General features: G+C 40.5%; 2 protein-coding genes across 2 annotated transcripts; both read left to right on the top strand.

The window, feature by feature from the left end:
- Positions 1-7,804: 7,804 nt before the first annotated feature.
- On the top strand, positions 7,805-59,926 carry DSP (desmoplakin). Its single transcript, XM_006864103.1, has 24 exons — positions 7,805-8,037; positions 23,237-23,339; positions 25,615-25,763; positions 26,498-26,672; positions 31,991-32,119; positions 34,168-34,218; positions 35,308-35,469; positions 36,147-36,251; positions 36,830-36,925; positions 37,595-37,720; positions 38,277-38,429; positions 39,775-39,929; positions 41,899-42,025; positions 42,924-43,125; positions 44,497-44,723; positions 46,701-46,867; positions 47,456-47,594; positions 48,141-48,334; positions 49,459-49,621; positions 50,293-50,376; positions 50,786-50,893; positions 52,146-52,244; positions 53,320-53,817; positions 56,696-59,926. The coding sequence occupies exons 1-24, from the start codon at positions 7,841-7,843 to the stop codon at positions 59,924-59,926; spliced, it is 6,840 nt and encodes a 2,279-aa protein (XP_006864165.1). The 5' UTR covers positions 7,805-7,840.
- A 10,093-nt stretch (positions 59,927-70,019) lies between these two features.
- On the top strand, positions 70,020-95,865 carry SNRNP48 (small nuclear ribonucleoprotein 48kDa (U11/U12)). Its single transcript, XM_006864102.1, has 9 exons — positions 70,020-70,178; positions 76,368-76,481; positions 76,694-76,754; positions 77,592-77,666; positions 81,474-81,662; positions 83,913-84,034; positions 93,352-93,440; positions 94,084-94,248; positions 95,741-95,865. The coding sequence occupies exons 1-9, from the start codon at positions 70,023-70,025 to the stop codon at positions 95,787-95,789; spliced, it is 1,020 nt and encodes a 339-aa protein (XP_006864164.1). The 5' UTR covers positions 70,020-70,022; the 3' UTR covers positions 95,790-95,865.
- Positions 95,866-111,550: the final 15,685 nt, after the last annotated feature.

The following is a 111,550-nucleotide window of genomic DNA, read 5'->3' as shown; positions in this document are numbered from 1 at the left end:
ATAGATGATAGATATATAGATAGATAGATAGATAGATAGATAGATAGATAGATAGATAGATGATAGATAGATAGATAGATAGATAGATAGATAGAGTTTTAAATATATAAACATTATTATATATATAGTTGTTAAGTGACGTTGAGTAGGTTATGAGCAGTTGGTGAGCTTGAACCACCGACCTTGCAGTTCAAACTGACCTTGCAGTCCAGTGCATTAACACACAGCACCACACCAGGACACCTATGTATAACTATGCTGTTGTTAGGTGCCATTGAGTTGGTACCGACTCATAGTGACCATATGCGCAACAGAATGAAACACTGCCCAGTCCTGGGTCAACCTTACAATTATTGCTATGCCTGAGTCCATCACTGCTGCCACTGTGCCAATCCATCTCATTGGGGGTCTTCCTCTTGTTCTCTGACCCTTCACTTTGTCAAACATGATATCCTTCTTCAGTGACTGGTGTCTCCTGATAACATGTCCGAAGTATGAGAGACAAAGTCTGGCCATCCTGGCTTCCAAGGAGCACTCTACCTATATACTTCTCCCAACACAGATCTGTTTGTTCTTTTGGCAATTCATGGTACTCTTAATATTTTCCTCTAACAGCATAACTCAAATACATCAATTCTTCTACGGCCTTTCTTATTCATTTTTCAACTTTCACAAACATATGAGGTTATTGAAAATGCCATGGCTTGAGTCAAGTGTACCTTAGTCCTCAAACTGACATCTTTGCTCTTCAACACTTTTAAAGAGTTTAAAGAGTTCTTATGCAGAAGATTTGCCAAATGCAATACATTATTTGATTTCTTGACTGCTGCTACCATGAGTGTTGATGGTTGATCCAAGCAAAGTGAAGTCTTTAACAATTTAAATCCCTTTCTTTTTCATTTATATGGATGTTATTTATTGGTCCTGTGGTGAGGATTTTTGTTTTCTTTACATTGAGATGAAACCCATAGCAAAGTCTTTGATCTTCATCAATAAGTATTTTAAGTCCTCTCCACTTTCAGCAAACAAGGTTGTATCATCTGTATATTACAGGTTCTTAATGAGTCTTCCTCTAATCCTTATGGTACATTTTTCTTCATATAATCCAGTTTCTCAGATTATGTGCTCAGCATACAGATTGAGTAAGTATGGTGAAAGACTACAACCCTTGCGCACACCTTTCCTAATTTTAAACCATTCAGTGTTCCCTTGTTCTCTTCAAACAACTGCCTCTTGGTCTATGTACAGGTTCCTCATAAGCACAATTAAGTGTTACAGAAAACTCACACTTCACAATGTTGTTCATAGCTTGTCATGATCCATACAATCAAAACCTCTGCATAGTCAATAAAGCACAGGTAAACATCTTTCTGGTATTTTTTGCTTTCAGCCAAGATCTCTCTGATGTCAGCAATGATAGCCCTCATTTGACATCCTGGTCTGAATCCAGCTTGAACCTCTGGGAGTTCTCTGTCAATGTATGCTTGCAGCCGTTTTTGGATTACCTTTAGTAAAACTTTACTCACATGGGATATCAATTATATTATCTGATGATTTCCGCATTCCACTGGGTCACCTTTCTATGTGTTGTCTTCTAAATTTATTGGCATAAAAAAGTGAGTGCCTCCAGTGCTGCATCAGTTTGTTGAAAGATTTCAATTTATATTCCATCAATTCCTGGTGCCTTAGTCTTTGCCAATGCCTTCACTGCACCTTGAATTTCTTCCTTCAGGATCATTGGCTCTTGATCATATGCTACCTCCTGAAATGGTTGAACATTGACCGTTTCTTTTTGGTACAGTGACTCTGTGTATTCATTCCATATTCTTTTGATGCTTTCTCCATCAGTCAGTGATTTGCCCAGAGAATCCTTCAATACTTAAAATTGAGGTTTGAATTTTTCCTTCAGTTTCATCAGCTTGAGAAATGCTAACCATGTTCTTTTGGTTTTCTAACTTCAGGTCTTTGCACATTTCATTATAATATTTGACTTTGTCTTCTCGAGCTGACCTTTGAAACTTTCTGTTCAGCTCTGTACCTCCTCACTTCTCCCATTTGTTTTAGCATCTCTATGCTGGAGAGTATGTTCCAGAGTCTCCTCTGACATTATTTTGATCTTTTCCTTCTTTCTTGTCTTCTTAATGACCTTTTGCTTTCTTCCTGTAGGATGTTCTACATGTCATCCCACAACTTTTCTGGTCTTCAGTCTTTAGTATCAAATCTGTTCTTCAGATGATCTCTAAATTCAGGTGGGATATATTCAAGGTCATATTTTGACTCTTGTGGACTTTGTTTTAAGATTCTTCAGCTTCAGCCTGAATTTGCATATGAGCAATTAATGGTCTGTACCCTATACAGGGTGACTATGGATCAGAATTGACTAGAGGGCACTTAACAACAACTACATGGGTCATAACTGACTCAACAGCACTTAACAACAACAACTATATATGTGTGTGTGTGTGTGTGTGTGTGTGTGTGTGTGTGTATGGTGCTGTGTTTGAAATATATATATGTTTCAGACTGACTTATGGTTCAAACCGACTTTGCAGTCCAGTGCATCAACCCACAGTGTCACACACCAGGACTAATACATATATATATGATTGAGATATATATACATACAAATCTAGTATACATACATTAATAAAACCTAATTGTCATTTTAATAGGTATTTTCTTTACCTCACATTATACCAAACAAAATGTTTAAACATATCTCTGTGATCAGTAGATGGCTGCAGACACTTTCTCTCAGTAAATAAACTTGTCTTAGTCTCATGATGGTGTATTAAGGAAAAAAAAAAGGGGGGGGCACCATTCCCCCCAAATTGAAGCTTTGCATCAAGTTTATGATGCCCCACATAAAACCATTTTTAGATCGATCAAGCATTTTAAAGAAGGTTGGGAAGACCTCAGTGCAGAGATGTCAGCTCAGAGGGTATGGCAACTGCTCTGGGACTCCACAGAGGTAATCTCCACAGATTTTCTCAAAAGAAACAGGATAATCATAGGGGCTTACTATGAAGAAGTTACAAAATTGAAAAATGCATTGGTGATAAAAAGGTCAGGCAAGTTGTGCCAAAGAATTATTTTCCAACATGACAATACATCTGCTCATTCTTTGAAAACAGCAAGGACCGTGCCATGAGAAATTTGTTGAGAAACTTTACCCCATCGGCCCTACAGTTCTGATCTTATCCCTGTAGATTTCTTTTTGTTCCCAAACTTGAAGAAACATGATTTGAGTCCCTCAAGGATGCCAAAACTAACATTTTGATGTAGTATAAGTCAAAGAAAGCAAAATTCTTCAGGTAAGAGTTGTTGTTGTTAAGTGCCGTCGAGTTGGTTCCGACTTGAAGCGACCGTGTATAGGGTTCCCAAGGAGTGACTGGTGGTTTTGAACTGCCAACCTTGCAGTTCAAACTGACCTTTCAGTCCAGCGTATCATCCTGCGGCACCACACCATAGACCTAGAAAGACAATACGTTAAGAAACATTAACTTCACATTTGTATATTTTTGTTTAATAAAGATTTCTATGAATTTAGAGCAATACTTTTTAACGTACTCTCACATGTATATATCCATAACAAAAACTGGTCTATCATTCTAATAGGCATTTTCTTTACCTCACATTATTCAACTATGATGTAAGTTCCAATCCTAAACTTCTACAGAATTTAAAAAATAGTCCCCCTGTGGTGCCGTGGATTAATGCACTGAACTGCCAGATTGGTTGAACAGAAAGATCAGTGGTTCAAGCTCACCAGCCGCTCCTCGGAAACCCTATACAGGGTCACTATGTGTCAGAATAACAACAGCAATGTCCAGGGAGACTGAGGAGTTGTTTTAACTAACGAGTTTTGATACCATTTACCAAAAAAGAGAGGTGAGATAATTTCCGTATGATTTTGGGCAGGTAAAGAATCCTTAATCTCACTGAAACTGAGATGTTTCATTTCGTTTTAAAGATATGCTCAGGATCGGACTAAGGTCCCCTTCGTAGCTGCAAGGTCATGTCCATGGTCAAACCGAGAGAAAGTGGTGTGCCAGTGATTTGACTCTATCAGTGCCAGGGGAGATATGTACAAGTGGCAGGGAAAAAATAGCTGACCTTAGTGAGGGCTCAGTCAGACTTTGGGTTGTGAAATTTTAACCCTCACTGTAAGAAAGACTCCTCTGCTGTGTTCCCACAGCTCTACAAACATTCCTTTATTATAGCATGCCCAAATTTGTAATTATCTTTTCTTGTTGCAGTCTTTGATATCCCACAGAGCAGGAGCTATACCTTATCCATGTTTCTGTGTCTAGCATTGAACCTATTATGAGACACATAGTACATGTTCAGAAACTGGATTTTAAATGGATGAATGTGTAAATGTCTCCAAGAGGGAGTTTTATTGATTTGCATGTGTGTAAAGAGAGAAGCACTAAGCTAAAATTTCATGTCCAGAAAAGAACTTTTGGTTTAATGGGTGGTACCTTAGCTTTATATGGATGAGCTCTGGTGGCACATTAAGTGGTTGAGCACTCAGCTTCTAACCAAGAGGTCAGTGGTTCAAATCCATCAGTCATTTCTCAGGACAAAGATGTGAGTTGATTCCTGTAAAAAGTATAGTCTTAGAAATCTTAGTGGGGGTAGTTCTACCATGCCCTAAGGGCTGCTAAGGAGCTCTGGTAGCGTATTGGTTACGAATTGGGTTGCAAACCTTAAGGTCAGCGGTTCGAAACTACCAGTGGTTCTGCAGGAGAAAGATGAGGCTTTCTGTTCCGGTAAAGATTTACAGCCTCAGAAACCCTGTACAGGGTCACTATGTGTCAGAACTGACTCGACGGCACTTAACAACAACAACAACCAGGTCTGCGCAGTTCTCGCACATCGTTTAACCGCTGCCCTCCATTATAGAAGCCCTCGTTTTCAGTTTCAGTTAGTAGTTTAGCACAAATTATTTGCACCACCCAAGGCCCTTATACCTCTTCAAAATCAAAACCAAACCCATTACCACTGAATTGATTCTGAAATGGAAGACATTTTTTTCCCAGACATTGTGTGTATAGTTAGTGGAAGCCTTTTGGGGTTGGGTCTTGTTAAGTGCCATCAAGTTAGTTCCAATCCATAGTGACCCTGTTTAGGTTTCTAAGGAGCTTGACCTGCCAATCCTGAGGTTCAAACCGACTTTGCAGTCCAGCGCATTACCCCACAGCGCCATACCAGGACTTCATTGGGGTTTTAGGAATACCTAAAGAAGCAAGAGGCAATAAGATATGCCTGAAAACAAAGGCAACCAGAGTGTATAATTTTGCTGGGCTGTGCTTTTTGCCTTTTGTCCCTATTTTTTAGAGTGAATCTGGGTGGCATATGGATCTCTGTGTATCCTGACTCTTGGGAACTGACTGTGAGTTCTCAGAAGGGTCTCTTGGCTAGTTGGAGCTATATTTAATAATGAAAAGTGGTACGAAAATGTATATTGTTTATAAGAACTCTGTGCAGCTTCATACCCTTATTACACACTGTTGTTGTTAAGTGCTGTTGCGTCAGTTCTGACCCATAGTGACCCTGTGAACCACCAACCCTGTGGTTCAAACTGATTTTTCAGTCCAGCACATTAACTTGCAGCTCCATACCAGGACACACTATTGGGGGGAAAAAAAGGAATAGTTCTTTTTTTTTCAAATAAAGTTTAAAAGGACTACTTTTTATTCATCTTCGCATCTTCCAGAGTCTGACATTGGCCCATCACATAGTAGTTGTTGGTGTTGGCTGTGTGCGGTCAAGCCGATTCCAACTCATAGCAACCCTGTATAGGCTTTCCACACTAACTTAGCCACATTTGCTGCACAAATGAGGTACATAGAAGGAATTCATCCCAATTCAAATTCTGTACACTGACATCCTGAAATGTTACACCTGGTCCTTTCTCCCCTCCAGCCAATGGACCTCATGCATGGACTGCTAGTGCTGGGGCTGGCTCTCAGACACTGCTTTAGTTTCAGAAGAAACACTCTTGTCAGTTTTTGTGCAACTTATTTAGACACTTTATCACATTTTTCCTTTACTAAAAATGAGAGAAAATAGAAAATTATTGGGTGTACTAACAATAAACGTTTACCCTATAATGTTTTTTACTCCTTGAATTTAAGCTCATCAATTCTGTGGTCAATTGTGAAGAAACATGACAAAATAACTGATCAAAGATTATGCCCAAAAGGTGAGTTGTAATTAAGAGTTTTAAAATATAGCAAATTTTAGAAATCGTTTCCCATTCCCTTTGCAGCATACTGACATTACAGTTTGATTTTTGTTCTTTTCAGTTTACGAACATTTTCATAAATACTTTGTATAACAAGGCATTGTTTAGGAAGAGGAGAAAAGTTTTTTTACACACATCTTTAAATGCTGCTTATTAAGAAGCAATTTAACAATTTCCCCAAGTTACATTCTGACTCAAAGCCACTCTGTACAGGGTTTCGGAGGCTGTAAATCTTCGAGGGAGCAGAAAGCCTCATCTTTCTCCTGCAGAGTGGCTGGCGGCTCCAACCATGGACCTTGGGGTTTTGCTCCCCTGTGCTCAATGTTTGGAGCCATCCCGCTCCCAGGCATAGTTTGGCTGGTTCGATTTCTAAACAGGATCCTGGCGACTACAGGTTAGTTAACACTCTGCCCCTAAACTGGGAGTGGCTTTGGAGCTGGGAGGTGGAATGTTGACTCAGAGTCTGTACAATGTGGGTGATCTCTGTCCACTGTTGTCAAAAGGGCTTACTCCCAGAAGGGCCTTGGCCACTAACTGGGAAAAGTTCCGACTTCCGAAAGGGGCGGGATTTGGGGGAAAAGGTGCTTAGGGGGCCTAGAAAGAGCAGCTTCCTAAGGTTCTGCAACAAAATTTGGGGGGGGGGGCGCTGGAGGTGGGGGTTGGAGCCTTTTAGTACTCTGTTTAAAATTACCAAGAAAAGGAAAAATAAAAGGAACAGTTATTTATATGTTTCATGTCCCAAAGAAAAGAACTGGGATGTTTTCCTGTTTATCTTCAAATCAAAGAAATTGTGTGTGGTGAAAACGCCACAAAGTTATGGCTATCTGTAAAAATAGTTTTTACACGTCAAAAACCGGATGTTTGAAACAATTTTATAGATTACTGGGAGGAACCCCCCCCCCCCCAAACACATTTTAAAAAGCATCCTTTCCAAGGATAAACAAATGTTTAATAAGACCCTTATTTCCCAGCCTATTTCTGCCTTGTGGACGGAGGAAATCCTCAAAGGCGAGGGGCCCCGTCCTCAGTCGCCAAGCACAGCACCTACATGACTGACCAGTCCCTGTCCCTCCTGCCCCTCTGGGATGTGGCTCAGGTCTCGACGACGCTGGGCTGAGTCGCAGGCCGGCAAGCGCAGATGCGGAGGGCGGTTCCGGGGCGCCGATGACACCAGCGGGGGATGGGGTAGGCGCGGCAGTTGAACCCCGCCCTGGGAAGAAACTGGCCAGGTGTGGCCTCGGCGCCGGGAGCCAGCGGGGAGGAGACTTGCACCCCCGCCGACCAACACCAACACCCAGCCGCGACGCAGCTCCTCTGCGCTCTCGCCACCTTCCGAGACACAGCTCTTCCTCCTGCACCTCCACGGTCCGCGCGCTCCCAGCGCGCCTCTCCCGCTCCCCTACCTCCACTCGGCCGCGCCGCTCCCAGGGGAGGGCACTGCTCGGCGCTGAAGAGCGTCCTTGAGAAACTTCGGCACCGCCCCCCTCCATTTCGGTATCTCTGCTTTTGAAGCCTCCTCGGACTTCCTCCAGTCGCCACTCTTGCTTATGCCTCGGCGCTGAGCCGCTCTTGCGTGGCGCCGCCAAGATGAGCTGCAATGGGGGCTCTCACCCAAGGATCAACACGCTGGGCCGCATGACGCGCGCAGAGTCCGGCCCGGACCTGCGCTATGAGATGACCTGCGGCGGCGGCGGTGGTGGCGGTGGCGGCGGCGGAGGCGCTAACGGCAGGATGTACTACACGCGGCGCTGTACGGTCACCGACGTTAACTCGGACGGCTACTGGTGGGTGCTCTCCGAGCCGACTCCTAGGAAGTTGGGAGGGAGGGACGGAAACCCTGGTCCAGAAAATCGAATGGTTTTTTGCTCGAGATCAGGAATTGTTTCCTGGTCCGGCTGGGAACAGTGCCCAGGTGTCCGGCGCCCCTGTGCGCTACGCTGACGTGGGTAGGGAGTGGGTCAATGCTGGGAGAGAAAGAAAGTTCAGTTTTCCTGGAAGTTGGGACTCCGTTCTATCTGCCTCCCTTCCCACAACCTGCTAGGGGCGGAGCGGGTCGTTTAAACTCCGCCTGCCGGGAACCCAGTAAGGCGCGAGGGGAAGGAAGCCCGGGGAGTCGTCTCTCTCCCATTCCCCAGCTGCCCCTCTGCCAGGCCGGCCTTAGCACCTTTGTGTCGGGCTCCGAGCTTCCCCGGCTGGCAGGTGGGAGCCCAGGCAAGGCGTGGTTGTGACAACAAAAGCTAACCCCCGAGCAGTAACCAAACTTGGTTCCCTACCTTCCCATCCACCTTAAGATCACGATCGCGCTGGAGCCCGAGCTCTCCGGTCACCAAGGGGAGTTGAACCGCAGACAGTGCCCAGATCGAGGTTACGCATAGACGGGACCCCGCTTCGGCCGTCCCCTCTTCTCTCCAGTGGAGCTTCCTGGACTGGGCAGCCGCAGGGCGGAGACGCGCTTGTTTTCCCCAGCCAACTTGTGCACCATCTGGCCCTTGGTTTGCTCCATTTTTTTTAAAAAAAGCACTCTATGAACTACCCCAGTGCCTTGGTAGAGAGCATCGCCGTTTCGTAGGCATTCTGCTCCTGATGTTGGAGCGTCTGGGCAGGGAGCTGTGGTGCCACAGGCGCCCAGAACCAGTTCGCGCAGCAGCCAACCACGCTGGGGACCAGCCTGGCGAAGGTGCTTGGATCTTCGCGGAAACAGTCCGAGGGGGTCATTGGATGGGTGGGGGAGATAGTGAACCTGGCCTCCGGAGGCGGACTCTGGATACCCACGCGAGCTGGGAGAGTTTGACTGCCTGCTTTCCTCCCGCCCCATGTAGGGCTTTCTCACCTAGGGTTTTGGGTTAGAGGCCCAGGGCTTTGAAACCGAGTACTGCCTGCGCTGTGGCCTTAGGCTGGGGAGGAGTAACCTGAATATCCTCCAAAGGGTTTTTGTTTGCAAGCAGTTTTGTAGACAGAGGGACTGCTTCAGTTGCAACCGATTTTGCGCTTAGATTTTTTTTTTTTTTTACTCATAGTATCTTAATTTATTTTAACTTTTTGAGTTAGAAAAGAATTGTCTCAATATCCAAACGTTTTCGCAACAAAATATACCTGGGAATTTCCAGGAACAATGTGCCAAGTAACACACAGAAGGATTGGGGAGGACGTGTGGCAAGTTTTTATTTTCGTTTGGTTTAGACATTTGCCAATTATTTAAGTCTAGAATTTATCTTTTTAAAAAATTTTTTTTTATTGTGATTTGGGTGACAGAAGTTTTTCCCTCCCGTTTTCCAATATTTGAGAAGCACATTACAAATCCAAGCAGAATTCTGTGTAAGGACTTTTCAGCAGCTTTTCGACATTTTATGAACCAAGGATTAAAAGGAAAAAATATGCTTCTGTTATCTTAGAGCCTCTATCTTTTAAATTGAAAATAATTAATACTATTGAGTATTCCATCTGCTTGGTTAACATTTTGTAGAAAAGTAGTATTTAAAAGAATTCACTAAACAATGAACTGCTTAAAGATAAGTGGTTTCTTCATGAAAACATTCACTTTTCTCAAGACTCAGTGTTTTTTCATACTACAGCATAATTTCCTGTGTTCTGTTTTCCTAATTTAAACCTTGTTTATAAACGTGTCAGGTTTTATTTCTCTCTGAGAAGGGAAAACAGGACCAAATGAAAAATTCCCTAGGTCTGAGCAAGGGTGTGTTTTCTGCCCACTGGTGTTGATTTCCGGGGCTGTGGAGGTGGGGTCTCCGGGACATGAGTGAGCTTGACAACATTCCTTCCTGACCCAGCTAATGGAGTCTTCTTCTCTTCACCCCTCCCACACACACCAACAACCTGTACCAACCTGCAGTTATGAGGTGGCCACCGTACTGCCAACCCTTCTGAACTGAGGAATTCATAAAATCCGAAATAGCCACAAATGCTGGCTTTTGCATTTTAAAAATAGTGACTCTTACTGAAGACAGAGAGGGTATGCACCCGCATCTGGTTTCCTGGTGTTAATGTCTGGAGGGATTTGTTCGTCCATGGCATGCAATTTTAGGAGGGGGTTATCAGCATTGACTCAGGGACCAACTGTCCTGTGCTGAGTGAATGATCTCTGTTGTTGTTATGTGCCTTGGAGTCGGTTCCAACTCATAGTGACCCTGCACAGGGTTTCCCAGGCTGTAAATCTTTAAGGGAGCAGAAAGCCTCATCTTTCTCCCGAAAAACAACTGGTAGTTTTTAACTGCTGACCTTGAAGTTAACAGCCCGATTCATAACCACTACTTGCTACCAGAGCTCCTTGAATGATAACTAAGAATCTAATAAGTACATTGAGATTAAAATTTTTTCTAAGCACAAAAACCAATGTAAAATTACTGACTGAATTACAATTCATTTGTTTCAAAATTCCAATTCATTTGTTACTAACTGAATTACATTAGCAATCTTAGTAATAGTGAGTTTAGCTCTTCCCCTAATTGGATTAATTTGAGTGTGTGTTGCTCTTGTGCGCCAAGTCGTAGTGACCTTGTACAGGGTTTCTGAGACTGACTGATGGGTTTGAACTTGTGGTTACCAGTCCAGTGCTTATTCTACAGCGCTGCCATGTGTAAACATCCCCAAATATTATTTCTCCTTTTAAGACCACCCCTTTGTCTTTTACAATAGTAACATGTCAGGTTTTTGTATTATATTTCATTTGTAATTCTTTCCTCACTTCACCCCTGTTTTCGTCTAATTTAGACTGGATGAGTTCTTCAACTACTTAATTTAACTTTTCCTGGTTCAAGCTCACCAGTTATTCCTTAGGAACCCTATACAGGGTCACTGTGAGTCAACTGACCACCGCACTTAACAATAACAACAACATTCTACTTACTTGAGTCCTGGTATGGCACTATGGGATAAAGCACTGGACTGCAAGTCTGTTTGAACCACAAGGTCGACAGTTCAAATTCACCAGCCGCTCCTCGGAAACGCTATACAGGGTAGCTATGAGTCAGAACGGACTCCACAGCACTTAACAACAAGAAGAGCATTCTAGCTAATATTTTGTTAATGTTTGATAAATGTTACATTATTGTAATATAATAGGTATGTTTTTGAGAATTGGTGCTTTGCATTTTTCTTATATAAGGTATTATATTCATTGTTTTCTGTTAAGGTAGATATTGCTCTTATTTTATTCCTGAGTTAAAAGAAATTACAAATCTGTAGTGAAATTTGAAGTAAGGATGGTAGCAAAATGACAAAGTCTTACAGCTAAGCAGATATAGTCATTAAGTTTCAGAAATATGTAATTATTATAGTACTGCTTACTTATTTTTACCAATCTCATTATTTGAAAACCAAAATTTATGTGATTGTTGTTCTTAAATGCGTGGAGTTGGTTCCAACTCATAGTGATCCTGTATAGGGTTTCCAAGGAGCTGCTGGTAGGTTTGAACTGTCAACCTTGTGGTTTGCAGTCCAGTGTTGATCCTATAGCAAATCCTTATGTGATCTGCTGTTGTTGTTTAGTGCCGTTGAGTCAGTTGGTGGTGGATATAGATAGATATATAATACATATATATATATTATATATATAATACATACAACAACAACAAATATAATACAGATGTATATATATTATATATATATAAAATAAGTTTATTTTAAACTACTGTGTAAAAGAAGCCTATTTCTTAGTATAAGGAGCTCTGGTAACATAGTGGTTATGAGTTGGGCTGTTAACCTCAAGGTCATCAGTTCGAAACTACCAGCTGTTCCACGGGAGAAAAAAGAGGCTTTCTGCTCCTGTAAAGATTTACAGCTTCGGAAACCTTGTGCCGAGTTGCTATGAGTTGGAACCGACTCCACGGCACATCACCACCATCACCACCATTTCTTAGTATGAGGTCAGCAGGTCTATTTGCATTGAATTTTAGAGCGGGAGGGATTACCTAGTGTACAGAGCCCCTCTTTAGAGGCAAGAAGCTTTGCCTAAGTTCTCACTCTTGGCTGAGTTGGCCCGAAAACCCACGGCTCCTCACCTGTGGTCCAGGGCTCTATGTGCCTGTAACTCCGTGCCTTCACGGCTTGTCTTTTAGACCAGATAGGACTATGATGACACCGTGGATGCATCTGAACTTCATCCACTCACCAGACATTTGCAAAGCATCTACTGTGTGTACTGAAATCCTGGTATGGCCCTGTAGGATAAACACTGGACTGTTAACTGCATAGTTGGCAGTTCAAACCTACCAGCCAATCCTCAGAAACCCTATACAGGGTCGCTAGGAGTCAGAACTGACTGATGGCACTTAGTACCAACAGTGTGCACATTAAGGGGATATGTGAAAACGAAAATATAAGGATTTCTTGGAAGGAGTGTATGCTTTTTAAAGGAAGGTAAGTACACAAATGCTGTCATACTAAAGGCAGGTGGAATTTAAAGGGGTGTAAATGGCCAGAGAGACTTCAGGAGATAGAACTCAAGAGTTTATCAAAGAAAACCAAAAACAAAGCTACTACCAATGAGTCAATTCTAATTCATAGTAACCCTATGATGTTGCTTAGTGCTGTCCAGTAGGTTCCGACTCATAGTGACCCTGTATAGGGTTTCCTAGTCTGTAAATCTTTATGGGAGCAGAAAGCCTCATCTTTCTCCTGCAGAGTGGCTGGTAGGTTTGAACTACTGCCCTTTCAGTTAGTAGTAGTCCAGTGCTTATCTTACAGCACCACACCAGGACTCCAGGGCTCCTATAGCACAGAGTAAAACTATCCCACAGGGTTTCCAAGATTGTAATCTTTATGGAAACAGACTGCCACACCTTTTTACTGGAGTGACTGGTGGGTTCAAACCTTGGACCTTAAAGTTAGCAGCCGCGAGTTTAACCACTACACCACCAGGGCTCCTTTATAAAGGCAATAGAGTTGAATTAGATTTTTTGAAATTACAGTTGCCAAAGATGGGTGGGCAGAGAGCCTTCCCCTGGAAGAGAAGAGCATGAGAAGCTAAGAGCAAGTTCAAAGCCTGTGACATGGTCTCCTTTTTGAGCCTTCGCTAAGAGGGAAGGCTAGGTTGGGGCCAGAGCATGACAGAACCTGAATGTCAGGGTGAGGTGCTTGCACCCGCAGGCAGACAGGAGCCATGGGAAGTTTTTGAATGGAGAAATAGAAGATGATCATAGCTCAGCTTTGGGACCATATCTGCGGCGTGCAGTGGGGAGGAATTTGCAGGATGGAGTGGGCTTGCACCAGTTACAGATGGAAGTTATAAAAGTCTAAAGGAGACTGAAGGGAGCGACTGGGCTGGGGGAGTAGATACTGCCTTGGGAAATGACAGCTTCAGCTAAGAACTGGATGTCAGAGATGAGGGAGCATCTGAGAAAACAGTCTTTGAGTTTAGATGACTCATAGAATGAATGGTATAAATACAGTTTTTCTGGGAAACAGTTGCTAAGTAAGATATAGTTTATCTTAATACATGGTTGATATTATTTACCTGGCTCTCAAGTTTGAGAAGTTATATATCTTATAAAAATATCAACTCAATGGGTAGCAATAGTTACCATATATTAAACAACAGTGATGTACCAGATGTGTTGTGGATGTTGCCTCAAGCCTCTCAGCAAACTTCCTATTTTACAGATAGGCACAACTGAGGTTAAAGTAGTTAAATGACTTGCCACTCAGACAGTAATTGTTGTGTTAGATTTGAATCTAATAGCCATCAGTGGCTCAAGAAAAGATCAAGCCTTAGTTGTTATAATTTATCTTTTCTGTTTGTGAACTCTTTTCTAATGAATTGTTACCTTTTTTTAAAAAAAAATCTTTTGTAGTCCTCACTTTGCTCCTGTGAAATATTTATTTCAAAATCATTAAATTCCATTGTTAATAGTCCTGTAGAGTTTTCATCGGCTTAGGGAGAAAAATAAAACAATCTGACGATGCAGGAAGCTAGGTAATTGTTGGTTAGATCTATTAAATAGGACAAAATAGCTTTCAACAAGTAGTTAATTTTTTCCTTAATACAAGCGTAATTTCTTTGTGTTCAGCTGATTGAAATGTCTTGGGAAGGAAAAACTGCTGATGTCCCTTATGTCTCAATGCTGACTTCTCAGGGTGGAGCAAAGCAGGGCTTGGGTGTGACTCTGAGAGTCTAACTCAACTCTGGACCAACCCGTCTTTCCAGATGAGGAGCTTCTGGAAGGATCGTCTCTGTCTGGAGATCTTGGCACCTGAGTAGCCAGAGTGCATGGGAATACTGCCACATCTTTTGTTTTTCTTTTCCTCTCTTCTGCTCTCCATTGAGTAGATCCAGGCTCCTGCCATTTGGAAATGGTCACTGTTGTTCTGATGTCAAAGTGAGGATCCTGAGATCCCAAGACTCAAAAAATGGTAAACTCCTTTGAAGGAAAATACTGTAAAATTTGAGTGGAGTCAAATAATTCACCTCCCCACAAACACCTTGTGCCGGATGCTCCAAGTCTTTCAAAGTCCTCCAGAATGTGGAAATGACTACAGTACTGAGAAGCTGCAGCAAAATGATCCAAGTTTTTGCTTGGAATTTCAAATTCAGCACACAAACATAAACACCCTTTGCAACCTAATTTGTCTGGCACTTGAAATACAAAAGAGTTCACATCTTAATAACCAGAAACCTGGTTGTAGTTATTATTAAGTGCCATCGAGTCAGTTCCGACCCATCCCCACCCTTTCTAGGGTTTCTATGGTGAGCTTGAACTGCTGACCTTGCAGTTCAAATGGCTTTGCAGTCTGGCACATTAACTCACTGCACCACAACTTTTTGTAGGTTTTAGTGAAATGGAAGCTTGTGTATGGGTAGTAATTTAAATTACAAATCTCCAGTTTGGCTTTTAATTTGTAAGGACCAAATATTCATAGGCAGCTCAGTTAATAAAGGAAAGGAAAGCGTCTTTGTCTAGAATTTCATATCACTTCAATCCATTTCTTTCATGTTAAAATGTATTATCCTCTTTGAATGTCTCTAACAGCTATTTTAAGGAGCTCTGGTAGTGTAGTGGTTACAAATCAGGCTGCTAACCTCAAGGTTGGCAGTTCGAAACTACCTGCTGTTCCACAGGACAAAGATGAGGATTTCTGCTCCCATAAAGATTTGCAGCCTCGGAAACCCTGTACAGGGTCACTATGAGTTTGGACTGACTCCACGGTACTTAACAACAACAACAGCTATTTTAGAGTCTTGTAGGTAATCTTAGTAACTCCTGAAAATGCTTCATATTTTTTAATACTCCAACTTATTTCTTTCTGCTCTTTAAAGGTTTTGTGTCCTGCCCCACCCTTAATTTGCTACAGGGTGTCCTGAAAATTTTAAATGGGGCCAAGACAAAAGCACAAGAATGAAATATCAGAGCTGTGTAATTATAATTAGGAAAGCTGGTAGTGTCATGGGTTAAGCATTTGTTTGCTAACTGAAAGGTTGGTGATTTGAGGCAGTCTGCTTCTGTAGAGATTTACAACCTCAGAAACCCTATGGAGCAATTGTACTCTGTCCTGTATGGTTGAGTCGGATCAACTGAAGGCAGTGCTTTGCTTTTTTTTTCTTTTGGTATTAAAGTGGCAGCAGCTCGAACGCTTAACACATAATGAGAGTGCTTTTGCAGGGATTGTCTAATGTGTGTTGCTTTGCAGACAATCCTGGTCCCTTTAAACCTCACCAGGACATCGGGATTCTACCAAGTCAGAGACTCCAAGCACAGGCAGCCAGAGCAGCTCACTCAGACTCATGGGTGGCACTGCTGGATGTGGCTGAACTGGGAGAGGACTCCAGGCTGCCTGACTTCAAAGTCATTTTAAAGTTAATGATGTGCGATTGGTTTGCCCTCCCTCAACACAACCCACCACTGTGAAAATAAAGATAGAGCCGACAGAAGGAAGCAGGACTTTTATTAGAGTGCTGCATGTAAAGCTTCTGAACCAAGAACAAATGAAGGATCAGAGGCCAAACCCAAACCAAACCCATTGCCATCAGAGCGACCCTATAAGGCACAGTAGAACTAACTGCTCCTTACGGTTTCTGAGACTAACTGTTCACAGGAGCAGACAGCCTCATTGGTCTTCTGTGGAGCCGCTGGTAGGTTTGAACCTCTGACTTTCTGCTTAGCAGCCCACCGCCTATGTCACAACACCACCCTTTCTAAAATCTATAACTGTTGACTCTTGTGTCAGCTGGGAGGATGGGTGGGTGGATGGGATAGATGCAGTCTCTGATTGAGTTTTGGAAATCAGGGTCATGAAATGAGTGGTCCCAGCCTCCAATCATAGTCTTTGCATTGCTGTTGCTCTTCATTCTCTGTACTTAGTCAAACAAGCATTCATTAAGTACCTTCTGTGTGCAAAACCTTTTAGTGTTAGGAGTGTGTGGGTGTGGAAGATGACTAAGCCCTGGGACTTTGCTCTCCAGGAGTAGGATAGGCAGGTGTGTCAACAGTTAGTGCCTGGGAGTAGGAGAAGTTAAAGAAGGGTAAGTGGACTTTGGGGGGTCGAGGTGTGACCAGGAGTGCTCAATAGAAGAGGCAGTGGTGAGCTATAACTTCTAAAGAATGGGCCAATGACATTTCAACTGATGTCATGTGTTTTGTGAGTCTTGAAGTTAGGGTGTTGTTGTTAAGTGCCATCGAGTCAGTTCCAACCCATAGCAACCCTGTATAGGGTTTGGAGGAGCGACTGGTGAGTTTGAATCATCGACCTTGTGGTTCAAACCGACCTTGCAGTCCAGTGCATTATCCCACAGTGCCACACCAGGACTCCAAAGCATCGTTAAAGACGGTGAAAACATTTTTATGCAAAACTCACCTTCTTTTGACTTAAAGTCATTTTTAAAAAGTCACACAATACAATATATGTGAAAAAATGCTTTGGAAAATATAACATGCTAAGCAAATAGACCTTAAGATCAATTTGAAAGCATTACATAATAATCATATGTAATTTCCAACAAGTGTTAACTGAACTTTTCTTAGGCTGTTTTTCCACAAACCTAAATGCAAAGAAGTATAAGACTCCGAATCTGGCACACAAAGAAGACTTTGTATTGACTACATAAATAAAGGACAAAAGAGAGGGAGAAAGAGGAAGGAGAGAAAGAAGGAATACTTTAAGGGAATTCAGGTCCAATTGGAGAGAAAGTCTATATACACAAAAAGATAAATATAGCTAGGTGACATAGGCCCAGGGTCTAATGAATAATATAGATCTTATAAAATTTATAAAACAGAGTATTTTAAAAGTTTTCACTTATAGTGCTAGATGATCCTCTTCTATATATGTTTTCTACCCCCTATAATATTCTTGGCAAAAAGTGTTAAACTGCTGCATTTAGACAGCTAACTTTGGAGTCTTGTTTTTAAAGTAAAGTGTTTTGTTTTGAAGGCAGTAAATTAAAACATAGAAATTTCTGTAATATTAATGTTGTTCACACTGTCATGTGGCTTATTCTTGGACTAAACTCCAGAACATGTTTTCCTTTTAGCCACTGATGAAGGGATTTCTATGCAAACTGTTGGAACCATGACTTGTTTAAACAAGTTTAGAATGAACTTTAAAAATTATGTTTGTGCAAGCAGCTTCATTGTAATATGAATCATTTGTCTTTGTGAGTTTGAAGATAAAAACAGAATTTTTAAAAAAGTTAAAAGTAAAACTTAAGGGTGATTTTTTTTCCAAATAGCAATTTATTTTAGTTTAGAAGTCAGTATTCTTTTGATTTATCTACCTCCAAATGAGTTTTGTGTTCCTAGTGCTTCTTAAAATAGAGCCACATGACGTTGTTATCTTCTGTCTACCTTGCCACAAAATAAAGATTTAAAGATTGTATCTTGAGGCTTGTCAGTACAATTCTCAACATGGTTTAAAACCTCCACCTCTAACACCCATACATACCAATATTGACAATTTATTTGAGGCTAGGGATTAAAAAAAATCCTTACACTTCTGTTAAGTAAGTACATGTATTTATAAAAATATTTCTTCATATATGATAGAATTTTACGTTCTCCCTCGTGAAGTGCACTATATGAATTGAAGAGGAAACTAAATTACCATTAGCCTTTTGTATGATTTTCAACGGGAAAAATGCCATTGAATGGCCGTTTCATAAAGTAGAGTCACAGAATGAGTGAGTGAAAGGACTCTTCCATATCATCTAGCCCAGCAGATGAGACGATACGTCTAGAAAACTTCTGGGATAAAAAGAAAGAAAACTATTATGTAATCAATAAAAAAAATATGATCTCAGTGTTTCGTTCTGCTGTGCATAATAAGGTCGCTATGAGTCAGTGCTGGCTCGATGGCACCTAACAACAACAACAAATCTTACAAGGAGTCGTGGTTTGGTGCTATAGGATAAGCGCTCGACTGCAAGGTTGGTTTGAACTGCGAGGTACGCGGTTCGTATTCACCTGCTGCTCCTCGGAAATCCTATACAGGGTCGCTATGGGTCAGAACTGTCTCGAGGGCACTTAACAACAACAATGATCTTACAAAGTTTCAAATTACAGCCAATTTAAAAAAATTAAAATATTTTTTATTTCCAGAAGCCTCTCTCCTGAAGCAAGCTCTCATGGTTTACAGCTGAACAATCCAGTTTTGTACAGCTGGGGAGTATCTGGATTTACCTGGATCCTAATCCTTTCTATCTGTACTTCCTCCTTGATTAGTACAATCATTCTGGGTACATTCTTCATGAAGCTAAGAAAAACAAACTGATATTAAAAATGGATTCTCTTTTCCTAAGCCAGTAACCCTCAATTGGAGTCCTGGTGTGTCGCTGTAGGATAAGCACTAGACTGCTAAAGACTAGGCCAGCAGTTCAGACCTACCAGCTGCTCTAGGAAACTTTAAAGAGGGTTGCTATGAGTTGGAATCAACTATAAGGCACTTAACAATAACAACAACAATAACCCTCAATTGCAAGTGGGCTAAGCCACTCACACGCTTTCTCCTCTAGGTTTATTTTTAAATGGTATTTTTGGCTGCACCTCACACTGAAGTGGGATTCTTATGGATAAAAGAAAACATAAGCCTTACTCTAAAGACCAGACACAGTGGTGAAAAGTGATGTATAAGAAGAAACTTACTTAGTCAGATCATATTTTCCTATTAATAAATAGAAATACTAAAATTTTTAAATTTCATTGTTTCAACACTTTAGCTTTTTATATTTTCAGACTTAAAAAAATGAGATTTCACTAGAATAGGCAAAGAAAGTAGATTAGTGGTTACCAGGTAGTAGAGGAGATAGAGATGAGGAATTAATTGTTTTCTGAGTAGAGATTTTCTGTTTGACATAAAGAAAAAATTTGAAAACAAATGGTTTTGATAGTTAAATTTTTCTCCATTTTTTTGCCACATTATCAATCTATTAAAATGCCAAATAAAGGGTTTTAGTGGATATAAGGACATGTGGTAATATGTGCAAAGCAGTAAGAGCTGTTTCCTAATAATTATTAACAACATATGAAACGACCTTTTTTCTCTTTTTAAGTTCAAATGTTTGCTTATTCAAAATGCAAACCACTCTTTAGAAGTAGGAATGTCTTTTAAATCTGAGAGGGGCCAAAACAAAAATGGAGAAAATCTAATTTAAAATAATTAGTTGTGTGAAGCCGATGCTAATTATCTCACCTCCCTTTGTTCTGGCTGCATTTCATCTTGAAGTGTTATGTGACTAGAAAGTGATAGTGTACAAAGAAGCTGGTGAGTTATATTTTGTGGTCAAATAAATTTGGGGTCATAGATTCATTTTTGAAAGACTTACCATGTACTCTTTGGTATATTCATTCACAATTGAATTTGGTCTCCCTGTTTGTATTTTTTTTGTTGTTGTTTTGCTTTATATGTTTTTATTTTAGAATAATTTTAGATTTATACAGAAGGTGCACAAATAGTATAGAGAGAGTCCCAATATGCCCTTTTACTCAGTTTCTTCTACCTGCCTCTGTTTGGTAGCTCAACGTGTGATAGTTTTTATAACAGTACATATTATTATTAAGTCATTAAGAAACACTGGCTTTTCATTGTGGCAAGAAATAGCCCTTTCATTCTATGCTTGGGACTAGCATTTTTCATGGGTATCACCCTCAACCAAATTGCCAAACAATTTCTAAGTACTGTCATTTCTAAAGGAAACGTTTTGGCAAATATCATTGTAGAACTAAAAATCAAACAAATCCACAGCCATCGAGTCAATTCTGACTCAAGTGACCCTATATAGGGTTTCTGAGACTGTAGATCTTTATAGGAGCAGATAGCTTCATCTTTCTCCCCTGGGTTTGAACTGTCAGCCTTTCGGTTAACAGGCCACTGCCCTTCAAATTCCTTCTCCACATAGGATTCAAAATGAGGTTCTGCTTTTCCTAATTAATTTTCTTTGTCTCTTTAATTTCTTTCCTCTATTTTATAATAGGTTCTTTTTGGAAAGCGTTCCGATTCTAAGTCAATTGGAATTTTGCACAAGTTAGAACAACAGATGTGGTCTGGTTGACATAACCAGTTTGAGACGTATGCCAGGTTTCTTGTATTACTGAGTGGAAGAAAAACTCACTGGTCAATGTGGGAGGGACAGGGTGGGAGGGCTGGGCTTCCCGGTTTTAATAGGTGGACAGTTTGGGAATACATTGCCTGGGCTTGACTGGAGGGCCGGGTATCATTGTGGGGAGTGGCTCCTCACCCATCCATGATCAGCTAGTGCTGGCATGTTGGGGAGCTTGCTTTGCAGGGAGGAACCCTAAATAGGTGGCAGAAAAAGAAAGTCAGCCCTTCCCTCTGGTAGGATGCAGAACACATATTCTTGTGTTCTTACTCCATCAATGCACAAACACAGTCATTGTTTTCACACCTTGTTTATTTAATCAGTAGAGTTCTTGCTTTAAATGCACATGCAGGCTCACACAGACGAGAAAGTCTAGAACATCAGATTAAAGCCCGCCAGGATGGCCCCAGGGAAAGACCAGATGGCTCTGAAGAAGCGAGAGGCACTCAGTCTTCTTGAAACACATTAGAAAGGACTTTTTCCTGAGCATTAAGTAATTATTAGATATGTTTTAAATCTCTCTCTCTTAATTACTGAGGTTTTGTTTACAAATTGCTGTTGAGTTGATTCCACCTCATAGTGATCCTATAGCATAGAGTAGAACTGTTCCGGAAAGATTTCCAAGGTTGTAACCTTTACGGAAGCTGATTGCTATTTGTTTTTCCCATGGGGCAGCTGGTCGGTTCCTTCGTTTTGTTAGCAGCCTTAACCACTGTTTCTCTGTGGGGTGATTTAAACTTTTGGAATCGGCTAGTTTTGATGGTTGCACATCATGGTGAATGTAATTAATGTTACTGAATTGTACAGCTGAAAATGGTTATATGTATTTTACCACAGTCTTAATCTAAATTATACTAGGTTGTGCTGCAGCATCGTTTAGCAACTTGAAAAGTCAAACTGTTCTTAAAACATTGCTCTTTTGTGGAATCACTTGCACCAGAGAATAAATTAAACTGTAGGAGGCATCTCTTTCATTAAACCTTATGAAATGTATACCATTCTCCTTTAGTACCACAGTGGTTTTAAGGTTTCTGGCATGCTTCTTTAACATCAGTGGGTCTTTTGAAATGTACATTTTGAGGAACATCATTGTACACTGTTGTTAAGACCCTCTACAGGGTTTTCAAGGAGCAGCTGGTGAGTTTGAACCACTGCCCTTGTGGGTCAAACCAACCTGCGGTCCAGTGCTTTATCTGACAGTGCCATATCATTGTATTGTTCTTGTTGTTAAGTGCCGACAAGTCGGTTCCAAGCAGCTGGTGGGTTTGAACTGCTAGCTTTGTGGTTTAAACTGACCTTGTGGTCTAATAATACTTATCCTACAGCACCACACCAGGACTCCGTTGTGTAGAAGATATTTAATCTATACAATGGATCATCTTGAAAGGAAAAGGTGCTTAGATATTTAATACATTTCCCATCACTTTCCTCATCTCATTCTTTATCATTATTGTCTTTTGTTGTGATTGCAGAAAATATATATATTTTTTTTATTTATAGTGTTTTATTATGAATTATATGATAGTTTACATGGGAGAACATTAGCTTTACATTCATTCTATTGTATATCATATCATTGCCATGGTTACAATCCCCTCCATGCATCATCAACCAACCAAAGGGTATACCCTGCAAGCCTGGCCCCTACACTCCCCTCTCTCACCCCCAGTCGTCAGCACACAGCCCCTCTCCCTCTCTGGAATTAAAGTTCCCAGTTGCTCCATCTCTCCATGTCATTGTCTCTGCCTCCATCTCAGGCATCACTGCTTCTCTGGGTAGGGTCCCACTCTTGGCTCTTCTCCCTTGATGGTCCTAGGGACCTCCACTCCTAGACTGGAAAGTTATTCACGTGCAGAAAATATTTTTGCAGAGTAAAATTTCTCTTTCTCACCCACTTTTTCCTTCAGTCAGACATGCTGTTTATAATGGTGGAAGGTCCTCCCATGGAGGGGCTGGTACTGGCAGTGTGGTGCCCCCCATTCTGGACTGCTGTAGGATGATGCTGAAAACAACTTATATAGAAGCAGAAATAGAAATATACATCATAAGTTTAAAAAAAAATTCTGGATTGAATCCTGAACCCAGAAAAGTGTTTTTCTGTGAAGGACATTATTGCACTGATTATTAAAAGTTAATCATATCAAATCTCAATTTCTTGCTTTGGATCATTGTGTTGTGGTTTTGTTCTTAGGGAATACACAGTGTTGGAGGTAGAGGGCTGCGTTCAATAAATATTCACATGAATGAATGGACACACATAAGTAGAGGGGAGAGAGGGATGAGGGACACCTGGCAGAATGCTAATAACTGAGGAATCTGAGTGAAAGATATGAGTACAGGAATGTTTTTATCTCATTTTTGCAACTTTTCTAAAAGTGTGAAATTATTTCAGAGTTGGAAAACAGTGGTTTCATGTCGGGTTTTCTTTGTGTTTGTTCCATTAGTCAAACTGGTACGATGTCCAGGCACCAGAACCAGAACACTATCCAGGAACTTCTGCAGAACTGCTCAGATTGCTTGATGCGGGCCGAGCTCATCGTACAGCCTGTGAGTGTCTTTGTTCCAGCCAATCCCCGCGATGACTGTCAGCAGTGGCTAGCTCAAGCTCTTCTGGTCTTGACCAATCTGTCCTTGTTCACTGACCTCATTCACATAACCAGCTTGAGTAACTGCCTTTTTCAAAACAGATTGGAGTAGGATGTGTATATTCTCAACCTACTTGTGTTGTTGGTTTAACAGTGGGAACCAGTCCCCACACAAAGTTGTTTTTTTCCCCAATAAATATTTACCCTACAAATTGCCACCTTGTTGGAACCGTACCAACCTACTGTTACTGAGCTGATTTTGTAATACTTCCTTCTCCTAGAAATCCCATCTGACTTGTTCATGTCACTGCATTGTGGTGGGTTGAGATGTATACCATTCATTAAATAAGATTTTTTTTCCCCAGGAAGAATGGCCATATCAAGGGGGAAAACTGTATTTTTAAAAAACAGTAAATGTAGGAAAATATAAACTTAAAAATTGAGGGAATATTTGTATAGGACCTCATGGTATTTCTTGAAGTACTGATCTATCTTAAGATCTCAGCAAATGAGACTTAGAGGTCATGGGTCCATGGTCTGAAACACTAACATTCCCATTCTGCTCCAATTTTGCCTAAAAGAAAAGAGAATAGTGGGACCACAGCCAGTGAATTGTATTTTTAGCAAAGGACTGGAGCTTGTCTCCCTGATGCTGATGTTAATGGAGAGTTAAATCTGGAGTCTGGCTCTCCTGAAAACACGTGGTCAATTGAAGCAGGGATTCTAACCCAGGGAATTCATAGGCTCTGTTGGGAGACGATCTAATATTCCAGTTTCCTGATTTTAGATATTGTGTGGGTTCTCCTTCCAGTTCATTTCATCCAATTAAAAACAAAGAAACAAAGTTGACTTTAGTCCATGTTTCTAAATATCTGCAGCTCCACACTAGCTCTGGTCTAGTTCTGGTTGGCTGAATTCTCTGCTTTCAAACATCCTCTTTTAAGTGATATAACTCTTTACAAAAACTAACCGGGAGACCTTCATTTACATTGGACCTTCATACCCCAGCCCTGGATGCGAATTGGAGTGGCTGTGGATACATTTTACATGTGGTTCTAAAAATCAACATGGCATCATGTACTCAGTTTGTATGGATTAAAGTGCAATAAAAATATGTCATGGACCATAGTATCCTATTGACTAACATTTCTGATTTAGAGACATGAGCTTCATTTGCCTAAAGTGGATTAAAGCAGTAAAAGTAGAATTCCAGGCACAGCCCAGATGTTGCACTGAAGCAGCAGCCTTTGCATGTAAATAGAATACTTAATTTTTTAAAATTGTGAAATAAATATATAATCACAAGATGTTGCAAAAATAGTCCAGAGGTGACCCATGTTTCCAACACCTGGCTTTACCCAACAATGATGATGACAATGATGACTAGAGCGTAGCCTCAAAACCAGGAAATTGATTGGCCTACTACATTGAACTAGATGGAAACTTTGACGTTTACTTTTTCAAGAACTAACAAGTTATGTTCCCATAAGATGCATTAACAGTTCATTTTTTAGTGTTAAAGACCCTGTTTGGTATAATGACCTAAATGGGAAAACATTCTTACATACTGAAACTCCCTTTTGTTGTTAAGTGCCATCGAGTTGATTCTGACCCAGAGCAACCCTATATAGGGTTTCTGAGGAGCAACTGTTGAGCTTGAACTGCCAACCTTATAGTTTAAACCGATTTTGCAATCCAGCCATTAGCTCACAGCACCACACCAGGACTCTAGATAGGCGTTATCTGTCAGTGTGAATGATCAGCATTTTGCAAGGGAAAGATTACCATTCTGTAAGCACCCTTTTAAGGAGCTCTGGTAGCGCAGTGGTTATGAATCGTGCTGTTAACCTCAAGGTCAGCAGTTTAAAACTACCAGTGGTTCCACAGGAAAAAGATGAGACTTTCTGCTCCCGTAAAGATTTACAGCCTTGGGAACCCTACACAGATTCACTATGAGTTGAAACCGACTGCATGGCACACCACCACTAAGCATCCTTTTAAAGGCCTGACAAAACTGTAAAATATATTCCCTACATTTCTAGTGCTTGAATTCTGTATTTACTTCCTTATTTCAAATATAATAAGATCATTTGCAGCTGGAAAATTTTCACAGTTGAAAGGGGGGACTTTGAAATCTTTTTCCTGTTTGCAATGGAAGCATTTGCTTCCATCAGTGAACACGGATCTTTTCTTTCTAGTGTTATCATTGTTTTTCTTCATGTGAATTCTTTCTTTAGGAACTTAAATACGGAGATGGAATACAGCTTGCTAGAAGCAGAGAACTAGATGAATGCTTTGCTCAGGCCAATGACCAGATGGAAATCACAGATAGCTTGATCCGAGAGATGCGGCAAATGGGCCAGCCCTGCGATGCTTATCAGAAAAGGTATTGTGTGTACAGGCTTACCTCACAAGGAACAATGTAGCAAACCTAGTTCTACTTAACTCTTCCTTAGAACAAAGCACAAAAATTCCCAAGGAAAGTCTCGCCTACTGGTGATTTTGTAACTTTATGCATCTCTGATACAAATCAACCAAAATCACCACCTCCGTATTTTGTGAGATCACAAAGCTGCCATGCAAACAAACAAACAAACAAAAATCAAACATACCTGTCCTAAAGCAGGGGCGGGGATGGACATTCAAAAATTTATACTTATTTTGACGTGCTAAGTTTGTTTGGAGAGAAGTTTATACTAAGGGATGTGAACTCATGTAGAGGCTAGTACAGGCATTTGACATTCAAGGGTCTAATGTGAAGTCAAGCTTAATTTAATGGTTAGAAAAATGAGGTTCCTATGGAAACACAGGAGTTTAAACCAGGGATGTTTGGGGATGATTTTGTTTTTATGGTGCCCAGAATGAAACTGATGAGAAAGAGAAAGGTGCTGGCTAGCAGGTTAGGCAGAGATGCTTAAACTTAGTGGGATGTTTCAGGCTTTGAGCATCATCATCAAGTTTATTTTTGTGTGTGTGTGTGCATCATCAAGATTCTTTTGCCACATGGTAGGAAGTCTTCAGAGTGACTCAAGGGGGTCTCAGACAAGGGGACCTTTGCCCAGAGCATGCTTTCATATGAGGTTTTGCGGCAAAGGTGTAATTGTGTGTCTTCTCTTGCAGACTGCTTCAACTTCAGGAGCAAATGCGTGCCCTTTACAAAGCCATCAGCGCTCCCCGAGTCCGAAGGGCCAGCTCCAAGGGTGGAGGAGGATACACTTGCCAGAGCGGCTCAGGCTGGGACGAATTCACCAAGCGCCTCACCAGTGAATGTCTGGGCTGGATGAGACAGCAAAGGGTAAGCAGTTTTGGAAGGACAAATGTTGGTTCTCAAACACACCATGGACCAGCTGTGTAGAATGTGACAGGTCAGTCCCAATGTGCTGGTCACAAAGAGGGACCTCAGGTTAGCACCAGACACATGCTGTTTTTTAAAGGACTCCTCATTTATAATTGAAAAATGAGTTTCTAATTTGAAATAAATGAACCACAGACAATGGTTTCCATACATACTTTAGATGCCAAACTCTAATCTATGAGGGAGTGGGCTTTAAAAAAAGTTCCTGTAAAACTTTAAGTGAAAGATTGTGGAACTTTTGCCACGAAATTTTGGAAGCCCTCTCATCTGGTACTTTGCATTATAAACCCGAGCACTGTAAAACCTGAATGTATACAATTTGTGATACGGAAAATGAAATGTCCTGAAGATGTTCCTGGGTTCCTCACTTGTCCCTGGGTGGTGCAAATCGTGGATGTACTAGCGTGCTAAGCAGAGGTTAGAGGCTTAAGTGTACCCAGAGGCTCCTTAAGAGTAAAGCCTTATGATCTACTTCTAAAAAAATTATCCATTGAGAACAGACAGCACAGTTTACTCTGACACACATGGGCCTGCCATGAGGTGGGGTTGGCTCGCTGGCAACTGGAAATGCTCAGGTGTCTTGACTTTATTATTATTATTTCCCTTTTTACTTTTTAAAAGCTGTTGTCGTGAATTGAGTGAAGGTTTACAGGGCAGATCATCAGTTTTACACTTAACAAATCATTGCAATGATTACAATCCCTTCCATGTACCATCAGCTAATAGTATTGACCTCTATTACCTTTTTAAAAAGGTTTTGTGTACACACACCACATTGAAAATATATATTTGTTTAAATGTCCAAAGGACACATTTTGCAAGCCAGCCTCCTGCCCACAGGCACACTGCCTTTCTCAGTCCATGGGCCTAGAGTCCTCTGCTGCTCTGTCTCTCAATGCCATTGCCTCCGCCACCATCTTTGTTGTCAGGTGTCTTAACTTTCGAGTAAAGAAGTCAGAGTATCAATTTTTCAAGCCGTCTGTCAGAAATAATGCAGCTTATTCCCATTACAACCTTTCCTCGTGTGGTACTAGCAAACCTGCCTTTCTGTTTGTCCAGAAGTGAAGTCGTATTAGCCCCTACTCACATCTACTTAGTTTGACCATTAATTCGGCTTATTTTTACGTGTGTCTTAAGGAATTCACCTCATTGCTGTATTGTCATACTTGATCACACATGCAATGAATGAGTTTTAAACATCTGGTTGTTCAGACCTGGAAAACTTGTTCTGAGAGTTTATGCACTAACAAACGTGATTGTTTGACTTAAGGTATAACTAACCTCATTTGTACAGGCACTTTTTAAAAAGAGAACATTGTGGAGGTTTATTTAGAATGTTACCAAGTTGGAGGAGCTGGAAACACAGTAAAACTGGATATTCTGGTTTGGGCTCCCAGGCTTGGCTACCTTATATTTTTGAAGTGTCAGTTGTCTGGTTGTGCAAACATGACGTCACTGGTGTGGGAGTGAAGTAAAATAATCGCCACGGAGGTATGTGCTGGTCCTTTCCCTAGAACTAGAGTTTCTACAGTGTATTTTTGAATCCTAATTGTTGTTTTCTGTAGTAATTAGGTGTTCTAATGACCAGGTGGCAGTTGAAGTATGCCATAATCAAGTAGATAGTAATTTTATAATGAAAACCTGCCCTGCTCCTCATGACCCATCTGTCTCTTGAGAAGGTGGATAACTCAGGTGCATAGTTATGGCAGCTGTGGTTTTAGAAAGCTTAGCTTTGCCAGTTGCTGTTGGATCAATTCTGCAGTAGTTCTGCAGTCTCTCACCACGTCAGCATTCTTGTCTGTGCTCTTCCCTAAGTAGTGAGGGTCTATATGACTATCATTCACTGATTTTGTTAATATTTTCTCCCATTTAGTATCAAAATTATCTAATACCATTTTGGAGACCATAGGCAGTGCAAACTGTTAACATACTCTGCTTCTGAAGGAGCTCTGGTAGCGTAGTGGTTACGAATCGGGCTGCGAACCTTAAGGTCAGCGGTTCGAAACTACCAGCTGCTCCACAGGAGAAAGATAAGGCTTTTTACTCCCGTAAAGATTTACACCCTCGGAAACCCTGTACAGGGTTGCTATGGGTCGGAACCGACTCGACGGCACATAACAACAACAACAACAACCTGAAAGGTTGAGGCTCAGATTTACTCAGAGGTCCCTCAGAAGAAAGACCTGGCAGTCTAGTCCTGACAAATCGGCCATTGAAAAACTCTATGGAGTACAGTTCTACTCTGACACACATGAGGTCACTATAAATTGGAATGGACTGTAAAATTACTGCTTACAGAAGATGGGGCTTATAGAGGAGCAAAGCCCATTGTAATGTCTGAAACCTCAATACAAACCTGTTGATATGTTTTCAGATTCCCTTCTAATCTTTGAATACATATTTCATGAGCATCTTAAATATATTACCACTGTGCCAGCAACTGAGGGTTCAAGAAATTATGCTCCATATTCCTCAAAATTTATAATATAAATTTTTTATGACAAAAATTTTTATGATAATATAAATTTTTGATGACAATAAAACACATACACCCCAAATCCCAAATTTCTATCCAGAGCAACATGAGTCATGGGCATATGAAAGCCATGATGGAATCTTGTTTCATTTGGAATGGGAGTGTGTGGTGCTCTGGTCACTGTGGAGTGGAGCTTTTAGAGGAAGACCTGCAGAGCTGCTGGGATTTGAACTACCATCTAAAGCATCAACAGTGTTAGGTGAAACAACCTTTGAACTCAATTAGCTATAAAGGAGTATCATAGTCCCTAATTTCTTCTTAGTCAGTAATGAACAGTTACATAAAATGGAAGTTCCTAATTTGTCATTTTCTGTATTCATATTGGTTTAGCCTTGTAAGCATAAATTTTAGCAAAGGTTCAGCATGTTTAAATTTCAGAAAATGGTATTCTCAGATGGACTTGCTGTGATAGCATGGCAGTATTCTGTTGTTGTTGTTTTAATAGGCAAAATTGATAAGAATCAGAGCCTTTTAGCTCAGGCAGCCCCAAGGTTTCCAATGTACTAAAAGCTATTTTATCACTTACTACTGGTTTGCTCTGGTGTGGCGCTGTGGGTTAATGCATCAGACTGCAAAGTTGTTTGAACTGCAAAGTCAGTGGTTCAATCTCACCAGCTGCTCCTTGGAAACCCTATACAGGGTCGCTATGGGTTGTAATCGACTCGAAGGCACTTAACAACAACAACAACAACTGGTTTGCTCCAAGATTTTCCCCAGCCCTTTTCCTCTTATCTCTTCTTCCCCCTGAGCCTGGCCTGCATTCTTTATTTTACTCCCAGGAGACTGAGAAGCCTAATCCTGCTGATAAGGGGGCCATTTCCCCAGCTGCACAATCTACAGACAAGCACACAGGCTCCTTTACCAGGGTTTTGTTTTGTGTCCTTGATTTGTGCTTCTGCTGATGGGAGGGTCAGATTCTATCCACTAGACTGGTAATGAGGGACGTGAACTGAAGCCATTCCTCCCCTGGCACTCACCTGGTTGTTTCTGTTGTAAAGCTTTGTAGATGAACACTAGAGAAAAAGGTCAAAGTCCCTGGTGACTCCTACTTGTCAGGTCCTGAAATGACTCCCCTTTCTGAAGGCTTGCCAAGTCATGGTTGTGGCTCAGAACAATGTGTATTATGTTCTTACTGCATTACCACACTGGAATGCTTGTCCTTGGAAATGTACATGTGCTTATAAAAGAAAGGTAGAATAATAGATTTGCCACAATACAAAATTTGTGGTATAATGTATTTGATTTATATTATGGGGCATCCTTGAATTTGAAGTACTAGAGACTCAAATGATAACTTCAGTCTGATTGTTGTTGTTGTTGTTGTTCTTGTTAAGTGCCATTGTGTTGGTTCCAACCCATAGCGACTCTGTATAGGGTTTCTGAGGAGCAGCGGGTGAGCTTGAACCGTCAACCTTGCGGTTCAAACCAACTTTGCAGTCCAGTGCATTAACCCACAACGCCACACCCTAATAATAAATAAAAGTTAACACAAACCCACAATGTTAATATTACAAACATTGACTGAAAAGACATTAAATATGTACAAGGGAGTTTCAAAAAGTTCCATTATCTTTAATTTATTTTTTATTTTTTGAAGTTTTATTGTGAATTGAGTGATAGTTTACATGGGATCCGTTATCTTATAATTCCATTTTTCCACAAATGTTTTGAAGCCCCCTTCATATAGTAATTTCTCTTTGAAAGGAGACAGAAATTTTTGCATTATGCCTCACAGAATGGTCATAATGAATAACAATGCTATTGGTGATGGTGGTGTGCCGTGGAGGCAGTTCTGACTCATAGTGACTTTGTGCAGGGTTTCCCAGGCTGTACATCTTTACAGGAACAGAAAGCCTCATCTTTCTCCCGCAGAACAGCTGGTAGTTTCGAAAGGCTGACCTTGACGCTAGCAGCCTGACTTGTAACTACTATGCTACCACAATGGTATTAGTCTCCTAAAAAGAGGGATTCTGTCACATTTCATAAATGCTAAATTTTAAAGAATCAACAATTGCATTAATCACAATTTTTGATATATTGCTACAATGAAAAATAAAATAGTAACTTGAGATAAAAAGAAAAGTGCTTTTAGGTTTGTTATTTTGCTTTGGAAATAGGGCAGGATTGAACTTAATGAATTATTTTTGAAGTATATATTTAAATGCCTTAAGAAAGCCCCACTATTGTTTTTATAATATCAATGCATATATATATGTGTCCTGGTGTGGCACTGTAAGATAAACACTTCTAACCTCAAAGTCAGAGGTTCAAACCCACCAACTGTTCCTCGGAAACCTTATGCAGGGTTGTAATGACTCAGAACCGACTGTACAGCACTTATTTAGAGCAGCATATATGTAATATACATATATCTGTGTACATGCATACTTGCATTTGCATAGCTAGATTTTCTTTTTTTCTTTTTTCAGAGGACATTCTCTAGACTTTAAGGATGCAGTTTCCAAATTTCCAGACCAACTTGGACTGGGGTTAAACAAGTTTAGGAGAATACTTAGTAGCAACTCCCATTGGCTGTTTGGGAATCCAGAACCTTTTTAAAATAATCTTGGCTTCAATACTGCTGAGTATCTACATCTGAAGTTTTATCAGCATCAGAACTATGCATGGTCTAGGAGCTTTGACCATCTGAGGCACTAGATGAGGTGAGCCAGATGCAAAGGAGCGGTCGTCTAAGTGTGCTCTCTCTCTCCCTGCTCCACAGACCGAGATGGACGTGGTGACCTGGGGTGTGGACCTGTCATCGGTGGAGCAGCACATCAACAGCCACAGGGGCATTCACAATGCCATCGGGGACTATCGCTGGCAGCTGGACAAAATCAAAGCTGACCTGGTAAATAACAGGTTTCATTTCAGAGCCTTTCAAATGTAGCGTAACTATTCTTTATTCCAGGCAATTTTGTCTGAAACACTTATTTATTCCTTCTATCCCAAGATTCTGTAAATATTTTGAAGCCTCATTTCATAAATGGGGAAGTGGGATGGAACGGACGCAAGGTAGATTGCTGATACTAGCCGAGTTAAACAGAAGATTCAAGCGTACACTCTTCTTGATAGGATGTTTGTAAATAAAGAATGTTGTTGTTGTTGTCAGGTACCATCGAGTCAGAACCGACTCATAGCGACCCCATGCCCAGCAGAACGAAACAATGTCCGATCCTGGGCCAACCCTACCACCACTGCCACACTTGAGTTCATCAATGATGCCACCTGGCTGATCCATCTCGTTGGGGGTCTTCCTGTAGGCATTGCTATTCTGTTTCTGCAGAAAGCAGAGCATCTCCCCAAACAGGGAAAACAGGATAATCATATAGTTTTGGGACGTTGGCAATTAAAATGTACTTTAACTAAAGTAAATCAGCTTACCATTTACATTAAAAAAAAAAACAAAAACAAAAAAAACAGGCAGATTTGAAGGTGGGTCTAAGAGAATTACAGCATAAATCAGTAGCCTCATCTTAATTGTTATTCCTCCAGATCGCTGCACTTTTTTTGTTGTTGTTAGTCGTACCCCCATGCTTTGAAATCAATACCTTCTTTTTAACTTAGACCAAAGCCATTCATCCTCAGTTCTTCCAGATTTCTTGGCCGTAATTTTGCCTCTCTGAGTACCCTGGCTGGCACAAATGTTTGTGCTCAGCTTACTAACTGAAAGTTTGGCAGTTTGAACCTACCCACCAGCACTGCAGAAGAAAGGCCTGTTGGTGTGCTTCCCTGAGACAACTCTGTGGGTGGTTCTACTCTGTAACACACAGGTTGCCATAAGTCAGAGGTGTGGTTTTTTAAGTACCCAGACAATTTTTCCCTTACTTCTCTTAAGTTTTGGTGGTGGTGGTTGTGTGCCATCGAGTCAGTTCTGACTCATAATGACCCTGTATAGGGTTTCCAAGGCAGTAAATCTTCAGAGAGCAGAAAACCTCATCTTTATCTTGCGGAGCAACTGTGGATTCAAATTACTTACCTTTCGATTAGAAGCTCAAAGTGTAACCATTACACTGCCAGGACTTTGTTGTTGTTGTTAAGTGCTATCAAGTCAGTTCTGACGCACAACAACCCTGTACAGGGTTTCTGAGAAGCGACTGGTGAGTTTAAACTGCTGCCTTTGTGGTTCAAACCAACCTTGCAGTCCAATGTATTAATCCCACAGCGCCACGTCAGGGCTTTTTTGTTATTAGGTGCCATCCAGTTGGTACCAACTCCTAGCAACCTTATGCACAGCAGAATGAAATACTGCCCAATCCTGGGCCAACCTCACTACCGTTGCCACACTTGAGCCCATTGATGCTACCACTTGGCCAATCCATCTCACTGGGGGTCTTCCTCCACCTTACCAAACATGATGTCCTTCTCCAGCGACTGGTCCCTTCTGACAATATGTCTGAAGTATAAGAGATGAAGTTTGACCATCCTGGCCTCCAAGGAGCACACTGGCTGCACTTTTTCCAACACAGATCTGTTGGTTCTATGGGCAGCCCATGGCACTTTCAATATTTTCCTCCAACACCACAGCTCAAAAGCTTTAGCAACAGCAGGGCTTTAGGAAATCTTATATTGTATTTTAAATATTTTTATTTTGCCCTATGGAACCTTGAAGTTACAGTCACTAGACCTTTACATTGTGGAGGGGGCACTTCCAGCCAATGAGGTTCACCTTTTCATTGTGGAGGTGTTACTTGCAGCCAATGAGGTTCACCTTTACATTGTGGAGGGGGCACTTCCAGCCAATGAGATTCACCTTCAAACCACCCTGGAAAAGATCCCTGTTAGGTTAAATGCATTCATAGAGCAAACGCCTCATTGTGTTGAGGTGAGCTGAGGCTGCTTTTTCTATACAAACCTACCAGAGAAATTAAATCATGACTTACTTTTGTCTTCCTCTAGCGTGAGAAATCTGCCATCTATCAGCTGGAGGAGGAGTATGAAAATCTGCTGGTAAGTGGACTGTGTTGTGAAGTGCCCACGGTCTCACTTCTGGTTCAGTTCTCAGTTCCACAAATACTGAGCGCCACTAGGTGTGAGTGAGGCCCCCACCTGGCATTTATACCTGGCCACATTGGAAGGACACATAGGTGCTCTGGGATGCTGAATTCACTTTTTCTGCTATGTTTTCCTTAGACGGCAGCTAGCACTGCTTGATTTCCAATAGCCCATAAAAGACTTGTTAAATACTTTCAGTTACACAGAACTTTTCCACTTGTGAGTTGCGGCCTTTTATGACACAGAACCAAAAATCAGACTTGTGTTTCCTCTGCTAAAGATTTACCAAATTATCATCACCATGTGATGAGAGAGTCATTGTCAAGTATTTGACACATAAAAAGAACAGTTACTTCCATTCTTAGAACTATTTTTGTATCCATGTCTTCACTCTAAGTGTTTCCTTGTTGGCAGTGACATTTAAAAAATATTGTGCCTACCGGACACACAACAATATTCCTTAATTAGGGCTGGGCTGTAGCTGATGGCATCTTGGATTCTGGGAGAGGAAGAGGGCAGGGAAAACATAATTTATCTTTTTTTATGTATAATTGATTTTTTTATTGTGATAAACTATGTTGTGATACAACATTTGCGAGTTCAATATTTTATGTGCACAATTCAGTTACATTAACTACATTAGTAATGTCATGCGATACCACCTGTACCCATTGACAAATTTTCCAACACCATTAACAAATACTGACAGCTTCCTAAGCAAGTATTCTCTCTCTCATCTCCTGCCCTAATTCATCTTGGTATATATTTATATGTTAGCTTCTTCTCATGGATTTATCTTTTTAAGAATCCATTTTCCCTGTGTAGTCTGAAATGAATGATTAAATTATGACCCTTCTGGATTAGGCTGTTCCATTGCATTTGACATTGCTGCCTTGTATATCACACTCTCTGGAGGTGAACATTCTACCTGTTCTTGTGATTTTCTTGTAAAAAGGACCAAAGTAGTTTATCAGTGAAGTCTGTAGAGAACACTGTTCATCTGCACATTGCTATTCAAATGCTGCCTTTGGATGTTCCTTGCAGAAAGCATCCTTTGAGAGGATGGATCACTTGCGGCAGCTTCAGAACATCATCCAGGCCACGTCCAAGGAGATCATGTGGATCAACGACTGTGAGGAGGAAGAGCTGCTCTATGACTGGAGTGACAAGAACACCAACATTGCTCAGAAGCAGGAGGCCTTCTCCGTAAGCCTGTCCCACAATGGCTGCACACTCTTGTGTAGACACTCTTGTCTTGGAGGGCTATGAGGTGGACATGAAAGGTCTTTTAATAATTCGTCAGCTTTTTATAACTCAGCCTTGGTTAAAGTGGCCATGGGAAATCATTTCTTCCTGAGAGAGCTTTTTGGTGGCTTGTATAGGGTATTCAAGGAGAGGCCGGTGGGCTTGAACCACTTACCCTGTGATCAGTAGTCCAGTGTCTATCTATAGCTCTACATCTGGAGTCCACTTCAGTGGCTAAAGGGGCGAGGGGTGGGGAACTATATTGTTTAGAATCCCTGAAGTCAGTGGTTTATTCAGCTGTGGTAGAATCTGTTCATTCCAATAACCAAGAGTGTGTAGCACTTCAATATGGAGGAGACAGACCTGGAGTTAGAAAGTCTCAGTGTTAGTGGGAGCTATTTCACTCTACCTGTGAGATCATGGACAAGCCATTACACTAGTCTGGTTCAGTTATACCGTAGATCTCAAAAAACATCCTTACCAGTATTAACAAAATTATGCTTTTTTAAAAAAGAAAAGGAATTATACGATTCTTTGGCAGTTCTCTTTTCTAAAATGTAGCGTGTTCCTTTAAATATAGTGAAATTGCTGGAAGGAGTCTTACACTAAAGGATTTGTTTCTGACCTTTCATTCACAGATACGTATGAGTCAACTGGAAGTCAAGGAAAAGGAGCTCAACAAGCTTAAACAGGAAAGTGACCAGTTGGTCCTCAATCAGCATCCAGCTTCAGACAAAATTGAGGTAGGCGTCATGAGAATTCTTCATAAACAGAAATTACTTCTTAGGAAGAAAGAGAGAAACTTTTCACAAAGTAAGACTATACAAATGAATGAGTCTTCTGTACTACAAAGCCATGCCAACTTTATTTGATATTTTGGGATCCATACCCTAAAGAGGGGGTTGATAGACTTTTCCTGGAAATAATAAATATTTTAGACCAATGGGTCATTCTGTCTGTTTCATAGCTACTTAACTCTTCTTCTGTAGCATGAAAACAGTTCTTTGTGTTGTTGTTGTTAAGTACTGTCGAAGGGATTGGAAAGAAGGACAGATGGAAATGGCAAAACACAAGGATAAAGTGGGATTGATACAATCAGTATCACAGAACAAAATGTGTATGGGTTGTTGAACAGAAAACCAAGTTGTTCTGTACACTTTCACTCAAATCACCAAAAAAGTTAAGAAACAAAAACCCTATAGAGCATACATAACTCTACTCTGACACATATAGGGTTGCCTTGAGTCCGGGTCAGCTCATTGACTATGAGTTCACACTGCTGGGTGGTGGTTAGACAATTGCCAACATTGTGTTGTTTCAGGCATATATGGACACTCTTCAGACCCAGTGGAGTTGGATTCTTCAGATCACTAAATGTATTGATGTTCACCTCAAAGAAAATGCTGCCTATTTTCAGGTATTTACACTCAGAAATAACTTGATGCCTTAGATGTTGGCTGTGTATTAAAAAGCAGTAAAAAAACAATCTTTAATATATTCCATAATACTTGTTATTGTTGTTAAGTGCCTTCGAGTTGGTTCTGATTCATAGTGACACTGTATAGGGTATCCAAGGAGTGACTGGTGGATTTGAACCAGCAACCTTGTGGATAACAAACCAGTGCACATCCTACAGGACCACACCAGGACTCCAAGTAATGCTTACTGGTTTTGAATTTAGATTCATAACCTGGTCACCAGTGACTTGAATCAGTTAATATATTTTTTTCTCTGAACTTTTTCTTTAGCCTACTATCACATAGGCTTTTAGGGAATGATTTTCCTTGAAATAGAAATACTAGATGATATTATTTATTGATGTGCTGGGTGGCACAAATAGTTTCTCCTCAACTATTAACCTAAAGATTGGCTGTTCAAACCCACCCCGTGGTGTCTCAGAATAAAGACCTGGCAATATGCTTGCATAAAGATTGCAGCCAAGACAACCCTGTGGAGCAGTTCTACTCTGTTGTACGTGGGTTTGCTATGAGACAGAATCGACTCGATGGCAGTGGCTTTAGCTTTTTGGTTTTATTGTTTAGCGAGCTGGTTTTTGTTTATATGGAATCACTCTCATCCTTGCTAGTTTTTCGAAGAAGCGCAGTCGACCGAGGCCTACCTGAAGGGCCTGCAGGACTCCATCAGAAAGAAGTACCCCTGTGACAAGAATATGCCTCTGCAGCGTCTGCTGGATCAGATAAAGGAGCTGGAGGTACACTCAGACCCAGAGCCCACAGGCCTACGGGTGGGGAAATGACAAGCCGCTGGCCAACGCACTTCACTGTGCTTTGTGTTATTGAGCAGAACAAAGCTCTCCCCAGCGTACGCTAGCATTTTCTCTGACTGCCATTGGCTTTTCTCACCATGCATTTCTTTACCTGTCCAACTACTGCTGAAATTGCTGTTGTTTCACAGTGTCAGGGTGAATTGCTCAGAGTTCTTATCAAGACAAAAACAAAGAGGACCCTAATGGCTTAAAGCGAAAATTCTTTTGGAAAGACATACTTCAGGTTTTATCAAGAGATTCCTTTCATACAAGGATGCTCTTTCCTGCCCATTTAATGCATGGCCAAATAGTTTCCTGAGAGGTGTGTTTTGAAAGGTCCCCATGTTCCCGAAAGATGAATCTGTGGCTTTTTACAGCTTATGTAACTGATAATGATATTTAATTTGTACTATTATAGCAATTCTATTAATGTCATTTGAAGATCTTCTCTAAAATCCACAGGCTATCTATTTTAAAGTACGGTTTTAATTTACAATTTCAGAAGGAGCGAGAGAAAATCCTTGAATACAAGCGTCAGGTGCAGAACTTGGTCAACAAGTCCAAGAAGATTGTCCAGCTGAAACCACGTAATCCAGACTACAGAAGCAATAAACCCATTATTCTCCGGGCTCTTTGTGACTACAAACAAGACCAGGTGTGCACACAGTTACTCAATGATACAGTAGATTATTGTCAAGAAGAGAGCCAACATTTAGTCCAAGTTTCAATGAGCACTATAATAAATGTTTCTTGTTTCTTTTATGTGTCAAGTTGCAATCTTGAGAACAAATGCTGCAACTTCATTGAGTATCATACCCTAGTTGTCAAGACAATAGTTAAGACAAATGTGAAGTGTCATCCAATCAGTTCCAACTGATAGCAACCCTGTATAGAGTTTCCCAAGGAGCTCTGGTAGCGTAGTGGTTACGATACGGGCTGCGAACCGCAAGGTAAGCAGTTCGAAACTACCAGCTGTTCTGTGGGAGAAGGATGAGGCGTTCTGCTCCTGTAAAGAGTTACAGCCTCAGAAACCCTGTACAGGGTCGCTATGAATTGGAACCAACTCCACGGCACCCAGCCACCCCCCACCATCTTGTGGTTTGAACTACAGCTGACCTGTGGTTCAAACCGACCTTGTGGTCCAGGGCTTTATCCCACAGCACCACACATATATATATATTTTTTAATATTTTCATTATTTCTTAAGGCTTAATGCTTCTTTTATAAGACGCTCTGGTTATGAGTTGGGTTGCTAACCTCTAGGTCAGCAGTTCAAAACTAACAGCCATTTCATGGGAGAAAGATGAGGTTTTCTGCTCCTGTAAAGATTTACAGCCTTGGAAACCCTATGTAGGGTCACTATGAGTCAGAACTGACTCCACAGCACACAACCACCACGCACAACCACCACGACCATCACTTCCTATATGTGTAAAATGTACCTTTTAAATTCTTTTATAGAGATTCTTTTAATTTGTAAGGCTTATTTATCTGTGCTCACGCTTATCTTTAAATTTCTATCATAAAAATTGGAGCTATCAGGCTGCGTATAAAGTAAATGTGACAAATTTCACATAGTAATGGAGCCTATCTTTTCAAGTTCTTTTTGTTTTAAAATTTTAAGTGCAAAGCAATCAGACAATTGACTCGGCATAATAAAATCTAATATATAAAACATGAACTTACAAAATAGGAAAACTGTGGGGTGAAGTCTTGCTTTACAAAAGGATTTCTCATTTTATTAGTGGATATCCCAGAACACCTTTGTCGTATCATGTAATTCACTCTAAATATAGCTCATTCTGTGCCCACCTGTTAGGTTCTCAGGTATTACTTAAAGGAAGTACATTAGCATTGTGGTTTTTTGTGAAAATTAACATCGCTTGAGAATTAATATAATTAAGCTAAAAGCCCAAACACTTTTTGCCTTTGTATCTATCTGCCTTTGAGAAAAAAGGTAAAAACAGGTGCTTATGCTGTGTTTGCTGCTTGTCTTATAGAAAATCGTGCACAAAGGGGACGAGTGCATCCTGAAGGACAACAATGAACGCAGCAAGTGGTACGTGACCGGCCCAGGGGGTGTCGACATGCTGGTTCCTTCCGTGGGTCTCATTATTCCACCTCCAAACCCGCTGGCTGTCGACCTTTCTTACAAGTAAGTTGTTGGGAGTCCCCAATAGCTATGGCATGAATGTGAGTGAAGATAATATATATTTATTATAAGCATTTGCCCCTTTTCTGATACATATGCATATATATATAAATATCAGAAACCTAGACAAATTGTTCCTCATTACATTCACACATTGCCAAGAAAGACATGACTCCTAGAGACTACTGGTTGGAACAATGCTTTCCTCACACTGAGATGACACTGAGCAAGGTGAGCTTCAATAGTTGGTATTGGTGCCCATGGGCACTGACTCTCACTCTGCATGCAGTGCAGGCTGGTGGTCGGTACACACATTCTTTGTGCTTGAGATGAAGGTCCCTGTGCCCTCCCCACAGGAGATAGACACAGCAGTGGGGTTGGCCAGGCACCATGTGACACACATATACATAAGCAGCGCAAAGGAGGATGTGTCAGGCCCTTTCTGATAAGGAAAAAATAAGAAACTGGGGTGGAGGTATAGGCTCAGTTCCCAGTCCCCAGCATCACGGAATGTTCCAGACTCGGGGTTCTGATTAAGTCGTCCAGTTAGGGGTCTGAAGAGCATGTGACAGACAGGTTTCCCAACATGCACATCCTTAAAAAAGAAACTTGTGAAGGTCACCTTGCTTCGTCTTACAGTTTTGTGGCCTAAAACACGATCCACTCTGGAGAATGTTCCATGGGCACTGGAAAAGAATGTGTATTATGTTGTTGTTGGGTTGAACGCTCTGTACACATCTATGAGGTCCAGTTGGCTGATTGTGTTATTTAGTTCTTCTGTGTCTTTGTCAAGTTTCTTTCTGGTTGTTCTATCCATTTTTGAAAGTGGTGTATTAAAATCATCCACTATTATTGTAGATTCATCTTCGTCTTACAGTTTTATGTGAAAGATATTATACTTATTTTTGGAAGATAAAAAAGAATGTCTGTGTCAAAGGGCACTAGTGAATATTTGTTCACTTCAAAAGGATTGTTTTGACTTTCTTCTTTCCTTCTTAGAAATTCAATAATTTTGCATGTTGATTGGTTGGTTATGTGCCATGGAGTCAGTTCTAACTCTTAGCCACCCTGTATAGGGTTTCCAAGGCTATAAACCTTTACGGGAACAGTAAGCTTCATCTTTCTCCTGTGGAACAGCTGGTAGTTTCAAACTGCTAATGTTGAGGTTAGCAGCCCAACTCATAACCACTACACTGGCAGACAAATGGCTTTCCTATCAATATTTACTCATCAATAGATGGTGCATCAGTTTTACAGATTGTCCGTGAAGATTCTTTTGAATCGTTCATTGTGGAACTATTCCACCATATACAAGAATAAAGAGATTCACATGACAGACCTCCTTATCCAGCTCCAGCCCACATCAGGAGTTCTGGTGTAGCACTACAGGTGAATGTGCTGGACTTCAAGCTTCGAGCTCACTAGTTGCTCCTCAGGAACTCTGCACAAGTTCACTAAGAGTTGGAAATGACTCGACGGCATTTAACAACAGCCCTCATTAGCATCCCAGGACAGCTTTCCCTATCCTCCTACACAGTGTCAGACCACTGCTAGCAAACAAAACTACCACCATAAAAAAGCATACTGTACATTTTAACCAAAATGATTTGAATGATGTATATTAATGTGGTGATTATGTGCCATGGAGTTGGTTCTGACTCATAGCGACCCTGTACAGGGTTTCCAAGGCTGTAAATCTTTATGGGAGCAGAAAGCTTCATCTTTCTCCTGCCAAACAGTTGGTAGTTTTGAACTGCTGACCTTGTGGTTCTCAGCCCAAATACTAATGTAGATGATTGAAAATGTGTTTGGGGAGTATAAACTAATGGTAATGTTGAAGATTTTGAAATTCATACCTGTGACCTTGTTAGTTTTAGCTTTACATTTTTGTGCAGTTGTGTGTGTCAGGTTTCCTGTCTGGGGTAGAAAGTGAACATGTGTCTCTAGTGCCCTGTCCCTTTGTGTCCCCTAGGATTGAGCAGTACTACGAAGCCATCTTGGCTTTGTGGAACCAGCTTTACATCAACATGAAGAGCCTGGTGTCCTGGCACTACTGTATGATTGACATTGAGAAAATCAGAGCCATGACCATCGCCAAGGTACGTCCTCCTGACCCTCAGTCTGTTGGGAGGGAGGAAGGCAGGCGCCCAATTTCCCCCTGCAGTACCCCTTTCTACCAGGGAGGTCTTCTAGGTGCAGTGGGTACTCCTTTTATTTCATCACAGCCTTCCTCAATGGGTCTGCTCCATCCAGTATAGAGTAGGAGGAATTAACACATGGCTGAAATCCTCATTCAGCTTACGTGACAAATTCACAGTACCTATGGAAAAGGCACACGGTCCTGCATTATTCTGGATGTAATGGGAAATTAAGTTGTAGAGTATTAATTGGATAGCACAAACGAGAACATTGGGATGGAATTCTTAGAAGAACACTCAAAGCATTAGGGACTTGACAGCAACAATCAGTGGTTTTCAAATAGTGATCTGCAGAATCTTAGATGGGGGATACTTTGAGGTAACAAGGATGGAAGTGAAGGAGAGGCATAGAATGAGAAGCTTTTAGGGTCCCTACCCCCTGTTATTTGCTGTTATCTGCTTTCAATTTCGGACTTCTGAGTAATATTTCATGTGAAGGAAGTGTTGTGGAAAATAAAATAGAAAATCTATGACAAATCTTCTTAGGAGCAATTATAAAAAGAAAATAATATATAAACCTTCAAAGTCTTTTTTTGTATTGTGGCAAAAAAGCATTTGCCATTTCAACCATCTTCATATATACAATTCATGTTTCAACCATCACCTTTAACCATTCCTAAATATTTCCACCATTTTTAACAGAAGCTCAGTATCTCCTGCCTCAAAGACTTTTATATTTATTGGACGCTTCGCAAATGCTGCCTCAAGTCCCCTATAAATGGTTGGGACGTTTTTCACAGACTTTCCTTGACAGCCCTGTGGTGCAGTCATAAATAACATTTTCCTGGTTTACTTTCAGCTGAAAACGATGCGCCAGGAAGACTACATGAAGACAATCTCTGATCTTGAGTTACATTACCAAGAGTTCATCAGAAATAGCCAAGGCTCGGAGATGTTTGGGGATGATGACAAACGGAGAATCCAGTCTCAGTTCACTGATGCTCAGAAGCATTACCAGACCCTGGTCATACAGCTCCCTGGTCACCCGCAGCACCAGACAGGTGGGCTTTTGGCACCTTTCTCTTTTTACCAATCAAATCTGCAACTTTGTTTTTTTTTTTTTTTAAAGTTTTATTGTGGATTGAGTGATAGTTTATAGTGGAGAACATTGGCTTTACACTCATCCTATCGTATGTTTCATTGCAATGATTACAATGCCCTCGATGCATCATCATTCAACAGTATTTGCTTCTACTCCCTCTATTTTTGTTTTGTTTATTTTTGGATATACACCAAAACACTCAGAAATATACAATCATTCAAACAACCAAAGGGCATACCCTGTAAGCCTGTACCCCAGCTGCCAGCACACAGCCTCTCTCCCTCCATGAGTCTAGAGTCCCCAGCTGCTCCATCTCTCCATGTCATCATCTCTGCCTCCATCTCTGGCATCGCTGCTTCTCTGAATAGGGTCCCCCACTCTGCTCTTGCTCTTCTCCCTTGATGGTCTCAGGGTCCTTTGCTACTAGACTGCAAGATCAACTTCCCCCCCCCCTTTTTGCTATAAAATGTCTACCTTATAGTTGCAACAATTTTAGTCAGTCATGATAACAATTACTTACTATTGAACCAGAAGAGTCTTATCCCCATCTCCCTTCACCAGCCCCATCTAGACAGGTTGAAAGCCACTTAGTGGAGATTCTCCCTTCCCCTGCACACTCTGAAACTAAACTCCCTCTTGAAAACTTGTAAGCCAGACACTCCGTGCCTTTATAGCCCCCCCATTTTAGGTAGCCAATGTCTAAGTTGCCTGTCCCTATCAACTCTATACAGAGAGGATAGGAATGATCCTTGATGTGAAGATTCCTTCCCTCTTGGTTGGTATTTTAAGCTACTACATCCGTAAGTATAGGTCAGGTTCATCAAATTGTAGCAAATTACACTTGTTTTCTTTATAAAAACAAAATTTATGTTTATTTTTAAGATAGTTTGTCTAAAACTATTTTTAGAATTATTTCTTTGAAAGAAATGCATTAAACGTCATTTGTATACTAAATTTTCAGAATGAAATTAAATGAAGTGGGCATAGCACAGCATTTGCCAATTTAATATTTTTCATGTGTTCAATTTAGTGAGCCCAAGGACATTAATCATGTTGTGTAACTCCATTACCGATATCTGTTGCCAAATTTTCAATCACCATGAACAGATCTTCCATGCTTCCTTAACAATGCCTTCTCCTGTCTCCTTTGGTCTCTATAATTTGCCTATTCCAGCTGCTTCATATGTGTGAGATGATACGTTCTTGGGCCTTTGGTGATTGACTTACTTCAATGGGCATACCCTTATGCAGTGTGAATAGTTTTGAGGGCCGGCACACTTCTAGTTGTGAATTTTCTGATGACTTTTGTGGTTCTGATGTATTTTTACAGTCACAACAACTGAAATCACTCACGTTGGATCCTGCCAAGACCTCAACCATAATAAAGTCATTGAAAACAACAGAGAGAATGACAAGCAGGAAACATGGATACTGATGGAGCTTCAGAAGATCCGCAGGCAGATGGAGCATTGTGAGGGCCGAATGTCCCTGAAAAGCACCCTCCTGGCTGACCAAGGGTCTTCACACCACATCACAGTGAAGATAAATGAGCTGAAGGTGGGTGGTGGTTTTTTTTGAAGTGCCGTCGAGTCAGTTCCAACCCATAGCGACCTTGTATAGGGTTTCAGAGGAGCAGGTGGTGAGATTGAACCACCAACCTTGCAATTCAAACAGCTTTGGAGTCTGGCACGTTAACCCACAGCACCACATCAGGACGGATATTTTGCCAGATTCCAAGTGTATGTATATTTATCAGTGAACAAATAAAAAACTTCCTGGTATAACTATTTTTAGTCATAAGAAATTAATTTTCAAGAAAATAGGCTCTGGCAGGATTTCAATTTTTCATTCACATACTGGAGGCATCAAAAGTTTGTAGAGAAATGGAATGAAAAGATAACAGATTTTTCTCTATAAATATTCTGGAGCCCCCTTGTACTTCCAAATTTATAGAAGGTTACCAGGCTGTGGATTAAAGCATCTTTGCTGCTGGTTTGTGTGTTGGTGAAATACACCATGATGTTTTTTGTTTGTATGAGTTAGTATTGTGCCGATGGCAAAGTGTTTCCATAACATTAATTTGTCATCTGCCTAAAATGCCAATGATATGGGTACATAAGAAACTGACATGGTAAGATTTGATGGACTAGGATCTCAAAGCCATTGAAGAGTTGTAACTACAGACCAAGATTTTCAACTCTTTAATCCAGGGATCTTTTCCGTTCATACAAACCTAGGCGCGGCATTAGAATATCTCTCTGTATAAATATACACACACATATAGATAAATAGATAGATAGATCTACCTATCTATATCTATATATATAGATAGAGAGAGCGAGAGAGAGAAAGCCAGTTTGAACCACAAGGTCAGCAGGTCACGCTCACCAGCCACTTCTCAGAAACCGTCTACAGGGTCGCTGTGGGTCAGAACTGTCTAGATGACATTTAATAACAACTGTTATATATACAACACTTATACACAGTTGTTAAGAAGGCTTCCTGAAAGGACATGATAAAGTAATTGTCTATTTGTTGAATCTTTTATATTTACTTATTTTTTAACTTGTGATAAAACATACAATTTGCCCTTTTGACCTTTATTATGCGTGTATTTCAGTGGCATTTATTGTATTCATAATGTTGTGCAACCATCTATTTTCTAAAAATTTTTGGTTATCTCAAACAGAACTTTGTCCCTCTTAAGCAATAACTCCCAGCCCCTCCTCTCCCAGCCCCAGATAACTACTTATCTAGTTTTTGGTTCTTTGCATTTGTGTTTGCATTCTAACGCGTTTACTGCCGTCTAGTTCTGACTCCTGGTAGCGAAGGAGCTCTGGTAGTGTAGTGGTTATGAATCAGGCTGTGAACCGCAAGGTCAGCAGTTCAAAACTACCAGCTGTCCCACGGGAGAAAGATGAGGCTTTCTGCTCCCATAAAGATTTACAGCCTCGGAAACCCTTTACAAGGTTGCTATGAGTTGGAACCGACTCCACGGCACTTAACAACAACAACAGTTCTGACTCAGAACAACCCAATAAGACAAAGTAGAATTATGTCATAAATTTCCAAGGCTGTACATTTTATGGGAGCAAACTGCTACAGCTTTCTCCTGCAGGGCAGCTGGTGGGCCCAAACTGCTACCCATTGAACCACCAGGGCTCCTTGGATTCTGGATATTTCATAAAACTAGGGTTGTAGATTATATTCCTTCTTTTGTGTTGGGTTTATTTCACTCAGCATGTTTTTAAGGTTTGTCCGTGACATAGCATGTATCAGCACTTTATTTTTCTTTATGGCTAATTAATAATCCATTGCATGAGTACACCACATTTTGTTTATCCATTCATTTGTTAGTATACACTGAGTTGTTTCTGCCTTTTTGTTATTGTGAATAATTCTACAGTGAAATTGTGCACCAGGTCTGTTTGAGTCCCTGCTTTCAATACTGGACTTTTAAGAGTACCTTGATTATAAAGAACCACATAGAATAATTAATCAGAGAAATCGTCCCTCTTTTTTTTTTTTTGGCAGAGTGTGCAGAATGATTCACAAGCGATTGCCGAACTTCTCAACCAACTTAAAGACATGCTAGCTAACTTCAGAGGTTCTGAAAAATATTGCTATTTACAGAATGAGGTATTTGGACTGTTTCAAAAACTGGAAAATATCAATGGTGTTACAGACGGCTACTTAAATAGGTAAACACAACTAATGCTAATCATGTATGTTGCTTTTCTTAAACTACAGTTTATTATATTTAATTGGATTTATATACTTGGTATGAGTCCTGGTATGGCACTATAGGATAAACACTGGACTGCTAACCACAAGGCCAGTGATTCAAACCCACCAGCAATTTCTTGGAAACCCTATACAGGGTCACTATGAGTCCATACAGCTTTGAACAGTAACAACATAATGCTTGGTGGACTAGAGATCTTGACTTAGTTTTTCTTTTTAGAGGTTTGCTTACATTATTCTGTGGTCTTGAGAGTGTCTCTTCTTGTCTAGGGTATGAATTCTACTATTTGAAATCTAGTGCATCTCAGAAGTAAGTTATACTCTCAAGGCCAGAATTTTAGAATTTTTAAGTAAATGTGGCATGGTGGTTTGAATTATGATGGAGTCAAAAAAATATAAAACCATCACACCTTAGCTTAAATAGACTAGACAAAATAATTTCATGTGTGTAAATGTTGTTCTCTTTGGTTAATTGTGCCAAGAGGCAGCCGTTTGCATTCCAAGTATATTACCACCTATCTTATCTGCCTCCTTTGCTCTTCCAGCTTATGCACCGTGAGAGCACTTCTCCAGGCTCTCCTTCAGACAGAAGACATGCTAAAGGTTTATGAAGCCAGACTCACGGAAGAGGAAACGGTCTGCCTGGATCTGGATAAAGTGGAAGCCTACCGCTGTGGACTCAAGGTAACTGGGAGGTTGCCAATAGAGCGACCTTGTTTGCAGGAAGTAACGCAGGGTTCAACTTCCCATTATAAAGACTCGCTTCCTGAACTTAGAGGGTAGGTGGGTTTTATTAGCCATACATGGGTGATATCAGTACTTTTTGGACACTGTTTTCCAGAGCAGGAACTATGTGAAATTAGTGAAATTCCTTTCAGGAATGCTGAATTATACATAGTTACTTACATTGGTTTTTTAAACTGTAAGACTTCTCAAAACTTTTAATGTGTTAACACACATTGTATTTATTAAAAAATGGAATCTAATATGTAGCGATTCCCAAACTAATTTACATATCGAGTTCCTTTTGAACACGGTAGCACAAGGGACCTCATATGGGACAAATATTGGAAAAAGCCATCAGTACATTTATTTTCCTGAATCGATTCTCATCACCTGAAAATACAAATATTCAGAGTTTTATCATCTTTTTTGTTGGTAGTGGGGATTCGCACTGTAGCACAAGATGAGAAAAGAGATTACTTTGTACTCATTTAATGTCTTTTGCAGAAAATAAAAAATGACCTGAATTTGAAGAAGTCCCTGCTGGCCACCATGAAGACAGAGCTGCAGAAAGCCCAGCAAATCCACTCCCAGACTTCCCAGCAATACCCACTGTATGACTTAGAGCTTGGAAAGTTTAGTGAAAAGGTCACACAGCTGACTGATCGCTGGCAAAGAATAGACAAACAGATAGACTACAGGTGAGCCAGCCTCCTCCCTTATTTTCCTCCCATCTGATTGTTCCCAAGCCGTGCTTTTGAAGTGGTGACTACAAAAAGGAATGGCTTGGTTTTGTATATAATATCTGCATCCTAGGTGTCCCTGGGTGCTGCCAGTGGTTAACATGCTCAGCTGCTAACCTGAAGCTTGGTGGTTTGAGTCCACTTGGATGCACCTGGGAAGAAGGGCCTAGTGATTTGCTTCTGATAAATCAGCCTTTGAAACCCTTAGATAGCACTTTTCTGCTCTGACACACATGGGGTCCCTACAAGTTTGAGTCAACTCAACAGCAACTGGTTTTACAGGTAGGCATAATAGATGCTTCTTTCAGGGACTGTCTATAACCAGCTTTATTTGACATGGAAAGACAGTACATGAAAATAGCCAAGGCAGAACCAACATGAGCTAGGTGCTATCCTTAGAGAAATGGTGCAAGCTATTTAGCATGCATTTTGTGTCCCATTAACTCCTGTTATGACTGTGGGAATGAGTTAGTGTTATCAAAACCTTATAAAAATGAAATCTTATATAAAAAAGGAACGCCTTATAGCAAATAGGAGCTTAAAAAAAATCTCCCAAACTGCTTTGCTTGTAGTCCATTTTACTGACAGTGCTTTTTGAAAAAAAAGCATCTTTATTGGCATGTAATTCTCATGCTATAAAATCTACTCACTTGAAGCTTGCAATTCAGTAGTTTTTACTATATCTGCAGTTGCAAAGCCATCACCATAATGTATTCTAGAACATCTTCATCACCCAAAACAAACTCTGTACCCATTGACAGTTCCTCCCTGTTACCTGTTTCATAGATTGATGGACATTTGAGTTATTTCCACTTTTCAGCTGTCAGAATTAATGCTGTCATGAACATTCATGTATGAGATTTTGTGTGGGCATATATTTCAGTCCTCTTGTAGTGGAATCGCTGCGTCAGATAAAGTCCTGGTGTGGCACTGTAGGGTAAGCACTGGACTGCTAACCCACCAGCCGCTCCTTGGATGCAATGAGTTGGTGGCACTTAACAACAACATGTTAACTCTATGTTAATATAGTTTGATGAACACTAGCAGTACTTTCATAATTGTATTGTATCTGTTTTCCTCAGATTGTGGGACCTGGAGAAACAGATCAAGCAACTGAGGAATTACCGTGATAACTATCAGGCTTTCTGCAAGTGGATGTACGATGCCAAACGTCGCCAGGATTCCTTAGAATCCATGAAATTTGGTGATTCCAATACCGTCATGAGATTTTTGAATGAGCAGAAGGTATAAGACAATTTGTCATTCCATCACCGTTTTGAGATTGAATATAAACTGTATTTTCTTCTGGTTTTCACAGAGGAAACAATAGGTTAGAAATAATTCTCATATAATACTATTGGTTCAACTTGTAGACGCTTAAAGAGGACAAACAATGGAAATATTTACAAAGAACTGCAATTATGTACTTGAAAATGTTGTTCCTCGCATGCTGTCATAAAATATCCTTGGAAACTGGGATGGCTAAGACCAGAAAGCAGTGCTAACTAGGAAGTAAACTCTTAGATAATAAGAAGTTAAAGGTTTTTATTTTTCTGAGTGAAAAAAAAGCTTATCTTTTAAGATTTGTCTGTAATGTTATGAAGTTAGCGTTGTTGTTGTTGTTGTTAAGTGCCGTCGAGTCGGTTCCGACCCATAGCGACCCTGTACAGGGTTTCCAAGGGTGTAAATCTTTACGGGAGTAGAAAGCCTCATCTTTCTCCCGCGGAGCAGCCAGTAGTTTCAAACCGCTGACCTTAAGGTTCGCAGCCCGATTCGTAGCCACTACGCTACCAGAGCTCCTTTATTTTAAGCGTATGTAGCAGCAAACTGAGGCACAAAGCAACAGTAGTTGAAAAGCCAAGTAATGTTTAAGATATTCATGAACTAACATTTATATGTATGTATTTTTTGTACAGAACTTGCACAATGAAATATGTGGCAAACGAGACAAATCAGAAGAAGTACAAAAAATTTCCGAACTTTGTGCAAATTCAATTAAGGTATGTTGGTTTCATCAAGCATTCATATTTCATCAGGAGTATTATTAGCCGGGCTGTTTACTCAGTCACTTACTTGAAAGATTTCTCAACTTCTTGAGCATAATGATTATGGCTTTGACGTATTTTGTCTTGAATAAGCCATGAAAGTTTATCCATTTACTTGCATACATTACAAATTGGCCAATATCCAAGGGAGTGAGTGATCTTTACTCTTTCAGCTAGCTGCATATACAGAAATACCACATCAGCATATGAAGATGTGATATTTAGCAGCTGGGACACCAAGCAGGTTCACAATAGCTTTGGCCTTGGTCATTAGAAATACAGCTTGCTGATTTATAAGTGTGGAATCTTAGCTGTCATTTAAAGTCTTTTAAGAATGTTTTCCTTTAACGTTACTACTTTGCAGGATTATGAACTGCAACTTGCATCATACACCTCAGGACTGGAAACTCTACTTAACATACCTATCAAGAGAACTATGGTTCAGTCCCCTTCAGGGGTGATTATGCAAGAGGTATGTATGTGTTCATATATGTCATTGCATATCTTTTAAACTCTGCCGTTGCTGCTGCCTCCCCCCCCCCCCCCCCCCCCCACGTCTCCTTCCCTGACCTCCCTCTAGTCCCTGAAATCCATTCCTTATGATAGACCATTACTTTAACTACATCAGCTGTGCACCACAAAGAGCAGGTTGGGCAGTATCCCACTTTATTGCTAACTATATGACTAATTTCTACTTGGAACTGGATCCAGTCCTCACCTTCCCACCTTTCCAACCTTGTTGCCAGCCACTCTATCGTCAGTATTGTTTCTCACCAGCTACTGGGGGCTGGGTCGGGGGGGTATCAGTTGCAAGCTTTACTTCTTCCACTTCAGACTAGCCAGCCCTTCTCTCTGTCATCCCTGGCCACCCCAGGCCAGACCAGAGCACACAAGTTAAAAGGACACAGTCCTTCAGATTGCCAAATAGGCAGATGCTAGCCCCTGCTGACTGTCACTGTGGGTTCAGGATTCCCTGTAATAACTCACAGAGTTCATGGAGAATATCCCATACTGATTGATTATAACCAAACAGGATGTGAACAGAGATATGCATTGGGTGAGACACATACAGGAAGATGAGGGAGGATTCCAGTGCAGAGTTTCATCACCCATAGGGGTGCTCTGCTCCAACCAGAAAGCTCCACTGAGCTCCCATCTTCCAAAGTCTTTATTAACCTTACCTCTTGACCAAGATAAATTACATCATGGCTCCCAGGGGATCTGACTCCCAGTATCCCTGAATGAAAAGTCAGCTGGCTTTCTGCACCTCATAAATAACCATTCAAAAAGGTTCAATAGCAGGTTATGCACTCCCCCACCCTCCATCCCCGGGCCCCAGTGTGAGTCATTGATGCAAGAGCTCATCAGTCTGAACCTGTCATTGGTACCTTAAAAGCTTTGCAGAATTGAGCTTAATTTTCTGGGTTTAGTGAGGGAGATGTCTCAAAGTGACACAAATGTAAGCTTCTAAAAGGCAACGTCTTTCCAAAGATGCCAGAGACATGGCCTGTCAGGTGGTTTAGGGGAAGCAGTCTGGAGCCATGAGGATGGAATGCAGTATTTTTAACTCTTTGCTGTGTTGGACTTCTACATTTTGGAATTAGCACACATGAAGGAGTTTGCTCTTTATATTATTATTTCACTATTATTTTAGAAAACAAAATAAGTCAACTTGATTAGGACTGTTTTTCAATCCAATATCCTTTTCTTCCCTTTTCTCTAAGGCTGCAGACATGCATGCTCGATACATAGAACTACTTACAAGGTCTGGAGATTATTACAGATTCTTAAGTGAGATGTTGAAGAGTTTGGAAGATCTGAAGGTGATTTATTACTTTATTTCCTTGGGGCATCAAATGAAATAGAATAAAACCTTATTGATGTGAAGTGCCATCGAGTCAGTTCCGACCCATGGCGACCCTGTACAGGGTTTCCAAGGGTGTAAATCTTTACGGGAGTAGAAAGCCTCATCTTTCTCCTGCGGAGTGGCTGGTAGTTTCGAACTGCTGACCTTAAGGTTCGCAGCCCGATTCGTAACCACTACGCTACCAGAGCTCCTTTATAGCATGGATATGGATGTACACTGGCAAAACGATATTTTCCCTAAACATTTAATAATGATATAGTTTGTGGGTTAAGCCTGGAGTTAGACCCATGTTCAATTACACTGTTCTAAATGGACTTACGTGATACTTCAAACACTGCAGCTACTGTATTTTGCCATAAAACCATTTTGCTTAATATCTGGCCAAGGAGTTTGCTTTAATTCTTTGTTTTGAATCAAGCATAAGAATATCCTGAACTAGTTGGAGTTGATATTTTAATGTAGGGTGGTTGTTTAATTTACTTCTCTTTTCTAATAGTTGAGTTTATATGGAAATACACTTTATACTTTGAAATCAGGGGACAGCATTCATAAAATCAAAAGCTTTTGATCTTTGGAAAAAACACTCCATTTTGAAGATTAGAAAACTAAGACCCAAAAATGATATATTGCTTTCTAAGATCGTGATAGTTAATGGAAATTATTAATAGAAACAGTTAAAAGAATTATGACAAGAATCCAGATTCTTAAATTTTTGTAGTTTCTGTCTTATAACGCACTTTATGTGTTTGCGTGTAGGTTGTATGTATGTGTCTGCATGTACATGCAGTTGGTGTTTATATATGTAGTGGTGGAGTGTATATGGTGGAAACTGAGTGTGTGTGTGATAGGGGGAGTATGTCTGTCTGTCTGCATATCATATGTGTCTGTATGTGTTGTGTGCATGTGTGTGTGTGTGTGAATAGAAATGGGGGAATGAGAGGGCACATTGGTCCAGAAGGGGAAAATACTGTCTTTGTCTTGTGATGTGAGGTGTTTCTCTTTCAACATAATTTCTGATTTTACTTCTACAGCTGAAAAATACCAAGATTGAAGTTTTGGAGGAGGAACTCAGACTGGCCCGTGACGCCAACTCTGAAAACTGCAATAAGAACAAATTCCTGGATCAGAACCTGCAGAAATACCAGGCAGAGTGTTCCCAGTTCAAAGCAAAGCTTGTGAGCCTGGAGGAGCTGAAGAGGCAAGCTGAGCTGGATGGAAAGTCGGCGAAACAGAACCTTGACAAGTGCTATGGCCAAATCAAAGAGCTCAATGAGAAAATCACCAGGCTCACTTACGAGATTGAAGATGAGAAGAGACGAAGAAAGACTGTGGAGGACAGATTTGACCAGCAGAAGAACGACTATGACCAGCTGCAGAAAGCCAGGCAGTGTGAAAAGGAGAATCTTGGCTGGCAAAAACTGGAGTCTGAGAAAGCCATCAAGGAGAAGGAGTACGAGATAGAGAGGTTGAGGGTCCTTCTTCAGGAGGAGGGCAACCGGAAGAGAGAATATGAGAATGAGCTGGCAAAGGTAAGAAACCATTATAATGAGGAGATGAGTAATTTAAGGAACAAGTTTGAAACCGAGATTAACATTACGAAGACTACCATCAAGGAGATATCCATGCAAAAGGAGGATGATTCCAAAAACCTTAGAAACCAGCTTGATAGACTCTCAAGGGAAAATCGGGACCTAAAGGACGAGATTGTGAGGCTGAATGACAACATCCTGCAGACCACGGAGCAGCGCAGGAGGGCGGAGGAGAACGCCCTGCAGCAGAAGGCCTGCGGTTCCGAGATAATGCAGAAGAAGCAGCACCTGGAGATAGAACTCAAGCAGATCATCCAGCAGCGCTCTGAGGACAATGCCAGGCACAAGCAGTCCCTGGAGGAAGCGGCCAAGACCATCCAGGACAAAAACAAAGAGATTGAGAGACTCAAAGTTGAGTTTCAGGAGGAAGCTAAGCGCCGCTGGGAATATGAAAATGAACTGGCTAAGGTAAGAAACAGTTACGATGAAGAGATCATCAGCTTAAAAAACCAATTTGAGACTGAAATCAACATCACCAAGACCACCATCCACCAGCTCACCATGCAGAAAGAAGAAGACACCAGCGGTTACCGAGCCCAAGTCGACAATCTCACCAGAGAAAACAGGAGCTTGTCTGAGGAGATAAAGAGGCTTAAAAGCACACTAGCCCAGACCACAGAGAACCTTAGGAGGGTCGAAGAAAACATGCAACAGCAGAAGGTCACTGGCTCTGAGATGTCACAGAGGAAACAGCAGCTGGAGATCGAGCTGCGCCAGGTCACACAGATTCGAAGTGAAGAGAGCACGAGATACAAGCAGTCTCTAGACGATGCTGCTAAAACCATCCAGGATAAAAACAAGGAGATAGAAAGATTAAAACAGCTGATAGAAACAGAAACAAATGAAAGGAAGTGCCTGGAAGACGAAAATGCCAAATTGCAAAGGGTCCAGTATGATCTGCAGAAAGCCAACAGTAGTGCAACAGAGACAATCAGCAAACTGAAGGTCCAGGAGCAAGAGCTCACACGCCTGAGAATTGACTATGAGAGGATTTCACAGGAGAGGACCGTGAAAGACCAGGATATCACGAGGTTCCAGAGCTCACTGAAAGACTTACAGCTGCAGAAGCAGAGAGCGGAAGAGGAGCTGAATCGGCTGAAAAGGACAGCCTCAGAAGACTCCACCAAGAGGAAGAAGCTGGAGGACGAACTGGAGGGCATGAGGAGGTCTTTGAAAGAGCAGGCGATCAAAGTCACCAGCCTGACCCAGCAGCTGGAGGAGGCGTCCATTGTGAAAAAGAGGAGTGAGGATGACCTCCGGCAGCAGAGAGATGTGCTGGATGGCCACGTGAGGGACAAGCAGAAGACACAGGAGGAGCTAAGGAGGCTGGCCTCGGAGCTCGAAGCCCTGAGACGGCAGCTGCTCCAGGAACAAGAAAACGTCAAACAGGCACATGTAAGGAATGAGCACTTCCAGAAGGCCATAGAAGATAAGAGCCGGAGCTTAAATGAGAGCAAAATAGAAATCGAGCGGCTGCAGTCGCTCACGGAGAACCTGACCAAGGAGCACCTGATGCTGGAGGAGGAGCTGAGGAACCTGAGGCTGGAGTACGACGACCTGAGGAGGGGCCGCAGCGAAGCTGACTCTGACAAAAACGCAACCATTGCAGAACTCAGGAGCCAGCTGCAAATCAGCAACAACCGGACCCTGGAACTGCAGGGACTGATTAACGATTTACAGAGAGAGAGGGAAAATTTGAGACAGGAAATTGAGAAATTCCAAAAGCAGGCATTAGAGGTATTCACAAATATTTGATCATGGCTTCCCTGTCTCTGAAATAATTCACTCTTTTCTCTGCTAATCTCAATTATGCTCTTGCTGCCTAAGTGCATGCTTACAAGAGTGTGTTTTATTTTTTTAATTATTGACCTAGTACAAATCATAATCCAGCCAAGTGCTTTGAAATAATCTGTTTTTAAGAACTTTAGCATGCATGTAACGTCTGAAATCACTTCTGCTGAATGTTCCGCTCTATTTTCTAGACTACAACTCCTATTTAGTGAGCCCTGATGTAATGTTTGTAATTAAAATTTTTCTAAATTAAAAGTCAGATAATTAACAAAGCGGTTTTCTCTGCAATTTTAAAATCACGTTGGCTTGCTTGCTTAGATGATTTTTTTCTGCATGCATTATTCTATTTTCTTTTCATCATTATCTAAATGTATTTCTTTTTTTTCTCTAGCTTTTCTTATTTAAAATTAACTTCTACTACATTTGACTTCTATAGACAATATTTGTGTGGTGCTGGGTGTTGGGGGGGGTGTGTATGAGGGTTCCTCAAAAAGATTGTGGAAAAATGTAATTAAAAGATACTGGAATTTTTTTCCATGAACTTTTTGAATCCCTTCTTAGATCCATATGTTTGGTTTTATTAAGCATGCTAGTATAGCTAAAACAGGCAAACTATAGATATTAGCAGGTATGATGCAAATTCCCCATATTTTTTCAAACCACAAGTAAAACAAGGTCATAACTTCTCTTAGTTCCTTCTATGGGAAAAATTTTAAAAAAAAGTAAGTATGAAGCCATTTATCAAAGTGGCAACATAGATTTACAGAATTTTATCTATGATTTGTAATCGAACAAGTCAACAGTACAAGAGAGCTTCCAAAAGTTTATGGGAAAATTCCATTATCTTTCAAGTCCATGTTTCCACAAACATTTTGAAGCTCCCTTGTATATTCAAGGAAACTATAGAAAGGGGAAATAAGTAGACCAGTTTTTGTTTTTTAAAAAGAGAGGAAAAGTAGCAATTATGAAAGTAATATGATGTGATAAAAGCATTATTTTCCCCATTTCTTTTCTCTTTAAATTCCAGGCATCTAACAGGATTCAGGAATCAAAAAGTCAGTGTACTCAGGTGGTACAAGAAAGAGAGAGCCTCCTGGTGAAAATCAAAGTCCTGGAACAAGATAAGGCAAGGCTGCAAAGGCTGGAAGATGAGCTGAACCGTGCAAAAACAACGCTGGAGGCAGAAAGCAGGGTGAAGCAGCGCCTCGAGTGTGAGAAACAGCAGATCCAGAACGACCTAAATCAGTGGAAAACACAATATTCCCGCAAGGAGGAGGCCATTAGAAAGATTGAATCCGAGAGAGAAAAGAGTGAGAGAGAGAAGAACAGCCTGAGGAGTGAGATTGAGAGACTCCAGGCAGAGATCAAGAGGATTGAAGAGAGGTGCAGGCGCAAGCTGGAGGACTCTTCCAGGGAGACACAGTCCCAGCTGGAGACTGAGCGCTCCCGGCTGCAGAGAGAGATTGACAAGCTCAGACAGCGCCCCTATGGGTCCCATCGGGAGACCCAGACCGAGTACGAGTGGACAGTCGACACCTCGAAGCTGGTGTTCGACGGGCTGAGGAAGAAGGTGACGGCCATGCAGCTCTATGAGTGCCAACTGATCGACAAGACGACCTTGGACAAGCTGATGAAGGGGAAGAAGTCGGTGGAAGAAGTTGCATCCGACATCCAACCATTCCTACGGGGTGCAGGAGCTATTGCAGGAGCTTCTGCGTCTCCTAAGGACAAGTATTCTTTGGTTGAGGCCAAGAGAAAGAAATTAATCACTCCAGAGTCCACAGTCATGCTTCTGGAGGCGCAGGCAGCCACTGGTGGGATCATTGACCCCCATAGGAATGAGAAGCTAAATGTTGACACTGCCATTGCCCGGGACCTTATTGATTTTGATGACCGTCAGCAGATATACACAGCAGAAAAAGCCATCACGGGCTTTGATGATCCATTTTCAGGCAAGACAGTATCTGTGTCTGAGGCTATCAAGAAAAATCTGATTGATAGAGAAACCGGAATGCGACTGTTGGAAGCCCAGATTGCGTCTGGGGGTGTCGTGGATCCTGTCAACAGTGTCTTTTTGCCAAAAGATGTGGCCCTGGCCCGTGGACTGATTGACAGGGATTTGTATCGATCACTGAACGATCCCCGAGACAGTCAGAAAAACTTTGTGGATCCAATCACCAAGAAGAAGGTCAGTTACATGCAGCTGAAGGAACGGTGCAGAATCGAACCCCACACTGGACTGCTCTTGCTGTCAGTTCAGAAGAGAAGCATGTCCTTCCAAGGAATTAGACAACCTGTAACCGTCACTGAGCTAGTCAATTCTGGCATATTGAGACCATCCACTGTAAATGAACTTGAATCTGGGCAGATTTCTTATGATGAGGTTGGTGAGAGAATCAAGGACTTCCTCCAGGGTTCAAGCTGCATAGCAGGCATATACAATGAGACCACAAAACAGAAGCTTGGGATTTACGAGGCCATGAAAATTGGCTTGGTCCGACCCGGTACTGCTCTGGAGTTACTTGAAGCCCAAGCTGCTACTGGCTTTATAGTGGATCCTGTTAGCAATTTGAGGTTACCTGTCGAAGAAGCCTATAAAAGAGGTCTGGTGGGCATTGAATTTAAAGAGAAGCTCTTGTCGGCAGAGCGAGCTGTCACTGGGTACAATGATCCTGAGACAGGCAACATCATCTCTTTGTTCCAAGCCATGAACAAGGAGCTCATTGAAAAGGGTCATGGCATTCGCTTGTTAGAAGCCCAGATTGCAACTGGGGGCATCATTGATCCCAAAGAGAGCCATCGTTTACCAGTTGACATGGCCTACAAAAGGGGATATTTCAACGAGGAGCTCAGTGAGATTCTCTCAGATCCAAGCGATGATACAAAGGGATTTTTTGACCCTAATACTGAAGAAAACCTTACCTATCTGCAGCTAAAGGAAAGATGCATTAAGGATGAGGAAACAGGGCTCTGTCTCCTGCCTCTGAAAGAAAAGAAGAAGCAGGTGCAGACATCCCAAAAGAATACCCTCAGGAAGCGTAGAGTGGTCATAGTTGACCCAGAAACCAACAAGGAGATGTCTGTTCAGGAGGCCTATAAGAAGGGCCTGATCGATTACGAAACTTTTAAAGAACTGTGTGAGCAGGAATGCGAGTGGGAAGAAATCACCATCACTGGATCTGACGGCTCTACCAGGGTGGTCCTGGTAGATAGGAAAACAGGTGGTCAGTATGATATTCAGGATGCCATTGACAAGGGCCTCGTTGACAGGAAGTTTTTTGAGCAGTACCGGTCTGGTAGCCTCAGCCTCACTCAATTTGCTGATATGATCTCCTTAAAAAATAGCAACAGCAGTGGCCTGGGTGGTGGTGTCAGCGATGATGTTTTTAGCAGTTCTCGGCATGATTCTGTAAGTAAGATTTCAACCATATCTAGTGTCAGGAATTTAACCATTAGGAGCAGCTCTCTGTCTGACCCCCTGGAGGAATCAAGCCCCATTGCGGCCATCTTTGACACAGAAAACCTGGAGAAAATCTCCATTTCGGAAGGTATAGAGCGAGGCATTGTGGATAGCATCACAGGCCAGAGGCTTCTGGAAGCTCAGGCCTGCACAGGCGGCATCATCCACCCAACCACTGGTCAGAAGCTGTTACTCCAGGATGCCGTCTCCCAGGGTCTGATTGACCAGGATATGGCCACCAGGCTGAAACCTGCGCAGAAAGCCTTCATTGGCTTTGAAGGGGTGAAGGGAAAGAAGAAGATGTCGGCAGCAGAGGCCGTGAAAGAAAAGTGGCTTCCTTATGAGGCAGGGCAGCGCTTCCTGGAGTTCCAATACCTTACAGGCGGTCTCGTTGACCCAGAAGTGCATGGGAGGATAAGCACTGAGGAAGCCATCAGAAAAGGCTTCATCGATGGCCGAGCAGCTCAGAGGCTGCAAGACACCAGCAGTTATGCCAAAATCCTGACCTGCCCCAAAACCAAATTGAAAATATCATACAAGGATGCCGTGAACCGCTCCATGGTAGAAGACATCACGGGGTTACGCCTTCTGGAAGCAGCCTCAGTTTCATCTAAAGGCTTGCCTAGCCCTTATAACATGTCTTCTGCCCCCGGCTCTCGGTCTGGCTCCCGCTCGGGCTCTCGGTCTGGCTCTCGCTCAGGTTCCCGCAGTGGGTCCCGGAGGGGCAGTTTTGATGCAACAGGAAATTCTTCCTACACTTATTCTTACTCATTTAGCACTAGTTCTATTGGGCATTAGTGGTCAGCTGGAAATGGTTGCTACACCTTGACTTCTTTTATATGAATTTTCACTTTATTAAATAATGCTAGTAATCAAAAAGTGCTTGTAGGAGGGGTAATATTGCTTGGCTTACAAAAATATAGTCATATTTGAAATCAAATAGTAAAGGTCGTTCTGGCTTTTGATCTTCTTAGCTTATCTTAACTAACATAATACACCTTGAATGTAGTATATATGAGATAGTAATCAATTGTAAGGATAATACAAATTGAGCTCAGAATGTCTTTCTTCCCTTCTGTGTTTAGATATTTGACTATCTCTTCTTGAATTCTTGTAGGCAGATAATGCAGACTGGAGATAAAAAATGGATAATTACTATTTTAGTCATCATTCTGTTTCTCATCTAAATGCTATCATTTTCTGTACTAAGAAGTTTCCCTTCCCCCTAAAACCCAAGTGTTTTGGAATGTCTCCTTTAGGTTTTTAATGTGGATTGTATAACCCGCATCTTCCAAATGTTCTTCTTTGGTTTGGTATCATTTGACTGTATGTGCATGACAGCAATGATCTTTGCTTTTGTTTAGTCAAAGTTTTCTGTTTATTTTGCTTATCATTGCCAATGTACTTTTTAAAAGGTGTCTTTATGAAGTTTGCTATTCTGGCAATAAACTTTTAGACTTTTGAAATGTTTGTGGTTTGATTTAATACTGCTTATGCTCTGGTAGCGTAGTGGTTACGAATCGGGCTGCGAACCTTAAGGTCAGCGGTTCGAAACTACCAGCAACTCCGCGGGAGAAAGATGAGGCTTTCTACTCCCGTAAGGATTTACACCCTCGGAAACCCTGTACAGGGTCGCTATGGATCAAAACCGATTCGAAGGCACTTAACAACAACATGCACCTAGGGAAGAAGCTCTGGTAGCGTAGTGGTTACGAATCAGGCTGCTAACCTCAAGGTCAGCAGTTTGAAACTACCAGCAGTTCCGCGGGAGAAAGATGAGGCATTCTGCTCCCATAAAGAATTACAGCCTCGGAAACCCTGGGCAGGGTCACTATGAGTCAGAACCAACTCCATGGTACTTAACAACAACAACAGCATGCACCTAGGGACATTTAACAACAGCTTTCATCTAGTTTAATATATGTCTAAAACCATTTGTGTCCTCAATACCTATTAAAGAACACCATTAGAAAGCATTTTAGCTTTGAATTCTTGTTAGAACTCTTGGTTCTTTCAACATTCCTTGAGAAGCTTGAGAAAGAAGCCCATGTAAAGAGATGCTTGAAATTCTGAGGTCAGTACCCAGTTCTAGTATATGAGGGTAAGCCAGAAGATATTGCTGCCAAATCACAGAAACCTTTATTAAATAAAAGTATCAAAATGTAAAGCTATTATTCCTTGATACATCCTCCATCAAGGTCTATACATTTCTGAAGATGGTGTTCCCATCTCTCTCTGCACTGTTTCATTTGTACCACATCAGAGTCGCAGTTTTGATATGCTCTAAGGAATCAAACTGTGTTCCTTTGAAATGTTCTTTGAGTTTGGGGAACAGAAAAGAAGTCTGAAGGGGCAAGTTCAGGACTGTGGGGATGGATTGGTAAGGTTTCCCAACAAAATTCTTATAGGACAATTCTTGCTCTCCTCAAAGACTTTCCGGGCCATTTTCTTACCAGTGCAGTTTTCCATTTTCATAAAACTTCATAACAAGCTCTTGGGATTGTCCCATGTCCAAGAAAATTCTTATCAAGATGACTCCTTGGGAATCCCCCAAAACAGTCGCCATTCCCTTCTGAGCTGACCTCTCTACCATTAGTTTAATTGCTTCCGCAGAGCCTTTTGGAAGCCACTGTTTTGATTGGACCTTTCTTTTTTGAAGATACTCCAATGAGACTAAGACAAGTGCATTACTGAGAACTTGTCCTGGCCATCTATTGATTGCAGAGACATGTTTAAACACATTTTGTTTGGAATAAATCAGTGCATGTATGAACTGGAACCCTAGTAACAATACTTTTTGACTTACTCTCCTATTCTGGGAAGAATTATCCTTGAATCAATGAAAAGTGATGCCTAAAGAATGCTGGAGGTCTGTTGAAGGACAATGAGATAAAAGCCTGTAAGGAACAAAGAGACACTTGAAATTCAGACAATTGTTCCTGAATTAGCACCACGTTACTGAACACCCCTATGTCTTTTACTGTGCTACTTACTGTGAGGAATCCACTGACTTTATGAGCCCCCTGATGCAAGACTCTTTCATCATAGCCACACACATAAATCCATCAAGGAGACAACTTTCATATGTGAGCATCATACAATCAAACAAATTTTTTTGTATTGATAGAAAATAAGTGCAATTATGTAGAATGAAAAAAAAAAAAGATCAATAGTTTTTGGTACTCAGGGTGAAAGTGAGCCCCATGCTCCCTGAACTTCAGCTGAGACTTTGAGTCCCCATTGGATGTGTCATTTCCCTCTGCTGCACTCATTTCTTCCCTTTATCCCCTTTCCCAATAAGAACTTGGAATTAATTTCATCCACCAGATATTGAGATCCATTGTGTGTCATGCATTGTGGCAGAAGCTATGGTGTTTATGGTATGCAAACATAGCCCTTATCAGATAACAGGAAGAAAAAACAATTTACCGACAACTTTTGGTACTCGGGGAAAGAAAGAAAGGAAGTTTCTCATGCTAATGCTTAACTTAGGAAGTGATGTTTAAGAGATTGTTGTTGTTATTGTATGCCATCGAGTCTATGCCGACTGATAGCGACCTCATATGGAGTTTCTTAAGTGCCTTCATATCCAGGTCAAGCATATTCCCCTTCTCATCTCCAATGCTGGTTGGTTTGAACTGCCAACCTTGTGGTTCCCATCCAGTGCTGATCCTAGAACGCCACACCAGGAGTCCTTAAGAGATTGTGTAGCAGGGAGGGAGAGGGTTGTTTGTTTTATTTAAGTGCTGTGGAGTCAGTTCTGAATCACTGTGATCCTGTCTAGGGTTTCCAAGGAGTGGCTGGTGGGTTTGAAACCACTAACCTTGTGGTTCAAACCGACTTTTGCAGTCCAGCGCATTATCCTGCAGTGCCACGCAAGCATCAATGAAGAGAAGTTACTCCGATTGAAACAATAACTAGGGTTTGTAAATTTGTAAATTTACTCAACACCATACAAGCTGCTGCTAAAATTATCATTAGACACTGAGATGAGTTGGGGGATATGCCCATTCCCATACATGGTGCAGCCACAGAAAAGGATAAAATTTACAGCTTCAGTAAGGGTCCTCATGATGTGAACAGTGTGTATCAATTACTTACAGAACTTGCCCTTTAAGCCCACATCTGCTTGCAGCTACTGACCCACTTCTCTTGATTACGGTGCTATTGGCATGCTCAGTATCACCATTCTTTATGATGAGAACTGCTATTTGTCTTTGGAAAGAGTTGTTCACAAAAATGTCCTCCACAGTTTCTTGATCTGGTGGAAACAAGTACAAAGTAAAGTAAAAATTTAGCATCAGGTCCATATTATGAAAAATGATATAAAAGGGAAAAGACTCTTGGCCCCTCTCAGTTTCCCAAAGGGACCAGAGGTATAACCATTCAGAGAAATAAAAAGAAGGTAGAGCTCATTTCAAGTCTTGGGCAGGAAACATACAAAGTAAACTTGGGTCATCAAAACAAGGATGTACTCCAGGACCAACGGGGAAACACCAAAGGAGAGAGGGAGTTGTTTGTGGCTTAGAGTGGTTTCCACTGGCCAAATTTGTGATAATTTGAGCACCAGCAAGACTTATGGTTGTGGAGTATAATATGTGGAATTTAAAAGCCTTAAATCAATAGTATTGAAATACCCTTGATTTCATAGTGAAACAACAAAACATTGGAGATGGGAGGGGGAGAATGCCCGCTGATAAATTAAGAAGGCATGGCAGTATTTGAGAATTATCATTTGCCACTCCTAATGTAACAATTGGCGACATAGGATAAGCACTCACCCTCAAAGTTGGTTTGAACCACAAGGTTGATGATTCAAACTCACCAGCTGCTCCTCAAAAACAGGGTCCCTCCTCAAAAACCCTATACAGGGAACTGATTGGAAGGCACTTGACAACAATGTAACAATGAAGGGGTAAGGTAACAATGGAAACAATAAAACAATGGACTCAACCCTACACTGATCATAAAGTAGCACAGACTGAATGTTTTGCTCTATTATTTAAGTGCCAATTGATGGCAACTAACCATCAGCACAACAATGTAACAATAAGTAGACTCAGGACGGATTATGTGAAAGGTTTTAGGAAACAAGTTGTTCATGTGGCCTCACAGGATCATCCCACAGATTATTTACCATTTACCTCATGTGGCCTCACGGGATCATCCCACAGATTATTTACCAGTTACCAAGGGAGAAGTGGACTATTACAATGTAGAGATGAAGACATAGCTTTTACAAAGTAATCAAGCTTAGCATTCCTCATGTTGTTAAGTGCTGTTGAGTTGGTTCTGACCCATAGCGAACCTGCAGACGGTTTCCATGGAGTGACTGGTGAGCTTGAACCACCCACCAACCTTGCAGTTCAAACCAACTTTGCAGTCTAGCGCATTGACCCACAGCACCACACCAGAAGAGGAAATTCCTGGGGGGTGCAAAGTGTTAATGAACTGATCAAAAGGTTGGAGGTTAGAGTCCAACCAGAATTACCTCGTGAGAAAGGCCTGGCAAACTACCTCTAAAACATCAGCCATTAAGAACCCCACAGAGCACAGTTCTTCTCTGACACACGGAGTTGCCATGGCAACGGGTTTACTAGGAATAGACTCAAAGACACATCTTCTATGGACTGTATTAAGAAGGATATATTACGAAGTACACAAAATCTTCAATGCAGTATTCTTTAAAAAAAAAAAATGAGAACTTTATTTATCATCAGTTTTACATTCAACAATTTATGCACCTTTTGTTTTATCTCATTGACTACAAATTCCTGAATGTAAATCATGTGGCCATTTCCTCCTTATGTTTCCTGTTTCCATTCCTTCTTTCCTAACCCTTTTGAATTTTGTGGTTGGGCGAATGTTGCTTTTTTTGATCCCAACTGATTGATTTTTCTAATTTCTGTGTACTTCACTAGTGTTAGTGTTCCACTTTAAAGACCTGTTGTCTGTTGTTTGGCTGATAACAGCCATAGGATTGAGTTCAGTCCAAACCTGAGGGGTAACTCAGAGCCACTGTCTATCTAACCAGTAAGCCTGGTATCTGGCTCTATTTTAAAACTTTTCACTGTAAATTGAGTGAAGGTCTACAGAGCAGATCATCAGTTTTACATTCAGTTGCAATCCCCTCCATGTAACGTTATTCATCCCACTTCCTCCCTGTTTCATGCTTCCTCATTCATCCTTCCTTCTCCACATTTCTGAATTTTGTCCTTAGGTAAATGCTGCCCTTTTGATCTCAAATGGATGACCATTCTGTGGTGTGCATACCTCACTAGAGTGTTGTCCTCCCTCTATACCTATCTACTGCTTGACTGAAAATTGAGCCATGGGGGTGAGTTCAGTGACAGACCTGAAGGGTAACCGGGGGCCATATCTCAGAGTTCCACCAGTTTCTATCCAGCTAGTAAGTCTGGTCTCTGTTTTGAGTCTTGTTCCACATTTTCTCCCACTCTATCCAGGACTAGCTAATGTGATCCCTTTCAGAGCACTTGGTAGTTCTTCTGGTCTCAGAGTTGCGATGGCTGATGCTCCACAAGTGGTCCATTAGTCTGCCGGACTAATTGTTTCCATGTGTCTTCTATTTTCATCACTCTTCTTTCCTCCTAACTGGAAGAGATCAACACCTAGATTGACACTCATGAGCTTTTAAGAGTCTAGTTGCTACTCACCAAGTTAGGATGTAGAACATTGTCTTTATGGACTACGTTATGCCAATGGACCTTTGTGTCCTCTGAGACTATGGTCCTGAGTCCCCAGGATCAGCAACTCATTCCCTCAAAGTGTTTGGTTATGTGTAAGAAGTTTTCATAACTTTGCCCTTTGTATGTTTTTCCAAGTTCATGGCTATATTTGCATTAAAGGTAAATACCGATATGCAAATGTTCTCTGTCCAACCTACATATTTATTTGTGGTTATACTCCTACTCTCCTTCCCACAACTGTTCAGCCTGCACGTCTATTCAATTGTATATTGACTTCCTCTTCACCCAAGTAACATATGTATTAATTTCTTCCCAAGTTTAAACCACCCTGTTCTATCTTGAAATCAACTTGACTTCCCCTCCATCTGAAAGTTCTGTAACTACATTATTTACTCTTTTTACTTTGTAATTGTCTTCTTTATAAATTGATATCTCTGGTTCCCTATTTTCAGCATTATAGGTTTGTTTCACCATGTTGCTGTTGTTAGGTGCCATCGAGAGCATACCGACTTATAGCGACCCTCTGCACAACAGAACGGAACACTACTCAGCACTAAGCCCACCTCACAATTGTGCTACATCTGAGATCACTGCTGCTGCCACTGTGCCAATCCATCTCATTGAGGGGCTTCCTCTTTTTTCCCTACCCTCCACTTTACCAAGCATGATGTCCTTTTCTAGGGACTGGTCCCTCCTGACAATATGTCCGAAATAGGCCAGATGAAGTCTGGAGATTCTGGTTTCTAGGAACATTCTGACTGCACAGATTGGTTTGTGCTTTAGGCAGTCCATGGTACTTTTAATATTCTCCTCCAACACCATAACTCAAAAGCATCAATTCTTCCACGGACTTCCTTACTCACTGTCCAATGTTCAAATGCATATGAGGCTATTGAAAATATAATGGGTTGGGTTAGGCACACCTTAGTCCTCTTACATCTTTGATCTTGAACATTCTAAAGAGGTCTTGTACAGCAGATTTGCCTAATGCAATACATCATTTGATTTGTTGACTGCTGCTTCCATGAGTGCTGATGGTTGATCCAAACAAAATGAGGTCTTTGATAACTTCAATCTTTTCTCCATTTATCTTGTTTTATTATGGATATTTTTATATCTGGGATGACTCCTGAGTGATGTTGGCATGTTTTTTAATTTCAGGTTGTCTGCTATTGTTGGTTTTCTGTCCAAATAACTCCTTTTAGAATTTCTTGAAGGTTAGTCTGTTTTGTTTTGTTTTTACTGATTCCTTTAGTATCTATTTATCTGGAAATGTCCCAATTTTGCCATCATATTTTAGGGAACAATTTGCTGGGCATATGATTCTTGGTTGGCATTTTTTTTTTTTTTTTTTCAGAATTTTATATCTGCCATCCATTGCCATCTTGCTTGCATGGTTTCTGCTGAAAAATCAGAGCATAGTCTTAATTGGTTCTGCTTTGTACAGAACTTTTAATTTTTTTTCTAAGCTGTTCTTAGGATTCTCTATTTGTCTTTGATTTTGGAAAATTTATTTATGATTATGTCATGCTGATTTTCTTTTCACATCTATCTTGTTTGTTCAGCTTCTTGAATGCATATCTTCACATCTTTAAATAATGTTAGAGACCATTTCTTCCCCCACTCTTTGATAATTTTCTCTGTGCCTTTTTTTCTTTTTTTTGAGGGGGGGTCTCTTTTTGTTCTGGAATTCCTGTTGTACGTAAGTTATTCCTCTTGATGGTGTCCTGCATAATTCTTATAATTCCTTTGGATTTTTTTTTTGTTGTTGTTATTTTTTCTGATTTTCCTTTTGGCAGATTTGTATTGAGAGATTTGTTTTCAAGCTCACTAATTTGGGCTTCAATTGATTCACGTGTACTTCTTTGTCCTTTCAGTGTATTATCTATTTCTGAAATTTTAGTATTAATCTTCTGGCTTTCTTTTTGCTGTTTTTGTGTTGTTTCTAATTTTTCATTTATTTTCTCTATTTGTTCTCGTAGTGTTTTTCTGAATTCTTCTAAAGTTTTTTTCTGTGTTCTCCTTGCTTTCATCTGCAACTTTTCTTGATCTTTCTGTCAATCTGTTAAAGGAACTTAAATAGTCTTTTGAGTTCCTTATTAAGTAATTCCAATGCCATTTCTTCCTCAGAAAAAATCTTCTGGCTGTGTAGTTAGGTCACTTGTTTGAGCCGCACTGTCTCATTTGTTTTTGTGAACCGAAATGTTTTCTGTGAGACATTGTGGGTGCTATTGTATTTGCATTTAATCAATGATTGTATATTGGTGTGTCTTGGAGAGTGTCCCTTGTTCAGTAAGTGGAACTGTAGGAGGTATGGGTGTGCTGGGCCTTGTAGGTACTGTCAGATGGGACAAGAACAAGAAAAAAAGAGAAAATAGCTAATAGCAAAAAGAAAAGACAAGAAAAAAAACAGCAAGAAAAAAGAATTTAATAATTAATAAGAAAAAGAAAAACAAGGAAAGAGAAAAATACAAGAAGCAAAACTGGGGAGGGGGAAGAAAAGAAAAAGAGAATAGTAAAGAAAAAACTAAGAGAAAGATTAAAAGGTGAACTAAGGGAAGGGAAAAAAGAAAAGCAGAGAAAGAAAGGATAAAAGACAAGGGAATGAAAAGAAAAGGGAAGAAAAAGTAAGAGAAGAAGGATAGGAGCAGGACCCTGAGAAAATTGCTGGAAGTAGGGTACCTGGTATGGGTTGGCACCCTCTGCCAGACAAGGAGTTCATGGGATGGGGGTGAGGGGTAAGGGGATAGAAAGCTAGATCCCAGATGGAGTTACTTGAGGTCTAGACAGTGTCTGGGGTCAGAGCACTTGATGTGGAAGTAGTTCTTGCCTGCTCAGGGATAAAATCTGACAAATTCAGAAAACAACTGTCTGAGACTCTTCATAAAATTCAGTGATTAGAACAACAAAAAAGTGGAGGCTAGAGGTGATTTTTTGGATGAAAAGACATAATAACTAAATGTAGATCATAGTCTAAAAAAATAAAACTACTATAAAAGACATTTGAGGGACAACTGAAGAAGCCTGAATATAAACTGCATATTAGATATTTGAATAAAAGTATTGGTGGAGAATATTGACTAGGTGGACCACAGACCTTGGGCTAATGCGCTGGATGGCTGACTGCAAAATCATTTGAACAAGGTCGTGGTTCAAGCTCACCAGCCGCTTCTTGGAAACCCAAACAGTTGTCACTATGAGTAAGAAGGACTGAAGGTACTTAACAACAACCACAGACCTCCAGAAAAATGAGAGATCCTTAGAAGCGAGGATGGAGAGACTTTGTCTCATGTATTTTAGACATGTCATCATGAGGGACCGGTCCCTGGAGAAGGATATGGTGTTTGATAAAATAGGGGGACAGCAGAAAAGAGGAAAACCCTTACCATTAATGAGACACACTGACACAGTGGCCGCCACGACGGGTTCTATCTGGTAGTACTTTGCTTTGTTGTGCACTGGGTCGCCATCAGTTGGAACCAACTCATCAGCACTTACCAACATTAGATATTATGGAATTATGAATTGTCTTAGGTTTGCTTATATGTTATGGTATGTAGGAAAATGTCCTTATTCTTAGGAAATGAATGCTGTTTTTAAGTGCTGTGGGAGTCAGCTCCGACTCATAGCGACTCTGTACAGGGTTTCCGAGGCTGTAAATCTTTATGGAAGCAGAAAGCCTCATCTTTCTCCCGCGGGACAGCTGGTAGTTTCGAACTGCTGAGTTTGCGGTTCCCAGGCCGATTCGTAACCACTACGCTTCCAGAGCTCCTTCCTTGCATTGTAGTCCCGCGCTTATCCTACAGCGCCACACCAGAAGTATTTCGGAGTGAAATATTTCATTGCAAGTACAAAGAAAACATGCAAAATGTTAACAAATAATTATATGGAAGAAGGATAAATAAATACTCAATGCCGTTTATCTTAAGACTTTTTTCTAGTAAACGCTATTTTCTACAAAAGCTCAGTGGATAAATAAAAATAAACGTCGAGCGCAGGCGCATTCAAGAACAGAAATAAACACGCCCCTCTAAACGCCAGCTCCCTGCCTCTCCAGGTGGATCCTTTCGTATAGGCTGCTCCGGTCACGTGTTGTTGTGCCGCCCCCCCCCCCCGGCCACGCGCTCCCAGAGACCCGTGCGTGACGTCTTCAGTTCTGCCACTTCCTCCTTGCGTTCATCAGGGCCATGGAGGCTGATCCTTTGCCGGTGGAGGAGCGGCGGCGGCTGCAGGAGGAGCTGAGTGAGTTCGTGGAGAGTTGCTGCCGTACTCTGGAAGATGTGACGGCGTCTCTTGGCTGGAGCCTGGATCAGCTGGACGCCGGGGCAGAGGAGGCGGGGGAGGTGAGGCGGCTGCGGGGTGCTTTAGGGGGCCATGGCCGGTGACGTGCTGGAGCTGAGGAGAATTCCGCATGGGGTGCACCGAGGGAAGGCCGTGGGATCTCCGGTGGTTTTCCTCCGGGCTGGGGCGGCATGGGCCGCCTGTTAAGTGCCGTAGAGTCCGTTCCGACGCATAGCGACTGAGAATGAGGTCTCCGAGGAGCGGCGGGCCAACTCGAACCGCCGATCTTGCGGTACAGCGCGTTAACCGCAGAGCGGGTGGGTGAGACGGGAACGGCAGGTCCGAGTTTATTTAGCGATTCGGTAAATTTTTCTGTGAGGATCTGAATATGCCTTCAATTACTTTTGACTAAGTAATGTTACAAGATTAAGGAGCTCTGGTAACGTAGTGGTTACGAAACGGGCTGCGAACCTCAAGGTCAGCATTTCGAAACTACCAGCTGTTCCGCGGGAGAAAGCTGAGGCTTTCTGCTCCCGTAAAGATTTACAGCCTCGGAAACCCTGTACAGGGTCGCTATGAGTCGGTTCCAACTCCACTGTACTTAACAACAACAATGTTACTAGATTAGAATTTCAGAAGTATCTTAATACAGACATTGCTGTTTGTTTGTGACTTAATTAAAGAGGGACTTCATAAGCATACTTAAGAGTTAGGAAGGAGATTTGTATTTAAGAGAATGTAGGATTAATTAGAAACCCGTTCTCTTAATTTGGAATTTAGAGGTTACGCTATTATTAATAGACAGTGAAACCCTGCCGCGTTTTATACAGAAGGGACAGATGGCTTTCTTCTGGGCATAATAAAAAGACGGGTATAACGCAGACTGAATTTATGATCGAGGAGGGAAATGGGTTTCAAGTATTCAGTGTATTTAACGATTAAAAGACGGGCTTTGGAATCCGACTGCCCTGAGTCAATTCCTGGTTTTGTCACTAACAAATGTGTGACTTTCAGCAAGCTAATTAACCTGTTTGTTGCATAAAATTTACTATATATAATGGGGTGATAATAGTATGTCTGTGTATAGGTTAAGTGGTATGTATATACATACACATGTGTATGTATGCATGTGTGTGTGTGAGTGTTGCTCAAAGTGAAGAGGACTTAAAATTTACATTTACTGATGAAGATCAAAGAGCACAGCCTTCGGTATGGATTACATCTGAATGTAAAGAGAACAAAAATTCTCACCACTGGACCACTAAGCATTCTTATCAAAGGAGAAAAGATTGAAGGTTCTCAAGGACTTTATTCTTGGATCAACTATCAACACTCAGGGAAGCAACAGTCAAGAAGTCAAACGACGTATTGCATTAGGTAAATCTGCTGCACAAGACCTTTTTAAAGTGTTGAAGAGCAAATATGTCAGCTTGAGAACTAAGGTGCACCTGACCCAAGCCATGGTATTTTCAATAACCTCATATGCATGTGAAAGTAGCTCTGGTAGAGTGTGGTGGTTACGAATCAGACTGCAAGCCGCAAGGTCAGCAGTTTGAAACTACCAGCTGTTCCGTGTGAGAAAGATGAGGCTTTCTGCTCCTGCAAAGATTTATAGCCTTGGAAACCCTATGCAGGGTCGCTATGAGTCGGAATCGACTCCACGGCACATAACAATAACATATGCATGTGAAAGCTGGACAGTGAATAAGGAAGACTGTAGAAGAAATGATGCTTTTGAATTCTGGTGTTGGAGGAGAATATTGAAAGTGCCATGGGCTGCCCATAGAACCAACAGGTCTGTGTTGGAAGAACTGCAGCCAGGGTGCTCCTTGGAGGCCAGGATGGCCAAACTTCGTCTCTCATGTTTCAGACATATTGTCAGGAGGGACCAGTAGCTGGAGAAAGATATCATGTTTGGTAAGGTGGAGGATCAGAGAAAAAAGACGAAGACCCCCAGCGAGTTAGATTGGTCCAAGTGGCAGCATCAATGGGCTCAAGCGTGGCAACAATAGTGAGGTTGGCCCAGGATCGGGCATTGTTTCATTCTGCTGTGCATAGGGTCGCTGTGAGTCAGTACCGACTCAATGGCACCTAACAACAACAATAAATGTGTGTGTGTGTGTATATGTGTATATATGTATATATAAAGGATATGCTTAGATTAATGCTTGACAGTTGAGCTTCCAGAAATCGTAGCTATTAATTGGTTGCTAAAACATGTAGCAGGTTCTGCTGCATGCCTAATTATGTTTTTTAAATTTTATATTTAAGTTGCGCTGTGTGTTATGAGCTGGACTGCAAAGTCGCTTTGAACTGCTAGGTCAGTGGTTCAAGTTCAACAGCTGCTCTTCCAAAACCCTGTACAGGGTCTCTATGAGCCAGAACGGGCTTGATGGCACTTAACAACAACAACAGAGTCAGAGTTACTTACTACTCTGTAGCTAGGTCTGAAAAAATCTTGCATTCAGAGTTTTTTGGCTGGGATTTGGATGTTTTTTCATCCTAAGGTTGTTGAAGGTTTATCAGTGTGCCTAGAGAGCTTGGATTGGAAACAGTTAAGATGTTAATAATTTAATTGCTTTCATCCAGTGCGTCCTAATTCAAAGAAATATGGAAGACAACTAACTACTTGGATAACCAGTTGGAAGAGATCCAAGTTTATTCCCATCCCAAAGAAAGATGACCCAGTGGAATGCAGACATTATTGAACAGTATCATTAGTGTCACACACAAGTAAAATTTGGCTGAAGATAATTCAGAAACACTTGCAGCAGTATGCCCATAATGAGCTGCCAGAAATTCAAGTCGTACTCATAAGAAGCATCTTGTCTGAAAGCAGAAAACACCAGAAACATGTTTGTTTGTGCTGTATTGATTATACAAAAGCATTTTAAGACTGTGTGGATTATAATGGAAGAAAACATAGTAACAACCTTTGATTTCCAGGTGACACAACCCTGCTTGCTAGAAGGGAAGAGGATTTGAAATATTTACTGGTAAAGATCAAAGACTACAGCCTTCATTATGGATTGCATCTCAGTGTAAAGAAAATGAAAATCCTCACAACTGGGCTAGTAAATAACATTATAAATAGTGAAAAGCTTGAAGTTGTCAGTGACTTCATTTTACTTGGACCTACAATCAGTGATCCTGGAAGCAGCAGTCAGGAAATCAAAGGATGTACCACATTAGACAAATGTGTTGCAAAAGACCTCTTTAAGTGTTAAAGAGCAAAGGTGTCATTTTGAAGACTAAGTATGCTTGACCCTATTAAGTTCAGTGAGTTGATTCTGCCTCATAGTGACTCATAGGGTTTCTGAGGCTGTAAATATTTTTGGGAGCAGAAAGCTTCATCGTTTTCCAGTAGAGTGGCTGCTGAGCTTGAACCTCTGACCTTGTGGTTTCCATTCCAGTGCTAGTTCTGCAAAGCACCTTATGCTCGACCCTGTTGTTGTTGTTAGGTACCTTCAAGTCGGTACTGACTCATAGCGACCCTATGCACAGCAGAATGAAACTTCACTGCCTGATCCTGGGCCAACCTCACTATTGTTGCCACACTTGAGTGAAGCTGCTTGACCCTAGTCATAGTATTTTCAGTTATCTCATATGCATATGAAGGGAGCACAGTGGCTCTGTAAGATAAGCACTGGACTACAAACCCTAAGTTTTGACATTTGAAGCCACTTCTTGGGAGGAGAAAGATAAGGCTTTCTGGTCTTGAAAAGATTTTTTAAAAACTTTGGAAACCCTATACAGGGTTGCTATGAGTCGGAACCGACTGAACAGCACACACAACAACACATGCAAGTGGAAGTTGGACAGTGAATAAGGAAGACCATGGAAGAACTGATGTATTTAATTAGGGCAAAGAATATTGAAAGTACCATCGACTTCCAGAACAAACAAATCTGTCTTGGAAGAAGTACAGCCAAAGTGCTCATTAGAAGCCTGCATGGTGAGACATTGTCTCTTGGACTTTGGACATGTTTTCAAGAGGGACCAATCCCTGGAGAAGGTTATAATGGTTGGTAAAGTGAGGGGGTCAGCAAAAAAGAAGACCCTCAACAAGATGGATTGACACAGTGGCAGAAACAATGGGCTCATGCTTAACAATTGTAAGGATGGCACAGGACTTGGCAGTGTTTTGTTCTGTTGTGTGTAGGGTTGCTATGTACCTAACAGCAACAGTGGCAACATGCTAATGCTAATTGTTTTTAGAGCACATGCAGACATTCTGATTCCTCAGTCTCTGTTTAATTGTTAATGCTCTTGTTCTAAAATGTCTGTAAAATTCCCAAATTCTGAAAAACATTTGTGAGTTTACCTCTAATTTTTGCAAAGCCAATAACTGATATTTAAGAGTTTATGTTTAAAAATCCTGGTACGTGATATCCATAGTTCCTAGAATAAGTGTTATCCAGCTGATTAATGAGTTTTCATTTTTGTATGCAAGTGTTTTAATATTGAAGTTTAGTGAACAATAAAGTTGTACTTCCTGTCCTCTTAGAGCTCATTGTCTTGTCGGTGGTGAGAAGGACCGCATGGACAAACCTTATAATCTGATCAAGTCTATCTATAATGGGTGGGTTAGAATTACTGTAATACAGATTATTTTTGCCTGAGGTGGGACAGCAAAGATTTTCTACACAAAGTGAATTCTAAGCTGCTCCTGGTGTGGCTCAGTCAGATAAGCACTTGACCTCAGGGTCAGTTTGAACTGCAAGTCAGTGGTTCAAACTCACAAGCTACTCCTCGAAAACCTTATACAGGGTAGTTATGAGTCAGAACTGATCAATAGCACTTACAACAATAACAGTTAACTAGGTGAAGCATAGTAAAAGTATTAACAACTGATGTAAAAGCCCAGATCAGGAACCGTTCTGTACTTAAGGATGCCTAGAACAGAGGGTGGAGATGCAGGGGAATGATGGTGGTTTAGGACCAGATCATAAATTCTTCGTCAGCCTAGTAGGGGAGGTAGTGGAGTAATTTAAGCCAGGACATATAATCATTCGCCCTTTAATAAAATAATAACTGCTAACAAGGAGCCCTGGTGGCATAGTGGGTTAAGCATTGGGTTACTGACCTCAAATTAGGTGGTTCGGATCCACCAGCTGCTCTGAGGGAAAAAGATGAGATTGCTTGTTTCTGTAAAGATTAACAGTCTTGGGAACCTTATGGGGCAGTTCCGCTCTGTTCAATAGATTGCAATGAGCCGGAAATCGACTTAATGATTTTGATAATGTATACTAAGCTCTATTCTAATTGCTTTATGCCTATATACTCTTATATAACTTAATCTTCCCAGTATATTTCTGTATCACAATACCTTAGTACCTCTGCAGTTATCCCCATTTTATTGATGAGGAAGTGGAGGTAAAGAGAGGTTAAGTATCTTGTCCGTGTCTATACAGCCAGTAAGTGGCAGAGCTAAGATTCACAGTAGCTATAGTGTGGAGAATGCAGTAGAGAGCAGAAAGCCTGGAAGGAAGTAAAGAGAACAATTAGGATGGGTGTTGTAATCCAGGAAAGATATACCCAAGACTAGAGAAGTGGCAGTGGGGGTAGAGTACTATATAGTGTGTGATTTGACCTGCATGTTTAACACTAACATTTAAAAGGGAGTCTGTTGAGCAAGGAAGACAAATTTTAAAGGAGACCAAGCAGAGGGAGCTCTGGTAGCGTAGTGGTTACTAATCATGCTGTGAATCTCAGGGTCAGCAGTTTGAAACTACGAGCTGTTCTGCGGGAGAAAGATGAGGCTTTCTGCTCCCGTAAAGATTTACAGCCTTGGAAACCCTGTACAGGGTCGCTATGAGTCGGAACTGACTCCATGGCACATAACCACCACCAAGCAGAGGGAGTCAGAAAGGTATTAGAGAATATGAAGAATGTATCAAAATGACAGAAGTGGACAGTTGAGTTTGGACATCCCAAAAGTTCAGATATTTTAAGGACTATGATTCATTCTTTGCCACAGTACAATTGTTCATGACCTACTAACAGTGGTTTCAGTGGTATGATGGTGGCAGTGGTAAGGAATGACTGGTAGGTGAAGTTGATGACAGTTAGGCTTTGAAGGACATAGGCTCTAAGGGGTGAGGACTTGAGGGAGTTTTGTGTTTACCCATGTACATGGACTGGGATGCTGAAGAAGAGGCAACTGGATAGTACTTCTTAGTCAAGGTTTAATAGTGTAATTATTTCTTTAAATAGTACACATCTTTTTTTTTTCTGTTTGGTTTTTATAGGATGAAGTTGTGATTTGTCCTTATGATTCCAATCATCATATGCCGAAATCATCTTTAGCAAAGCACGTTGCATCGTGTAGATTGAGGAAACTGGACTATACTAAAGAAGAGGAGGTAATTATACTATGTATATGTCATAACTCGTGTTTTAATAAATTCCCAGTCCTTTAGAAGGTATAATGTAAGGTTTTTCTGACATAAAATAATAGCCCTCATTTGGAGGATAGATGGTACTTGAAAGAAATAGTCAAATAATACTTAAGATTTTGTTAATGTCAATTATCAAAATACTCAAAAAAATGATAATTTTTTTTTTTTCTATTCAGGATGAAATGTACAGTTCTGACTTCTTCTATGAGAATATGAATATACCTTCAATTACTTTGAGTAAGTATTAATAGTATAATTTTAAAGTATTTTAGTATAGGTATTAATGTTTTATTTCTGAGTTATCAAAATAATGGACTTTAAAAACTGTTGTTTTATGTGGGTGGTTGTTGTTAAGTGCCGTCGAGTCGGTTCCGACCCATAGCGACCCTGTACAGGGTTTCCGAGGGTGTAAATCTTTACGGGAGTAGAAAGCCTCATCTTTCTCCCGCGGAGCAGCTGGTGGTTTCGTGTGTAGCATTCCTATAAACTTGTTGCAAAGTTTCAGTGATTTGGGAAGATGTCCACTTGACCTTTGTTAAAAATGAGTTATTTAGTTCTGATCTCAAAATTGTTTTATTCCATGGTACAAAAAGTATCTTTTTGTTTTTGAAAGTACCTTAATTAGACTAAGACAAGTTTATTAATGAGAGAACTTGTCTGCAGCATCCACTGATCATAGAAACACATTTAAACATGTTTTGTTTGGCACAAATCTGTGCATGTGTGAACTGGAATCCTAGTAGCAAGACTTTGTGATTTATTTTTGTGTGTGATATTACTAGTATCTGACACTTAGTTGAGATTCGGGAGACATTAGTTCTTGTTGGTCTCAAATGTAGTGCTGCTGTTGCTTGTCTAATGTAGTGTTTTCTGAACTGCTTGAAGGAGGGTTACTTACTGTGCTGCATTTAGATCTGAAAGAATCCTTTCAGAACCCATCAGCAGGGATTTGTGTTTTTTGTCTCAAGATTGTAGATTTGTCAGTGTGTCCAAAGAACTTAGATCGGAAACCAGTAAAGATGTTAATAATTTAATTATGACCATTGATGTTTCATATTATGGATTTTTTTCCAGATAAAGACTCACAGTTACAGATAATTAAACACGCTAGAACTACAGATGGAAAAGATGGTGATTATTCTCATCAGAGTAAGTGTTGCCATAGTTTGAACTATATTATTTTTCCCCACAAGTGTAAGTTACTATTTTTTTTCAAAAAAAAGAATCTTGTTTAACCAGCTACATGTGAAAAGGTTAGCTTTTACCTTTAACGTTAAGCTAATTTGCTTGACTTTCACATCATTTGATATTTTCCCCTTAAATAAATGAGAGTCACACTAGGACACTCTCCTAGCTAGGGGCTCATGCTTTGAAGTTACTTAGTAGGTGAGATTGTCATGTAACTAAAAAATTTTTTTTAGTAAATAAGTCTCACTGGGGTGCCTTATCTTGCCCTGAGATTTTTCCTGTCTCAAAATGCCTTTCCTGTCTCGAGGAAAGGATTCGACTAGAAGAGATCAAAGTCCACATTGCTCTCAGTGCTGTCCTGTAGTGAGTTTCTAGTCTTTCTGGATCTTGGACTTCTTTGAGAATCTCATGTATACTAGGGATTTTCTTCTCAGAAGAAAAGCAGTCTTACATAGAATTGCAGAGTTTGTGAATTTCTTCATGTCCAGCTTTAGACTGGGTTTAGAATTTCTACCTGGGACTTATTTCAGCAGAAAACTAGGTTGGAATTTTTAAGCATGTGCTTTTAGAAAATTGAAAGAAAGCCTAATCTATCAAAAGCATAGAAGCAAATGAGTAGAGTTTAGAGTTTAGATTTTTGAAGTTAAGTACAATTTTTAGCCACAGCATGACTGTTAAAAGGATTCCCCAGTTGTCTTCTTTGAACCCCTATAATAATATGCATATTACCTTTTCCCTTAATCACTTTTTCTGTCTATATTACATTGACTGTTACAAACAGAAGTACATTTCTTGAATTTCCTGTTTTGAGTCTCCCATTTTTGTGTCTGTCAGCTAAATTCTAGTATTTTTCCTTAAAGAAATAAACATTCATATCACCTTGGAGAGACTTATTGACCTTGATCAATCAAACCTTTCTTAGCCTGTTATTGCCTCCTGTTCAGTATAGACCAGATTATTTTTCAAGGGGTTAATAGTTGAAGGGGGGGAGGGGCCCCTGGTGTGGAGTTGTATCATAAGCACTGGGCTGCTAACTGCAAGGTCTGTGGTTTTAAACCCAGCAGCCGAACATGGTCAGTATGAATTGGAACAGACTTGATAATACTTAAAAACAACATATAGTTAAAGGAGTTGGACTTTTAACTAGTTAGATATGCCTACTGACATTTTTAAACCCCACCAGGAGCCCTGGTGGCATAGTGGGTTAAGCAATTGATTGCTAACCTAAGGTCAGTGGTTCAAACCAGACAGCTGTTCCACAGGAGAAAGATGAGGCTGCCTGCTTTCATGAAGATTTATGTCTCAGAAACCCTAAGGAGTTCTAGTCTGTCCTATAGAGTTGCTTTGAGTTGGAATTGACTTGATGGCAGTGGGTTAAGTTGGTTTTTGGTACTCTAGGATCCTGTACCTTTTTAATGTATTCTTTCTTGTTGATGCATTTACTTTTAAGGAAGAATGACTAATAGGGAACTTTTACATGTCTGCATTCAATTAATATTCGTTATATTCTCAAATGTAAGGGTTTTTGTTTTAATGACGTTAACATGTCATTTCATCAGTCATGATATCAGATCTAAAGTCAATGTACAGAATTACAATTCTTAATCCATTGACTTTTGTGAAAACTTGAACAACTCATCAGATCTTATTTTTAGATACAGTTTCTTTGGTTGATTTTTTTATAACCAAGATGCTAATATCAATCGTAAACAATCATTTTATTTTTAGTGGTATATTGTTTTCCTTCAATATTAACGACTCAAACTGTTATACTTAGTTTCATGATGAAAATTTGAGTCATGGCTATGATTGGAAGATCAGTGTAGTATTAACAAACCGTGAAGAAAGAGGATATAATGGTTCTAGATACATATTTTATCACTTACAAGACCATGGGCAAATCATTTTACTTCTACAGGCCTTAAGGGCCTTAATTTCTTTATCTTGGTGCTAGGGAATTGACACGGTATGAATTCTTCCAGCTTTAACTTCAGAATTTGTAACTGCAATAATACTTCTTACTAACATTGTATGACAGATGTTTAAGATACCCTGTGTTGTCAAAGTGATTAGCAAGGAAAAATGAGAATTGAAATTACTAAAAAAGTGTATAAAAGATTACAGTTACTATGACTCTAGCAATTCACTTATACTGCTAAATCATATAGAAACTTGAGTTTTGACATTTTGTATTTTATTGAATTGTAAAATTATTTAAGTGTTTATATCCATACCTATGTTCTGAATGATTTGAATGTAGTTTGTTGTTTAATTTTTCTTCTACTTCTTCTTTTTCAGTAATTGGGGTGAGTATAAAGAGGAATTAGGAACCTGAATGTACTCCTTATTTAAAGATATGCAGTATCCTTTTTACAAATGATATCCTTTTAAAAGTATCACTCAGCTTTCTAAACTTTATTTTAATAGTTGTCACAGTATTAGAGGCTTGATTTGGAATTTTGGATGAGTTTCAAGGAATTTAAGTATCCTAATGAAGAAATTTCAGATGAAATAAATCAAAGAAAACACCAAAGTATGTTTAGGAAAAAATTATATTTCTCTGTTTCAAAATATTGAATAGACAAAGATTTATGTAATGCATCATTGTAGTCTAATCTTTGTTTTTTTTCTCCTCTATTTTTATAGCCTATATTAAAAGAAATTAGGCTTATCAGAGTGAATTCACTTTTATGTTATAAAACTTAGTGTTTTAATACCTGTCTGTATAAAAGGACTTTTCCTAGTGTCAACCAAAAGTAGAGTGATTGACCTGAAAGAGGGGACCCCTCTTTGCCACTTAACTCAAAACCCTTTGACTAGTATCAGTGGCCATAAAGTGCTTAGTTCATGGTATGCTCTCAGTTCAATTCTTTACTTAGGATGTTAATGAGGTTAAGCTTTACCAAATAAGTATTTGGAAAGAACTACTGATTTTACTTTGTTCTGTGAACCTTGTTAATACTTTAGGGTGCCTAGCAAAAATTAAAAGGATTTTCTTTTAGTAGCTCATGTTTTTTTGTGTTTGTGTGTACATTACTGAATAATGAAGTCTATTAAGAATCATTAAATTGATTTGTTTGCAGTTAAAAGTATATTTTGTTTCTTTGAGAAAATTTGAATCTCAAAACAAAAATTTTCTTCAGTGTTTAATACATCATATCCAGGTATTGTATATACTTTTTTTCATTAATGAGCAGATTTCAGAATCCTCTGTGATTGTTGGGGGTGGGAGGGAGGCAGTGCTGTTAACTTATTTTCAGTTAATTTGCTTCTTTCTCAGGAAATTAAAAAGAATTTTATCTCAAATTATTCTGTTTCTCTGGTTTGAGGAAATTTTGAAATTCCTACTGCTTGTTTCGGATCCTCAGTTCTAAGTCAGTGAACAAATGGGAAGAGTATTGAAAATCAAGCTTTATGTCTTACTGTTAAGACAGGTTTTAGAAGCACAGTTTTTCATTTCACAATTCATTTTGGGAAGAGGTTGTAACGTGTCTTCTAACTCTTAAAAGCAAAATTTTCAGCTTTTATGGGAAAACTTACAAACATAAGATTAATACCCACTTTTGTAATGTTAGGCATAGTCTTCTTAAAAATTTGCACTCAAAAGGTTTTTTGAGGGTACATTTTTTTGTACATTTAGAGTACATGAAAAAAATTACTTGTGTTAATATTGCATCATTAAAGTGTATACTTAAAAATTAAGTAGTAGATTTTAAGTTCACATTGCTTCATGTATTGTTTATTTTTGTGGTTTTATTTTTACTTTAGGAATTTATTCTTCGGTGCCTGTTGATGTTCCTCTGAATCACAAACGGTTTGTTTGTGATTTAACCCAAGCTGATCGTCTTGCCATCTATGATTTTGTAGTTGAGGAAACAAAGAAAAAACGCTCCAGTTCTCAAATCATTGAAAATGACAGTGATCTTTTTGTAGACTTGGCCGCTAAAGTCAATCAAGGTTTGAGATGATTATTATAGCTTTACATTTCCCGATTTTCTTTGTGTCTTTTGAGTTAAGATGATTTGTCAAGCCACTTTGAAAACAAATTGAAAAGGATTACTTTTGCATCATCTGATATATGTATAAAGATTTACTTAAGTGCATAACATTTTTGATGTCCGACTTTCATATTAAGCATATCTTCCTTCTGTAAGAATGTTACTTATAATTGTGTTGTTGCTTTAATTTATGTACCTCAACAGTATAAGGCGCTCTGGTAGCCTAGTGGTTACGAATCGGGTTGTGAACCTCAAGGTCAGCAGTTCGAAACTATCAGCTGTTCCGTGGGAGAAAGATGAGGCTTTCTGCTCCCGTAAAGATTTACAGCCTCGGAAACCCTGTACAGGGTTGCTATGAGTTGGAACCAACTCCATGGCACATAACTACCAACCAAACAATAGTTTGGTTGAATAGTAGTTCAGCCTCTGCCTATCCAGCATGATCCCACCATCCACAGGAGAAAGATGAGGCAATCTGCTGTTGTAAAGATTGACAGCCGTGGATACTGTGAGGTCGTTCTACTCTGTCTTGTTGGATTGCTGAGTCAGCATTGACTCCACTGCAACAGGTTTTTTGTGTGTTTATTTTGGTCTTATGACCCGATAAAAGCAATGATACAGCATTTACATGAGGGGAATTCAAAAAGTTTGTGGAAAATGGAATTAGAATTAAAAATAAAAAATGTAAACTTTATTTGTCAAGCATAGATTCCACCAAGTTCAAGACACTTGTAAGTGATACACCATCCTTTTAGTCCATTCTAAAGAACTAGGCATTCTGGGAATTTTGCCATGTCAGTGCAGTTTTTTACATTGTCAACTGGAGAAAAATGGGTGATCTTTAAAGATTTTTTTTTAAGATTAGGAAATAAAAAGAAGTCAGAAGGAGCCAAGTCAGGACTGTAGGTTGGATGCCTTTTGCAAAGTTTCCCTTATTTGGTGAAAGGAGTGAGCAGGAGCATTGTCTTGTGGAGGCAGGATGTAGTGAAGGTCTCCTGGGTGTTTCTCTGCTAGAGCGTTGGCTAACTCAAACATCCCCACCATAAACAAATGTTACTGTTCTTTGACCCTCCAGAGAGTCACGCAAAATGCCTTGTGCATTCCAGAAAACTTGTTGTGAGCTTGCTCTTGATTGGTCTACTTTTGCTTTGACTAGACCACTTTCACTTCTTGGTAGCCTTTGCTTGAGGCTGTTAACTTTTTCTTCAGGATTGGATTGATAAAGCAATGTTTCATCGCCAGTTAAAGTTCTTTGAAGAAATGCTTCAGGATCTTTTTCCCACTTGTTTAAAGTTTCCATTGAGAGCCTTGCTTTTGTTTCCAGCTGATGTGAGTGCAACCATTCTGGCACCCATCAAGAAGAAAGTTTGTTCCATTCTAATTTTTCTCAGTTAGATTTGTATAAGGTTTGTGGTTGAAACTCACCAGCCCCTCCGCGGAAACCCTATACAGGGTCGACATGAGTTGAATGGACTCAACGGCATTTAACGACAAGCTGAACCAGTTGAGATGTCTATATTGTTAAATGCTGTCGTGAAAATTCCAACTCATAGCGACCCTGTACATGGTTTACGAGGAGCAGCTGGTGGGTTTGAACTGCCGACCTTTTGGTTCAAAGTCCAGTACTGATCCTACAGCTTCACACCAGGAGTTCTGAGGTGTCTATGCTATTGGTTATTGTTTCTGCTCTTAATTGTGTGTCCTTTTCAATTAGGACACACGAGATTAGCTTTTCCTTGCAAATTGATGTAGATGGAACATACTGATTGATTTGCGGCATTGTCTCCATAAACTTTTCTTAAAGCGTCAGTGATTTATTTCACTGTTCTTCCACCCATGCTTCACCATAAGTTTGATGTTTGTTGTTTTGCTTTTAGCAAAGTTCACTTTGGTTTGATAAGGGCTCTTTTCAAACTGATAATTCATCCTTAAATGCCTCAAGCTAGATCCTTTTCAGACATTTTAACAAGTTAGTACAAGTTTATTTTGGTGTAAAAATTGTTTGAAATCCATGCAATTTTTTTCATAATGTCCATTTTCCATAACTTTTTGAAGATTCCTTATATACCACTCATTTATATATTGTGGAAGTTGTAGAATATTCTGTATTGTGTGCTATATTGCAACAGGGATGACTGTGATGTTGCTACCTACTAACTTGTAAGAACTGAAGACCTCTAAGGATGTAACAATTTTCTTTTCTTACTAGATAATAGTCAAAAATGTCCAAAATCTTACCTTGAGATCCTGGCAGAAGTGAGAGATTATAAAAGACGGCGCCAGTCCTATAGAGCTAAGAATGTTCACATAACCAAGAAATCATATACTGAGGTAAGTTTTACATCATCTTCTAGAGCTTTGCCTTTAGTTTTCTAAATCTCTTTTGTGGATTTCCATAATTCGCTGAAGGCTTTCTGAAATAAAGCATCTTTGTTGTTGTTATGTGCCTTGGAGTCAGTTCTGACTCATAAGCAACCCTGTTTTTATAGGATTTCCAAGGCTGTAAATCTTTACAGGAACAGAAAGCCTCATCTTTCTCCCGCGGAACAGCTGGTAGTTTTGAACTGATGACCATGAGATTAGCAGCCCAATTCGTAACCACTACGCTACCAGAACTCCTTAGGGTGACCATATTTAATGTGTATTTGCTCTGTTACTTTCAGACCCACCCATTCCTATAGGAAAAGGGCTTTTCAGAGCACAGAAACCTATGTGTACAGGTTTTACCTTATTATAAAGTTACTACTTTTGAGAACGTTGTATTGATTAGTGATGAAAACATAGGTTTTCACTTTATATTGATCTGGGCTTGAGGTTTTGGTTCTACTGTTTATTGTGGGCTATTTAACTTGGGTCAGATACTTGAGCTTCTTAAGATTTTTTAAAATAGTGACAGTACAAAGATTGCAGAATTGTTATGAGAGTTGATTGAAATGATGATGCATTGAATACAGAAATTGCTCAGTAAGGCTCTATAGGATAATCACTGGACTACGAACATAAAAGGTAGGTGGTTTGAGCCCACCAGCTGCTCCATAGGAGAAACATGAGGTGTTCTGTTTCTGCAAATAGGAACAGCCTTGAAAACAAGTATACAGAACTGCTGTGAGTTGGAACTAATTCAACGGCATTTACCATTATTTTGTTGTGTGCAAAATTCTGTATGTTTTTGCACATACTTTATTAAGATATTTGAGCTTATGAAATAACTTGGTATAAATGGTTTATACTTTAATCTGTTAGTATGTATGTAGACTTGTTTTCAAATGTCATTTAATGGATGTTTGTTTGTTATTGTTAGGTGCTGTTGAGTCAGTTCCAACTCTTAGTGGCCCCTGTTTACAATAGAATGAAACATTGCCTTGTTCTGCACCATTCTCAAAACTGTTGCTTTCATGTTCTTGTAAAATTGATGTGTGTGCTTCAGTCTTCTTCCTGCCAGAAGGGCTCTGGGGCTGGGACTGTTGGAACTTCGAGATTTTTAATTGTCCCTTAAATATTTTTTGATTCATCACAGGTGTTTCTTGAACTCATAACCTAGTAATCAATTTTATGTCTTGCTGGTAGTAGTCTTTATACTTTTTAAATGAACTTTTTATTAATGGAAATATCACACATATTCAAGCTTTGCTCTTCTGACAGAAGTAGAAAGAAGCATAGAGAACAGTGTCAGCACTGAGACCGTGCAGTTTCTCCTGTGTATCATGGAAAAGAAACTGCATTTTACTTGTTTGCATTCAGATATGCATCCATCCTTTACTTACTGGAAGCTGTCTTGTAGAAATGGTTCTGTGTTAACACCTTTTTTGCTAAACATGACTGACTTTTTACAATAGTATGCTGTTCACTTGCCAAATGGGTCCTACAGATATCCCAGGATGAAAAAGAACAGGAAAATTGGAGCAGCAAGTGCAACTCCTTGGTTCATATTCCCTGATAACATTCAACTGTTCTTCACTCATTCATTAAAGTGGTCTTTGGGATTCAGTAAGAAAAAAACCTATCCGAGCAGTATGAGGAGCCAACATCCTAGTCTATGTTGTTTTATCTGTGCTCCCACTCACTACGTACTCTACTTCCCACACTTGAGCATTTTGAAGGCAAAATTCATATATATTTTCATTCGTAAGTACATCAGTAATGATATATATATATATACCATCTCGTTCTTTTATTTTAATAAATGTTTTATTGTAAATTATGTGATAGTTTACATGGGAGAACATTAGTTGTACATTCATCCTATCGTAATCGTTTCATTGCCATGGTTACAATCCCCTCCATGCATCATCAGCCAACCAAAGGTTATACCCTGCAAGCCTGACCGCGGTCATCAGCACACAGCCCCTCTCCCTCTCTGGGTCTAAAGTCCCCAGCTGCTCCCCCTGCCACGTCGTCATCTCTGCCTCCATCTTGGGCGTCACTGCTTCTCCGGGTAGGGTCCCGCTCTCTGCTCTTCTCCCTTGATGGTCCTAGGGACCTCCGCTCCTAGACTGCAAGTTAATCACTCCCCTCCTTGCTACAAAACGTCTACCTTTACATTTCCAACCCTCAACAGTCAGTCCTGATAACAATTATTCACTATTGTATCACAAGAAACCTATCCACATTTCCTTTCATCAGCCCCACCTCCCACCTGGACAGATTAGATACTACTCAGTGGAGATTCTACCTTCCTCTGTGCCCTCTGGATCTAGGTTCCCTCATGAAAGTTTGTAAGCCAGTCACTTCTTACTTTTGTAGCCCCCCCACTTTGGGTAGCTAATGTCCAAGTTGCCCATCCCTGTCAACTCTGTGTATGAAGGGGGTGGGGATGATCCTTGCTATAAAGATTTGTTCCCTCTTTTGAGCTACTGCATCCATAGGTGTAGGTCAAGTTCATCAGATTGGATCAGATTACTCTTTTATTTCCTCTTCTTTCTTCTTCTAATTGAGCTCTGATCAGCCAGTCATTGAAGCCAGGTCAAGTGGGTATTATCTGCAAGTGTGTGTGTTCTTGTGCATATGCTCTCTTCTTATCAGCTGGGTCCTTCACTCTCCACTCTAGTCCTCTGTGACTATGTCACTGACTTTGGGCCCCAAAGTCCCCAGGTCTTGCCACACTGCTGGCCAAGCAGGTCTCCACCCAGGTTTACAGCAGTCTATTGAACGTTGTAGGGTTTAGCTCACAGCTTCATTGATGTTTTTCCTTCCCTTCCCTTTATCGGTGATGAACGTGGTCACCAGTCAGAGCGTGTATTTCCATTGAGTCTTAGTCTTGGAAGGTGGTTCCTCTGAGGATACCCGACTACTTGTCTTGATGTCTCCTGGGCAAGCAACTTGTTTGTTCTTGTAGTAATCAGTTGGTTTGCCATTAATGGTTTTGTATTTTTCCTGTCGGCCTTTCTTTCAAGAAGTATCTTCTGTTCTTCCAACTGCTCCAGCCTGGTCTGCCCATCCTTTCAAGTGGAAATTTCCCACCTCTGAAGATTCTGGATGCTCTTCAGGATTCTACCTATTATAGTCTTATGTAATACAGAGGCTCTGCAGGAAGCCTCCTTGACTGGGCACATTGTAGCCCCATTTTAGGTATTCCACTCAGTTATAGGCAGAAGACGGACTTAAAAGCTTTCTATGGTGATATTTTTGGCTATTCCTTTCTTTCCCCCTCCAGTGTCTTATTTTATGATGGTATGCAAGGGAAACCAAGATTCAAAAGACAGCCAAGCATCTTAACATTATTTCTCCCTTTTCCCCCATTCCAACCATGTCTCATTCCCTGTATCCCAGAACCCTGTTGTTCCAAGGTTGTGCATACATTATTCTTTACCTTTGTCCCACTTAGCCCATGCAAATCTGCTTAACTGTTCTCCCATCCTCTTGGTTCTTCCATTCCCTTTCCCTTTCTTGTGTATTGCCCTCCTCCCCAGCACCCAAACTATTCTGTGTCTATTCTCTACCCTGTGCTCCACCTTCCCCTCCCTCCCCTCACTCTGCCTCCCACATCCCAGCAACCAGTCTTTTACAGTAGTGATCCTATGCAGTATTTCTCCTTTTGTGACTGACTAATTTCACTCAGCATAATGTCCTCAAGGTAGCATAATATTCCATTGTGTGTATTTACCACAGTTTGTTTATTCATTCTTCATTTGATAGGCACTTTGGCGGTCTCTATCTTTTTGCTATTGTACATAGTGCTGCTATGAACATTGATGTGCATATATCTTCTTGTGTTGTGGCTCGTATTCCTTGTGAGTAAATACGAAGTAGAGGAATTGCTGGATCATAAGGTATTTCTGTTTACAACCTTCTGAAGAAGTGCCATATTGCTTTCCAAAGTGGTTGGAACATTTTGCAGTCCCACCAGCAATATAGGAGTGTCCCAGTCTCTCCACGTCCCCTCCAGCATTTATTGTCCTCTACTCTTTTGATTTTTGCTTTTATTGCTGGTGTGAGATGATATCTCATTGTTGTTTTGATTTGCATCTCTCTAATGGCTAGTGGCTCTGTGGGTTAATGCGCCAGACTGCAAAGCCGTTTGAAAGGTCGGTGGTTGAAGCTCACCAACTGCTCCTTAGAAACCCTTAATAGGATCGATATGGGTCAGAACCAATTCTTTGGCACTTAACAACAACAACAGTGGCTAGAGATCGTGAATATTTCTTCATATGTTTGTTAGCTGCCTGGATCTCCTCCTTGGTGAAGTGTCTGTTCATGTCCTATGCCTATTTTTAAATTGGGTTATTTTCCTTGTAGAGATGTAGTTTCCTCTATATTTTAGAAATAAATCCTTTGTCTGACTTGTCATCGCAAAAGATTTTTCACCATTCTTTGGGTTCTCTTTTGACTCTTCTGATGAAATCTTTTGATGCACATAAATTTTTAGGTTTTAGTATGTCCCACTCATCTATTTTGTCTACTTTTGTTTGTGTAGTTTTCTAAATATTTGGTAGTCTGTATATGCCCTGAATTAGTGCCCTCACATTTGTCCCGATTTTTTCATTGATGGCGTTCATAATTCTGGGATTCACATTTAGGTCTTTAATCCATGTTGAGTTGGTTTTTGTATAAGGTGTGAGGTTTTGTATAAGGTGTTTCAATCTTTTGCATATTGCTTTCCAGTTCTGCCAGCACCATCTGTGGAAGACACTATCATCTCCCCATGCAATATATTTAGGTGTTTTGTCAAAAATCAGTTGACTGTATGTAGATGGGTTCATTTCTGGATTCTGGATTCTATTCCATTGATCTATGTATCTTTCATTGTACCTGTAATCTACCTGACCTTATCAACTTCTAGGTCTCTGTTCCTACGTGTTTACCTCATTTTACATTGTAATTGTTTTGATCATAGACTGACCTCTCCCAGAGTCTCTGAGTTCGTTCTTGTATTTTGTTCTGTTTTCGACTCTTCGTACTGTCGATTTAATTCTGGGAGGTGCTGCCATGTATATCAATCTCTGATTGTTGTCTGTTTTGTTGGTTCTCAGTCCACAGAACTCCCTTTATGATGTTTTGTAGGGCAGGCTTGGCTTTGGCAAAATCCCTTAGCTTCTTTTTATCATGGAATGTTTTGATTACACTGTCTTATTTGATTGATAGCTTTGCTGGATAAAGGATTCTTGGTTGGCAATTTTTTTCTTTCAGGGTTTTATATATGTCTCCCCATTGCCTTATTGCTTGCATGGTTTCTTCTTAGAGATCTGAACTTAATCTGACTTGCATGTCATTGTATGCAACACTTCTCTTTTCCCTAACTGCTTTCAGGAGTGTCTCCTTATCTTTGATTTTGGAGACCTTGATTATGATATGTCTTGGTGATTTTCTTTTGGAGTCTATCTATCCTGGGGTTCATTGCGCTTCTTGAATGTTTATCTTTTAACTTTTTAGGATGTTAGGGAAATTTTCTTCCAGCAGTTCTTCAACTATTTCTTCTGTGGACTTGTTTGATTCTTCTTGTTCTGGAATGCTGATAAATCTTAAATTATTCCTCTTCATGTTGTCCAACATGAATCTTAGATCTTCTTTTTCATCCTTTTTTCTGTTTGCTCTTCTATCTTAGAGGAATTGAGAGATTTGTCTTCTAGATCACTGGTTCTGCCTTCCATCTCTTGTGTTCTACTCCTTTGCCCTTTCAGAGTATTGTCTATTTCTGATATTCTATTATTAATCGTTTGGACCTCTTTATGTAGGTTTTTAATTGTTTCCAATGCTGTATTTATCTTATTTGATTGTTCCTGTAGCACTTTCCTGACTTCTTCCCTATTTTTCTCAACTCCATTGTAAAGTGTTTTGAAACATTTTATAATCATTTTTGTGACTTACTTCTCAGGCATTTCCAAGGCCTGCCCTCCTTCCAGAATGGAGTCCAGGTCTACCTCTAGGTCATTTGTCTGAGACATTTTGTCTTGTTTCTGGACATGTGCTGGTACGGTTATCTGCTTTTGCTTCTTGGACATGTTTAGTGTTTATCTGTGGCCTTAATAGTTGAGTATGTGTTCTGTTTTTTATATGCTTTCTGATTGCTTCCAGGTAGATGTGATCAGAATGTGGGCTTCCCTTTTCACTGTTCGTATTGCTTAACTCAGAGTAACTTTCACAGGTGTTGTCTGCTTCCCTGGTATATGACAGTTGGTATTGGTTCTTCCCTGGGTTTTGGTGTTTTATACAGTGTGATTGTAGCTTGACTATATGGCTGCAATTGCAGTATCTTCTTGGGTAATATAGGGAGAGGAAGAGTTCCCCAAAGGTAGAATGTAGAGTGTAAAACATCACCAGCAAAAACAAAAACAAAAAAAAAACAGAAACCAAACAACAACAACAACAAAACAAAACTAGACTCAATACTGTAGTCTATAATCACAGAAAAGGGAGAGGAGGGAGAGGAAAAAAAGAAAAATTCTGTCACCTATTATGACTTTAATGTCCTCTCTTTAGCTTCTTGTTTTCAAAGCTGCCTGAGAGATTTTAAGATGTTACTGTTGGTTGTTATGCTATACCTCAGGCTTTAATTTAATTTTTGGCCTGTTTTGTTTTTAAGCTCTCTTTCCCTCTCTACAGCCCTGTCCTGGCTTTCCCATATTTTAAAAAAAAACACAAAAAACATCCAGGGTCTGCTTTTGGGCTGAGTATCTGTGTGCATGCGTGGCAGAAGAACCCACCAGTGGTGAGGGTGAGGGGGTGTCCACTCGCTCAGTCACCCCCTCCAGTCACCAGAATGGAGGTGTGCAAACAGTGTGCGTGGAGGTGCCAATGACCAGATACCAAAAAAAAAAAGAAAATCAGAACAAAGCAAAACTTGACAAAGTGTGTTATCCACCTTTGCTCCAAAGTTCCCGTGGCGTTTTTCCATGGTGTTTTTGCTCCCCCGCTTGGTCTTGCCATTTGGTCTCACCCAAGATGTCGCTCTGGGCCTCTGAGCCCGGCAGATTCAAAAGTATGCGATTTTGTACTTTAGCTTCAAGTTTCACTAGCTATAAGCCTTCAAGCTTTTAAAATATTCCTATCTCGGTGGTTCCGAGTTTTGGAGTTCTGCCCTGGATCTGTTTTGCCTGGTATTCTGTGGTATGGCTTGTGGCGAACCTCACTGTACCTCCACTGTAGCCTCCATCAAGGCCCGTGTGTTGTTTGCTGTAAATCAGAACTTGAACTTTGACAAATTTTAGCAAGTATTTAATGAATATGTAGTTATTGTGTGTAACACCCTGATAAGGGGTATATAAAAGGTGACACAAATAGTAACCAAAAGGTTAGTGGTCCAAAGCCACCCAGAGGTTTCTCCAAAGAAAGGGCTGTTGATCTACTTCTGAAATGCTACATCCATGAAAACCCTATGGAGTGCAATTCTGTTCTGAAGCACATGGGCTCACCATGTGTCACCATGAGTCACAATCAACTCAGCAAGTTTAAAAATCCAAAGGAGTCCTGGTGTCACGCTGCAGGATAATGTACTGCACGACACAGTCAGTTTGAACCATAAGGTCAGTGGTTCAAACTCAACAACTGCTCCTTGTAAACCCTTTACTGGATTGCTATGAGTCAGAACCTACTCACCAACAATAGGATGAAGAAGAGGTTTCTTTGTAAAGAAGAGATTGATACAGGTTTCATAGAGAAGGTAGCGTTTGATGGAAATGGGACAGGCAGGAAGAGTAAAGGAATGTCTGTTGATTAACTGTTGTCTATGCATAGACCCAACTAGGTAGGGTTTGTGGAAGCAATGTCCAATAACATGCATTCTTTAAGGAACTCACGATCTTGAAGTGCTAAAGCGGGAATTTGAGATCATGTGTGTGTGATTTATGTCACTCCCTGGGCAGGACCTTGAAGTGTCTTAGGTGTTCAACAGGAATATTGGAAGAGAGGTAATAGCACATAAGGGTTTTCCAGGCAGAAGAACTATATTCTGTAGAGTAAGCTGGCTACCCAGGATGACTAGAGCTTAAAGCTTCTGATGAACTATACCTGCAAGAATAAGCTGCAGTCTATATTTTGTAGTAGAATCATGGAGTACTTTGAAAGTTACGTTAAGGGATTTGAATATTACTTGATTTTACTTAAGGAATTGTTGAAAGTTCGTTGAGCAGAGAAGAAATGCAGTTAGGCTAACTATAGTGTATATCATTAAAAGAGTATTTTTCTTTGTCTTCCATACCCCTGCCCACCTCCCCCTTATTTCTTTCTGATAAAATTTACTAGTCAGGCATGAGAGAAGCATACATTTGTATTTTCATCCCCTGTGTGTCTTCCTAGTGGTTAGCCCTGTCCTTGGTGGTATGAGTCAGTGGGCAAGAAAAACATTTTTAGTGGGAAGGTATTTATGACATGGACTACAAACATAAATATGTTGTATTCATGTACTGAAATACAGTAAAGTTTCATATTATCTCTGACTTAATTATATGAACAAAGACTTGTAAATAATTTCAATCCTAAATATGCAAAACTATAATACAAAGAACACTTGAGTGCCCTATTTACTGGATCCTTTTGGAACATTTGCATATAATTTGTACTCTTTCAGTTTTCAGACCTCTATCTATACATAAGTTGTTTTTTTTCCTGAATGATTTAAAGGCAAATTATCCCTAAATAGTTTGCATATATTTCCTAAGAATAAGGATATTTTCTTACATAATAGTAGTACTATTATCAGCTTCAACAAATTTAACATGATAGCATTGTAGGATAAATACAGGGTTGCTAATTACATGGTCGGCAGTTTAAGCCCACCAGCTGCTCCATGGAAGGAAGATTAGACTGCTCACATAAAGACAGACAACCTCATACAGGGTCTCTGTGAGTCAAGTCAATGGCAGTGGACTTTTCTGGTGTGGTATTTTCATCTACCATTCATATTCCAATTTGAATGTTGTTTTCTTAACTATACACATGTTTCATAGTCTGTTGTGTTGTTAAGTGCTGTCAAGTCAACTCCAACCCATAGCGACCCTGTATAGGGTTTCCAAGGAGCAGCTGGTGAGTTTGAACTGCCTGATTTGTAGTTCATATGGCTTTGCAGTCTAGCATGTTAACCCACAGCACCACACCAGGACTACTGTTTCATAGCTCTTAGTAATATATGACTGGTTGGATGTTTTTTTTCTTGATTTGTTTTCTTAATTTTTTGAACTGCTTTAACTGAAATTCTGTGCTTAACTCTTCCTAAGGTGATTCGGGATGTGATAAATGTACACATGGAAGAACTCAGTAGTCAGTGGCAAGAAGAGCAAGACAAAGCTGAGGAAGGAACTATAAAGTATGTCATTATTGATGAAAATAGTCTCTGTTTTTTAGTTCTCTTACCTGTAATTGGCCTCAGCTCTTCTAAGAGCATAGTTATTTTGACTGTCCTTTTATATGGAGTGTGAGATTGTATGTATTAATTTAGGCCCTATCTATCATTAGTATGGAGTCCCCAGGTGGTGCAAATGTTTAACATCTTCAGCTGCTGACAGGTTGGAAGGGGAGGTGCAGGTTCATCAAGAGGCATCTCAGAAGAAAAATCTGGCAATCACTTCAAAGATAATTAGTCACTGAAAACCAGGTGGATCATAATTCTACTCTGACACATACAGGTTGCCATGAGTCAAAGTCTGTTTGACAGCAACTGACTTACTGGTATGCTGTTGAATATTGAGCTTTCAGCATGTGTATTTGTGTGCATGTTAGAAACCAGTGACTTAAACTAATGGTACTTTTTCTGGTGTGTAGTGGTTACACGTCCGGCTGTGAACCTCAAGGTCAGCAGTTCGAAACTACCAGCTGTTCTGTGGGAGAAAGATGAGGCTCTCTCTGCTCTCTTAAATATTTATAGCCTCGGAAACCCTGTACAGGGTTGCTATGAGTCGGAACCGACTCCATAGCACATAACAACAACAGTGCTACTTTCTATGATTTAGGAAGGAAGAAAGGCGATCCGCGTCAGCAGATTCGTGGCAGTCTGGTGGAAGCTATTTGGATGCTGAATGTTCACGACATAGAAGGAATCGGAGTAGGAGTCCACACAAACGAAAGAAAAGTAAAGATAAGGATAGAAACTTGGACTCAAGAAGAAGGAAAGAGAGGTAAGTCTAACATTGCATAAGCCAATGTTAAATTCTTAAGAAAAATAGAACCTTTTGTTGTAAAACACAATGAGAGTATAGAGTCTAAGAGTATGTAAAGGTAAATAGAATAAATATAGTTGAAGAAAGATTTTTATGATTTCCCTTAGTGCAGTTGAAGTAAGCATAGGTCTAGTAACAGTTCTATGTGCATGTGTTTGATTTTGTTTCACTTTTTCGTATCATTTGTGTTCTAACCAGGACATGAAAGTCAGGTCTAGGAAGGCAGTGATGTCAGAGGTGTTTGCTTAGATCCCTGTCTCCTATTCCTTCTTTCTCATTTTTTTCTTTTTCCCTCTTTGGTTCCTCAGTTAAAACATGTATAGGGCTTCTTATCAGTCAGTTTTGTACTTGTTAATATCTCTGCTAGTTGTTACCTGAGGATATATGAACTAATATTAAACTATAAATTTTGGTGAATCTGACTCTGTGGCACTTAATAACAAGAAGGTCTATAATATATATCCAGCTGCTTCTTGGACATAGCTTCCTGCATCTCAGTTCATCAGACGTTTAACTGAACTTAACTGTAATTTTTCAATCTGTTCTGCTTTTTCTAACACTTCTATCCTGATTATGGGGTTGACCACCCATCTAATCACCTAGGCCAAAAATCAAGGAGTCGTTTTAGAGACTACTTCCTTTGCCATCTGGTCAGCTCCTAATCACTGTCATTCTTACCTGAAGATACTTCACATGTGCCTCCTCCTCTCTGTCTCTTTTTCTGTCTGTCTGAAAAATGATCATAGTGTTCCAAATTTTTCTGCTTGTTTTTAAGCTTGTCTCATACGAGCGTGATTCTACAATGATATTATATAATGAACGTAGACAATTTAACTTTTACCAGATTGTGGTCTTTGACTTCTTGTAAGTTTGTTAGTGTTTCCTACTCTAAATTAGGTTTCCAATATCTCTAATCAATTACTAGGAGTCTAAGTCACTTTTAAGGAGCTCTGGTAGCGTAGTGATTACCAATCGGGCTGCGAGCCACAAAGTCAGCATATCGAAACTACTATCTGTTCTGCGGAAGAAAGATGAGACTTTCTGCTCCCGTAAAGATTTACAGCCTCGGGAACCCTGTACAGGGCCGCTATGAGTCAGAAGTGACTCCATGGCACACAATGACAACAACAAGTCACTTTTAGGAAGGTAGGGTAGGCTTCACTGTTTTGGGGCACTGAGTCTCAAAGAGTTAAGGGTAATGGGAAAATTTGGAAGTATAATGGTAATTGGTTGAACAAAATGGTGTAAACATTACCAGTGTCTCAGTTGTACAGGTGAAGAATGTTGAGAAGGCAAATTATTTGTTAAATACCTGTTTCCCACAATTAAAATCTTGGCTAACATGTCTGGTGTATGTCTCATGAAACTATGCTGATGTTGAGTTATTTTAATAATAGCTTTGACATTAAAATATCCATAATCAATATTTTTTAAACCCTTTTAATTTCAGGGATGGAGAAAGACATCATAGTCATAAAAGAAGAAAGCAAAAAATATAGAAACTATCTGTTTGCATGTATTAATTATGCATATGCTATGGTAACCAATATTCTGAAATTTTGATGATTGCTTTGCCATGTGGGTCTGCTTGTTGCTTAAAGCATTATTTTTCAATAAACACTTATGCCTCGAACCATGAATATGTAACTAGGCCTTAGAACTATTCCCTTATTTTAATAGATGGTTTGATTCTAGTTCCTGATTTAAGATTTTTCTAAAATAACACTCAAGTAGCATTATTATTATTAAACATTAAACCATATAGATAAAGGTATGGGATCCTTGGAACACCACCTGGAATCTATATACCCACTCTGATGACTTCTGCCATTTATGAATACATTGGTGATTTGTGGAGAAAACAACTGAAATAGCTACCAGAGGAGGATTGGTCTGGCTAGATAAAATTATAATCATAGGATAGATTATTACATTGGAATTAAAAGAAGTGTTAGTTCTCTATAACATGAAAGAAGCTTTGTGTGCAATTGATGAGTGCTTGATTGTTAACTGAGAAGTTTGCAGTTTGAACCCACCAGCTGCTCCAGGAAGGAAAGCCATGGAAGTCTGCTTCCATAAAGATTGCAGCCATGGATATTGTTGATTGGGTTTCTGTGAGCTGGAATCAACTTGATTGCATTGAATTTGATTTTGGATTTATAGTAACATGGGTGGATCAAACAATGAAATTACTGAGTTAACAGATAACTATTATTTGTATCAGTTGGAAAATATTATACAACCTTTTGTGATTATAAATGAATTTTAAAGGTACTGAAGAATTCATATAACAGTCATAACAGGTTATTTGGTGGTTGGAATTTATGTAGGAAAGATTAAGGGTGGAGGCCAGGATTGGGATGGTAGTTAAGGAGAACTTTAGTTTTATCCATAGTACATTAATTTTTTAAAATGAGCTATCATTTGTTAACTGAAAATTAAAGTGTAATTAAAAAAAAAAATCAACCTTACTGTTTATATGCAAAGAAGTGAACCCATTTTAAATGTATGTTCCCTTGAGTTTTGACAAATTTATACCCCCATTTTACCATTACCAAATTAAAATATAGACTATTTACATCATCCCCAAAAGTTCTCTGAAACCCCTTTTCCCCGTCAATTTCTTGAATCCCAAGCCTAGGCAACTACAGATCTGCCTTTTATAAAAAGCGATTCTTTTTGGTGGCAATATATATAAACAAATGTAAACTCACAGATCTGCCTTTTGTCACTGTTGATCAGATTATTTCTAGAATTCGTGTGAATGTGATTATGCCATATGTGCTCTTATGTGCTCTGCCTTCTTCCACTCAGCATATTGTTGTGTCAGTAAATCATTCCTTTGTGTTATAAATTGTTCTGTTGTATAGTGTATCATTCACTTGAAACTTTGGCATTAAATATTAAGCATCTCATGTCCAAATGGCAGTATCATGGTCTTGAGTTTTGTAATCCCAGTAAAGGATAATCTTGTAAGCCAAGATTCCATTGTGTGTTACAAATAGAAATGACAATGGAATTAGGTGTGGAAGAAGGGTTTGATTGATTGGATTTGGATTATATTGAGTGTTAGGGTTCAGGTATAGGAAGCAGCTTTAGATTTTTAAATCCGAAATCAAGAGGCCACCTGCTAAAATGTAGCCCTGCAACTGTACCCAATCCCTCTTGTTAGGAGCCTTCCTTTTTCTCCAGCCCTCCACTTTACCAAACATGATAACATTCTCCAGTGACTGGTCCCTCCTGACAATACGTCTGATATATGAGAGATGAATTTTGACCATCCTGGCCTCCAAGGAGCACTCTGGCTGTACTTCTTCCAATACAGACGTGTTTGTTCTTTTGGCAGTCCATGCATGGTACTTTCAACATTTACTGTTCTCTAGCACCATAACTCATATACATCAATTCTTTTTTTTTTTTTTAATTTTTTAATTGCATCAATTCTGCTGTGGTCTTCCTTGTTTACTGTTCAAATTTTACATGAATATGAGGTTATTGAAAATAACACACAAGTCCATAGAGGAGATCGTTGAAGAGGCACTGGAAGAAGATTTCTTTAGCATCCTTAAAAGCGAAAGCATTCAGGAAGCTCATTGAACCCCAGGAAAGATTGACCCAAAAAGAAAATCACCAAGACATGATAATCAAGCTCTCTAAAATCAAAGATAAGGAGACAATCCTGAAACAGCTAGGGAAAAGAGAAGTGATACATACAAAGGCAAGCAAGTCAGATTGAGGCTCGGAACTCTCAGCAGAAACAGCAAGAAGGCAATGAGAAGACATATAACCCAGAAAAAATTGCCAACCAAGAGTCCTCTACCTAGCAAAGCTGTCAATTAAATACGTTGGTGTAATCAAAACATTCCAGGATAAACAGAAATGAAATGATTTTTCCAAAAGCAATCCTGCGCTACAAAACATCCTAAAGGGAGGTCTGTGGACTGAGAACCAACAAGAACAGACAACAACCAGAGATTGACATGTGGCAGCACCTCCCAGAACTCAGATCAACAAATGGAAGAGCCGAGAACAGAACAAAACAAATTTAGAGGATCTGGGAGGTTAGTCTATGATGATCAAAACAATTACAGTGTGAAAGAAGGTAACACATAGGAACAGAGATCCGTATGGTGAGTTCAGGTAGATTACAGGATAAAATAGACTAAATGGAGGGAAAAGTCAATGGAATGTAAGGTAACCTCAAAGAAAACTGACACTTCACAACATACCAAGAAAATGAAAACCCAAGAAGAATATGGAAACATAAAAACTATGAGAAAACTCATAAAGAAAGAACACAGAAACCATGAACTCAGCACAGGAAGACACGCAGAACAAAGAAAGCAGCAGCACCACACACACACACAAAATCCCATAATGGCAGCAGTTAATCCATACCTAGTGGTTACAAATCAGGCTGCAAACCGCAAGTTCAGCACTTTGAAACTATCAGCTGTTCCACGGGAGAAAGATGAGGCTTTCTGCAACCGTAAAGATTTACAGCCTCAGAAACCCTAAATAGGGTCTCTATCAGTCGGAACCGACTCCACGGCACATAACAACAACAATTCTACTCAAATTATTTCAGAATATAGAGGATGAAAAACTTCCTAATATATTTTATGAAGCAAACAACCCTCATACCAAAACCAGGGAAGGATGTCACTAAGAAAGAAAACTATAGACCAATGTCCCTCATGAACATAGATGCAAAAATGCTCAACAAAATCCTAGCCAACAGAATCCAGCAGCACATCAAAAAATAAATAAATAAATAAATAAATAAATAAATAATACATCATGGCAAAGTAGAATTCATACCAGGGATGCAAGGATGGTTCAGTGTCAGAAAAAAAAAAAAAAAAAAATCAATGTAATCCACTATATAAATAACAAAAAGGAAAAGAACCACATGTTCATATCGATTGATGCAGAAAAGGCATTTGACAAAATCCAACATTCATTCCTAATAAAAACAGTCAACAAAGTAGGTTTGAAGGGAAATTCGTCAACATAATTAAGAGCATATATACCCAAGGAGCTCTGGTAGCGTAGTGGTTACGAATCGGGCTGCGAACCTTAAGGTCAGCGGTTTGAAACTACCAGCTGCTCCGCGGGAGAAAGATGAGGCTTTCTACTCCCGTAAAGATTTACACCCTTGGAAACCCTGTACAGGGTCGCTATGGGTCAGAACTGACTCGACGGCACTTAACAACAACAACATACCCAAAGAGCAGCTGGTGGGTTTGAACTGCAGACCTTGTAGTTCGCAGTCCAGTGCTGATTCTACAGTGCTACACCAGGACTTCCATTAGCCAGATAAATCTTGATTCAAATACTAAGATTGCTATTTTGTAGTATTTTTGTGGCCTTGGGCAGGTTAATAGCCTTCAGCAGTTGTAAATTATAATAATTCCTGTTTTGTATGGTTACTGGAAAGAAGTATAATCTGTCTGTATATGTTTTGCTCAATAAATAACTTTTTTTTACAAGAAAAAAAAAAGAGCATATATACAAAACCACAGCCTACATCAATGGAGAGAAACTGAAAGCCTTCCCTCTGCGAACAGGAACAAGATAAGGATGCCCTTTATCACCACTCCTATTCAAAGTTGGGCTGGAAGTCTTAGCAAGAGCTATACAGCAATAGAGGGCAATTAAAGGCATCCAAATTGGCAAAGAGGAAGTAAAACTATTTGCAGATGATATGATCCTATACATAGAAAACCCCAAAGACTACTAGACCTCATTGGGAGATTCAGCAAAGTGGCAGGGTATAAGATCAACATACAAAAATCAGTTGGATTCCTCTATACCAATAATGACAGCACTGAAAAGGACATTAGGAAAGCAATACCATTTACATTAGCCAACCAAAGGATGAAATATCTAGGAATATATGTAACCAGAGAAACGACCTAGACAAAGAAAACTACAAAACACTACTACAAGAAACCAAAACAGACCTACAAAAATGTAAGTACGTACCATGCTCCTGGATAGGGAGACTTAACATTGTGAAAATGTCAATACTGTCTAAAACAATTTACACATATAATGCAATCTCAATCCAGATTCCAAAGACATTCTGGAAACATTAGATAGAAAAAACTATTACAAACTTTATATGGAAAGGAAAGAGACCCAGGATAAGCAAAGCACTGCTTAAGAAGAAGAATAAATTTGGAGGCCTCTTACGCCCTGATTTCAAAATTTATTACATGGCTACAGTGGTCAAAACAGTTTGGTACTGGTACAATGAAAGATACATTGATCAGTGGAACAGTATGGAGAATCCAGAAATTAACCCATCCACATACAGCTACCCTGTGGGTTAATGGGCCAGACTGCAAAGCCATTTGAACTGCAAAGTTGGTGGTTCAAGCTCACCAGCTGCTCCTTGGAAACCCTATACAAGGTTGCTATGGGTTGGAACTGACTCAATGGCACTTAACAACAACAACACATACAGCTAACTGATTTTCGACAAAGTGCCTAAATATATCACATGGGGAGGTGATAGTCTCTTCAACAGATGGTGCTGGCAGAACTGGTAAGTGATAACGCAAAAGTATGAAACAAGACCTTTACCTTATGCCTTATACAAAAACCAACTCAACATGGATTAAAGACCTAAATATGAATCCCAGAATTACGAAGGCCATCAATGAAAAAATAGGGACAAATGTGAGGACACTAATTCAGGGCATACACAGACTACCAAATATTTTGAAACTACATAATAGTAGACAAAGATTGATAGGGACATAACTAAAAATTAAAAACTTACGTGCATCAAAATACTTCATCAAAAGAGTAAAAAGGCAACCACACAGAATGGGAAAAAATATTTTGCAATGGCACATCGAGTACGGGACTAATTTCTAAAATATATAGGAAACCACAACACCTGGTAGCATAGTGGTTATGAATCAGGCTGCTAACCTCAAGGTCAGCAGTTTGAAACTACCAGCGGTTCCACAGGAGAAAGATGAGGCTTTCAGCTACCGTAAAGATTTACAGCCTCGGAAACTATACAGGGTTGCTATGAGTCGAAACCTGACTCCACAGCACACCACTATCACCTTCACAACACCTCTACAAGAATAAGACAACCCAGTTAAAAAATGGGCTCAGGACATGAACAGACACTTCATCAAGAAAGAGATCTGGGCAGCCAACAAACATGAAGAAATGTTCACAATCACTAGCCATTTGTTGTGAAGTGCCATCGAGTTGGTTCCAACCCATAGTGACCCTGTATAGGGTTTCCATGAAGCAGCTGGTGAGGTTGAACTACCTATCTTGCAGTTCAAACAGCTTTGCAGTCTGGCACATTAACCCACAGCTCCACACTAGCCATTAGATGCAAATCAAAACTATAATGATATATCATTTCACACCAGCAATAACAGCAAAAATAAAAAAAGTAAGAGTACAATAAATGTTGGTGAGGATGTGGAGAGACTGGGATGCTCCTGCATTGCTGGTGGGATTGCAAAATGGTCCAATCACTCTGGAAAGCAATATGGCACTTCCTTCAGAAGGATGCAAATAGAAATATCTTATGATCCAGCAATTCTTCTACTTGGTATTTACCCACAAGAAATACAAACCGTAACACAAGTAGATACATGCACACCAATGTTCATAGCAACACTATTTACAATGGCAAAAAGATGGAGACCGCCTAAGTGCCCATCAGTTGAAGACTGGATAAACAGGTACGTACAATGAAATATTATGCTACCTTGAAGAACAACAAGGAAGTTGTAAGCCACCACATAACATGGATGAACCTTTAGTGAAATTAGTTGAGTGAAGTTGGTCAGACACAGGAGAAATACTGCATAGGACCACTATTGTAAAAGACTAAGGAAAAGAACCCTTACTAAAAGGGAGGGGGCGATGTGGTGGGAGGGAGGGGAAGGTGGAGCACAGGGTAGGGAATAGACACAGGATACTTTGGGTGCTGGGGAGGGGGGCAGTATACAAGAAGGTGGAGGGGAATGAAAGAACAAGGCAGATGGGGGAATAGGTTTGCATGGGCTAAGTGGGACAGGAAATGATGTATGCACAACCTTGGAACAACAGGGCTCAGATACAGGGATTGAGTCATGGTTTGAATGGGTAAAGGGGAAAATAATGTTAAGATGCTTGGCTGTCTTTTGAATCTTGGTTTCCCTTGCATACCATTGTAAAATAGACACAGCCAGAAATAGCACCATAGAAAGTTGAAAGTCTGTCTTCTGCCTATAGTTGATTGTTGTTGTTAAGTGACTTTGAGTTGGGTTTCGACCCATAGCAACCTTGCACAGGGTTTCCATGGAGCATCTGGTGAGCTTGAACCAATGACCTTACAGTTCAAACGACTTTGCGGTCTTGCACATTAACCCACACCACCACACCAACTGATTGGTGGTGGTGGCTGTGTGCCTTGGAGTCGGTTCTGACTCAGCAACCCTGTACAGGGTTTCCAAGGCTGTAAATCTTTACGGGAGCAGATTGCCTCATCTTTCTTCCGTGGAACAGGTGGTAGTTTCGAACTGCTGACCTTGCAGTTTGCAGCCCAATCTGTAACCACTATACTACCAGAGCTCCTTATTGGAATACCTAAATTGGGGCTACAACATGCCCAGTGAAGGAGGCTTCCTGTGGAGTCTTTGCATTGCATAAGACCATAGGTGGAATCCTAAATCCCATCCAGAGTCTTTTGAGGTGGTAAATCTCCACTTGAATGGATAACCAGACCAGCCTGGAGTGGCTGGAAGCAGAAGATACTTCTTGAAAGAAAGACCAACAGGAAAAATAAAAACAATAACGGCAGTCCTACTGACTACTAAAGAACAAGCAAATTGCTTGCCCAGGAGACATCAGGGCAAGTGGTCGGGTCCCCTCAGGGCAAACCCCCTTCCAAGACTAAGTCTCAAGGGGAATACAAGAGCAGGCACACAGTCTGACTGGTGACCACGTTGGTCACCGATAAGGGGAAGTGAGGGAAAAACAGCAATGAAGCTGTGAGCTAAGTCCTACCACGTTCAATAGACTCCTGTGAACTCAGGTGGAAACCTGGTTGGCCAGCAGTATGGCAAGACCTGGGGACTCCTGGGCCCAGAGATAGTGACATAGCCACAGAGGACTAGAGTGGAGAGTGAAGCATCCAGCTGATAAGAAGAGAGGGCATATGCACAAGAACACCCACACTTGCAAATAAACATCCACTTGACCTGGTTTCAATGGCTGGATCAGAACTCAACTAGAAGAAGAAAGAAGAGGGGAAAAAAAGAGTAATCTGATACAATTTGATGAACTTGACCTACACCTATGGATGCAGTAGCTCAAAAGAGGGAACAAATCTTTACAGCGAGGATCATTCCCACCCTCCTCAATACACAGGGTAGACAGGGATGGGCAACTTGGATATTAATTACCCAAAATGTGTGTGATGGGGGGCACGGGGGGCGGGAAGTACAAAGGCAAGAAGTGACTGGCTTACAAGCTTTCAAGAGGGAGCCTAGATCCAGAGGGCACGGAGGAAGGTAGACTCCACTGAGTAGTATCCAATCTGTCTGGGTGGGGCTGATGAAAGGTGATGCAGATAGGACTCTAGTGGTACAATAATAAATAATTGTTCAATCAGGACTGACTGAAAGATTTGGAAATGTAAAAGACGATTTGTAGCAAAAGGAGAAAGTGGTTGACGTTGCAGTGCAGGAGCTGAGGTCCCTCAGACCATCAAAGGAGAAAAGCGGAGTGCGGGACCCTACCCAGAGAAGCAGTGATGCCAGAGATGGAGGCAGAGACCATGACGAGAGATGGAGCGGATGGTCTAGACCCAGAGAGGTAGAGGGGCTGTGTGCTAATGACAGAAGGTCAGGCTTGTGGGATATACCCTTTGGTTGTTTGATGATGCATGGAGGGGATTGTAATCATGGCAATGAAACAATATATGATAGGATGAATGTAAAGCTAATGTTCTGCCATGTAAGTTGTCACATAATTCACAATAAAAACTTAAAGAAAATAACCTAACTTAGGTTAGGTGCATCTTAGTCCTCAAACTGCTTAAACTGACATCTTTGCTCTTCAACACTTTAAAGAGGTCTTGTGCAACAGATTTGCCTAATGCAATACGTCGTTTGATTTCTTGACTGCTGCTTCCATGAGTGTTGATGGTTGATCCAAGAAGAATGAAGTCCTTGACAACTTCAATCTTTTCTCCGTTGATAAGAATGTTGTCTATTGGTCCAGTGGTGAGGATTTTTATTTTCTTTACAGTGAGATATAATCCATTCTGAAGGCTGTGCTCTTTGATCATCACCAGTAAATGTTTTAAATCCTCTTCACTTTCAGCAAGCAAGGTTGTATCATCTGCACATCGCAGGTGGTTAATGAGTCTTCCTCCAATCCTGATGCCACGTTTTTCTTCATATAACTCAGCTTCTTGGATTATTTACTCAGTGTACAGGTTGAATAAGCATGGTGAAAGAATGCAGCCTTGTCACACACCTTTTTAAATTTTAAACCACTCAGTGTTCCCATGTCCTGTTTGAACAACTGCCTCGTTCTGAGTACAGATTCCTCATGAGCACAATTAAGTGTTCCAGAATACTCATACTTCGCAATGTTGTCCATAGCTTGTCATGATCCACACAATCGAAAGCCTTTGCTTTGTAGTCAGTAAAGCAGAGGTAAACATCTTTCTGATATTCTTTGCTTTCAGCCAAGATCCATCGGACATCAGCAATGATATCCCTCATCCCACGGCCCCTTCTGAATCGGCTTGAACCTCTGGAAGTTCTCTGCCAATGTATGTTTGCAGCCATTTCTGTATTACCTTTAGTAAAACTTTACTCGCATGGGATATCAGAGTTTGTACAATGATTTCCACATTCCATTGGGTAACCTCTCTGCAATGTGCACAAATACGGCTCTCTTCCAATCAGTTGGCCAGATAGTTTTCTTCCAAATTTCTTGGCTGAGATGAATGAGTGCATCCTGTGCTGCCTCACTTTCTTGAAAGATATCAATTTTTATTCCATCAATTCCTGGTGCCTTGTTCTTTGCCAATCCTTCAGTGCACCTTGGACTTCCTCCTTCAGTATCATTGGCACTCGATCATGTGCTACCTGTTGAAGTGGTTGAACATCAACCATTTCCTTTTGGTACAGTGACTCCGCGTATTCCTTCCACCTTCTTTTGATGCTTTCTGCATCATTCAATAATTTGCCCAGAGAATCTTTCAATAATGAAAGTCGAGGCTTGAATTTTTTCTTCAGTTCCCCCAGCTTGAGAAATGCTGAGCATGTTCTTCCTTTTTGGTTTTCTGATTCCATATCTTTGCACACTTTGTTGTAATATTTGGCTTTATCTTCTCATGCTGATTTTTTGAAATTTTCTGTTCATCTCTTGTACCTCCTCATTTCTTCCATTTGCTTTAGCATCTCTACGCTGGAGAGCAAGTTTCAGTGTCTCTTTTGACATCCATTTTGAACTTTTCCTTCTTTGTCTTCTTAATGACTTTTTGCTTTCTTCCTGTATGATGTTCTTGATGTCATCCCACAACTCTTCTGGTCTTCGGTCTTTAGTGTTTAATGTATCAAATCTGTTCTTCATATGATCTCTAAATTCAGGTGGGATATATTCAGGGTCATATTTTGGCTCTTTTGGACTTCTTTTCATTCTCTTCAGTATTTTTTTTCTCCTTGTTTTCATTTTGTTAAGTATGCTTATTTTTGATAGCACATACTTCACAGTCTCATACATTATACTTTGTGAGTCCTGATGTTGTAGAATAGCATTGGACTGCTAACTTCAATGTAGGTGGTTTAAACCTATCAGCTGCTTCTTGGAAACCCTATACAGAGTCACTATGAGTCGGAACCAACTCAAAAGAACTGAACAACAACAACACATTATACTTTAAGCATATTTGTGGGCTGGTTTGGAAAGCTAGTCATCAGTAATGACATTTCTATGCAACAATGTATTCTAGGATCCAAGCAAATTACTTATGCACACATTTTTAGTAAGCAATTTTTCTCTACTTTGAGAGGCAATGTGAGGGGACTTCAAAAAGTTCATGAAAAATGAATAGAAAGATAATGGAATTTTGCCAAGTGGCTAAGAGCAGACAGCTATGAGGAGGACTCCCAGCGCCTGGGGCAAATTATTTAAGTCCCCAAAGTCTTAGCTCCTCAACTCAGTCACAAGGATAATACATTATACTTGTCGATTTATTGTGAGGATTAAATGAATTTGGCACATAAAAAGTGCTCAATAGATGAATTGTAGTGTAGATTTCATTAATATTCAAAACATTTTAATGATTTAGTAGCAAATGTATTTATACCTTAATAAGTATTCTTCTAAAGTCTGAGTGGTGCAAATGGTTAATGTGCTCAGCTGCTAACCTGTAACTTGGAGGTTCAAGTCTACCCAGAAGTGCCTCAGAAGAAGGCCTGGTCATCTACTGAAAAATCAGCCATTGTAAATTCTACTCTGACATGTACTGGGGTTGCTATGAGTTGGAATTGACAGCAACTGTTTTTGTTTTTATTTGTAAACTCTCTATGTGTATGCATTGATCAAAATTTCTCCAAAGATGATCTGTTTCCATTCAAGAACTTCCCATAACTAACTGCTCTCTGGCTTCTGTAAGCACCACTGAGCTCATCAATGATTTCTGCAAATCCAAAGGACGCTGTACATCTTTAAATTACTGAGCTTCAGTGCTGTGTTGGACTCTATCAAACCTTCCTTTTTGAAACTCACTGCTGTGTGGCTCCACTTTCTCTTAGGTCTCTTCACACTTCTTCAACTGCTTGTTCTAGATAGACTCCTTGTCCTTTGCTCATCCTTTAAATATGCATGAGTCTCTGGGTTGTGTTTCTCTCTCATTCTACATGTTCTGCCCCACAGATATCACCCACCCATTGTGAACAATGATGAAATCTAGAGCTTCAGCCTATATTTCCCCTCCAAGCACCACATTAGTGTGTAAAATTGCACATCTCTGCTCACAATGTTCTCCATGTGCTTCAGAATCTACTGCCCAAAACTCTAGTCATCGCCTTGGCCCCCATGCCACGTCTGCCTCCCACATTCTTTCCCCTGCAGTCTGTTTTCTTCACCACCATCTTATCCAAACTCCAGAGGCCTGAGAACCTTTCCTTGACTTCCATGCCTTATCTCTAAATATTTATGAAGTGTTTTCTGTCCTATCCATGGAGTCTCTGGCCTGTGCAAATGGCTAATGTGCGTAGCTGCTAATGGAAGCTTGGAAGTTGAGTTCATCCAAAAGTACCTTGGAAAAAAGGCCTGGTGACCCACTTCTAAAAAATCAGCCGGTGAAAACTGTATGGAGCAGTCTACTCTGACACAGGTGGGGTCTCCGTGAGTCAGAGGTGACCAGAGGACAACTGGTTTGGTCCTTCCCATTTATACCACCTTGCTGTAGTCCAACTGACAAGTATCTCTTGCCTTGACAACTGCATCATCTCCTTCAAATTGCTCTGACTTTAGTCTGGTTCTCAGATCATCCCGGTTATAGTTGCCTGTATTGTCCTCCCGCGCCACTTGGCCTTCTACCTCTGCATAGTTGTTAGTGCCATGAATCGGTTCTGACCCATAGTGACCCTATGTAGGGTTCCCAAGGAGCAACTGGTGAGCTTGAACTGCCAATGTTGCAGTCCAGCTTATTAACGCACAGTGCCACACCAGGACTTGCTCAGGTATCACGCTCTCCATAAAACATTGTGGGCTCACTTAACTGAGCTACAGGGAAGGAATGACTCTCTGCAGAGCTGCTGGCTAAGATAACACCAGAAGGAGGAAGGAGCAATGAGCAATTTGGCCCCTTAAGAACACTCATCCAGTCTTTTGAAAGAAAGTATTCAAAAGCAATTTACCTATTTGCTGTTTTCCCTGGGGTATCCTTTAAGGCTTGTTGGGTTATATGAAGCAGTCTACTGCCACCTCCTGGCAAAAGATTGAAAAGAAACTCTGAGGTATACAATTCTGCTAACTTCTAAGAGTCTGATCCCACTTTCTAGTTCACATCACCTACTACAATGGGTGAATTAGTCTGTGCCGCAAGGTCGGCAGTTGAAAACCACCTGCCGCTCCTCGGAAACCCAATACAGGGTCATTATGAGTTGGAACTGACTCGACAACGCTTAACAACAACAGCTGTAATCTAAGAACATATCTTCTTATGCACTGAAAACTGTCGTCTCTCACCTATTTAAGGACTTTGTACACCCTGTATCCTTCTATTTGCCCCCCCTAATAAATTTTATTTATTTTACTTTTCTTGAAAATAAACAGGCATACAAATTTTATTGCACTTTGTTTTATTGCATTTTTTGGTTTTTTACAAATTGAAGATCTTTGGCAACTCTGCACTGAGCAAATCTATTGGCACTGTTTCCCAATACCATGTGCTCATTTTGTGTCTGTTACATTTGAGTAATTCTCACAATATTTCAAACTTTTCCATAATTGAACACTTAATAGACTACAATATAGTGTAAACATAACTTTTAATAGGCACTGGGAAACCAAAGACTTCATGTGGCTCACTTTATTGCAATATTTGTCTTAATTGTGGTGGTTTGGAATCAAACCGACAATGTCTGTGAGGTATGCTTGTACACTCAAAATAGACACCAATTCAGTGGTTTTCCGTATACAATGTAGAGACATTGAGTGCCTTCTTTGAGGTGTGCCACCATTCTCAACCTCCTTTTCGGAGCGGTTCCTCCCTCATCAACACTGAGTTTGCTGCCTTCTAAGGTTCCAGTCTATTCTTTTAAGGTTCTGATGCCAATTTACCCCAAATAGACGGTTCTTCCTGGTGTGGCACTGTGGGTTAATGCGCTGGACTGCAAGGTCGCTATGAGTCTGAACTGACTTGACTGCACTTAACAACAACAACAACAAGAGCATAAGGTAGACTGTTTTTACTAGTTAAGCTGAACTATTTGGTTTGAAGAACACTTGTATCATCATTTTTTCCTCTATTGACTCCTTCCCATTAGCACTCAAAGCCACTGATTTATACCATCCATCTTAAAACAAAAGGAAATAAACATACATCACCATTATCAACAGCAGCAAACACCTTCTTGTAACCTTACATTGATCTCTGCTACCTCTCATTTCTCTGCTCTCACTTATGGCAGACCTCTGTAAAAGAATCTCCTGTCCTTGCCATCCCCACATCTTATCAGGTATGTGAACATATCCCAATCTGATTTTTGTTCCAAATGTTCTATCCAAATTGCTTGAAGGCCAAAAGAGATCTTGAGTCAACTGTAGTTGTTGACAGACTTGTCATCTCCCTCCTTTTCGAAGCACTTTGCTCACTTCCAAGACTCCGGTCTCTCCTGGTTCTTACTCTGCTTCATAGGCCATCCCTTCTCTGGGTCAGCTGCTGGCTCCTCCTTGACCGGGAGCTTTCAACATTGGAATGTCCAGGGCTTCGTCTTCTCTTCTCTAACTGCAATTCCTTCCTAGGCAATCTCATCCTGTCCCTCCCATTTAAGTACCATGGAGTTGGTTCCAACTCATAGTGACCCTGTAAAGGACTTCCAAGGCTGCAAATCATTATGGGAGCAGAAAGCCTCATCTTTCTCCCATGGAACAGCTGGTAGTTTCCAACTGCTGCCCTTGAGGTTAGCAGCCTGATTTGAAACCACGCTACCAGAGCTCCTTATGTTTACTGGAGTACTGACTAGAAGGTTGGCAGTTAGAACCCACTTACAGGTTCTTCAGAAAATAGGTATGTATTTTGGTATTTTTTTTATGCTTTCTGATTGCCTCCAGGTAGATGTGATCAGGAAATGGGCTTCCCTTTTCACTCTTATTCTTGAGAAATTTCAAGATGCCACTGTTGGTCGTTTTGACGTAACTTAGGATTTAATTTTCGGCATATTTCCTGTTTTATCTGCCTGTCCCACTCCACGATCCCCGTTCAGGCCTTTTTCCTAGTTATAAACAGTTCAGGGCCGGTTGTGGCCGTTTGGTTTTAATTGGAAACTGTCTCTTTAAATTTCGAGGAGATCTGTGAGCATGTGTAGTAGAACCCTCCGAGGGTCGGGCTGGGGTACCCAGTAGCTCAGGCACCCCTATAGTCACCAGAATGGAGGTGCTCAGACAGCAAGAGACCAATGAACACATACCAAAAGAAAATAATGTCCACACCTTTATGTCTGTGGTTCTGCCAGGCGTCTGTGGCCGCTCTGATCCTTCCCCAGCTTGGTCTCACCCAAGATGGTGGCTCCTGGAGCAGCTGAGCGTCCCGAACTAGAAAGCAATGAATTTCTTTCTTCTGCCACAAATTCCCCCAGCTGTAAGTCTTCCAACCTTCTAAATATTCCTTTATATGTGGTTCAGAGTTCTGAGACCATCCCCTGAACCTGCTTGGTCCTGTATTCTGTGTTGTTGTTCCTTACTGCACTTCCACTCAATCCGCCATCTTGTTTGTTCCCCTAAAACATTTTTAAGTAAGGGAATATGAAAGCTTGTTGATGGATGGGCAAAGTGTATTGAAAAGCAAAGAGATTCTGTTGAAAAATGATGTATTTGTCTCTTCTAAAAGTTGATTAAAATAAGTTCTACAGCCAGAATGTGGATACTTTTTTATTCACCTGTGTTGCTGTTGTTTAGTGTCGTCGAGGTGATTCTGACTCATGGTGACCCTGTATAGGGTTTCTGAGGAGCTTGAACTGATTCAGTGGCACTTAACAACAATATATATATTTAGCTAGCGCAGTGGTTCTGTAGGATAAGTACTGGATTGATAATTACAAAGTAGGTGATTCTAGCCCACCAACTTCTCTGCAGGAGAAAAATGAGGTGTTCTGCTCCCACAAAGATGTTGTTGTTAAGTACCATCGAGTTGATTCTGACCCATAGCGACCCTGTGTAGGGTTTCTGAGGAGCAGCTGGTGAGCTTGAACCACTGACCTTGCAGTTCAAACCGACTTTGCAGTGCAGTGCATTAACCCACAGAGCCACACCTGGACTCACTCTCTCTTTATATATGTATTTGTTGTTGTTGTTAAGCGCCGTCGAGTCAGTTCTGACCCATTGTTGTTGTTGTTAAGTGCCATCGAGTCGGGTCTGACCCATAGCGACCCTGTACAGGGGTTTCCGGGGGTGTAAATCTTTACGGGAGTAGAAAGCCTCATCTTTCTCCCGCGGAGCGGCTGGTAGTTTCGAACTGCTGACCTTAAGGTTCGCAGCCCGATTCGTA

Source organism: Chrysochloris asiatica, unplaced genomic scaffold (genome assembly GCF_000296735.1).
Source record: "Chrysochloris asiatica unplaced genomic scaffold, ChrAsi1.0 scaffold00060, whole genome shotgun sequence".
NCBI lineage: Eukaryota > Metazoa > Chordata > Mammalia > Afrosoricida > Chrysochloridae > Chrysochloris > Chrysochloris asiatica.
The sequence above is the reverse complement of the archived record's forward strand: the minus strand, read 5'-3'. Positions and strand labels throughout refer to the sequence as shown.

Excerpts from the sequence above, each read along its gene's own strand:
- DSP (XM_006864103.1), top strand. The coding sequence starts at position 7,841 with ATGAGCTGCAATGGGGGCTCTCACCCAAGGATCAACACGCTGGGCCGC. Across the intron at positions 25,764-26,497 it reads TGCGATGCTTATCAGAAAAG|ACTGCTTCAACTTCAGGAGC; the intron begins GTATTGTGTGTA and ends CTTCTCTTGCAG. Across the intron at positions 48,335-49,458 it reads GACAAACAGATAGACTACAG|ATTGTGGGACCTGGAGAAAC; the intron begins GTGAGCCAGCCT and ends TGTTTTCCTCAG.
- SNRNP48 (XM_006864102.1), top strand. The coding sequence starts at position 70,023 with ATGGAGGCTGATCCTTTGCCGGTGGAGGAGCGGCGGCGGCTGCAGGAG. Across the intron at positions 76,482-76,693 it reads ACTATACTAAAGAAGAGGAG|GATGAAATGTACAGTTCTGA; the intron begins GTAATTATACTA and ends TTTTCTATTCAG. Across the intron at positions 93,441-94,083 it reads GCTGAGGAAGGAACTATAAA|GAAGGAAGAAAGGCGATCCG; the intron begins GTATGTCATTAT and ends TCTATGATTTAG.